General features: G+C 32.9%; 2 protein-coding genes across 2 annotated transcripts; one reads left to right on the top strand and one right to left on the bottom strand.

The window, feature by feature from the left end:
* Positions 1-1,178: 1,178 nt before the first annotated feature.
* rad50 (DNA repair protein rad50) lies at positions 1,179-9,526 on the bottom strand. The gene has a single exon (XM_076506606.1). It carries the CDS (start codon positions 9,290-9,292, stop codon positions 5,345-5,347), a length of 3,948 nt encoding a protein of 1,315 aa, XP_076362721.1. The 5' UTR covers positions 9,293-9,526; the 3' UTR covers positions 1,179-5,344.
* Positions 9,527-17,623: 8,097 nt separating this feature from the next.
* Positions 17,624-84,602, top strand: Mys45A (SDA1 domain containing protein Mys45A). Its single transcript, XM_076506607.1, has 21 exons — positions 17,624-18,045; positions 23,089-23,193; positions 40,308-40,406; positions 41,490-41,672; positions 47,355-47,420; positions 49,978-50,070; positions 53,000-53,077; positions 55,352-55,453; positions 56,097-56,166; positions 59,829-59,932; positions 60,736-60,793; positions 61,993-62,051; positions 63,310-63,386; positions 64,091-64,188; positions 64,943-65,019; positions 66,012-66,123; positions 72,874-72,971; positions 73,568-73,794; positions 74,262-74,346; positions 83,799-83,951; positions 84,493-84,602. The coding sequence occupies exons 1-21, from the start codon at positions 17,956-17,958 to the stop codon at positions 84,535-84,537; spliced, it is 2,079 nt and encodes a 692-aa protein (XP_076362722.1). The 5' UTR covers positions 17,624-17,955; the 3' UTR covers positions 84,538-84,602.
* The last annotated feature ends 59,577 nt before the right edge of the window (positions 84,603-144,179 follow it).

Raw genomic sequence — 144,179 nt, forward strand, 5'->3', positions numbered from 1 at the left:
AAATCGAGAAAGTAGAAATTGTACTTGGTGTAAAGTTGATTTTTTTTTTCATTACATGAATGTTAAATGTTTGTATGAGATACTTTGCATAATAACTGTTAACTTTTAGTATGTGAATCTAGGACTAAGCTAAATCTCCTTGGCTCTACAAACATTATTATGCTTATGAATTAAAATACTCTTAACAGTGAGAGTGTTCAAGTGCAGAATTAGTTAAATTTAATCCTAGGTTGAATTTGAGTTTCGATCTACCTCCTTATCATTCAAGGAAAAAACACTTTGGCCCAGTATAGCAAAGTGCTTAGGGCACTCAAGTCGTAATCTGAGGATCGTGGATTAGAATCCATGTCATACCAAACTACTTACCCTTTCAGCTGTGGAGACATTATAATGTGACAGTTAGTCCCACTATTTGTTGGTAAAAGAGTAGCCCAAAACTTGGCAGTGGGTGATGACTAGCTGCCTTCCCTCTAGTCTCATACTGCAAAATTAGAAACGACTAGCGCAGTAGTCATGTAGTTTTGTGCAAAATTCAAACAACAAACAAACAGAAATTTGATGATGGGTGATGCCAGTAAAATGCCTTTCCTCTAATAATCAAATCAAGTAGAAGTTTTTGTCCCTAAGTATGAGAGTTCACACACAAAAAAAGTTGGCAGTGTGTGCTGCCAACCAATTGTCTTTCCTCTGGTTAGAAGTTCAAACTCAGCAACAGTGGCAAATAGCCTTAACAGCTTTGCCATAACAAAAATGGGAGCAAGTAAACTTACTGGCAATGAAAATCAAACCAAAAACTTTCAAATAACAAGCCCCTCCATCACGAATCACCTCAGCTGAACAAACATTAAGCCCAAAACAGGAACTTACAAAGCTGTAACTCAGCACAACAGAAATAGCCTATATTGATATATCTAAAATCCTAATTTTAGATTAGTTAATTATTTTCTTGATAATTAACTTACAATTTCAATTACTGGACTGTTGAAATAATTGAAAACAGTAACAACTGGAATCACTAATTTCAATTTTTTTCATGACAACTGATGAAATGGAATTGCTATTAATCTGTTGTTGGAACAATTAAAATCTGCAATAAATTGAAACATAAATTTGGATTAATCACTTTAATTTTATATTTGATTAATCGATAACTATGCATTACACTAATTGACATAATCACTCCTCAAAAATAATCAATTTTACGGAATAAATTGACCAGCTACACCCAAGATAAAAATAACACCCACACCCTTGTCTAAATAAGACCTGAAACAACTTTCAAAATGTCTCCCTCCAATGTGAATACATTAAAATGTTTAAATATATTTTCCGTTCAAATAATTAAAACAAAAACTAATTCTGAACTCATTATTACCCCTACCCTTGTTCAGTTAGTGACTTCAATGTTCATTAACAGTTAAAAATAAATTACATAAAATCCAAGTTACAATTTCACACTTTTCTAAACAAACCATTTTACAGATAGTGGATCATTTGCTAGGACCAACCTTGCCATGCAAATGTACCAAGTTATAAAGCATACAACTAGTTGCAAGGTGAAAATGTAATTTTTGTTTTGTTTATTACCTACCCTATCAGGATGCTTCTGCCACACTACATTATTGGATGAAAATTTTATTTTCCCCTTCTCGGTTCCATCAGGAAAAGTTGGATGGAAAGAAAATAGTTACAATTTTTCTCTCTTAAAACTAAAATTAGCATCATCAGCAATTTTGTCACCTTACAAATTTCATTGCAATCAACTTAAACTCTTATTAACAACCATTCAAGTAAATTTTTGTAACATACATTAAAAGCCTCAATAAAATTCAGTACAAAATTTTAAAATATTTTCTTGTAATTTCAATAAAAAGAAATTATTAGTATCACAAATGTTATAACATCTTGAAAATCATGTAACATATCATACTGCCCATAGATACTATGGTAAATTCCTCTTGCTTAACATTCAAATTCTAAGGTGAAAGCTTTTTACATTGTTTAACAATTAAATCCAACCCTATAAAGATGCTTCCATTAAGCTATGTTATGTAATACTTTATATGCCATTTTACTTTACTCATAATGGTTTCACAAGTGATAAATTGTATGGGAAAAATCTAGTCACCATTTCTACCCTAAATTGAAAGCTTCCTTAAAAAACACTAACATAAATTTAAAACAGTTTATGACTACTCTTTACTCGAGTAGATTTTAGGTGCATAATCAATATGTGAATCTTACTTTTCATGTAATTCATATTTCTTGTCATATATTCAATCAGAAAGAATTTCTGCCTGCAAAAGTTTTATTTCACGGAACTCTAATTAATACAGAAAAAACTGTCTACAACATTTTATAATAATTTCATAAAATATTTACTTGTATAAACAACCAAAGCTTACCAAAAAAAATGATTATGATACAAGAATTATGTCTTTATTAATCAGAAAAATTTTACTTTCATGTACTTACTACGAAAGTTTAAAGAGCAAATCTGAGGCCCCAGATCACTCAAGATAGCATCTCAAAAATCCTCCTTCTCCCATAAAATTGTGTGTGTGGAGGGGGAGAGGAGGTCACAGTCCAAAAATGCAATCAGAATGAGCAGCACTAACTCCCAAAGAATAGCCCCAGAAGATTAATTCATCTTCCAGTATACCGATCTGAAGTTTTAACATCAGTACCAAGTTTAACAGTGCAACCCAGTTACCCGTACATCACAAGAGAATTACATCTCAGTATCTCAAGTAGTTGTTAAGGACAATAGTTGATCAATGTGAAAACTCAAAGGTTTACCCTGGTAGTTTTATTACAAACTCATGTCAGGTGCCTTTCATTGAAAACTGACTTAAAGTGTCAATGTGACTTTATCTTTCACTAATAAAGTCGATATTGTGTCTATCAGTGAATGTGATTTCTCTATCTATAGAATTTTTATTAGTTTCACCTACAATAGATAAGACCTGAAAAGAAATACCACAAATCTTAAGTAATATCAAGCTAAGTAAGCCTCTTAATATTATGCTGTGTCCTCTCAAGTTCACCTCAAAAAATGTAACATGCATTAAGGCACAAAGTGAAGTTTAACATCCTTCTCCAGAGTTTCTGTCCAGGGAGAAAAGCGGTTTTTAGAATCTGTAAAATATAGTATATTCCTGTATAAAAGTCGTTTACCATTCCAAAGATGAAAATAAACATCATAAAGCATACTAAATGCTCCAGTTTGTATTTCAGGCAATAATGTATATAGAAGATCATACATCAGCCACCTCACATGCAAGGACTCATTGGAAAAGCTTAGTAAAAGTCACCTAGAACAGTGCATAAAACAAACATTTCTAGGTTCATATATTTCACAAAAAAATTGCTAAGTAGTTTGTGCATGAATTATATTTTAGGTTTAGTTAATGCCTTTCTCACAAAAATTAGTGTTGTAACTAGTGGTACAGCAAATTGAATTTTGGGTTGTATTTAGAGAAATGCTGAATAGAAGTCTACAGAGGTTACCATTTCATTCTATATGTTACTACTTAGTCTTCATTTTAAGTACTGTGTTAATTTTGAGCTCCTTACTATAAGAACAAAACTGAATTGTTCAAAAAGGGTTCAAAATAGGGCAACTAGAATGAGACATGGGAAAGAGAAATTATTATAGGATGACAGGTTAAAATTTCTATGGGAATCGATATTGGTACTTTATTTTTTTTTATATTTAAAGATGAAAATAATGGGGCAAAAGGGCATAAATATTAAGTCTGGTAATGTAAGAGTCATCTTCAGCATACACAATTTTACTTTCATAGTTAGGAACAGATTTTCTTCAGATGTAATGGATGCAGCAAATTTAGGGGAGGCTCAATAAATATTTAAATGATCAGGGTGGATTGTTTTTTTTTTGTAAGAAGTGGAAGGGATATCCTTGACGGACCACAAGCCTCCTTAAATGTCAAGTTCTTTGATTGCACTTTTAATATAAACCAGTGTTGTAAAAGATTTCTACCCTTACTGCAACTATTACCATCCTATGTTTAACATTCATTTGGTAGAATATTTTACACAAGTTTATGCAGAATGTTTAAATGGTAGACTCTCATGAAGAATTTTATGAATAGGTTTTGATGATTTGGGCCCACTTTACACTTTAAACTATAAATACATGCTCCAAGAATTAGTCAATTTCAAATACTAATCTTTTCCTATTTACCTTTCTTACAAAGCCAAAAATCTTGCATTTCATTGTAACTCATAATGATTATAATTATTTTGCAATTTCATTCACATCTTTGCTATAACAGCATGTGGTATGGAGCTCACAAGTTATAAATAACCAGATAGTGCTATTAAGTTCTACTCCTTAAGAACTTTATCAATTTATAAACACAGAATGCAATATAAACATAGAAAATAAGTGAAATTCTTATACAATCTACACACAACACACTTATACTTACATCTTACAAACTTAAAATCCCCACATTAATATACTATATGCAGCAGGTAATAGTATCAAAATATTAGTTGCATCTTTCTTTCAAATCTTTCACTGTGTATTCAAGTTCTTTTGAGTAATTTAATGGCATATATTCTTCCAAACACTTTGTAATGACTTTATACATAAATTAAATATAAATTAAGACTCTGAAAACCAGAGTTTGTACATTTAGTTTCAAAGTATGATTTGCAAAACAGCAAGCAATACTGCAGAAATTGAATTTTCTTTTAAATGTTAAAAAAATTGAAAATACACTAAACTACTGATACCAACACAAAATGAATGAAAAAAACTAATACATTTACAAGTCTAAGCTATTTGTTTACTGCCAACACCAGTGCATTTCACAGAATATCAACTTTATTCTAACAGCAATGTACATAATTTTGACTAAAACTTGTGCTGCAAATTTCAACATTGACATACACAATACTGGTCAACAACTCTAGAGAAGTACAAGAAGGCATGGATCAACTTCAGTTACTTCACAGAATGTGAGCCAGCCTTTATTTAAGTACACGTGATGAAATACCACATTAAAAAAAAGCATGAATTTTGTTTCCTTATGCTGCAAAATATATTTTAACAACTATTCACTAAATAAATCATATCAATATGTTCAAACAAAATGTCTATGCTTTAATAGCATTAATGGTATTTAGTTGTTAATAAAATTAATAACTTACTCTTAAAGGATACAATAGTTTTGCATAAAACAAACAAAGACGTAATTTAATAAGCTATAGAATGTTGGGCACAACTGCTAAATGAAGAAAATAAGATTGTGCTAAATGTGTCAAAAATAAAACCATCTGTTTTATATTAGGAAAGCTATTGTGACAGCTTGCTTCATCGAGTGACTTCTCCAAATACACATTTACTCAGCTGTGACTTGCCTTCGCGATTCTTGCTGACCTTATAGAAATACTCAACTGCATCTGATCGTCCAAGTAATTCAATAAAGTCTTCATCATGAGTAATAATAATCAGCTGGAAATTTTTTTGTTGAGAACGAAAGTTAACAATTTCAACTAAAGCATGAGCCAAACTTTCAATATTATCTCGATCAAGGTTGGTAGTAGGTTCATCTAAAGCTAAAATACCACAGTTCAAGCAGAATGTCTCAGCTAAAGCCAAACGAATAATCAGTGAAGCTAACACCTTCTGTCCCGCACTGCATCGTCCTCTCATGTCCAATGATGCATCTCCTTTCACCATCACAACTCTGTAATTATAAGTTCTTTTTTGCTTATCTAGACTAGCCCCACCTTCTTCTTCCTCTGACCGTACCTCTATGTAGTCGATGTCATTTCCTCGGTAAGTCTTAATCCAAAGTTCTCGAATAATCTTATTTATCTCATCCATTTTCATGTTATGGTAGTGCATAACTGCTTTATCCAGGGCTATGTAATACTTGTTTAAATCATCGCTTGCTAATTCTGTAGTTCTTAGCTGTATTAATGTGGTTTGGTATAGCTTCTCAGCATTTCCATACATTTCTTCTTCCAGCTCTTTCTGCTTCTTGCGTACGTAGTCTTCCAACTCTTGTTTTCGACCTTCAGCTTGCCGACGTTCTCCTGTCAAGTTTCTTTCTTCTTCAACAAGTCTTTGCTTTTCTCTGTACAAACTAGTGGCATCAATAGTACCCAACTTTTCTTCAATTTCTTCTATTTTTCTTTTTTTACTAGACATATTATCTTCAATTTCTCTAAGTTTGACGTTGTCTTGAAGTTCCCGTTTCTTCATATTTTGAGAGGAAAGTTCTTCATTTAAATTTTGAATATCATTGTTTAGGGTTTTGAACTTATATAACTCTATATTCAGCTTCTCTTCCAACTCTTGTAATTTTGTTTGTTTATCTTTAAGTTCCGTTAACTTTCCAGAATTGACAAATCTGGTAATCTCACCATTTAATTCATCCAGTGACGATTTTTCTTTAGTTATAGTTCTAAATCTTTCTTCTTGAATTTGAAATTCATTTTCTTTAGATTCAGTTAATTGTTTGGATTCAGCTTTTAAGTTTTCAATTTGTTTGTCTAATTCTCTGACCTCTTCCTTATATTTATAAATATTCTGATCCAGCTTGGAGTTTTCTGTCATCAACTTATTTGCTTGTTCCTCTAAGGTAGAATGCTTTTGAAGGTCACCAGATATCTGAAATTTTTTAGTACGTACCTGGTGGATCTGTTCCCTTAAATTCTGTATTCTCTCTTGGTGTTCATGAATCTCTTTTTGCTGCATGTCAAGAAAGCATCTCACAGATTCACTCTCTTTCTGTAAATGGTTTCTTTCATCACTAACTTGTTGAACACTACGACTGGTATCCTCTACACAAAGTTTACATTTCAAGGCTTTGACTTTTCTTTCAGTTCTCTGAAGTTCTACATTGCTTTGGTCAAGAATAATAATGTCAGGCTGAACTGATGCAGCAGTTTCACGATCCATCTGCTTAGCATCTAAACTTTCTTCCATTTCTGTAATATCTTTTGACAATGACTCAATTTCTTTGTTCAACTGACTGATCTTTACTTTAATGTTGGGAATTTTTTTTTCAGATAGTTCAATCATAGCTTCTCTAACAGGACGTAGCTCCAACATTTTATCAAGTCTTTCTTGTTGTTCAGTTAAGATCCTCTGTTTAATATCCAACTGTGAGGGAATTATCTGCAACTTTCTTTGCACATCTCGGAGAAGATCCTTTGATTCTTGTTCCTCCTCAAAATGACGCTGACAAAGAGGACAACATGGATTTTCACGTTGTAATTTCTCTGCATATTTGTTATATATATACTGACTCCCAACAAGAGAACCCTTTTCATCATGTAATGACTTTATACTGCTCTGAAGAAATTCTAATGTCTCATCAAAACTTTCTTTGCCAGAGACTTGATTAATACGTTCTTGGTGATACTTTAATTCTTCTTCTTTGTGATGCAGTTGTTCCACACAAAATATTTTGGAAGTTTCTAACGCTGACAGGTTTGACTTTTTAATATTTAACTCTTTATTGATGTCTTGAACTTCTCTGGATATACTATTTAAGTAGTCTTCTAAAGTATTTCGTAAATTTTCAAGTTCAACTTTACCAAGTAAATGAGTTATTGTATCTTCATGTCGACTTTTCAATCTCCTCAAATTTTCCTCCTTCACCCTTTTTTCTTTTTGAAGAATGTCAATCTCAGCTCGAACTTTACTCTCTAATTGCATTTGGTCCATTTCTACATTTAAGTTAGAAATCTGAGTTTCCCAAACACTTAGTTGTTTCTGTTTTACTGCAATTTTTGATCTCATGCTATTTATATCTACAGATGCCTCCACTTCTTTCAAATTTTCTTCCATTTGTGCCTGATCTTGTTCTAAGACCATTAATTTGTTTGCTGAAGTAGCAATACGATTAACTTCTCTTTTAATTTCTGCAAGTTCCTCATGATTTTTACTTAATTGGTCACAATCAAAAGAATTTTTTTGGTCTAACTTAATTTTTCTCTCTCTCACAATTTCCATTCTTTTCTGAATGTCTTTCTCATCCCTAGCAAACTTAATTTTGGATCTTCTTAAATCTTGTCCTACAATTTCCAGCCTTTGCTGCAAACACTGAACCACCTTCTGAACATATTCTTCTTGTAGTGAGCTTCCACTTTCAGAAATACCCTCACCAAACTGTCTACTCAAAGACATCACAAGAAAATCTCTTTCAGCAATTTTTTCATGATGTTGCTGCTGTTCTTGTGTTAACCTGCCAATGTCCACTAGAAGTGAAGACTTATTTTTAGTAATTAATCCACATTCTTGCTCACATTCCTGCAATTTTCTTTTTTGTTTCATAAAAGAAGCCTGTTTTTTTTCTAAAATAGTTTGATAGTCTTTAAGTTCTTGTTGAAGTTCATCAACTGTTCCATGAAAAATAGTTTTAATACTTTCATGGAGATCATTATAGTTGTTTTCTAAGTGTTTCAGTATCTCCTTACTGCTATTCATTTCAGTTTGTAGCTTATTTATATCTTTTTCTCGTTTTGCTATTCGGTCAAGCTTATCATAGATTGGTTGCAACTTGTCTTCAACTTCATTCACTCTATCCTTGCATGAAGACAAACGGGTTTGTGCCTTTCCTAAATCGTCCTTTATTTCAACAGCTTTATCTTTATTCTGCTTTAGAAACTTCAGCTCTGTTTGATAATTTTTTACATTGTTCAGTTTTTCTACACGTATCTTTTTAATATTATCCAGTGCTTTAATGTATCGAGTTGCAGCAAATATTTCATCAAACTTTTGTTTCAGTGCTTTTCCTTCACTTAAAGGCCAATTGGATTCTTCTTGGTGACAGAATATTACATTATTTAGAACAGCTTTGGACACTCCTAAATTAGAAATCATTTCTTTATCAATCTGTGCACACTTGGAACTTATACTTATTTTCTCTCCATTAGGAGCTTGACGGCTTATCACACCTTCTAATGTTCGTGTTTCAATTCTCTTTTGCTTTTGAGTAGCTACAATGGATCTCGTTAACACTGCTTGTTTTCCAAGCACATCTTGAAACTGTAACTTGATCTGACCTTTTACTTCCTGTTCATGAGCCACTTTTGGATCATGAACAAATGATCCACCCCTCCCACAGTTTGGAGGCATATCTCCTGTTGTAACGTATTTTAAACATTCAATAACTGTGGTTTTTCCTGATCCATTTGGTCCTAATATTAAAGTTAGTGGAATGAAAAAATTGATTACTTGTTTATCTTTGTCACATGGTCCAAAACTACGAATACCCATAATAGACATTTTTTCGATGTACGACATTTTAACAACTTATCAACCCTAATACTGATAACACTACACTATATTCGCTAAAAAATTGACGTGACAGTTGAATAATTTAGCGTTCTCTTCAAAAGATACTTTTTTAATACAATCTTTACTTCTACCACCGCATGAAAATAAAAGTTTACGGCAAAAATTAATATACCACACAATATGATATTGAAAACAACATTGCGCCAAATAATTCATCTAACAGCGCCACCTTCCAAAATACAATGTTTTCTTGTAAACATACGTGTTAAATTTAAATGCAAATATGTTTTGTAGCATTTTCGTTTGTTTGTTTTGGAATTTCGCACAAAGCTACTCGAGGGCTATCTGTGCTAGCCGTCACTAATTTAGCAGTGTAAGACTAGAGGGAAGGCAGCTAGTCATCACCACCCACCGCCAACTCTTGGGCTACTCTTTTACTAACGAATAGTGGGATTGACCGTCACATTATAACGCCCCCACGGCTGGGAGGGCGAGCATGTTTGGCGCGACTCAGGCGCGACTCGGGCGCGAACCCGCGACCCTCAGATTACGAAGCGAATGCCTTAACGCGCTAGGCCATGCCAGGCCCAGCATTTTCGTGTGTGTGTTTTTTTTATTATTATTTGAAATGGAACTCAAGAAATGTATATGAAGTAAACACCGCAAAACTTTTATTATCGTTTATGCATTTTCATAAGTCGGTAAGTAGAAGTTTATTTCCGTTTTAAATAAAAATAACCAAAACATTTATGCTATTGATATGATTAATATGCTGTATTTATAAATTTTGCAAAAATAGACTCAAAATGTTTGTGATGGATTTACTATCAGGTATTTATTTTAAAACCTAGGTTTGCCTAAGTTAAATTCATATTTAAAAATGTACATAACTTATACTATTAAATCTGGTTTTCAAAATTCCCACCTATTCACTATAATTATAAAAGATTTCCGAGTGTATAAGTTAACGGTATATGCGAATATGTAAACACCAGTGTGTCGCTTATATCGTTTTGCAGGCTGATATTTCTAGAAACTCTCTTCACAGCTATAAAGGTAAACAATGCGATGTTCCAAGAGCCATTATATACTATTAGTTTGCTACAGTTCTTGCACTATAAATCCCTAAAAATATAACTGTAATTAACTCTTATCAATCGGTAAATTTCAAATATTTGATCAAAAATGTTTATAAATTTCGAACATTACAAACCATTTAAGTTAGCAGATTCTCATCAAACATTAATATTTTTACAAAAACTTTATATAAGTTCGTGGTGGAAAACTCGGCGTGTGATCAGCAAAGAAAGAAGAATACAAGGGTAGGTAGCTTCCTGTTAAGAGAAATATATGTACATTAACTCGAATTTAGTTTGCTCATCGTGATTTCACAATAAAATATCAAGTAAGTTTCAGAGCAGATAGTAGACTGAATTTTGTTTGTAAGTTTGTAAAACTTTTGTACATAAATCACTGTATGCAATAACTATCATTGTAAATTGTATAATTGTTTATTTATTAAAATATATTTGTATTAAAAAACTGTGTATCGATCTTGTTGGCAAGTGTCATAAACTGAATATGAATCAACTTTTATTCAACTTCTAAATTTAAATTATCATTTAACTCAGGTTGAGACTATTCGAAATTATTACATTACATAATGAGTTGGAAACTCATCCACGATAAATTGTAATACATAACATATTTTAATGTCCGTAAAAATTAATGATTAAGAGATTTTATAAAATATTCGGGAACAAAGTTACATTATAAAGAAAGGAATCAGTGAAGGATTGAGTCACTTCCGTGTTGTTCAGTGACTGAAGAATTAGTCAAATATTCAGATCATTGTTTATTACATATATTCAGTTGCGAGATCGATTAGTTATGAAGTTATGCTAAAAGTAAGACAATTTGCATATTAGTTGTGATACTCGTAAAGAATAAGTTTCAGTTGAATCTTTTTTATTTGTTGTAAAGCACAAAGCAACACAATGGGCTATCTGTGCACTGACAAACGTGGTTATCAAGACCTGATATTTAGAGTTATAAGCCCTATGGCTTACCATTGAGCCATCATAGTGAAGGATATTGTTGAAAGCTAAAATGCTATTTGTGAACTTGGGACTAAAATTGTCTAAAAGTAATAGTAACATGTAGGAAACGTTAATGAAGAAACAAACCATGGTTGTTAATCGTACTTCTAAGCGTGCTTCTAAGCTCTTCGATCTAAACGATAGTTCGTAAGTATTAGTCAGTAGGCCTTAGTATCCATGCAAGGCTTGCAAGCACTATCACAGAATCAACTTACGTCTTGTACATAGTGTAAGATTAAGTAAAATTTTCTTCACAACAGATTGAACAGAGCATGAATTTCGAAAATATTACTCCCAAGCGTAAACTCCTGTGATCTAAATCTGACAGGCCATTTGTAGCTTGTAGCTGCATCAATCTTGTGTGTATATTGTGCGGTTTTCCTGCGCCATTTGTTCTTATTCATGTCTAGCCGGTTTTATTGTCAAACGCTTTACTCTCCTTAGCTGCCGAAACCGCTGACCATTGTGTACATTTAGTGTACAGTTAACGACAGATTCGGACCGCTCGGGTCTTGACGCGCCCTAAATTACCTCCATCCGCTCCCTTTAGTCTGAGCCTCGATTTTACAGAAGGGCTCACTAGACGTGTGTTTGTGGCCCTCATTAATCCATGAAATTTCAGACTATCACCGCCCTCTAATAAAGTGCTGGTGCTTTATGGTAAAAGAACAATATGTTCTCTTATCATAGATAGTAAAAATATTGTATTTTCTTGTATAATTAGAACACAAAAGGAGCCATTTCAACGGCCTGAAGCCTCTACTCGAATTGTATTGCTAGTTTTTGATTAGGTGTTTTTATTTGTAGACGTGCTGAAAGACATTATATCACAACGTGTTTGCCTTTTGATGAGCTTTAACAGGAATATAATATATTTCTTATTGTTTAAGTATTTCTTGAGAAACTTGCAATTATTTGTGTTGTAACTAACACACATTATTGTCCCAGCGATGCCCAGGCGGTGAGTCGGCTCGGTAGTAACGGTGAGGTTCGCGCGTTCGACTTAGATACATTGTACAGTTCAGTCCTACTTCCATTCCGTTCTATCTCCGTTCGTTGTACGTTAGAATTTTTCAATAAAGACTGTATTTTAGCCTTTTGAGTCATCTGGGAAACAGATTCCAATTATGACAAGCAAGCGTCTGAAACTTTCCGATATTAGACAGTTCTGCAAGCCAGTTACTGGTACTACAAGTGACAATGCAGATGCAGATAATCCAACAACCTTAAAGAAAGAAACAGAAACTTGCCAAACAGAGGAAATACCATGTTCATCAGAGGACGAGTCTGAAAATGCTTGTGCAACTATTGCACATCATGAACCACCAGATAGTTGTGAAACAAGTTTGTGCAGTAATGAAAAATCTGACACTCCACAGATACAGTGTGGAGAGCCATATCATCCAGATGCACAACTGACACCACGACAGAAAGCAGAATCTCAAAATATCAACTTCCAGGGCAAATAGTTTGATGAGTTCCCATGAATGCACTTCGACAATCAGACTCAAAAAGTCATATGCTTTCATTGTGCCAAGGCGGGAATTTGGGCCCTTTTTACAGAGAAATTGGAGATGCCAGTGGAATTCATCTTCATATCCAACAGTTTTTGTAACTGGAAAAAGGCAAAACAGAAATTCAACGAACACCAATCCTTCTCTCAGCACAGATTCGCCATATCTCCAGAAGGTTCACTTGATGTATCTCCAGTGACTGTCCAGCCACATGATGGAAAGAAGAGGCAGCAAGAAGAATGCAAAAGAAGTTTAGCCAAAATATTCAGAAGTTAACGTTTCTTACTGCGTCAAGGCTTAGCATTACGTGGACATAGTGATACGGAGGGAAACTTCCTGCAGTTAACGAAGATCTTGGAAAAGGAAGATCCTGAGTTGACGGCCTACTTGTCAAAGAAAACCACATTCACATCACCCCAGGCTCACAATGAAATAATGGAGATGTTCAGCCATCAAATACTGAGGAACATAGTACACGAAGTGCAGCAAAGTAAAATATTTGCATTAATGGTTGATGGCACTCAAGATGTTACAAGTGCCGAACAGGAAGCAATATGTATACGATACGTAGATGAGAACCTTGACGTCCGTGAGACATTTCTTAGTTTGTACAGTGTTTCCAATACAGCTGGTGAAACAATATCCTCGACTGTACTCGATGTACTGACTAGACTCAATTTACCACTGTCAGGATTAAGAGCACAAACTTGTGGTGGAGCCGCTAACATGAGTGGTGCGTACAGTGGATGCCAGGCAAAAATAAGAAAGAAGCAACCGTCAGCTTTGTTTTTTTACTGCTGAGCACATAAGGCTAATTTAATAATGCAACATGCAGTTGAAGCTTGTGAATGTGCTCAAGATTCTATCCAGTGGGTACATGAATTGGTGTCTTGATTCATAGGTCAGGCAAATACAAGACAATCTTTGAAAATATTGTATCGTCAGACAGCAACAATGGTCCAGTTAAATACATACGCCCACTGTGTCTAACACGCTGTTTGTGCCACCTAACTGCAATTACACGTGCTAATGATCACTACAGTGACATTGTTGATTCTTTGTCTGAATTAGCAAATGAAATATCAGATGTAGCAGTGAAAACACGAGGTCAGTTGGACAGATTTGACAAAGGAAAGACAGTTTTAAAACTTTTAATGGCTCAGCATCCATTAGCTGCATTAGAGAAACTAAACCGTGCATTCCAAGCAAAATCAGCGACAGTGTCTGACATGATTGAAGTATCTGCAATGACAGTTGAGCAATTGCGGGTATTGCGAACAGAGGAATATTACAACAAGATATTTGATGAAGCTGAGAAAAAGGTAACTTCCTTAGATCTGGTGCCTATTGAACTACCACGCATTCGCCGACCCCCAGAAGGATCACAGGTGATGGCTCAGCGCACCATTCTGCAACAGCTAGAGATTACTACAGAAGCCAATATTTTGAATTTGTGGACACAGTCATAGAATATCTGACCACTAGATTCAATTCAGACAACAATGGCTTGAGGCAATATTTGGCACTTGAGAACATGATCACATCTGGCAAGATTGACAACTCGGTTATAAACTTCTATCCAGAAATCTCTGCACAACGGCTCGAGTTTCAGTTGCCCATGTTCAAAAGAACAACAAAAGCAGTATCTCTGAAAGGTGCGAAGAATGCTTACTGTAAAATGCATAAAACAAGCCGGTAGATGTTTTGTGAAATGTTTCTTCTCATGAAAATTTTGCTTGTTTGTCCAGTATCCAGCTGCGAATGTGAACGCAGCTTTTCTGCATTAAGAAAGTTGAAGACGTGGTTAAGGTCAAATATGTCTCAGTGCCTCCTCAACCATGTGGCAGTTTGTCACACTCACGAAGATGAGGTCGACAAGATAAATATAGAAGAGTTTATGAAAGAATTCATAAACAGATCATCACAAAGGAGGTCTACGTTTGGGATCATGTAGACTAGAGGACTAAATTAATCTTACTTCAATGAAAGGTATGAATAGTTATGTGCTACATTGTATTGATGTGTAATTCTCAAGAGTTCACAAAGACATTTTAATTATTTTTATCAAACAACGTGAACAGTTTTTCAGTAGATATAAACTTATCAAGGGTAATTACTAATTTTATTAATATTTGAAAACGTAATTCATGCAATGAAAGTTATTAGTAATCTTGTCAAGTATAATGGCCATCTTTTATACTGTGTAGTGTGCAGGAATAAATTCACGTGGCAGTTAATTTGTGACACATTTGTCTTTATTCTATTAACATTTCGAAAACTGTTCACAACACCTATCTTATATAAACTACATGGAAACCTTGAAGTATCGTGGCAAAAGATTACTCTGTGACTGCATGTTTACAGCTTTCAGGTTCATGTAATCAGAGATTACCAATTTGCAAATTGAACAGTCCATATGAGTGGTTGCAAAAACCATCCTCCCCCATTGGGTGTAAAAATCTACGCCCCTACTCGTGGGTAATGTAATTTGATAACATAACGTGAGCTACAGGTTTCCCAAATGATTCACAACTTATAAGCACGCGAACAGTAAGTTAGTCACTGTTCAAAGGGCAATGAAATTTAATTGTAAACAGTTGTATACTGTTACAAACTTTGACGTAATTAGGATAAAGGAATGTTGTTTTATATTACAATATGAAGTCATTATAGAAAGATAAAAAGGGTTTTTTAGATTTATTTCGATATTTTTGGTGGTTACGTGGTCGGTCAGATTTACAATTGCCATTTTGAATTAGAGAAAATAACATATACACTACCGTGTTTCACTGAAAGAAACAAAACAAGAACGTTTGAAATGTATTTAGGAGGTTATAGGGATTACACAAAGAAAGTTAAGGATTTTTGAGATAAGGAAAAGTATCTTAAAATTTAGCATGAAAATTACTTTTCACATGGACTATACGAAACTAATTTCATTAGAAATACTTGACTAAAAATATATGATTTTTTTGTGTTACAAAATTATAATATTATGTGAAATACTGCCAAATTTTGTAAAGATTACACACTACATTGAAAGTTAGAGGTATTAAATCTACAAAGACTTTAAACGAGTGCAAAGAGGTAACGTGGTCAGACATATTGACCAACCCCAGTTTTTATTTCATCTGTGGTAAGCAGTCACAGAATATATTTTCCACTATCTTTATTAAAATTGTTTGTTTTTCATTTCATCTCTCTACATAATTTTGTGATAAACACGTGGTTCAGAAAACAATTGAACTATTTTTTTTTCTAGTTACGTGCTTACACTTTAGTGCCTGTGCTTCTCTTCAGCAGGAGTTATTTGCTTTACCTGAAGTATATTCTTTCAACTTTACCATTTATGTCGAAATAAACTGTTAACAGCAATATCTGGCTAACAAAATGGATGATATAAAGTAAAAAAAAAAGAAACTTGTTGATTTTTTTAAACTTGTTATTTAATTTAGGTATCCTTTGTTTTAGTCCGTGTGTTTTAAAATGTCTGTGTGTCTGTGTTAGTGTTTTTTAAAGCAAAGCCACATTGGCCATCTGCTGGGTCTACCGAGGGAAACCGAACCCCTGATTTTAGCGTTGTAAATCCGTATACTTACCGCTGTACCAGCGGGGAAAAATTAATTAAGATCTGTTTTGTATAACAATATGTTGCATGTTATAATTTACATGAATATAGAAATGCACCATAATTTTCCTGATCGATATTATTTTAGAGAGAATAAATCTGCGATATAATTCTTTGGGGAGCTAAAAACCCGTCAACAGTTTGAAAAATACGGACTCAAATTGTCACATGCTTACAAAATTGCTAAATTTCGCATCAACTGTGATATATCAGTGTATTTTCATCATTGTAACATGAAAACCAGAGGATTTCCCTCGGCGTGATATTTCTGATTATATACTTGTATTTGATGTCAAGCATAACAAAAACATTTTTAATGGTGCTATTTTTATGGGGATAACTAAATTCTAGGTGAATTGGTTGTTAATTTGTAAACAGATGTTCCCTGCAATCCCTCAGTAAACCACTGTGTACAGCCATAAACGAAGTTATTCAATATACTTCAGTCTTATTGAAAAAATAATTTCGTATGAGGTCCTTTTGCATTATTATTGTCTTAATCAGTCCCATACGCAGAATTTGTGAGATAAAAAGACAACACATACTCTGTGATGCACAATCAACATACAAAGCGTGCTAATACTACTGTGGTCTGGGATGCATGACTATTACAAACCAAAAATGTTAATACTTTATCAGAATAATGTAACCTGTGAGGAAAACATTAACAACCATAAGTTTGTTTGAAGTTATGCACAAAGCAACACAATGCACTAGCTCTGCTCACCACGGCTTTTGAAACCCGGATCCGAGAGTTGTGAGTCCACAGACATATCGTTATGTCACTGGGGAGCAAGTATCATAAGAAGCTGATGTATAACTATATAGATATAACTGTTTTGCATAACAAAAATAGGGATTCAGCCAAAGCTTCCTACCCTGCGTACATGCGTGAAAATGTATATTTTGCAAGAAATATTTATTTCTTATTAACATATCAAGTTTAATAGTGTTTTATATTTTGACGATATACAGGATTGTGTCCAAGAAAAAATGTTTTTAGATAGAATCTTATTCAGATATTTTTGTAATTTGGATGTTTCCTTGATATTTATCTTCTAATATTTATTAATTCATTTTGAAATTTTCTGAATACATCTTCAACAATGAAGAATGCATTGGGTTCGAGACTGGATTTGGTGTTTTCAATACTGTTGCACGTGTTATTTTCAAATGAGGAATTATAAAAGACTGTGATACTTGATTAAAATTTCGGTTTGTTGTGTTTTTTAAATTAAAGTTTAACATTCAGTAGATATGAATGTAGTTTCCGTAACTTACTTTTAGTTTAAATTTGTACTACGTACTTTTGGGTCATATTATAAGTTAAGCCTTAAGACATTGTAAATAACCCTTGGTGTATGTATTATAAAAGTTAGTAGTACTACGAGCGCGACTACAACTGGTGTCATTACTGTTAGTACCAACATGAAGAAGAGACTCAATAATCAGTTGCCAAACAACCTTCCACAGCTGCAAAACTTGATAAAACGAGATCCAGCGTCTTACAAGGATGAAGTAAGTAAGAAAATATTACCAATCAAGGATAAACGATTAGTACTAGTGTTATTCTGAGTGTCCTCCATCCTATTCACGTGGCGAGGAGTGTTGGAGGGCGACGTAGCAAATATCCTACTGTATGCGGGCTCATTTAACTTCATAAACTGCGTGTGTCGTAAATGTCATTAGAGGTGGCATATAAATGGATTTACACTTCTCGCAGAAAATGCTTCACATTGAAAATTATCCACTGCTCTGTGACGGAAAAAACAAGCTTCTTGAAATTCAATCTGAAGAACTCTAATTTATTTTATACTGGTGGCCTGTAGTTACAGAATTATTAAAAAATATTCAGAATTTAATCCTTCAAGATCTTTAATATTTTTAAAGACCACAATTAAACCACTCTTTTGAGTGAGTTTTTAGTGTAGTGTGGTGCAATTTTTGTAACCTTCTTTCGTAAGAAAGAGTATGTAACCTGTTAGTGTTACCATCTTGGATAATCTCTGAACGTTTTTAAGGAGATCTACATTCTTTTGAAGAAGTGGATGCCATATTTAGATAAAGTCTATTAAGTGATTTGCATAACTTGAGTGTTATATTACATTTCTTATTTTAAATAGTTCCCATGATCCTATCTAAAACCTGATTTACGGTGTTCAAAGCGCAGACGGCTCTCGGCTCTCGTGTAACTTTGACAAAATCCAAAACAAACAAACAAATACTGTGTTCACACCAATGTTTGTTGACATTAAGGGATATGTGAATAATCACTGTTAGGTCTTTTTTCTTCATTAACAGATTAATATAGACTATTACCTGGAAAACAATAATGTTCATAATTTAACTACAAATGTAAACAAACATGCTTTTCAGGACTAAAAATCACATGTCACTTAATTGACCAGTTTTGCATGTTTCAAAGATTTTGTGGACAAGCTGAATTATCTATAGTGATAGTCTTGTATACTTTGGTATCATCTATAAATTTTTAAGTGTACTAAGAATGTTTTCATCAATGCCATCAATGTAAATAATAAAGTGGAGCTTGTCCCCACTTTTAACAGAAATCCACTTAGATGCTTTACCATTTGTACAGACATGTTGGTGCTTGTTTCTGAATTTTGTGCAAAGCTACACCAGGGCTATGTGTGCTAACCATCCTTTATTTAGCAGAGTAAGATTAGAGGGAATAGCTATTGGTGATTATATAATAATTCTTGTATCCAGTTTAACACTTCTGAAGATATTCTATGTACATAAGGCCTCTTAAGTACATTGGCATAGGGAACCTTATCAAAAGCATTACTGCTCTGGCATTAGAACTGTGGCATGTACTGTCTGGTTTTTCCCTCTTTTCTAATTTGTTCACCACACCTCTGAGAAATGTAAATTATTTAACTTTTTCACGAAGGGTCATGGGAAAAAGCCATGTCTTCATGTTTACTGACTTGCATTCAAACTTTTAGTAAACTACTATTCTATGAATTTATGTTAATAAGTTTGGAATCAAATTGTAGATTATAATTTATACTTTAATATTGTATATAAGTTAATTTTTTAATTTAAAAGTAAGTACTAAAAGAATGCACCTAAATATAGATTTTAGTGATTCACATTGTATGTTGAATGCAGCACTGTTTAAAATGTTTGCTATGTCAAAATACTAAGTCTATAGTTTTGTACAAATTAGGATATCAAATTACCAATACTGACAAGCAAGAATATAAAATATGAACCTCGTATATTTTTATTTTGCTGAGATATGGCTTATGTCCTGAAACAAGCATAGTGGCCTCATTGACCTCTTTCTATTTCTGGGAACAATCCCTTATATACATTTACTTCAATATATGACAAGTAAATAACCAATGGATAGTTTAGAATGCCCCTAGTGGTTTTCTCAGGCATTTTAATCTGTATTACCAGTATGTTATTTATGTTCTATTTATTGTTAGAAAAGTAACTACAGTGTACAAGTTCGTAATTTAGTAGGCTAAAGGTAGATTAAGTAAGATAAAGAAAAGAAAAATATTCATGAGATGTTTATCACATAATTTGATATGGTGACAGGATTTGTATGTTTGTTCATTGATTTACAGCATGTATGGCACGATTATTAGTTAGACATGGTTCAAAATGCAATAAAAAAGTAGAATTAAGTATAACTGTATGTACATTGTTACAAGCTTTAAACTGTTAGAATAAATAATTGTGGTGTTGTGTTACCATTTGCAGTCATTCCGGGAAGAAAAAGGGTGATTTAGAATTATTTCCCAATTTTTTATTGTGGTTACAAGGTCAGTGAAATCAACTGACTCAAAATAGAGGTAGAGTCTCAAAAGTAAAATTTTTTTCTAGAAAAGAAAAAGTTTGATATTTATTTAGGAGGTTTTGTGGATTATGCAAGTGAACTTTAAGTTTTTAAAAGAAGAAAAGTAACTTTAATCTTAGTATGAAAATCATTTTGCACTTGAAGCAGTCAAAATTCTGACTCCATATAATTACAGACAATTTTGATAAAAAGAATTTAAAATTCTGATTTTCTATCTACAGAAGACTAATAATGTTTACTAAAAGCTTTCCAAGTTTTATGAAGATACATAAAGTATTTTTAGAGTTAGTGTGTATACTACCATAGTTACAAGGCCATATCAAATATGAGCCTGTTACAATTGAATTAACACAACTAAATATTTAAGTCTGTCCCTTCTCACTTGGTTCCTCTGCTGTTGAGATTTTTTGGGTAGGTATGCTCTTGTAATTAATGTTTGCATGTCTCACTTTTATTTTCATGACCCATATCTGGCTCCTTTTATTCACCTTGAAGTCTTTGAGGGGTGTTCCAGCTTTCCTGGAGACTTAGGCTAAGGCACCCTGGCATCAGTCTTCATTGTCTTGTTTTTCAACTGCACCTTTATTTTCCAATCTATAGGTCTGCTCAATCCATGCCACCCTTTCCTGTTCCAGCTTCCCAATATTTTTTTTTTCCACTTTCTGATGTCAGGGTTGTTGCTCATTCAATCAATGACTGTCCTTTTGGGTTTGGCCTTGGGGGTGCTTGTTTGTTTCTCTTCACAATTTTTAGTCTTGTTTATTATGGAATTTATCAATGTTCATGAAGATGCATATTAACAATATAGGCAATGGGTGAAATTTAATTAAAATTTATTGGTCAACCTTTACACAAACACTGAAACGACATCGTATATGATCTTACAACAAAGCCAACAATCCTGTAATTGCTAATCCATATATATGCAATATGTGTCTCATACTAATTAAAAAATAAATTCATTTAAAATTAATCTCTCAAATTTTTGTAATTAAAAATAGTATAATTATTTATAATTATATTTCATATTTAGAAAAAATTATAGTTTCATTTATAAACAGGATGCCAGTTTTTTAAATTTTAAAATTAAATTTCTTAGTCATATCATTCACATTTTTACTCGTTTGGATGTTAACAGTAAAAAGATTTTTTCCATGACAAATCTTACTTCTAAGCAATGAAAATTCAATTTCAGTTTTGTTAAAGTCTGTAAGAGCTACAGATGCTTTAAACAGTAAATGATTCCAATGAATGAAAACAAACCTCCAAAGTCAAGATATGTTATTAGAGTGTGAGGGGAGAGGAACAAGATAGGAAGTTGAACCATGGCAGTTCATATTGGTGTTCATATTATTGTATTAACTAAGAAGTAATCAGTTACTGGCTCAGGTAACTGAATTACTGTTGATTTCAGAAAAAACAAAAAAAAACTTTTAGATAATTAATAGCTTAATCATATAAAATCACTGTCATGTAATTATTGATGACAAGAAACCCACTTGAAATAAAAAAATGTATCTTGGAACATCTGGTATGGGTATTAAAACTTTTATTGATAAGCAGAGAACAAGGTGTTTTTGTTAACCTGAAAATGACCTTGAAAGGTTGAAATATTGTTCTGTGTTTATCAATAAAAGTTTTAATACCCATTCTGAGATACTGTCATGTAATGCTTCTGTTTTGAAGTGCAAGGACCCTCTGATACTTCTGTATAAATTTCAGAAAAAAAAAGTGTTGGGAGCCCAAACCTGTTCCTACTTAAAATTTTAAAGAATAAATTTGTATAATTATATATTATAAGTAAACACAATTTTAAAGAAATAATAAACTTATACACACACAACACTAAAGTAGTGCAAGAGTTGTTGGTCAGTTTTACCAACTAATTGCCTTATTTCATGTCAGCAGTTCTAAATTAATATCAAGGGCAGTCAGGCTTAGTAGATTTCACACAACAAAATGTGAGCACATTTGCTGGCAGTGGGAATTGAATCTTAAACTCCCTGTCACACCAAACATGCTCGCCCTTTCAGCTGTGTGGGTGTTATAAAGTGACGGTCTGTCCAACTATTCATTGGTAAAAAAGTAGCTCAAGAGTTGGCAGTGGGTTGTGATGACTAGCTGTCTTCCCTGTAGTTTTACACTGCTAAATTAGGGACAGCTAGCACAGATAGCCCTTGTGTAGCTTTGCACAAAATTCAAAACAAACCAAATCGAAACTACTTGAATTCCCATGTCATACTGTCCTACAGTTGGATAAACTTAAAAGTAAAAAACTTACAATGTTAAAGTTGAATTTTAATACATGCAGTGGGCAGAATACAGAACTTATTTTGTAATTTTGTTTCACAAGGAACGAATATAATGGTAATATTTCAGTTATTAAGATAGTTGAATAATTGAAAATATTAATAATTAGATTATTTTGATAAGTAGATTGTTTTGTGTCAATTGTAATTTTGATTAGTTGATTATTGGAATAATCTGAGGCAAGTATAATCAGAAACTTGTAATTTGCTGATTTGTTTTTGGGATATTAATCATAATGTCAACACAGGTATTAGTTTTTGTGGCACTGAGTGGTATAATCAATGCTTGGGGGTGATTGATTAAACAATTAAATCATGCAGTAAATAAAAATGTATCGTTATTGATGCTGCATGAATAACTGAACATAAAAAGTGAGAGAACAAGAATGACAGAAGTGTTTTTCATATTTATTTTAGTTTCTTCAACAATATCATCATTACCACTCCTTGATTCAAGTTTTTCGGTTGAAACCCTCAGATCATAACCAAAGTTTGGATGATGTGGTGATGTTCTTAGCTCAAGCAAGTATATTTTTTACTCTATATTTTAAATAAGTTTTGTTAATCCTATACAGTTTTTGTTAATTTGAGATCCTGATTTTGGTATGTAACTATCTCTCTAATGTATAATACAATTATTATTTATGTAAACAATTTTAATGCAGTGTAAAATATTTATTTTAAATACACAGTGTACTGATTTTTATTTTATTTTTTAAAATCTAAAGTACATGTTTATAAAATATATTCTGATTACTATTATAAACAAATAGTAGGATACATCATCTAGTGATTGTACACACTTTCTTCTCATGCAATTTTGTGACACAAATATACCTTTTGAGATACTTTTTCACTTATTCTTACTTATTCATCAGTGTGGTTATTCTTTTCATTTTTAGTCTTGGTATCAAGTTGTGATATATTGGATGTATATAAACATACCATGAGTTTTTCATGTGTTTTTTTTTAATAAATTTTTTTTTGGAATTAATCAGTTATTCTGTGTGTGTGTGTGTATGTGTAGTTTTTCTATATGTATTTAAGTAGTTAACTTTTTTAATGTTATTACATATCATGGACAGCTACGTGCACCAATGATTGTTTAGGTGATATATCAAGGATACAACCTCCTTTTTGTATAAATGAAAATGACATGAATCATATTAGTTTCTCAGTGTGAATATGATATTAACTTTCAAGGAACATTAGATTTGTATACTCTGTATTTGCTATTGAAGGAAGTGATCTGAAAGAAGTTATTATGACTTCTAGTTTGGAAAGAAAGCAATCCTCATTCAGTAATAGTAATATTCCAGTATATTCATAAATACAAGTATAAAATAAAAAAAGAACATAGATTTCTTGTTCTGTAAGACTTTATGCATGCATTTATCTCAACATTTGTTTTATGAAAAATCCTACCCTTTATACTGTATTTCTGGCTCTTGAATCTAGTCAGGTTCTGCTTGGATACATATATTTGTAATGGAGATTATCATTTTCCTTCCCTGAAGTTCATAGCTTTATATATTTGTTTCTTTTCCTGTTTGTTGGCTCTCACCTTAATTACAATGTGCTTCTTCTGGCTTTCAGTATTTCAGTGGTAAGTTTACTTTGTTTCAGTTTTAGTTTGTTTTTTTAAGAAATAAAATGCATTTGAAACGGATGCTTATTTTTTAAATAACTCCCTATCACATACACATAACCAAATTTTTATTTGAATTAGAGATTTTAATAAATCTATATTAATAACAGAAATGCTATTCAAAGAGTGGCTGTTTGGTCTCTGTTTTATTTCAAACCATAGCCAGTATTTCTATCCAATGAACGAACCTATCCTCTATACTTGGAGATAAATCTTTTAACAAGCCTTTTATGTTGTATCTTATCAAATGCTTTCTGAAAATCCACTCCAATACCTTCATCTACATAAGCAATAACCTCTTTAAAGAATGCTAAAAGATTAGCAAGGCAAGATTTTCTTGAAGTGAGACAATGGTAACCATCAAACAATATTTTAAATTTTGTTAAATAACTTTTCAAAGTATTTTTTATTAGACTTTCAAAACTTTTTTCACCACTACAAACTATTTTTCATTCCGTCCCTTGTGATACAACCTCCTTTTTAGCCACATTATTCCGATATTTACAGATAGATACAAGTCATTAGTGTAGTTAGTGGGGTTATTCTTTTCATTTTTAGTCTTGGTATCAAGTTGTGATATATTGGATGTATTTGATATATATAAATATGCCATGAGTTATTCTTGTGTCTTTTTCAAAATAAATTATCACTTCCCTTTTTATTTTTTACCTGTTCACTATTCAAGAAATTAGAGAAAATAGTAGAAAGTGATCACACATTCAGTCCTTAATGTTTTTCAAAATCCTTGGGTAGATATTACCTGGCCAAGGATCTACATGTTTCTTTAATCATCCTAATGTTTTTCTTCATAAGCTCAGAATTAATGTCATTATCTTTAACTTTTCTGTCCTTCTTGCAACTGTTTCGGACAAGGAATATTGCTTTAATATTCATTAATAGACATTGAAGAAAAAGTATAATTTTAATAACCCAATCATCCCATAATCCCCTGATATTAGCTATCCAGTGTCAACTCTCAAAGGCCCTATTTCCATTCAAATTTGCTTATCTTTAATGTATTTAAAGAAATCCTTACTATTAAGTTTTACATTTTCAGCCTACCATTTTTCATATATTTATGATTTTTCTTATACTTTGTTTGATCAATTATTTTGATTTTCTCTTATCCTCCAATTCTTCTAGAACTGCAACCTGTACACAATTTTTATATTCATAATGCTTTATTTAATTTTATCCTTTATACCCTTTGTGAGCCAATCTGGATTTTTACTTGTAGCCACCCTTTTTTCTGTCTGTAAGGTAAGAATTTAATTAAAAAAGTTTGAGTCTTGATCAGTATCCCCAACTAATTCTATTGCTCTGAGGTCATCCATTTCAATTCTAGTATTGCATTAATAGCCTGCCATTAAAATTACCATTGTAGTTTGTTACCACACTGACTTTCTTTACATCTTTTCTATTATTATTATTATTATTCTGACTCTCTACTGTCCAATCCTAGTTGAAACTTACAGTTAAGGTAATAACCCTTGCAAAGAAACCAGTTCCTATACAGTTCAAGTGTAAAAACCTTTCATTCTAAAAAAGCTCCATATTCACACTAAACTATTCTCACCAATTAAATCAGCCAATCTCTTCTTCCATGCTCAGCATGGCCAGGTGGTTAAGGTGCTCGACTTGTAGTCTGAAGGTCGTGGGTTCAGATCCCTCTCGCACCAAACACGCTCGCCCCTTTCAGCCATGGGGACATTATAATGTGACAGACAATCCCACTTATTTGTTGGTAGAAGAGTAGCCCAAGAGTTGACAGTGGGTGGTGATGACTAGCTGCCTTCTCTCTAGTCTTACACAGCTGAATTAGGGACAGCTAGTGCAGATAGCCCTCGAGTAGCTTTGCGCGTGAAATTCAAAAACAAACAAACATCTTCTTCCTTACACATTAACCTTAGACTAGCAATCACATCATTTGACCTGCTTATAATTTTATTTACACCATGGTTTTTGAAACTATGCTCTGCAGAGCCCTTGGGCTCTGCCATAGTTATCTGGGGTTCTGTGAAGAAATTTTAAAATGTTAATATTTTTTCCTAAAACTATAAAATTGAATCGGAATATGCTGTACAAAAAAAGTAGAAAGTAAAATATATTTTTAATATAACACATTTATCATGTATTGGCCCTTTTAATATATTATTCTACTTAACGTCAGATGATTTTAGTTAGCTTAGGGGAAGTTCTCATGGTGAAATTGTTAATACAATCTCAATTAACTTTGACAGTGGCACTGCTGTAACCATCTTAAGATCACGTGCTATTAGAGATGCAAGATAGCCTAGTTATTTTTGTATGTAACATTGGTCAACCCAGAACAGTGATGCCAACTGTCTTTTAAATGCCAGATCTGGATTAGCAGCTAAGTCTTGAATGAAATGAAACAAAATGAAACAGACATCATAGCTGAAACTTGTCCAAATGTGAAACATTGTGTTGCAATTGGATGCAGTATTAGTTGTTTCAATTTCAAATCATATTTATATGATATATATTATATTTATGACAATTATAATCAGTAATTGTTAAGCTAGTTTAGATTCATTGTAATTTAATTAGACAAACTTGGTACCAATGAGCTCTATGATGTCATATGCTCCATTATGTCATTTTTCATTTTCTCTCACTTCCTTTGATATTTAGACATAAGTTGGATCTGGTTTAATATTTTGTTATTTGGTTTAAATTTTCTGTTAAAAAAAAAAAGTAAAAATATTAAGTTACTCTTTTTCCTTTAGAAAAATACATTATTCTAGTGGCCTAGCCTTTTTCCACAAATCTTTATTTCTGACTTTGTTATGGTAACACTGGTCTTGTGTTAGCATATCACTGTGTGATGATGAAATCCAAATACTTGAACGAGCTTTCATTAAGAAGCTACTGTGTGCGTGAAAATACCTTTGAAGTGCCAAAGATATAAGAATACATTTTTAGACACATTAATAATTAGTTGTCACCCTTATAATGGATAAGTGGCTGATATCAGTAAAAATCTTCCTAGGCCTCATACAAATTCATTGGCATTATTGTTGTATGCAAGCACTTCAATGCAGGATGACAAGAAGTAATGAAAGAAGAACGAAAAGAAAGTATGATGAAAGTTTTATTGAATATTGTTTTACATGGCAACGTAATGAAGATGGACCTACAGTTACGAAAGAAAGTGTTTATGCCCTTGCGTCTCAAGTAGTTTTTTGCTCATAACTTAAAAATTATCACGATTAGGCTAATTGATGTATTATATATTATAAATATTATACTAACACACATCTACATACACTTGTATGTAAATTAAAGGATAAATAAACTGTTTAGAAACAAATAACCAAAAATAGGAGGAGCAAAAAGTGTTCGTACATTTCAGAACGTGTGAAAAAACTGATATTCCCGTAAAAATTTTGTTTAGTTTGGCGAATAAACTACATTATACCATTCCAGAACTAGACACTAGGTTTATAATTATTGGAATTTATCCAGCAAAAAATGTACTTCCGGCAATTTAGCGCCATCTCCGTCATTATCTGCTTGGTCATCATGGAGAACAGGAAACAACTGTCCAGTGACTTAAAAAACTGAATTATTGTAAAATACAAGTCTCGTGTGTCTTTTTCCAGTATTGCTACACAACTTAATGTGCAGAAATCTACTGTTCAAAGCATAATTGTCAAGTTTAAGCTTACAGGATCAACTGCTAACCTCCCTCGTTCCAGACGCCCCATCAAAATTCCAGAGAGAACGAAGAGGAAGGTTCTCAGAGAAGTTAGTAAGAACCCTTGTTTAACAGGTAATGACATACAGAAAGTGGTAAGGGAAACTGGGGTTGAATAAGCACCTCTACAGTTACGAACATGTTACGCTCTTCTGGGTTCAAAGCATGTCATCCACGTAGAACTCCATATTTATAAGCTGTTTATTTAAAAGCACTGTTGAGGTATGCAAGAAAGCATGTAGATAAACCCTTTACCTATTGGAAGAGTATTCTTTGGTCAGATGAGACTAAAATTGAGCTTTTTGGCCACAATGATGTTAGAAATATTTTCTGTAAGAAGGGGGAACGAAATCTTCCAAAGAATACCGTCCCTACAGTTAAGCACGGAGGTGGATCGATCATGCTATGGGGTTCCTTCAGCTCTTCTGGTGTAAGCAGCCTTCATTGTATCAACGGAATCATGAAAAAAGAAGAGTACGTTAATATATTAGGCAGTTGTATCAAGAATGGTGCTTGGAACATGCAGCTTGAGCGTCTTTGGATCTTCCAGCACGACAACGACCCTAAGCATACATTGAAATATGTGCAATCCTGGTTGCAGAGGAACCATATAAGCATTCTGGAGTGGCCATCACAGTCATCCGAAAAACTTGCAAGAGTTGGAGGCCTTCTGTAAAGAAGAATGGAAGAAAATACCAGTCGAGTACTGACAAACAATCATGGAGGGCTATGAGGAGAGATTGCACCAAATAATTTACCTGAAAGGCTAAACAACTGACCATTAAAGTAGACGCACAAACACTTTCTGCCCCTCCTGTGTTTGGTTATTTGTTTATAAACAGTTTATCTGTTGTTCAATTTACATAAAAATTTATGTAGATGTATGTTAGTATAATATTTATAATATATTATACTTTCATTATCCTGATCGTGATACTTGTTAAGTTATGAGGAAAAAATTACAACGCAGGGGTACGATCACTTTCTGTCGTAACTGTAGTGGGTTGTGTGTTGAATGTGGAATGGTGTTAAGTAACAGTAGTTTGCATCCAGCAAAGTTAAAATGGCATCTAGAAATCAAACATTTCAATTAAAAAATCCAACTTCTGAGTTTTTCAAAAGAAAGTGTTTGCAATTAAACACAAGGAAAGCTACATTTCATTCGTTGTTCATCAGGACAACAAAGGTGCTCTTATTGTTTCATATCATGTTAGTTACCATATTGCAAAAGCAGATGAAGCTCCTACAATTGTAGAAGATTTGATAAAACCATGCACAAAAGATTTGGTAGATTGTATGATTGATGAGAAACTTCTTAAAAACATTAACACTGTGCCCCTTTCTGACAACTTGGTTTCTCGCAAAATCAAGGATATGTCAGCAAATTGCTTAACAGAGTTAATAAGGCAAGTAAAAGCGAGTCCAACTTTTTTGCTTCAGATGGGTGAATCAACAGATGTTGCAGGTTATGCGAAGTTGCAAGTGTTTGTTTGCTATATTCACGAAGGTAGTTTTGAGAAGACATGCTAATTTGCAAACCTTTGCCTACTCAAACAACGGGCGAAGAAATATTGAAACTGATCAATTTATTTATTGAAAAACATGAGATCCAATGGCAGCTTTGCTCTAGTATTTGCACTGATGGGGCTGCAGCTATGATTGGAAAATTTCAGGCACAGTAGCACATATAAAAAAGAAAAACCCAGACATCCAGAGTATCCACTGCTGTCTTCATCGTCATGCATTTGCAATGAAACAAATGCAAGAAGACTTAAAAGAGGTATTGGGTGATATCATTAAAGTAGTTAATTTTATAAAATCAAGAGCAGTCAATGCAAGAATCTTTAGTTTAATCTGTGAGAATATGGGAAGTTTGCATAAAAATTTGCTGCTTCATACTGAAGTCCAGTGGCTTTCTTGAGGAAAAGCACTTGTTTGGTTTTACTAACTGCATGAAGAGACAGGTTTTTTTTTTATCTGAATGCCATTTAGATATTGCATATAAAGTAAGGGACAAATGCTGGATACAGAAAGTGGCTTGCCTTTTGGACATATCTAAATGAAGTGAATGTTACAATGCAGGGTACCAGGATAACGTACTTCAAAGCTCAGAGTAAAATGGAAGTGCTTCAACATAAGCTAAAACTTTGGGGTAAATGTATACTGATGGAAGAACTTGATTGTTTTGAAAATCTCAGTGGTTTTTCACTTAGGAATGAAATTTCTTTAAGTGAAGATGCAAAAGTTTCAGTCTTGCAGCACATATCTGATTTGTGTACAGCTGCTGAGGACTACTTGCCTCCTCATTTAGAAAAATTACTGTAAAAATCCCTTTGTTGACTTTGCAAATACCAACAATTTGTTTTTGAAAGAGAAAGAACAATTTATAGAAATTTCAACTGATTACACCCTAAAATCAAAATTTCAGCAAGAAGAAATTACACAATTTTAGATTCAAATGGCTATGGAATACCCTGAAGTAAGTAATGTATTTCAACAATTTGCTAAAAAGACTAAATTTAGAAGCAGGCTAAATATTGAAGATTATTTGCACTTACAAGTAATAACCATAACTCCAAATACTGAACTACTTCATGAACAAACACAAGCCCATCTGAGCATAAATAAGTACACTGTAGTTTTACCAATATAAATTTTGCAAGTAGGAATTTTTGAACAAGTAGAAATAATAAATTTGCTTTAAATATTGATATTTTTAATAAATTTATATTCTAAAATTTTGAAGTAAACTTTATCTGGTGCTAGTGACTGATTGTTTCTATTTTTAGTGTATTTGTTTTTTTATTAAGGCTCCAGAATGTTTTTTTTTTTCTGATGCATAACTCTGCAGTTCTAAAAAGTTTGGGAACCCCTGATCTACACAGTTAATTCTTGGCAGCATTCCTCACAGAATTAAGTTACTATGACCCTTTGCATTGAATGCCTTTATTAATGCCTTGTACGTAACAAACTTTTCTGACCTACTCTCTGTATATCATTGATTAGCCCTTATGTATTTCAACAAGGACTGCTTACACCCTTTTCTATGTCACTTGATTTAACAGTTATACATCCACCCTGGCTTCTGTATAGTGTTATCTGATTCTTTTCTCTTATTTACTCCAACTATCTTATCCATGTGTTGTATTAAAAATTTCCTATTAGCAGTAACTTCCTTATTATTTTTATTTTTGTCACTCTGTCCCTTTTGTTATCCTTCCTTTCTTCAAGTTCATTATCCAAACAGATTAAAGGTTGAAATGTGTTACTTTACTAATAAAACCTTCTCATTACAATTAAATCCAATACTACTACTAATATTAGTACAGTTTTCAATTTCCTGAAAGCCATTATTAGCCATTGTATCCTTTGCATGGAAAAGCTTATTTATCTCTGAATCCTGCTGCCATTTTTCACAGTTTACCATTCACTTTATCCATAGTGTCTATCTTGTTTAGAACAGCTATTGCTTTCTTCTCCAACCTACAAGGTCTACATACTGCTGTAAAACTTCACTACAAGTTTCTTTAAATATGCATGTCAGGTCTAGATTCTCAGATAAAACTGACTCCTTGACCTATCACATCTAGTAAACTGTAAATGCTTAACACTTAATCTGTTCTTAACCATTGTAGCCTGGGAATAAATAATCAACATTGAATACAGATAATCTGTTGATAACACTGTTAAACTTAATGTTGGAGATAAATGTATTGTACAGTTTTTAGCCTGTTTCATTACCTTAATAATAAGCTTAAATTATAGCTAAAAATTACATTGCACTTGTTAAGTCAAACTATAGATAAAATGGTATTAAACTGTAGATAAATGTCATCAAATCTTCTGTTAATCAGTTTTTATACCATTGACTACCAATATCAGCATCACATCTATAATGTACAACATTGTTTAGTGACATAGAAATAAATGCTGATTCTGATATAGTACATTCTTCTCACAAAATTATCAATTTTCATTCATTGCTGCCCTCTATGTGTGAACTTTTTTTTTATGTATCTCACAAGCCTTCACTCTCCCCTATTAAAATCAAGTGATACCAATATGTCTTATGTAAATAATTATGTGCCACTCCATCAAAAGGAGCATAGTCTATTTATGTGACACATGACTCCTGTGTACTTCTGCCAGGCTCTTGCTTTTCATTTGACAGCACATATGTTTAGATGCGTTTCTTTTGGACTTGATTTCAGTTTGAGAGAGAATTTCTTCACAAAGTGGTTATAGTTTATAAACTACTCAGCTTTCTTTGAAATTATTTTAATTCTACCTTTTTGTACACCCTTGTGCAAATTAATTGAAATAAATGGTTATTTTACAATATTTTCAGCATTGTGGCAGTGTAGGCTCGCTGGACTCGCTGATTTCCTTTAATAGTCATTTTTTCACACACACGGTATCATTAGCTGTGTTTTCCAGCATGGTCAATCTATTTTTGGGATACATGACGAAATTTTGAGGAATATTACATGATTCAAAATTGTGTTAGAAGGGCAAGGAGACCAGTCAAAAAACAACTTCTTAGCAACTCAATGAAGAAAAAACAGTATCAATGGGGTCTGAAATACAAGAACTGGATGCAAGAACAATGGAGGAAGGTGTTATTTAGTGACGAGACTCGTTTCTTCGTGTAGGGTCAAAGAAGTTTGCATGTTTGCAGATCTTCAGGTGAGAAACTTCAAGAATCTCACATCAATCAGTTTGTAAAACATCTCTTGAAGAAGATGTTTTGGGGCTTTTTCAGCTACTTTGGTATTGGACGCTTACATATTATAGAAGGTATGATGCGAGGACCACACTACATCGAAGTTTTGCAAAGAAGAGTCATTCCAGAATTGAAAAAAAGATTTCCACACATTGTAGAAGGTATGATGCGAGGACCACAGTACATCAAAGTTTTGCAGAGAAGAGTCATTCCAAAATTAAAAAAAAGATTTCCAGATGGATCTGGCACCGCGCCACACATCGAAACTTGTGAAGAATTTTATGACTACAATGCGAATAAAGGTGCTGGACTGGCCTGGAAACTCTCCGGACTTAAATCCTATTGAAAATCTTTGGGTGATTTGTAAAGAAAGACTTTGGGGAAAAGACTGTACTACAAAAGATAAGCTAATTAAGGCCATAATTAAGTTGTGATACCTTGATCCAAAAATTAGTAAAGATTACAGTCAACTCATGGACTCAATGCCAAGGTGGATTAATGATCTTCTGAAAAATAAAGATGGTCATATCATGTATTAATTTGTGAGTAATTTTTGGATTCTCAGAAATAAAATGCAAAAAATTGAAAAAATCATAATTTTCCATTTTGTTTTAATTAATTTGCACAAGGGTGTAGTTGCCTTTTTATATATGTATATACATTTGCCTTTTTCATAATTCTGGTGTCCCAGTTTTGAAAGGCACCTTATCTCAGGCTTCAGATGCAGGTGATCCAGCAGGATATTTATCAATGTTTATTTCCAGTGATATTGAACATTATATGTTCTACCACGTTATAGTCACCTTTTCTTTTTGTTGACTCAAAACATGGGTTAACCTTCATTGTCTGACTATGCTCCACTTCCTCATGAATATGTTGAATTTGTTCAGGCTGATGGGGACTTCAACTGCCTTGCCTTTTCATATCCTTCCTGAGGATTCAATTCAGCCTTCCACTTGTTTCAAAATTAATTTCTCAATTTCTATTTCTTATCACTTATGCCATTCCTACTTGAACATCCTTCCCAATGGTATTTGCTTTCCCTCCTCCCATGACATTTAGGTCCATGCTAAACAATTTATTTCTCAGTTACATGATGACATTAGAATGTTTCATTCCTCAGGGGCTTCAGATCAGTCTGCTCTCACTTATCTTTGTGCAGACTATCCTTTCTCAACCAAAAACTGTAGGGTTTTGTTTAACTCGTTTTGAAGTGCAGGACTCGCATTTTCTATCAATTTGATTGATGCCCAACTTACCTATTTTTATTTTACCTTTATGATTCTCTTTTTCAACTGTTCATCTCCTATCTGAGGCTCTTGATGTAAATCATGAGGGGTTTTCTAGGGGCACCCAGTCCTTCCTTACCTCCATGTTGGCTTGTATGTGAAGCACTTGAAATATACAAATACTTCACAACTACACTTTCACATGGACTAAAGAGAGACTTATGGTCATTTTGGGAAGTGTTAAATGTTTTGATGAAGCTTTCCCACGAGCTAAATTGCGACTTTAAACATGAGCTTTAACTAATTGTTCTTATGAGCTAAGCAATAGATTTGTGGATCTTCAATCTTCATCAAGTGCAACTAGCAGCAAGTTATCATTAAACTCAACAGGAATACCTAAACTTGGTGCATCACTTAAGCTTTAGTGACCTGATCTGAGCTGAAATCCCCCTTGGTGTGGATTCCTGTACGTGGTGAGGGGACCTCCCAGGGAAGGTTCTGTCCTGTCTGGTTACCTTCTCTGGGATCTAAACATCCACCCACGTGTTTGCCGTGCGTGGCAACCTGTGAAGGGGAGGAGAGGATCCTGGTGGTTGAGGGGTCCTACCCTAACACACCACTTTGGCCTTGAATTCCTGTAGACGGGCAGCTTTTGGGTGGCCTCCCTTGGGTCAATCGGCTGGTCCACTTGGGCTAGAGTCAACCAAATACCAGTGTTGGAAGTTCTCAACGGGTGTTGTGGACATTGAGCCTGATGCTGGTGTTTGGGTATAGTGCTCATGAAACCCTGGCGTTGCTGCATTGTCCTTGCATGACATTGTAGTGCGTCCCCTCGTAGGGCTCCATGGTGGGTGGGGTTAGTGGGTACCAAAATTTTTCTTTTTTCCTATGGATCCTCCTTCAAAAAATTTAAATAAAATAGTGAAAAAACAGTTAATAGGTGAACGACCATGTCTTGAAGACTCTGAGCAGCAATCTTCAACATCTGTAACACACCTACCTCATTTTCTTATATTACATTCTCTTTTAGAAAAACCTTTAGGGCAATTGTCCCCCTTTTTTATTCAGAAGGGACTAGAGGGACTTGCTGGCTCTCCAAAGTCAGTAAAGAAGCTTCGATCTGGAGACATATTAGTTGAAACATCCACAACCCAACTCCTCTTGAATTCAACAGCAATTGGGGATATACCTATTGAGGTTACTCCTCATGCTACCTTGAATTCATCTCGAGGAGTTATTGTTGAGAGGGATTTGAAGAATGTCTTCGAGTCAGATTCTCGCTGGTCTCTCCACTCAAGGAGTTACTGCAGTGAGGCGCATCTCCACTTGCAAAGATGGAGTTACACTGCCAACAAATACCCTCGTTTTGTCATTTACATCATCATGTACACCTGCCACCATCATGGCAGGTTATATAATTTGCAGGGTACGGCCATACATTCCAAACCCTCTCCGATGTTTCCAATGTCAGAGGTTCAGCCCCTCAAAGACATCATCTTGTGGTTTCCTGACATGTGCTCGTTGTGGTGGCAAGGACCACGATGACTATGAATGTGACATGGACCCACATTGTGTCAACTGCAATGGTTCTCACCCCTCCTACTTTCGTTCTTGCCCAAAATGGTTGGAGGAAAAAGAGGTGCAGCTTTTGAAAACGACTCATAACATTAGTTATCCTGAGGCTTGGAAATTGCTGCCAGCCACTCCATCACGGACATATGCTGCTGCACGTCTTTCCACAAGTGGGAGTGCAGACAGATTTCTCTGTGCCTCCAAGATAATTGTTTTCAAAACAAATGAATAGCCTTTTGACCTCCATGGTTAAAAAGGTTGAATTGACTTCCATACCCATCTCTGTTCCTCCCATACATTCCAACAAACCTCAAGATCCACATCCTTCAGTTTCAAATACAGGCATTTCTTCTGATACATCTTTTTCTCTTACCCCAAGAGGCAAAACAATCATTCGTGCACGTCCTCAGTCACTGGAATCCCCTTTCAGTAACAACGACCTGCCCAATCGACCCAGGGCAGGATCTATGGAGGTTGATAGACCTCCTCCGACTAAGGACAGTAAGGAAAAAAGACGTTGTTGTAAACAGAAGGGTTCTCCAGCCACTTCACCTACCCGTCATTAAAAATGGCCACCTTAATACAATAGAACTGTCGAGGTTTACGTTCTAATCTGGATGATATCAAAACGCTGATTGCTTCCTAACATCCTGTATGTCTTTCCTTACAAGAAACATTTCTAAAACCTGCTGATACAGTCACTATTCGGCAGTTTTCTCTGTACAGAAATGACAGGTTGTGTGATGGTCGAGTACATGGAGGGGTGGCACTATTGGTTTATCAGCATGTGCCCACCCTGTCTTTGTCACTCAACACACCCTTGAAGGCCGTAGCTATCCGTGTTTCTTTGGGCCACAGCATCACTGTTTGTTCTCTCTACCTGTCCCCTGGAGACAAATGCCAACATCTTGTATCAGTATTCTTTGACATTGAGAAGGCTTATGACACAACATGGAGGTATGGCATTTTGCGAGACCTCCATATATATGGGTTATGTGGCCATTTACCCATATTTATTAAAAACTTTTTAAGGGACAGGAGATTCCAAGTTCGTGTGGGTTTGACACTTTCCCGTTCTCTTGTACAGGAACTTGAAGTCCCTCAGAGCTGTGTTTTGAGTGTCACACTTTTCAGGATAAAGATAAATGCCATAACTGAACAACTCCCTCTCACTGTAGCGAATGGGCTGTATATCAACGACTTTCACATCTCGTGTCAGTCGTCAAACATGAGATATATTGGGCGGCAACTACAAACTGCCCTCAATTGTGTACTGAAGTGGACTATGGCGAACGGCTTTAATTTTTCTTTCTCTAAAACCGTTTGCATGCACTTTTGCTGCCAATGGGGTATTCACCCTGATTCTGAACTTCCTATCGGTGACGTTTCGCTGCCAGTGGTCCCCGAGACCAAGTTCTTGGGGCTTATCTTTGACCATAAGCTGACCTTTATACTACACTTAAAGCAGCTATGGGTCAAATGCACAAGAGCACTGAACATCCTTCGTGTCCTCTCTACTGCCAGTTGGTGAGCAGATTGATGTTCTATGTTAAAGGTATATCGTGCTCTTATTCGATCAAAACTCGACTAAGGATCAATGGTCTATGGCTCTGCCAGACCCTTGGCCTTAAAGATGCTGGACCCCATTCATCACTAAGAACTTTGACTCTGCACTGGGGCTTTCCGCACCTCTCCAGTTCAAAGCTTATACATTGAATCTCATGAACCTTCTCTGCACCTTCGTCGTTTGCAACTATCTTTATTATATTCTTTGAAACTTCATTCCTTACCAAAGCATCCCACCTGGGGATGTGTTTTCCTTCCTCAGTGGGCCGTACTTTTTCAGAACAGACGATCTGCCATTGCTCCTTTTGGCCTTCGCATCCAGGTGCAACTGAATGAATTGGGTCTGTCCTTGGATAACATTGCAGAATACACAGGTCAGCCCATCCCACCATGGCTTATTACAGCCCCCAAATGTGACCTTTCTTTCAGTCATCTGAAAAAGGCAGATACTCCAGATTGGAAGTACCGTCTTTTTTGTAAGGATCATCTTACAAACAATCATTCCATTCCAATTTAATACAGATGGTTCGAAATCAAGTGACTCTGTGGGTTCTGCCATGGTTTGCTGCGGTTCGGTGGTTGCGCGCAGAATCCCCTCTACAGCTTCTGTGTTCACTGCTGAAGTGTATGCCATATATCTTGCCCTGGAACATATTGAAGCTGAGCAGTACTCAAACTGCACTATTTATACTGACTTGCTTAGTTTTCTACTGGCCCTGGAATCACTACACGTTGGCTCACACCCTGTTCTCGCTGATATTCAAAACTGACTGGCCCATTTCTCATTAACTGCTGCTTCTATCCAGTTTTTCTGGATACCAGGTCATGTTGGTATTCGTGGGAACGATCTTGCAGACACGGCAGCTAAATCTGTCTGCTCAGGCACTATCACCACTGTGCTTATTCCATACATGTACTATGGTCCTGTATTCAAGTCTTGGCTTCGTGCCAGCTGGCAGTCCACTTGGAGTGAGCAATGCGACAACAAGCTTTTTTAAATAAAACCCTATATTGGGTTTTGACCATCTAATTTCCATAAGGTTTGGAGGGAGGAAGTTGTTCTAACAAGACTACGCATTGGTCACAGTTTTTTAACTCATCATTTTCTTTTATCTGGAACTGTTGCACCAGTGTGTAGTTTGTGTAACATTCAAATAACTGAAAGCCACATTTTACTTTCTTGCCATCCTTACGACTCTCAACGACGGCACTATTTTAAACATGTTTTTTTCCAGGGTTTATTTTTAACATTGGACAGTGTTATTGGTGATGGTGGCACTGTCCACCTTGATAAAGTTTTTAGTTTTTTAATGGCCATTAAAGTACTTTAACACTTTAAGTGTTGGATATTTATTCATTACACCTTTAAACATTAAATACCTCGACACCAGGATTGGAAAGGCCAATTTCAGGTGACTAACGCTGCTGTTTGATCTATCTGTTTGAACTACCCGTTAGTCGTTCTGGCAAGTTGTTATTCCAATTTTGCTGCATGTATTTTAAACTTTTATTACTTTACCCTTTGGTACTGGCCATAATGACACGTATCCTGGAACCAGGACTGGAAAGACCAACTTCAGGTGACTGACGGTGGTTCTTGAACTTATCTGTTAGTCTTCCTGGCAGGTTATGATCATTACCATTTTGCTACAGTAAGTACTTTACAACTTCTTTTACTCTGCTTTCTCTCTTACCATTGTAAACTAGGTGTCAACATTGGTTTTATGCTTTTTCTGTTTTTCATTGATGTTTTGTTTTACCTTCATTTCTTTTTATGTATTTTACTACATATAATTTGTTTTTATGTTTTTACCACACGTTTGGCGCAGATAGCCTAGCTGCTTTGTGCCATAAAACACTCAATCAATCAATTAACCTTATCAGTAGAATTGTTAATATCCGTACCAGCCATTCTGAGATAGAGAAGAAAGTACTGTATCTGAAGTTATAATTTTTATATGCTAAAAATGTATTTCTGATAGGTACTTTCCTTTTCTCACACTTCCCATCTTTCCTCCCTGTACTCTACCAGTGCTTGCATCTTCTACCAAACTTCAAAATAATTGTTTGGTAAATGTTCATGGACGGAGTCACATGTGATGGTGAGGTATGGTGATTTACATGAGAGACATATTGGAATCAAGACTTGTTGTACATATAAAAAAAAAAAAAAAAAAAATTGCCTATAGGGAACAGAAATGAATGAGAATAGCTGATCTTGTGAGAGGAGATATGTACCTATCAAAAATAGATTTTCAGTATTGGAAAATTATAACTTAAAAGGATTTACTACTTTGTTACATTATAATTTCTGTTTTTATGCAAACAAATAACACCATTTTTCTTCGCATAAGAATTTTTGATTATAGAAGTAACTGGAAATCTGCCAAAATAATACATAAAATTAGAAATTATGTAAAAAAAAAAAAGAATTGTAGAGAGTTTGTTAGTTTAAAAATTTTCAAACTTCAACATTTCAGGAGATCATTATAAACTGAACTCTTTACTGACACCAGATCCCCTCAATAGATATGACATGACCATTATAAAATAAATAGTATGTGTTGCTTTCACACAGAAAAGTTGGACTGAAGAGGATGTGAAAGTATCAAAACTTGTTTCCATATTATCTTCTTGTCCTGACAATGGGGGATGTGAACTTTATCTAGTATTAACATTTCAGGCTTATTTATATTTAAAACCTAAAAGTGTCCAGTCCCAACTAATATGCAGTAAAATAACAACTCTAGGGTTTAAAAATATTCAAATATAATTTCTCTAGAAAAATGCTATGACCTATAACTAAAATTATTTCTTTGTCTTGGAGTTCAAATCTTCCATTTATTAATTTTTGATATCACTGGAGCAAACACCCGACTAGAATGGGCAGTCTTTTTTTCTCTCATATATAGTTATTTTTAGATTTAACCTAAATGATTTTGAAGTTGATTCTGCCCACTCTTTACTTATTTTTAATCATTGCTCTTATGAACAGGTCAACTAGTAACTATTACAATTGTGCATTAAGATCAGAAGCACTGTTAATATCATAGTACCTTAACAAATGTGTTTGTTTTATTTTACTGCGTTATTACTACAGTCAGTTAGCTCTGTCTTTTAAAGTTTATATATAGTGACAGTAACTGAAATATATGTATATATTTTGTGTTTGTTTAGGTTAGTCATTGCTACTCAGAAGATCTTGCAGAGTTTCCTCAAGAACTTGTTGAACTTTTGCAGAAAAATCATACTGTTTTAGAACCACGGATGAGAATGGTATGTGTTATAATAACTTTTTATAGGTCCTTAGTTTATGTTCATACATGTCTTCAAATTTGTATATTTATAGCAATTTAGTTTTCTAGAATGTGCATGTTCACATGATAATCTGTTCTTCCAGTTTTGACTGGAACTGTACATGGCCCAGTCAAATTGAAATGACTACATGATGACTTTGTGTACATTTGTTGTTAAGTTTTTATACTACTAACTTTTAATATAATATGTGCATCTTTGCAAAATCTGGCAGACTTTCAGTAAACTTTCCATATAAGAAATCAGATTTTTCTTTTATTGAAGAATTTTTAATAAATTTAAAAAATAGATTTGTCCATAAATAAATAGTTTTTTTTCCCTAATAGTCCGAGTGCAAAGTTAGTTTTATATTAAGATGAAAAATACTTTTATTCATCCCAAAAAATCTCAAATTTCATTTGTGTAATATCTGAAATGTATCATATTCTTATTAGAGGGTTTCCTCATGGGAGTGTTTTTCAAATGCATTCATATGTGTGCATGACACTTCATTTTATAACAAGACAGTTTGTATGTCCGAATCAGTTAAATCATTTCAAACAAGAAATTTAAACATATCAAGAATATATTATTAAAGATATTCCAGGTTTTTTAAAAATATAAATAACATACTAGCAAATTAAATTTTGATAACGTATTTTTAACTTACTTATTGAAACTTGTGAATACAAGATATTCTTTTCCCCCCCTTCATGTTGTATATTTTTGGTGCCAGATGCTTTAATACATGTGTTTGTGAACAACTTATACCAGTCTTAAATGGTGTTGTAATTGCTTTTCAGAAGTAATTTCAATGAGAAGGGCAATGGATACTTAGTTAAACTAGTAAAAAATTGAAAAATGGGCTACCGGGATAGGGTTAACTATTATGCTTAAAAAGGGAAAATGGTTGTCTGACTTTATGAAACAAAACTTCAAACATCAAAGTGTACCCAGTTGCAGAAAACAAATTTATATTAAAAAGAATTGTTTCTAAAATGTATGAGAAATGCTTTTAATATGTGAATTAAACATTTTATGATTGTTTTTGTTCTTTTTTCTCAGACTTTCTGTCGTGCTCTTATACTGTTAAGGAGAAAATCATTACTGGGACCATCAGATCTGTTAAGTCTTTTCTTCCACCTGCTTCGATGTCAAGATAAGCAGCTTAGGAACTTTTTGCAGTCATACATCGTTTCAGACATAAAAAACCTAAATGCTAAACATAAAAATGCCAAATTGAACACGGTACGTTTATTTTGTTTTTGGCAAAAAGAAATTTTATTCAGTATTGTGCAACTACATTATTAGATGTTTTCTTGAATGTTTATATCTTTTATATGTATTTTGTGTAACATGGATTGCCAGGAATCATTTTATCATTTGTTGAGGAAAAAATTTATTGAAGGGTTTGATATTAATTATGTACTAGAGGAAAGGCAGCTAGTCATTACCACCCACTGCCAACTCTTGGGCTACTCTTTTACTAACCAACAGTGAAAATGACCATCACATCATAATGCCCCACAGTTGTAAAGGTGAACATGTTTGGTGTGATGGGAATTTGAACCATTAACTCTCAGATTACAAGTCCAGCAGAGCCCCTAATATAAGATAGGATCTATAATTGTTATTGTGCATTATTTGAATTTATTTATAATGAAACTCCTAATTCATAAAGAATTCAACTCAGTTCCAATGAAGATGGTCAAAATGTTTTCTTTTATCTACAAATTAATACAAAGGCTACTTCAATAAAATAAATATACCAACATATTCTGATAATATCTGTTAGCGTTTAGCTTTCATGATTGAGTGCAGCTATCTGCATGGGAATATTTTTGATTGCCACAAGCCTAATCTTACATTTTTCCTTATTGTATTGCTGCAAGTAAATGCTCAAGAGGCAACCCTCTGTAAGTAGGAGTGTGACATCTTCCTAGTCTGGCTGTCTCCCTCTTTGCTGATTATTCAATCATCACTTCTTGTTTGGCAATCATGTGTTAATATTTGTTCACTTATTATAATTCAACTGTTGTGAAAATAGTTTGTTTTTGTTTTCAAATTATTAGATCTACCTTGACATTTCATATTCTTCCATGACTTCTCATCTTTCTTTGGGATTTTATTTACAACTGTCTTTGTTTCTCAATACATTGAGATAAGTGTACAGTCATCATTTTTCCAATCTCCATCAGTCTATTGACATTCCTTAGTTTACAGCGATGAGTTTTCTCACCCTACAATGTTCTTTTTCTTGGGAGCTTTTAATGATTAAGTTCAATGTCTGATGTTTATCTTCACATTCAGATTTCCCCATCATCCAGACTTTATCTTTGATTTGTACATACAACTGAGTTTATCACTTTTGAGCACTTTCTTTTGGGATGGCATTGGTATTTTTTGATTAGTGCATGCTTTTGATTGTCACATTCATGGGTAGGGAAAGAAATTCTCCCATTATGTGGATGACTGGCTTCTTTTAGTTCCATCCCAACAGGATGTTTCTTACCATGCTCTTATTCTTTGGGAGGCTGCTTATCTAGATTGGCTAGAGATGTCTCATTTGGGTGTGTTCTTAACTTCCTGTCATAGCAAGGCACTGCCTTATTTATTGCATTTGCAGCCCATTTATGGTTTTGTTTCTACAGCTCTGTCCTCTTTTTCTGTTCCTGTGCAAAAAGTTTTCTATTTGTTGGAGATTTGGGCTTTCTTGGAACATCTTAACTCCTTTTATCATGCTCACATGTGTCTTTTATTGGGGGCTGTACAATATCAATGAAACTTCTGTCAGGATCACTTTCCAGAGTGTTCCCTTAGTCCTTGTGTTTTTTTTCTACTTTGTTCTCATCCAAGTACTCTTCACATCAATGTATTTGCCACTTACAACAATGTCAAGCTTTTCATATTTTAGTCTTGTGTTCTGCATAGATTAGCATGGGTGGTTGATGCACTCAGTTAGGAATGATCCAATCTCTTCCTTTGTATTTACCTTCTGTTCATCTTTTCTCTTGACCTCTCTCTCTCATTTGAAACATTCCTTATCAGGTACTTCTGGTGATGCCATATTGGTCAGCTCAGTCATAGTTTGCTCCTCTGAGCCTTGTGATTTCTTCCCATCCTCCACTTCTGTTCAAATTCTTCTTTAACTTCATAGTTTTTTCTTTTATCCAGCCATGTCAGTAATCTGTTTCTACATTTGTAATTTGTTTGGGCATTATTATGATGGTCAAAACTCGTGTGAAGTCTTTTTCCTGTCCCATTCTTTTTGCCCACCTGTCTTAAAAGTTAAAAGTTTACCAGCAGAGGTAGCATATTTATTGCCACTGGTCTTGGCACCATTCCTTTCCATATTTTTTTTTCTATCAGCCTGTATTCTTAACATGGCTTTTCGAGCAGGGTTTGTCTGTTTTGGCTCTTGCTGGTTATTGGGCTGTTCTCTCAGTTACTTTCTGATTTCCTATTATGCTGAGCTCATTCCTTTCTAGTTCTTTCTGTTATTCCATCCTTTCTGATTGGATCTTTTAATGTTGTTCTCCTTTCTCCTACCCTACCTCTCTTTGAATCTGCAGGTTCCTGTTCTGTATACCATCTGGCTCTTAAAACTTATTTCCTCATCCTCTTCACCCTTGGTTATTAGGATTCTGATGTGTATGCCATCATTTCTTCTTGCATTCAGGGTCCTATACCCTATTCTCTCTGGATCATGCTTTTCCCCCTAAAATGTCCAAGGCACATTGGTTGACAGTGCATTTACTTCTTTATATTTTCTTTTCATGCTCATCTTTATTCCTGTTTTGATTCCATTCCCTATTTTGTTTGTATAGCCTATTTGATTTTGTGCTGCACTTATTCCTTTTATGGCTCTTGATCTCCTCTCTTCTTTCTGTGGAATTCCTCATCTTGGGATTTTTCTCTTATTACTTTCATTTGATAGGTCTAGTAGCTTATTTATTTAGCATATTCATCATTGGATTGAAAAGCATTTGGTGTTTCCAGGTGTTGTCCCACGAGATTTGTTATCCAATTCACTCATTGGCTTTTTTACTTCCATCATCTGTTGAACAGGATTGTTTATGCTGGCTTGTGGAATACCTTTATACACTGTTCATCATGCAGTTGTTTCTTCCTCTTCAAACTATAGACTGCCTCCAGTTGATGTTCTTCACATGTTATACTATTTCTCACTGGCTAAGTCTTTCTTTCTTCCTTACTATCTTATTAAAGATATTTTTAGTCCCTCAAAGGATCTTGCACAGGGGCAAAGGTTACCTGCCAGGGTAAATGCAACAAAATTGGCATAGTTTTGGGCCATCCTGGCTCTATATAATGCTTGCATATGAGATGGGGTGTTCCATAAAGTTTCCTTATTGTGCTCATTCTTCTAATCAAAGCCCAGTCTTGACTGTATCCATTCGTGGACTAGCATGAGTAAAACAAGTATGAGATTTCTTCCCATTCTCCATACTTAGTTTAAATACTATGTTGGCTGCTTTTAAACATAGAGCATTCATGGTCATCTGTTTTTTTTTTTTTTTTTAGTATGCAGTCCTCCAAACTCCATCACTCTTTCATTTTCCCTTTTTTTCTTTTAGTGGAGCATCATTGCCATCCACCAGTTTCTAACCACTGGGGAGGTGGACCATAGAGTACCTCATGAATGTGACCAATTACATTCTGTAGAGAGTAGAACGATGGTGTTCTGTCCATGTCCTGGTGGTCAGGTTATCTGGGGTTTCTAGAGTTAGATTGGTGCAGGACTTGCCATTATGTCCTCACTCAATTGCAGGGAAGAAGTTACTTTCTTTTTTTGCTTCATTGTGCTCAAGGTGGAGGTGGTTGGGACAGGGATCTTCCTCTTATCATGGCCTGGAAGCCAGATTACTTGTGCTATCTGGTTTGGACTGGATTGACCCACTGTATACAATCTGATGTAATCTAAACCTACTACACATGGGTTTGAAAGGTTAATGTAGGTTATGGACTATGTTTGTGACACTTTCATTTTGGATGAAGAGTACTCTGTTAAAGATAAGGCACAGTCTCCCATGAGACTGTATTGTTTCAAGTTACAGGGTGTTGTACCTCATGAATTATTTTCAAATGCTTCCTGAAGGGTGCTCATTTAGGTAACATTTTGCATTGGCCTTTTCACTACTTCCACATGGATTTTAGCTAGGTATCATTGGAGATTATGTATCATATTGGGAGTTAAAAATTTTCCAACACAGAAAATGTATTTCTGATAGACAACTTTATTTCACCTATCCTCCCCAATTCTGGTGCATTTTACTTTCTTGCCTAGTATTAAAATGTTGATTGAATAATGAGTATATAGAGAGCAAGTTGCTATTGGTGGAGGGTTGATGCATGTCATTTATTTGCATGTAATATAATGTGCAGCAGTATAATGTGGAAATAAAAGATCAAGTGAGAGCCTTAAGGCAAGTAGCAAGCAACAAGTTTTCATAAAGAAGGCAGCAATGAATCAGGAAAGCTAAATGTGAGGAATATAAAGCATCTATTGGAAATACATTTTCAGAGTTGGAAAATGCTAACTTTTAATATTATGCAACTAATCTGAGGAATGTCACTTTGTTCATGTAGTCATGTAGCTTTCATTGTAAATGTTAGTAGATAAACGTTTTCATAATTATGCAACCTATTTATTGAATATCAGTTGGGTAATGCCATCAGATATTTGAAAAACAGTTTGAGACATAAACTGATCATGCTAAGCTGAGTCTCAACTATGTTGCCAAACATTAATACATCATGAAAACTGTATTATATCAGTAATTAGAGGATTTTCAGAATGTTATTACTGTTACTAATAATGCAAATATTGTTATTAAATTTCCAGTGTAATTTCATGTACTGTTCATCACAGTTCATGATTCCAGCTACCTGAGATGTTTGTGCATTTTAAAATTGACTGATAGTTGTTTTAGAATACTAAACTTGTCATTAAGTACAGGTTTCTTGCTATTTTAATAACTTGAGTTAATTATATTGATTGTTTTCTAAGTTTCTTTTGAGAAGTGATCTGTGAAAGCATTTATAAATAAAATTGTTCATCTACATTTTATCACCTTTCTCAATGTTTACAGTAAGACTTCACCTGTCTTTGTGAGCTATACTTGTCTGCATTAGTATACATTTATCTCATGTTGATATTTATATTATGTTCTTGTATTTTGTTGCCTGTGATACCATTATATAAAGTACTCAACTCGTAATGTGAGGGTCGCGGGTTTGAATCCACTTCACACCAAACATGCTTGCCCTTTCAGCTGTGGGGATGTTATAATGCAACAGTCAATTTTATTATTCATTGGTAAAAGAATAGTCCAAGAATTGGTGATGGGTGGTGATGACTATCTGCCTTTCCTCTAGTCTTATACTGCTAAATTAGGGACAGCTAGCATAGATAGATCTTGTGTAGCTTTGTGTGAAATTCAAAACAAGCCAAAACCAAACCATATGATTGACATGGCTTTCTTTGAGGAAAACTTAGTTATTTCTCGAATAGGAAAAACTATATGTAACATATTTCATGTTTAACCTGGTATGAATACTGCTGATAAAGAAATATACAGTTTGTGTTTTAATACTTTTTAACTTAAAATTTTTCTGCTGCATTGGTGTTTATTGATTTGTTTTATGGGAATTAATGCTTTGTGTGTATGGACCACTTCATAACAGAGTGAAGTATTTATGTCAGTTGATATTCTGAAAGTTCATTTAAATGGAAGTACATGACAGAAGAGCTAAGTGCTTGAATGAATGATGTAAATTTTTAAGTGTAACTGATAAATCTAAGTAATTAGTTTTTGACAATAAAGGAATTGTGATTCTTTGATTTTGTTTTTCTCATTTAACTGTTTTTCGTTTTAACTCTGTTTTGATGCTAGTATAGTTTTTTTTCAGACTCTGCAGAACTTCATGTTCAGTATGCTAAAAGACCAGAATGCTGTTGCTGTTAAGATGTCTCTTGTAAGTATTGTATGACATTAACATTTTGGAACACAATGGGACCTATTGGTCCATCTTGGCTGTTTCACCCTTTAATCTAAATTAAAATAATTTAAAAAAAAATCTTAAAGCTAGCCCTTATCATTCATATACTTATCAAGATTTGTCTTAAACTCTCTTAAATTCACTGCCTGTACAATGTTTAAAGGCAACCCATTCCAAAGGCCAAATACCCTGTGAGAAAAATAAAACTGTCTTAGCTAAAGATGACCCATAACTAGACAAAATTTTATATTTGCATCTCCTAGTCCTAATATTCTCACTCTTAAATATGAAAAAAATTGATGCATTAACACTATCAGTTCACTTCATAATCTTAAATACTTCATCAGACCCCTATTTCCTTACCACTAACAACTGCATACTACTTGGATGACTTAAGAGACTAATAAACCATTACACCATGATCCCTTTCGTTCTTGACAATGTTATGGTTATTCCCATCCAAATTATATTTATAATTCAAATTATGGTAATTCACATACATTATCCTTCACTCATCATAATTAAAACCCATCTGCCACATATTTGCCTAACATGCCAGATGAACTAAAGTGTTTTTTTGCAAATCAGCAGCATCTTTATCACAGCCAGTAACACCAAAGACCTTTATCATCTGCAGATATAAGTGATTTAGTGACTTAGTGACTATTCCTTCATTTGTGTCATTGATGTAAACTAAAAAGAGCAAAGGTCCTGAGACTGAGCCTTAAGTTACTCCACTTGTGACATTAATCCAGTTTGACTGAGCTCTATTTGTAATGACATTCTGCTTTCTTCCAACAAGCCATTCTTTTTTAAAGAATGTTAAATAATTTTGTAAGGTATGATTTTTTCTATCAGTGAAACAATGTTTATCCAATAAAATTCTAAACTTGATTAAATGACTTTTGTAAAGCATCTTTTAACAGACTTTCAAAAACGTTTTCTACAACTGAAGATCTTACTTCAGTTTGAAAGTTTGATCATCATCATCAGTAATTGTAGATCCATTCATCTTAGAATGGATCTACAATTACTGATGATGATGATGATCAAACTTTCATGATTGCCTATAATCTTCTAAATCTCTTACCATACCAGTCAGCTTAAATTTCTGAAGTTTATATTTGTTCTTGAAATTTATTTCGTACTGTTTGTGAGCCACCCTGGTTACTTGCTGCAAGGAATATGTTTACCTTGCATATTTAAAAATTTTCCACGTCTGATCAGAGTCACTAAAAGATTAAGCTGCCTAATTTGCAACAGAATCTGTCACATTTTCAAATTATTTTTTTTTTAAATATGTTACATTCATTACCTCTGTATACAGCAAAAGATCATACTTAATACAACAATTATCACTTGAACTCAGATGTTGTCCAGTTTCCACTATCTTGATGATTTATATACTTGAAGTTAATAATAAATCTAAAATGGGACTGCTTCTAGTAGGTTCCATGACTAACTGATGAAGAAAGCCATCTTGAACAGTTTCCAAGAACCTTTATACCTCACAATTTGACTATAGCATTTTCTAATCTGTAGGCCTGAAATTAAAACTGCCAATAATTATTACTTTATTAAAAACTTAAATCTTAATCACATTGTGCTATCAAGGTGATATGGTATCACAACATAACTGGCAAGGTTTTAAGTGCTTCATCAATTTTTAGATCTTTGACAAGTTGTTGTCTTTACACATAAGTAATTAAGAATTTGAATCTTGTAACTTTATCATCCCAGTAATTTCTGGTATGAAGTGAAAGACCATATACAAAGTTTCAACTCAGGTTTAGTGTTCTGTGCCAGCTAACGTGATAATTAATAATACTGAATGGAAAGCTACACCAGGAGTAGCCTACAACAAGCAAAGTATAGTTAGAATACTGTTGTATACTATTTATACTGATTGCTCATATTGGGTTAATAAAGAGTGAAAAGCTTAAAAATTCCTCTTGTATTATGACAATTTTCTGTATGTGTAACCAAGTATATTAATGTCAACTGAATTTGTTTAACTTACATTTTGGAGACAGCAAAAATCCGTATGATACTTTATGGATATTAATTCCCCAGATTGATGGGGAAGATTAATTATGGTTTAGATAGTTAGTTTCAAGTGTATAGAACAAACAAATATCAGAAATGAATCTATAAAGAAGGTTTTGTGAGCATGAATATTTTACCATTGTGTTTTTTGTGTGAACTGCTCTGTTTTATTAACAAATAAGCTCTTTTATTCTTTATATTATCTGAAAGTGTAATGATTACCAAATGTTTCACTGTTTTTAATCTTTTTCTGCATCTTGTAAGATAAGTGAACATGTATAGTTCCTATGGTAACACTCATTTTTCCAATTATAATTTTTATATATTCTCTTTTTGAGACAGAGTACCTTATTTTGTTTCATTCTGTGGTAGAACATTAAAATATGTTTTTGCAGTTATATGAAGTAAAAATAGAAATGTCATTCACTTTTTATTCATGTTAATAAAATAAATTTCCCAATATATATTCTTTATGTATCTTCATTAGGATATTATGATTGACTTGTACAAGAAAAACATATGGAATGATTCTAAAACAGTGAATGTTATAGCTATGGCTTGTTTTTCAAAGATTGTAAAAGTAAGTATAATTTAAAAGCAATTGAGTTTATATGGAAAACATGTTTTATATTGGAATTGTTTAGATGCTGTTGCATTTATTTTAACTTAGTTGCACTTGTTTAATTAGTGAAAATTTTCTAAAACATTTTTGATCAAAAAAAGGTGTTTCTTTAGTTTTAAAACTTTCTTGAGGAATTCTGTTGTATGCAATTTATGAGAGTTTTTGTTATGTATTTTCTAAAAACATTTGTAAGTCTTAGTATCAAAAGAAAGAAAAATTAAGTTTATGTAGTATTATTAATATGATTGGGTTATTTGTGGAATTTAATTAGAGTTCTTGGACTCATTAACTCTGACTACTGGGCTTGGTCTCAGGGATTGACTAGGTAAACATTTTGTGCTTATTATAGTTTTCATACTGTAACTTTTAATACCATATGTGTTTTCATATAATATGAAAGTTTGTTTTTTTGGTTTTAAGGATTTTATAGTATTGATATGCTTGCACATTTTTATTTTTCTGGCATTGACTATTTAATGTATCGAGTGATTTTAAAATTAAAGATTTCTGATGCATTAAAAGTATTTTTACTCTCCAGATGATGATGTTTTTTTTTACTGTATTTTATCTGTTATTTTGACTACTGTGTTTCTGTATGTGTTTTGTTTGGTTTGACTAACCTCATAAACACCATAAAGAATTTAGGAATATATATATATATATATATAAGTACTGAAGTACTTGAGTGCTATAATAACAAGGACCAAGTGGAACAAATTAGTTATTAAAATAAAATACCAAATATATATATATGGAAATATTACTATCACTAAAAAATCCCCCTACCCTCAAACAAGCAGAGGCTCACAGGTAAGTCTCATGACTCTTGCTGTTAAAAACTGGTGTATTTGTAACTGTGTTAGTCACAACACAGATAGCGCATTGATAGGAACAAACTGAAAGGACAAATTTAATAAGGAAGCAATATAAGTAAGTTAGGTCTTAATAACTCTCACATGAGCAACAATATTGCCTATTAATGAAAAAAAAAATCCTCCAGTACCTGTAATAACAGTAAATGGGAAATTTTCTTAAACAAGGCTTATTTAATATAAATACATTCAGAATTTGCAAGTAGTTGGAAAACTGTCAGATGGTAGATATGTAGTACCATTTCTTAAATACATGGTTTTAAGATAAATTTTTCAAAATTGGTTCATTTAGAAGTTTAGTGAGGAATTATACTTTGTACATTTTATCCAAATACATTTTATGCTGATTTTTGAATGTTTATAACTGGCATCAGTGTTTTTCATGCTTGATTGCATTCTCTTACTACTTCTGGCAGGCAGCTCTTTAATTTATTTATATTATTGAACAGCGATATTGTAATTTTGTATAAATTAAATCAACTAGCGCTTGTTATTGATAGTTTAATTATATTAGGAAGCTCAAAATAAAAATGTAACAATAGTATGCCTTGAAACTGTGAATTGTGTACATTAGTACTATAGATAAGGTTTTGGCTACTTGGGTATGCATCCACTCCTATAAAACAAGAAAATTGGCAAATTATGAAGTTGAGTTGATTTTACTGAGAATTCAGTTTTATACTATTTTAATGTTATTGTTTTGTTTAATTTTTAATGTACTTAGAGTTCAGTTTAATAAAATTTTTAGTATATATAACAGCTTCCAAGTTCTCCAATGATCCAATTGTTAGTTTGTGGACTTAGTGTTAATATCTGGGGTTTGATTCCCCATAGTGCATAAAATGCTGATAGCACATTATGTAGCTTTGTCATAAGCAAAACCAAACAAAAACTGGACCTTATCTTAAAAATTTGGTATATAATCCTAAGCTAAGTTCCATTTCCTCTTTTTTCTATTTTGGCTAACCATAGTGAAATGGCATGAATAAAGATGTATTCTGCAATTAAACTTCCCATAGCTATTTAAGTTTTCTCCAACCATTGTTTTTGATTCCCATCCACAATTTTCAATCATTATGTAATTATAAAAGTCTATCAGATGATTGATAAACTAGTGTTGTGCCCTCATTTTCAACTAAATTAAAATAGAAATTTTATAATAGATATTGAAATATTTTATTAAATTTTTAAAATCAGGTTTGATGTATGTTACATATCTCTTCTTGCAGCCTCATCCTGTTTTTTTGTTTACATTAAAAATAAAAACTCTTCTCTTTAGTGGTAACTTACTTTTTTTCGAAGTTTGATATTCTCTTTTTTAAAATAATTATTCAACCTTCTCACCATTGTTTGATTTCATGCACTGCTAGTTCTTTCAGTAAATGATTGGTCATACCTAAACCTGATATCATGTTTTTTGTAACCTGAGACTAATTAGACTTAGCAAAGTGTGAAACATCATATAAATCTTTAGCAAGAATAAATTAAGAACCATTTATATGCAAAAACGGCTCGTTTGGGTTGAGAAAATATTTTACATAGAAGAGCGAACAATGTTTCGACCTTCTGTTCGCTCTTCTATGTAAAATATTTTCTAAACCCAAACGAGCCGTTTTTGCATATAAATTTCTCAACAAGTGGGTTTTTCGACATCACTGATCACAAATTAAGAACCAGATATCTGGCAGGCAGGGTAGTTACTCTGCATGAATATTTTGAAGTCACAACAGGTTAGTGACATACACAGGAATATATCAATGTTTTGGTACTTTCAAAATGACTATTTGGGCATTTAGATATTTTGAATGTGTAATATAAAGACTGCTTATCTTTAGTTATGGTTAATAGCAAGGTTTGTATTTCATTCAAAGCATTACACTAAGGCATCCATTACATGCTGATTGAAGAAAGTTCTAGACAGATGGTTTTATCTATATGAATATTATTTTTTAATATATGTATAATTAGATATATTCTAAAATATTTATACCATATTCTTTTGTTTATATTTTTAGGTTATGGTAGCTGCTCTTCAATTTTTTTTAGGAAAAGATGAGGATATACAAGGAAATGATGATGAAAGTGATACAGAGGTAAGAATATTAATCTTATTTTATGTATTATTTTCACATTATGCAAGATCATTCCATTTGAAACAAAACATGCATTAAAAGAATTAAAAAGGGAATTATGCCTTCCTTTAAATACTTTTAAGAAATTTCTCTAACTTTTATAATCCAGTTCTTTTTCTTGTTTTGCTTCATAATTTGATTTTCTAACAGTGTATTAGTCCTTTTCAAATGTTGAAATGCTGGGTATTTTTATTTCAGTACACTTTGTTATGCATATATTTGTACATAATGGTATAAATATATGTTTAACCTTTATTTAATACCTTCAATCCTATACTCTTGAATAGTTTGCAACAAAACTTTAAATTCAAAATTGTATCCAAATAAGTTGTGTTCTTGAAATCAGTTGTTCAGGATCTTCTGAATAAACATGTTCCTTGATGGGACAGTTGTAAGTTATGGACTTACAATGCTAAAATTTGGGATTTGATTTTCCATGGTGGACACAGCTTGTGAACCAATGTGATTTTGCTCTAAAGCAAACAAACTGAATGATTACATTTATGCATGATGTGATTTACAGTTTGTCATATTTACAAAACCATGCAATTCTCCAATTGTTGATTACCTCTGCACTTATTTATAATTTTTATTAATCTAGAAAATGATTTATTTTTATATAGCAACTTACATATTTAATAGTTTTTTTTTTAATTTCACGTTAATGCTTTTAAGTATTATAACACATCAATTTTTGTTCTTTCAGTGAAGTATTTCTTTCTTACCATCAGTTCTTAATGTTTAACACAGTACATAGCTTTACATTTATTGATATATATGTTTGAAAAATGTGTTTAGTATTTATAAAAGTAGGGTTAGTTATTTTCCATATTTTGTGGGATAGTATTGAATATCTATAATACTCTCAATGTTTACAAAGATATAACAAACCATTATAATGAAGTTTTAGGCTAGCAAATTTTATGTTTGGGATGGGTATTGTAAATTCCAAGGCTAATGCATCTCTGCCTCAAAAGAAAATGTATGTGTGTGTGTGTTTAAAATCAAGGTCTTTGTTTCATTATGCAATTTATAAAAATGTTAAGCATTAATTTTTTTTTTTTACATTATTCGATATTTATTGTTGCTGAAATACTTGTAAGATCAGTAACCTGTTTATTGACAATAGGTAAATCCTTTATAAGTTTGCTATACAAATACATGTGCATGATTCATTTACTGACTTGTACATTAAAACTTCCAGTTACTTATTTGCATATTTATAGCATTTTTAAATCAATTTCTTTATTTTTTGCTGTTCTTAAAATAATTATTATTCCCTGCAAAGGTTTGCTGATATGAGATGAATCAACTGTATTTTATTGTAAGGACTAAGATCATTCTTTCAAAACCATGTCCGTTTTCCCAGGTATGCTGGAAAATGGCAAGGTATTCCTTAATGTCAAACTGCTATGTAATTGTTTTGATTTTTCCATACATGTTAAATGGTTAATATTTTATGTCTGTGTCAAATCTATTGTAGTAAATCATATTAATTTTTGTTTTGTAATCCTTTGAAATAAGACATTGTTATCAACACATATGTGTATATATTTACAATCTGAAATAATTCGGGCATTATACTGAAAAACAAGTAGTTAAGCTACCAGAATTTCAGTTTGGAGTAGTATGTTTTTCATGCATGAGTATGCCAAGAAAATATTTTGCTCCTTAAATTTTACCATTTCAATTTCCACACAGGCTACAAAAGTTTGTTTTCAGTATTAACGAAATCCCTATATTCATAAAATTTAATTCTTTGGTATGATTATAGAAATGTGTTTTTCTTGTCTATTGATACTTAATATTTTAATTTTTAGTTTATCTACAGTCTTCAAAGATCTTAACTTTATAAGACTTTGTGATTTTGAAATAATGTTTTTCTGTATTTCTGCCTGATATCTGTGATCTAACATAAGCTTTGTATAAGAAATGTGTATGCTACTGTAGCTGAATTAGTTTTGTAAGCCATATAAATTTTAATTTACTACTACTTTTAAAGAACCTTTTTTTTAATAATCATCTGCATCTTTCTTTTATTGTGAATTTCACCTTATCCTGTGTTATACTAACTTGTTGAGATATTGATAAATTATTAAAACAATATTTTTCTTGTTAAACCTTTTTTTATCAAATTTTGCCAAAGTTAGTTGAATAAAAATCTAATACACAGATGTAACAGAACAGTTTAAATGTTTCTATGAGGAGTTGTAATAAAATAAAATTGTTTTGAAGGATGAGACACCAACCTTCAGGGAAGTAGCAATGTCAAATAAATTCAACAAAAAGTCAAGAAAAAGAAAAAAGCTGTTAGAAAAAACAAAACAAGTAGTAAAGGTAAGACTAAATTTGAATAGAAATTTTGTTTAGTGGTGGGCTTAGTAATGAATTTAATTTACTTTTCCTTAGCAGAAAGTATTATGGTATTTTTGTAAATTATTGTAATTTCATTGAAGTGCTACATTTTCTTTATTAATTTTATTTGTTTACATTTTTTAAAGTTAAAAATAATGTGAAAAATGTCTTTCATACTAGGTAAAATATGCAAAAGTGTGTGATACATATGTTAGTCATAATTTTTGCCCTCGTTGAAACAGTGACTCTGAAATATTTGAATTTTTAAATTTCATAAGAAATGATACATACAACAGTAAATATCATTGACTGTGTTTTAGAAAATATGTAATATATAGTGTTCATGGAGTAATAAATGATGGAAGTAACAATTAAAAGTTTAGAATCTCATGAAAGACTGTTGGTTCTCTAGCTTTAATAGTGTATAGTTTAGATAATACAGTGAAAGGTTATAAATATGCTGGTGTTTACACACACACACACACACACACACACAGATATGTATTAAAAATGAATACTCAGAAAGTCCAAATTACTTCTGTATGTTAGAGTTTGTTGAAATTTTGTTTTAATGTATATAAATTCATATGGTAATATTTTATGCCATTAATTTGTCATTTCCCAGAAATCAAAGAACAAGAAAAAAGCTCTGACATTTAACTTTTCAGCTATTCATCTGATTTATGACCCACAAGGTGAGCTACAATTTTCATATATATAATGTTTTTTTATATTTGTTGAATATAGAGCTGAGTGTGGTCTAGTGTGTAATGTGCAGATGCTCTGTTTGTGTCCTATTATAAGGGTGATTGTCATTATTTAATCAGACTAGAGTAACCCAAGAGTTATGATGGATGTTTTTGACTGGCTATCTTCCTTTTAATCTGAGTTCAAAACTAGGAATGGTCAGTGCAAATAATCCTTGTGTATCTTTACATGTATTTATGGAAACTAACAAATAATAATGAAATATTTTAATAGTTTAGAGATAGCTTAGCTAGGTAATTAAAACTTTATTGTTGAAATGTCGTGCATTTATAAGATTTGCTACCTGTTTCGTTGTTTATTTACTGGTCATTCAACGTGAATTTTTAAAGGTAAATAAAATTTTGTTATGCACTTACAATAGCAATAATATAATCAACTGTCCTTTTCAGGTATTTTTAAGATTATTGACTTCAGCTTGAGGTAATCATTTCTGTGTGAGATATCTCTATTACTAACACATACCAACAATATCTAATAAACAAAGGAATAGAAGCTAAGAAATTACTTAATACAATTACCTTGTAACTTATAAATATTTTTATTTGAGATATCAAAAATGCATTAAGAAAACTAGTATTTAATTTAAATTTTTAAGCATGTTGTTGAAGATGTTCTAACATTCATTTATTCATCAAAATTTTTGAATAATTACTATGTATAGTATCACAATGTACTGAGCAGTTAATATATGAAACTGTTTAAGAAATAAAATAGATGATGAATAGAAGAAGGCACATAGAAACCACAGCTTAAAGAAGCTGTAGTTATCTTGAAGACTTGCTTTTTATATATATATCACCGAAGTATTGCACTAATTAAATAGCTTAGCTACTACAAGTGTAAGGTTATATGAGGTGTTTGAAGATCTCATCTAATTAAGGTCATTGTTGTATTAATAAAATGATGAATAGTGTCAAGTAAATTGGACATTATGTAAATAATATACTTGTATTTGTTTGTCAGGATCTTTTTTTGTAGATTTGTAGATTAAATGCTACAATTCTCATATTGTTAGAAAGGTCTTTGTTTATGCAGGCCAGATTGCATATTGGCTGTTCAGTTTAGAGTCACTTTACCTGTATTTCGTTTTGTCAAACATTTCAGTACAATGAGCATGATACATGATGGCACAAAGTTATTGTTGTCACGTGATGACTGGATTCAATTTCAACTTTAGTTATTATTTGCAAAGTATTTTGCATAAACAACACTTAACCCATAACCCACATGCAATTTCTTAAGAATAAATGAACATTGCACTTTATACAGTATTTATTGATTTTAGTTCTAAAAATACATATGCATAGTTTCTTCAGAATAGTATGCTTATCTCTTTGTGAATGCTAATTCAGATGTTTCAGGTAAGTTTGCCTTCATTACATGTTTATATTTACTTTACAATAAATTAGCTTTGGTTTGTTTTGTAGATTGCTTCAAACACCTTTTGGTGACTTTTATACTTTAGTAGGGGATTTTTTGTGTGTGTTTGTGTGTTTCTTTGTTTCAACTTATAAAATTGCAGTATTTACTGAATGTTCATAACTGTTTCATTCTCTGTACACTATTATTAATTCCATTAATTTATTGTTTATTTTAGCATAGTTTTGTATATTTCTACCTGTTGTCTAAAAATTATCTAAAATTCATGAGATTTTTTTTTAATGTACAAAAAAAATTTAAAACGTGAATCTTACATCTTCAGGTAACAGCAGAAACTGTGACAAATACCTTCAATATTCTAAATATGTAGTGAAGATACCAGATTTTAAAAAAAAAAGATCCATAATGATATTTCCATAAAATCAAACTTCTGTGAACTAAAACAAATGAAATAATTACATGTTGTGACAGATGATGATTTAAAGAGGGTGAGCTTTATATTTAAATTCTCGATATTTTGCATGAAGGTATTTGTTGAATAGTATCATTTATTTCATTTCTGAGAACATTTTTCAAGAGCACAAGAATTAGAGAGCAATGTAACTGAATTCTGTTTTTATGAGTTTGTAGATAACTGTACTTTTTTAAGCTCTTGCTATACTGTATTTATTTAAGTAATACTATATTAAAACAAAACTAGGAAATCATGTAATGTTTTTGTTTATGTAATAGAGAAAAATGCTTTTTTAACATATGTACACTGTGTAAAATGTATATCTGTATTGTAGAATTACTGGTTTCTTTATGATTTGTTTAATGGCATTTAGTCTTGTCATTAACCCTCTTGCTTACATGTAAGTCATAGTGAGCATGTCATAACCTATTACTGAATTTTAATCAAAATTTACTTAAACTACTTTATCATTGTATGCAAATAAACTTGCATCAGGTTTAAGTTCTTATTGTTTATAAGGAAATATTTTTAAAAATCTTCAATCTGTCTTTGTGAATTAAAACAAAGGAATTAATTACATGTGATAGGTAATGAAGTGATGATGAATTAAAAAAAGACAGTTTCTCCTAACTATCACAATCTTGTGGTATTCTAATTATGTGACAAGAACTGTTACAAAATCATCCGAGCTAGGGATTATTTTTCCTGCGGAAAAGAAGCTCGAACTAGAAGTGAAATTGACAATTCTCTGTTCATAAAACAACATTATGTAATACATCATTTGATAAGTTAAAACCTAGGCTTTCCATTGGGTTATAGATAATGTAAAGTTAAGTGTAAGATTGTTTGAACAAATTTTGAAAGAGAGAATGTGATGGGGTGTGTGGCAAGAGGGTTCTGATTTTCTATTTGATAACTCTGTAACCAAACAGAATCGAAGACTATAACAAATTGTTTTATATGAGTAATAATGATTTTCTAGTGAGTAATTTATATTGAATTTCATATTTAATAGAGGGGGTGGTGAATAAAATAAGAGGAAATGGCTAGAGAAAATGTCCACTGTCACACAAGGGGAAATTTAGAATTTTTTTAAAATGTTGCCCTATAAAAATAAGAACTTAACACTTGTATACTATTGAAATATGGATTATTTAAACTGTTATGGTGTAGTACTTTCATAGGACTGTTCTATTTAAATTGTTGAGGCATAATTCTTTCATAGAACTGTTCTGTGTACTAATTGGTGTAACACAAACAAAAGGTAGATTTAATAAAAGTTTTAATGTAAGTTGGTAAAACCTTGTGACGTACAAAGTAAAACATGCCTTTCAGTATAGGGTTAATTTAAACTGTTACTGAAACAAAAAGTTTGATATACGTTTTGGAGGTCTTATAGATCTTAGTAAAATGTGACAATTTTCAGATGGAGAAAAGTTTTTAATCTTAGCATGAAAGTCACTTTGAGATCAGAGCAGTGAACATTGACTCCATTTACTCGTGGACACTTCTTCATAAAAATAATTTTAAAAAACCTGATTCTTTGTGTACAAAACACTTGTAATGTTTATAGAAAGTTTACAAAATTTCATGAAGATACATGAAACATTAAAAATTATAGAATGGTGGTAACTTTTGGGTTACAAACTAGATTGAATCAATGAGACTGTAGTAAAAGTGTTAACACAACATCATTTAATGTAATTTAACATGACACTAGATTTGCTTAATGTTTTTGTAATTTTTGTATTATAGGTATGGCAGAAAAATTACTTAAGTCCTTAGAAACAATGAATGAAAGATATGAGGTAAAACTAATGGTGATGAACCTGGTTTCCCGTCTTGTTGGAATTCATGAGGTGAGAACCAAGTAGATGGTTTTGCCTTGTTTCTGTATATGTAAACAGTTTTTTTTGTATCAATAAAGCATAAAATAACTGAAGAGTAGGAATATAAAATATTATTATGAAAGAAATATACAAAAAATAAAGAAAATCAACAAAATAGAGTAAAAAAGGAACTGTTAAGTTAGTTTTTGATACAAAATCTATAAAACTAGTATATGAAAAATATAGAGCAGTTTTGTTTTATCATAAATTTCAATTACAGTAATATTGTTTCAGACATTTTGGGATTGCCTTTTCATTTTTATTCTTTTGTAATCTGTATTCAGGTTTTCTAAAAACAGGGTGTAGATAATTGTACTAAATATTTTTAACAAAAACAACATGGAACCTCATAATTCCAATTATTATTTTAGTGTGTGTCTTGAGCATATTCTTAGTAATATATTTCAAAGAAAAAGCCCATAATTCTGAAAACTTATTTTTTGTTGAGAGTGAAAATCATTTTTTGTGTTTCAGACTTTTTGTAATACCAAACAAAGTGATCTTAATCTAGATGTTTGTAATAATGGTAAACATTGTAGGTATATTATCATGCGTACAAATATGTTTATTTATAAATTGTTTTCAGCTGTTTTTATAAAAGCAGATTATAAAAAAACCATGATTAGTGCAACTTTTCTGCTATACTGTTCTGTAATATATGAAGCATTCTTGTTTGTAACTTTTGTTTTTAATTACTACTAGCCTTTTTGTATTTTTAATTTTTTTAACATTGACTGATATACTTATTCAAAATTGTTTAATCATTTTTGTAGCTCATATTGTTGAACTTCTATCCTCTACTACAACGGTTTATTCAACCTCATCAACGAGGTCAGTGTCTTCAATCTATGATTTTTTCTATTTGTAATTTTTTAAAGCAGTTTTTAGTAACTTCTAAGTGTTTTAGTAATATTTTGTATGACTTGTATTGTCTTGTTTGTTTTTTTCAGACATCAGTTGATGTAGTAATGCTTTTTGTAAATCTGATGCATAATAAAATATATATATTCCAGGGTATTTATGTGTAAGTGTAGTGTGTAAAGGGTGAACTGTTGAACCCATGATAGAAAATTGGCAGTAGCTAGCTGACATAAGCCAACATTCTAGTGATCATCAAGGATAATGGTTACAGTAGTCTTTAAAAACTTTTATCTTTGAAACACCAAATTTTTTAAAATGTGCTTTCAAACATACCACCTATTTGTTTTACATATGGTATGAAAATAGTAATTTTTCAATGTAACATTATTTCACATTAGCTAAGTTAACATCCAAACAGCAATGCATCAACTGTCTAACACCTGAAAACAAAGCACGTGTAATGATATATGTTACTAGATATTTCTGGAGCTATACATTGAGCTTTTGCATTATTAAACTTGGCCAAACTTTCTGTAAAGTTTCAATAAAATTTACTTTCTGTAATGTTTCTAGTGAGCATTGTAGCATGAGTAAATTTGATATATTGTACCAGGCAGAATTTGAATTTTATGAAAAAGGCAATCTAACTTTAAAAGATGACATTTTCATTTTATTGCAGTGTGGGAAGGTTAATTATAATGAACAGCCTTGAGAAAGACATTTATGTGTGTACATAATTGAAAACTTAAACATTAACTGCAGTCAGAATGTTTATGAAGTTAACTTATTCTGGATAGGCTGCAATAAAGCACTACAATATCAAGCTTCCTAAATGATGTATCATTGTTATTATTTTTTAATATATTTTATGGGACTGAACCACGTTTTTGCTATGGTTGAAGAACCAAATTTTTGTGCACATATGTTTATTGCATTTATTTCTTAGGTGATGTATTTGACATGACAAAATTTTTTTATGATTTCTTATTATTTAAGTTTGAAATTTTCGAGCTTTGTGCTGAGTCTTATAAAGATCTTCTGAAGAATTTAGTATGAAATGAAAAACATGGTCCTGCAAATAAATAAGATATCAGTAGATATTAATAAGAAGTGACAAACAAAATATCTTTTATGCATGTACATGAAGTTTAATTACAAACTTCTTTCAGATGTCACACGGATTTTACAGTATAGTGCCCAAGCTGCACATGAACAAGTACCCCCAGATGTAAGTAAATTTATATTTTATTTTCTGCTTAAGTCATGCTAAATTTATATATATAAAACATTCTTGGAATATTAGTGTATAATATTTTCAAAAGTATATAGGGTTTATTGCATTTTATTTGAATTATTTGTGCATATTAATGTAGTCATGGCAATTTCTAACAAATCAGTGATGCAATCTTGCTATGTGAAGATTTATAGCTGAAGTAGTATAAAAACTGCTTAAGAGAGATACAACAAAACTGTTCAAATTTTGGTGAACCAAAGGAGGAAATTTCATTTTGAAAAAAGAAACTTTGTGAATTCTTCATGGAAGAGATAAAATTAATGCAGCAGGTTATTTATGACAGTAACTGGCTCTGATGCAGTATTTAAAATCAATTCAAAGAAATACCCTCATTAGCAAAGAGAAAAATGGGGGGGACCTCTGACAAAACGTTTTTACAATTATGCAGGATACATATCCTAGCATAGTTAATGAGATTGAACAACTATTTTAATTTGATAAGTAAACATTAGTCACAATTTATCAATTTATCAGGCACACTATTTTCAGAAACAAATTGTTAGTAAAAATTTGTTCTTTACATAACCTGATTTTTTTAATATACAAAATACTTGGTATGACAACCTCAAAATAACTGATATTTTGTCTAATATATGAAGATATTAAATAAAAATTAGTGGAAGGAGATATTGGACTATATTATTTTTTATTAATATCCTACATAATTTATTGATTGTTAATAAACAAGGTTTATTGTTTTGGAGTACTTTATTTTTGCCCTTAAAAAGCTATTCATTTCTCAATTCAAATTTTATTTATTGCTTGCTTGGCTAGAACAACTGTCACCTATGGAAGAGTGTATTGTATAGGCAAAATTAAAGCTATTTCTCCAATTGGTTTATAGGAGGAGAAATGGTACCACATCCACCGATATGATGTCCAATAAATAATAGACCAGTTGAACTGGCTTTTTTTGATAGCAATTGATAACAATCTGAATCTGTTAAACATATTTAATCACTTGTTAGAAGGAAAAACAGTAGATAACCATGGAAAATAGATTGTTGAGAAAAATATGAGACAAACAAAATATGCCTTTGTTTTTGTAGGTTTGTAAATCTGGGTAAATGAATACAACATCTATATTTACTTTTAACTATATGTTAATTCAGTGAAGTAATTTATCTGACATTGTACAGCCTGTATAGTCATGTAGTTTGTTCTTTCATTTAATTTTTTTTCTTTCTTTTAGACTTTGGAACCATTGCTTAAAACCATAGCTAATAATTTTATTACAGAAAGAAATTCATCAGAAGTAATGGCTGTAGGGTAAGTGTACATTACAGTTGATGATTAAAATACAAAAGTAGTTGTTTTTTTTTGTAAATTTTTTAGATGCCCCATTTTTTGTGTATTGGAATTAAAACACAGTTGTTTAAGAAATTATTAGGTTTTAAAAACAAATTGCTGAAACTATGGCATATTTATTTAAAAATTCCTTTTAATGTGCACATGCATATAGGATAGAAGTAGCTGAAGTAACATGGCATGTCTGACAGGACTCTTTAGAGACAATTAATAGACATCATTGTAGAAGTTATTTACATTTTTAAAAAAGAAGAGGGAATGTAAATGACTTAGTGCTCTTCTTATGATAAAATTAGAATGTTCTTGTTTGTATAAGATGATTGGATGACAAAATATTCTTTTGATTGAAATCCTTGTGTTTGATATTTATGTTAACAGAATATTTGTTGTAAGTTTATCACAGCAGTTGTTAACATAAAAAATGTGTATTAATAATGACCTTATTTATAATCACAAAAAAAAAGTTAAAACTGAAACCTATGAAGTTAAATTGAGTAATGTTTATTGCTAATTTACTTTCAGCTTTTGGGATCATAAGGTATCAGTGCATGATTAACATATGTTGCATTCTCTAAAGTAGTTATTGTTTTCTTTATGACTTAAATGTACTAAACTTTTATTTTTACCTAATCAATAAACATAATTCTTGCACATTTTATATGCAGCCTGAATGCTATCAGGGAGATTTGTGCAAGATGTCCACTGTCTATGGGAGAAGATTTACTCCAGGATCTAGTGCAGTACAAGTCTTACAGAGATAAATGTAAGATAACAATTTTTATTATGTTAATTTCTTAATTTCTTTTTTTTAACATTGCACTACACAATATATAAATATTAATCCTTTTTGACCTATAAAACTTAAACTTTACATCTTTAAAATACTATAATATTTGTCAAGTTTTAAGTCTTGCATAAAATATTGATTAGATTACTCACTAAATGGTTTATTTACAATATAATAATTGGTACATATTATAGTAAATGTCAGATAAGCTGCTTGAGCATTAAGTAGATAATGGAGTATATAAATAAATCATATTTTGGTCACTTTATAACTTTTTGCTATTGTTACTTTGTACATTAGTTGTTTCAAGGAAATGGTTAGTTTCAACCTGTAGTACGAGTAATGGAGCATAGTTTGCCACTGATATTTTATGACAATTTGGAAATAACATTGAGGAGTTATCAGTTAAGAAATCTGTATTAGCTATGAAAGTAGCATATGGAAGACATCCAAAAGTACATAATGTATTAGAGGTATTACTCTGCAAATGTTATGGAAATATTAACTGAGTAGAATGACAAAAATATATTATCACTATTACAGCTTTCTTTTTGAAATACTTGTTTTTGGCTTCTGTTTTAATCCTAAATTTATCTTATGTATTTGTATTCACGATGTTCGTATTTTATAGTTTATTTAAAATATCAAGATAAAATTTTGAAACTTAATGTAGCTATGAAAAGTATATTTTTACTTCCATTTTATGTTTCTTTTTTGCATTTCTGTAAAGCTGTGATGATGGCCGCTAGGTCTCTTCTTCAGCTCTATAGAAGTGTTAACCCAGGACTACTGCTGAAGAAAGATAGGGTAAACCACTTATTTTTATTTCTTATCATACCATTTAATTCTACAAAGTTTAAAACAAGTTCACATCCTACAAGCATGAACTTTCTTAATGAAAAGAAAATGACTTGATGTTCCAATATATTACATTATTCAATTGTATTACACTTTTTATTTTGGTGTCCTTTGTTTCGTGCAACCATGGCTCATAAATAATTTTTTTTTTTTAAACTGGAGAAGATGATAGATTGTCTTGCAAATCTTGGAGTGTTATAATAAACTAAAGTCATATAAAACTCCACGAAACAGCAGCATGCTTCATTGTGCTAATGAAGGATGATAGAGATAGTCTTTCTACATTTGTTGGAAGACTGTTATAAGTGATTTTATAATTGGAGAAGTTAGAATTTAAATGACTTATTGTCTTAATATTTCTGTTATCTAATATCTTGTCCAGGAAAAACATCAGTCTATTTTTATTATGTGTATATGTTTCATAATCAAAATAGATTAGTGTTTCCCTAGACAAGATATTAGATAAGAGAAACATTAAGACAATTCATAACATATTAATCATGTCATAAATTAAAATCAAAAACTGTTAAAAGTTTAATTTTGTTGTCATAGATATTACAGAACCAACAAGTGCATGTTTTTGGTTCTTCAAATATAAGTTTTAGTTTTTTGGAGCAGGAAATGTAAAAATTTTTTTTATATTCCGTAACAAAAAATATATTTTTTAAAAACTATTTCAGTACTGCCAACCCACTTGTGAAACTTTTGAAAAGTCTAAACAAATTCTATTAAGTATTTAAGTATTACTCTACATTTAAATGCTTTAAATCCAAATTTGGACATTAATGAAAGAATATCTAAACAAAATAAAACATTGTTTATATTTTATACCAAAAATGGATCTACTGATAATTAGTTACTTTATATATGAAAAGAATCATTTAAAAATTAGAAAGAAAGAAACTGAAAAAAAATCTAAAACTAATGAATTGGTTTTCTAGGGTCGCCCTACTGAAGCAATTCAAGAGCTGAAAGTAAGACAATATGGGGAACTTTCAGCCCTTGATTATTTACCAGGTGCTGAAATTTTACCAGAAAAAGGAGAGGACAAAGGTAAATCAATTTTCTTTCGTAAGAAATTTGGTTTTACTCTTTATAAGGCTGAACCTCATTCTGTGTAACTAAACATGTATCACTAAGTAGAGAACTACAATCACTCTCTCTTTATTAGAAGACTGACAAAATATGTTTACAATATACAGAGGATTTTTTTTGTGTGTGGTGTTCTAAATATAGCACAGATCACAATGAATTGAAAATTTTACCATGTTGTTATTCTGGTAATATAAAGTTTAAAATAAGATGAATGCAGCCGTAGCAAAAAATATTGCCAAATTGTGTTAATTCAATTTTTTTTGGTGGTTTTTGTGCTGAACTGCGTATTTGAATGTCAAAAGTTCAAAACATGTTTAATATGTCCAGTTAATATTTCACTTGCATTTGTAGACTTGTTATAAATGTTACAGTAAATATTTTACTGCCCAGTTAAGATTTTCATACAGATGGCTGGTGCTTATTGGATACTCTCTTTGGTTAACATTCCTAAGTTAAAATGGCATTGCTTAAACATGGGGGGTATAGCACCTGGTTATTTAGTTTGTCTGGTATATAAGATTGGAAACGCCAAATATCACACTCACTTGATGAGTGCAGGTACAAGTAAAAGTATTATTTAAGAATTATTAATATAACTTACAGTTTATTATTTAAAATTTCGAAGTTGAATTGTTTTGATATTTGAAACAATTGAAGAAAGAAAGCTTGCAGCTCATTGCTTGTTTCAGAATGGAATGTTTCTGTGATTTTATATTCTTTGAGAAATTATCACATAATTTAAGAATAACTAATAGGAACACTTGTAAGTAATAACTTCATTACTGCATATTATTTGTGTTGTTAACTAACTCTTCCCTCTTAAAAGATATTAAAATTGTAATGGAGTTGATAAATCACATATATTGTTATCATTGTTAATATTTAAGATGTGAAGTTAATCATACATTGTTGATATGTTTATTCATTGAGTACACATGTACAAAAAAAAATACAAAGTGTGACATCACAATACTTCCTGTTCCTGTCATGAATGATGTTCTCCTTGAGTTATTCCTTACTGTAGGTGGCAGCACTTATCTCAATATTCTTAACACTCCCACTTAATTTTAAGTTTTACACAAACTTACAATTACTGTCAATAATCTTACAGTTATTCTAAATGTTTTACAATTACTTTCAATCTGTTGTTATAATTGTCACTTTATCTGGTTCATTTATCCATTGGTGCCAGTCCAACATTATCTCTGAACCTTTCAAATGCATTTCTAGCAAGTGGCTTTGTAAGAATGTCAGCAGTCATACTGTTTGTGGGACAATATTCTAGTTTCTAGTTTTACTGATCCGTTCTGCACACATTGGCGAATGAAGTGGTAACAAATATCAATGTGTTTTGTTCTTGCATGACCCATTGGATTCTGTGCCATGCCGATTGTTCCTTGGTTATCTTCCATAATACAAACAGGGTTGTCAACTTCGGAACCTATTTCTTGCAGTAGTATTCTCAACCATACTGTTTCCTGTGCTGCAAGACTCAAGGCTATATACTCTGTCTCTGAGGTGGACAGGGCCACCGTGGATTGCTTTTTGCTAATCCAACTTACAGCTGCTCCTGCTTGAATGAAGATATTTCCTGATGTGGACTTCCTATCATCCAGGTCTCCAGAAAAATCTGTATCTGATTAACCATTAATGACGTCTCCTGGTACCTTTTTAAACTTAAGACTAAGATCAGCTGTTCCTTTCAAGTAATGCAGGATTCTCTTTGCTGCTGTCAAATGTGCTGTGTTGGGCTGAGCACAATATTTCGATATTGCTCCCACTGTATATGCAATATCTGGTCTTGTTCCCATTGCAACATACAGAAGGCTGCCTACCAACGACTGGTACAAACTGCGATCAACCTGAGTGCTAACACCATCATCCTTTTGCAGTTTCACGTTTACATCTGATGGAGTTGCAACTGCCTTACATTTAGTAATTCCAAATTTCACCAGCATAGTTTGGATGTACTGTCTTTGATTTAACCATACACAGCCATTCTTTTCATCCTGAACAATACTGAGTCTAAGGATGTAATAGAGCTTTCCAAGGTCTTTCATGCAGAATTTTTTCTTCAGTGCTTTCTTTATAGTGATTATTTCATCATCACTATCAGCAACCAAAATAATATTATCCACATATACTGCAACTATTGCTAGATTTGTTATAACAGTGTGGTGACTGTTTTAATCCATACAGTGGTTTTTTCAGTTTACACACAAGGTTTTCCTTCCCTGGAACAGCAAAGCCTTCTGGTTGTTCCATGTATATCTCTTCACCCAGATTTCCATTCAGAAATGCAGTTATGACATCCATCTGGTGAATTTTCAAGTTGTTCTGCACAGCAAATGCAATCAAGGATCAAATTGATGCACAGTGCACTATTGGGGAGAAGGTTTCCTCGTAATCCAGACCATAATTCTGCGAGTAACCTTTGGCCACCAGCCTACTCTTGAACCTCTCTACATTTCCAGTATTTCCATACTTAACTTTGAATACCCACTTACAACCTATAGGTTTTCTTCCAACTGGTAATTCCATCAGATCCCAGGTGTCATTTTCTTGTAAAGACTGAAATTCCAGATCTGTGGCTGACTTCCACTCCGTTGCATTGTCATTTGACATTGCTTCACTTAATGTGCTTGGCATTAACATACTGCATAAGTTTGCAGTGTGACAAACTGATTCATTTGCTGCTGTCATATCAGCATACTCATCATATCCATAGCGGATGGGGGTTTTCCTGTTTCTTGCTGGTCGTTCTGCTTTATCATTAGCTTTAACTTTGTTTCTTGGTCCGCTATCTGTTCACTTGATGAGATATACTCATTTGTCACAGGCTCTTGACCAAATTCTGTTTCATTAAAGATAACATTTTGCTGTATGAAAATCTTCCTGGATTGTTCATCATACAGTCGATATCCCTTGGTGCAGTTATCATATCCAATGAAATGTACCTTCATGGACTTCATGTCTAATTTCTGTCTTGACGCATCTGGCGCATGTGCATATGCAAGACATCCGAACACTTTCATGTGTTCTACATCTGGTTTCTTCCCATACCATCTCTCATATGGCATACTACCATCTTTTATTGCCAATGTGGATACTCTGTTACCCACATATGCTGCAGTAGCAACAGCTTCCACCCAGTACATTCTTGGTAACTTAGCATATGACAGCATGCTTTTCGCTGATTCCACAGGAGTTCTGTTCCTTTTCTCAGCAACACCATTTTGTTCTGGACAGTATGCTACTGACATCTCATGATGAATGCTTCTTGACTATAAATATTGCTGGAACTCATTTGACGTATATCCTCCACCATTATCTGTGGTTTTTATGGGCTCTCCAGATTCATTTGAGTACAACTTCTCAAATTCCTTGAATTTCTCAAAGACTTCTGACTTCTATTTCAAGAAATACACTCTGCAGCATCTTGAGTAATCATCAATAAATGTAACAAAGTACTTGCTACCTTTAATAGATGGAGATTGCATAGGACCACAGACATCACTGTGTACCAGTTGCAGTCTTCCCTTTGATTTGATTTCTCCCACTGACTTAAATGGCTTCCTGTGCATTTTACCTTCAGTGCATCCCTCACAGAAACTGGCTTCATCAGACTTCTGGAATTTCATTCCACTTAAATTTCCACTCCTGACAAGCTTCTGTAACTGTGAAACACTGACATGCCCTAGTCGTTGATGCCATATTATATCCAAGCCATTCATGCTGCTGTTTGAGGCTACTGAGGCATTCTCAGTAACACTGGTCTTACAGTCCAGTTGGTATAGACCATCATCCTTTCTTGTACTCATACCATGGAGTTGTCCTGATTTACCTCGGATGTAACAGCGATTAACTTCAAACTGCCCAATATTTCCTTTTTCAGTAGCAGCTCCTACTGAAAATAGATTGCTAGCTAATTTTGGTATATGAAGAACACTGCATTGTGACATGCTTTGAATTACTGACTTTAAATGTCATTTCTAGTTTAAAGTTTCCAACTCCAAGAGCTTCAACAGTTCTTCCATCACCAATCCTAACTTGCTGAGGTGTGCTAAACTTGTGATAATTTGATAATATGTTCCTCTGGTGTGTCATATGCCTAGATGCACAAGAATTCACCAGCCATTCCCCATTTCCTATTCCTTTATCCTGGTTTGTTACAAAGGCAATACCATTGTTTCCATCAGTATAATCTTTTGCCACATTAATATCCACATTCTTAGCTTTGTGGACCATTTCCTTCAGTGTTGGACAATTGCATTTTATATGTCCCTCTCTGCCACACTTGTAACACTTGAAGCTGTTACCCCTTTTCTTTGTTTCTTGTTCCATGTAGTTTGAAGTTGCTGCAAGTGGCTAATGCAGTTGATGATGTTTCATTTGATGCAGTCCTTTTCTTCTTTTGTTCTTCATTAATCAGTGCCTGTTGCTCACATTCTAATGAGATATCGTCAATTTTGGTTTCCAGGGCTGTTTACAATTGTATCATAACTAGCTGGCAGACTACCAAGTAAGGTAACAATCTGATCTTCTTCTGCTATTTCTGCCCCAACTGCAGCAAGCTGATCTGTTAATTCCTTCATTTGTTTCAAATGTTCCTGGACTGTCATGCTTTCTTTCATCTCACATTGAAAATACTTTTTTTTTCAGGAATAGCTTGTTAGCTAGTGTGTTCCTATCAAAGTGAGCACGCAGTACATTCCATGCTTCCTTAGGAGTTGTGCATGAGGTGACAAGATAGAGTTGTGCACCTTGAATATTCAGAACAATTGTTGAAATGTTCTTTCCCTTTCCCTGTTGAAATCTGCCCTTGTTTGATCATTGACTGTCTCTGCCAATACCTCTGTTTCAGTCACATGGTCCCATAGGCCTTTTCCTCTCAGTAAATGTTCCATTTGAAATTTCCATGTGGCCCAATTATTTTCTCCCAACTTATCAATTGATATTTTATCTTCCATTGTCAAACTATTTTAACCACAACTGTAATATTCCTTTCTTTAATTTAGATCTATTTCTCCCTTTATATGACTTGAGAAAATAGTGTCAATCAATATATTGCTTACAGTTTATCTTGGTATTTCACAATGGCTTCCAGACAAAGGAAACAAATCACCCAGCACTTGTGATAAAGTATCCATGTAAATCCTGTGCCATCCAACAAAAATTGTCATCCAAAACTGTTCTATAGTAATCCTCAGTATCTCCTGGATTACTTGTACTAACAATTTTAATCCTGTGCCATCCAACAAAAATTGTCATCCAAAACTGTTCTACAGTAATCCTCAGTATCTCCTGGATTACTTGTACTAACAATTTTAAAACAGTTTCATCTGTTTAAGCACTATTAGAGCATTCCTGGGCCCATAACCTGTTGATATGTGCTTATTCATTGAGTATACATGTACAAAAAAAACAATAACCACAAAGTGTGACATCACAATTATTCCTGTTCCTGTCATGAGTAATGTTTTCTTTGAGTTATTCCTAGCTACAGATGGCAGCACTTATCTCAATATTCTTAACATACACTTCATCAAAAAACTAAATGTAATATAACCTATAAGTTTCATTTAATTTTTTTCTATAGGCTGTTAAAAGATATTAAATTTTTCATGTACAAAAAAGTTGTTAAATAACGTATAATGCTGTTATGAAATGCTTTCAGTGATGATATTTAAGACTTGAGGTTAATAAAATTATGCAACATACACCTCATTAAAAAGCTGAGTGTAATATACTCCATGAATATCATTTATTTGTTTTTATAGGCTTAAAATACTGTTAAATAAAATCCTCTTTAGTTTAGTCTGTATTGTATCCAACTTAACTATCAATTTATTAAGATATTACTTTTGAAGTGTTTGCTTCTCAGAGAAAAGGTAGATATTTTTATGAAAATTTTAGCAGCATGTTTGTTTGTACTTTTTCTATACAATGGGCTACATTGTATAGATTTTGTTTTAGACTTTGAAAGTGTGATACTAACCACATGTAAGTTTGGAATTTTGTACTGCTGTAAAGAAATAGGAGTTCCTTTTACAATTCCCAATGGTTACGTATTCAATTTTTAGACAAATACCTTTCCTAACTTCTGTTATATATTTAAAAATAAACCTTACAATGGTAGAGTTGTATATCTATAATTAGAGTATTAAAATGGAGGAAATGACCAGTTTCTGAAGCAATTGTTGTTTATACATCTATTTGTTTCCAAAGAAATACAATTTTGACTTAAGTGAAATAAAGATATAAGGTTAACATTAGACACTTCTTTCAAAACTAAGCTGGGAAAAAAGTATTTACAAATTGTACTTTCAGTGTTTTGAATAGGAAATAGATCTGATGGAATTTGAAAAACCTTAAGTTACTGTGTAATAGCAAAAATTAATATTACTATATCATTAAATCACATACACAATGAAATGTTTTGAACAAGTTTTTCATTCCAAAAATTTTTTTTGGGGAAAATATGCTTTTATAGATTTAACATTGTTTGAGTTAATAAAGCTTTTTTATTATTTTGGTTCATATTTCAAGATGTTTACCTAGTTTAAAATTCATTAAGAAGCATTGTGTTCATGTAATTTTAGTGCAAGGGAAAGAACAAATTATTTTAAGACTGACAATTTTAGTTTATTAATATTCACTACATTTTATATAAATAAAAATACTGATATGTTTGTATGCACTTTGAAGGCTTGGAAAAAAATAGAAAAAGCAAAGAAGAGGAAAAGGATGACAGTGATGGTAGTTGGATTGATGTGTGTCATTCTTCAGATGAAGAAGGTCTTGATGTAAGATGTTTATAAATATTTTTGATTTAAGCTTCACAGCCTCTACTATAGAATTTGAAGTTCAATGTTTAAATGATGAAGAATCGTAAATTAAGTTTGGATTTTGAGTTTAATGAGGTCGAACCATATTTATTATAAAAGTAATTATTTATTATAGAGAGATCATAATACTCTTTGAATGTATTTCACTTGAATAAGACTTATGTTCCATTTGTTACTTTTAGTTTTTACCAAGTTTTTACAAAGCCCATCAATCTATAATGTTGAGTTTTCATAAAACAAGTGACATTGAAACTCAAAGAAAAGTCTTTCCAAATGAGGATTTGTTGAATATTACCTTCAAAAGTGTATATAAATTTAGTATTTTGCTTGAATATGAAAAATTTGTACTGTTTTGTTTTGTTTGTTTGCTGTACTTCTGATAACAAGATTTCTAATAATTGTTTTCATATTTATAATGTTTCTGATAGAGATAGAAAGTATTTTTGTACTGAAAAATTAATTTAGATAAATATTGATTAGTAAAAGAAGGCTTTGAGTGCTGTGGAAATAAGTGTATTTAACTGTAGATTATTTGAATAACAATGATTTATTAGGAAAAAGGAGATAAAAGTAAGGAACAGTGTGCATTTGGAAAGAGTGGTATCTCTTTGGAAGCTAAAGTTTCTAAAGCAACAGACATTTCCCAGTCTCGAATTCTCAGTCAAGAAGATTTCCAAAAACTCCATGTAGCTCAGCTAGCAAAACATATAACATCAACAAAGGGTAAAAAATCTCCAATGAAAAGAAAATCTGAAGACAAAGATGGAAATATTAGTTCTCGGTAAGTCAACTTACACAAGAGCGGAATTTTTTTTTATTGCTATTGAAATGTTTTATTTACATGTAGTTTGTTGCTAAAGATTACTGAGATCTTTGTTTCAAAACATGTTCAGTTTGTTTTATAGTTTCAGTAGTTTGAATATTATATATTTTTCATCCATTACTATTAAGTGATATATAAAATCTCAGTAGGTATATTTCTGGCTGTACATAAGTCAGATTTTGTTATTTTGTTTATCTAATGTATTTTACTGAAAAAAAAACCCTCAGGAAGTTTAGAAAATAAAGTCTTTATGTATGAAGTGTTTTCTTCAACTATCTATACTTTTATATACATGCTTCTCATCTGTGGTTATTTTAGTTCTAACTTATTTTATAACTTTCAGGTTTCTGTATGAAGCATTATTGTGTTAATTTTGATCTGAATGCTTTATGTTTATTTCTGTAAAAAACTATTATTTTTGTCAGAAAAGAACTTGTGCCACTTTGTGATATTGAGCGTATTAATAAAAGACCAAGACATGATAGAGAATCAAGACTTGCAACTGTCATGGTAAGTACACATAACAACTTATCTTGTAAACTGTATATTTATTTCATAGCATTTTTGATTTGTAAATTTATGTTTTCCATAGTAGCAAACTTCTTGCTGAAATACAAAAAAAAAAAATTTTTTTCTTATGGCTGTTATTCACAGTGGATATCAGTTGATATTGCTTTCTTTTTTTATTGTTACACATTTGATGCACAGCTGGATGTTTACAATTTATGATAACGTTATAAGAATGAATGCTGAGGGATTAGAGCCCCTTCCACCACTGATTCTAGGTGATAATTGTAATTATGAACTATTTTCTGCAATGCATCTTCCATTGCAAGAGGCTTTTGCAAAATGCTCTGAGGTTAATGTTTTCTTTATCATCTTTACATGTTTTCCAAAGTACATCATTCATTTACAGAGACTGTCTGTCTGAGCAGCTTTAAGGTGCAAGAGTCCATGATATCTGCAAATAATAAACATACATTTCCATTTCTACTGCCATCTTGTAGAGGAAAGATATGTAGATTATTAGACAAGTGCTTTATCTTGATAGTTATACTTTATTTGCATCCAGTTTGTATAAAAATGGTATTTTTTTTGCACAACATGGTACCAGTATGCTAATCTGAAAACAAACTTCATCTTTCCATTTGTCTCACTTCTCTAGATGTTTAACTCTCTACATTTCCTTGAAAACTTTACAGTTTGACATAGTAATTTCAAGAAATTGAGAATAGTTTAAAACCCAATTTTTAAGTGGAAATTGCTTGAAAGACTGAATCTATCAGGTCATTCCTTTAATATCCAATTTTAGGTTCAGAAAAAAAGAAAGGATTTCAAATTCTTTTAACTTTATTTAATCAATAATGTATGTTCCATTATTTGGCATCTTCTGTGTTTCAAGCTCTTTTCCATCAAGATAATTCTGCAAACTTCAGAACAAGTGCTAATTAGATGGAGCAAGGTCTGGAGAATAGAGAGGATTTGGAAGTTTTTCCCAGTCTAGCTCTTCAATCTTTGCAGATGTGATCCTTGCTGTATGGGGCCGTGCATTATCCTGGTGCAACACAACACCTTTACAATTGATCAAAGCAGGCCTCTTTTCTATTAGTGCAACATTCACATGTTGACAGTAGAAGTCTGATGTAATTGTTACATTGAGTGGCAGAAACTTAAAGTGGATCACACCAACAATATCCCACCAAATGCTTAACAAGACTTTCCTAGGGTGGAGATCTGTTTCGGGCTTTGCTTTAGCCTGTTTACCTGCACTGAGCCATTGTTTGTGGAGCTTAACATTCTTATAAGATATTCATTTTTCATCTCTAGTCACTGACCTATTCAAAAAAAGTGAATTACATTTACGAGAGTGCAGAGAAGTGCAAATGTCCACTCTTGCTCTAAGGTTGACTTCTGTCATCTCATGGGGGACCAAATTTCCAGGTTTTGACACCTTTCCAAGCTGTTGCAGATGGTGGTGAACTGTTGAATGTGTTGAATTAAGCTTCTGTGCTAGTTCTTCAACTGTTACAGCACAATCTTCATCAAGTGCAACTAGCAGCAAGTTATCATTAAACTCAACAGGAATACCTAAACTTGGTGCATCACTTAAGCTTTAGTGACCTGATCTGAGCTGAAATCCCCCTTGGTGTGGATTCCTGTACGTGGTGAGGGGACCTCCCAGGGAAGGTTCTGTCCTGTCTGGTTACCTTCTCTGGGATCTAAACATCCACCCACGTGTCCAACCCTAACACACCACTTTGGCCTCGATTTCCTGTAGACGGGCGGCCTTTGGGTGGCCCTCCTTGGGTCAGTCGGCTGGTCCACTTGGGCTAGAGTCAACCAAGTACCAGTGTTGGAAGTTCTCAACGGGTGTTGTGCACATTGTACCTGATGCTGGTGTTTGGGTATAGTGCTCACGAAACCCTGACGTTGCTGCATTGTCCTTGCATGACTTTATAGTGCGTCCCCTTGTAGGGCTCCATGGTGGGTGGGGTCAGTGGGTACCGAAATTTTTCCTTTTTCCTATGGATCCTCCAAAAAATTTAAATAAAATTGTGAAAAAACAGTCAATGGGTAAGCGACCACGTCTTGAAGACTCTGAACAGCGATCTTCAACATCAGTAACACACGTACCTCATTTTTTTATATTACATTCTCTTTCGGAAAAACCTTTAGGGCAAATGTTCCCTTTTTTATTCAGAAGGGACTAGAGGGACTTGCTGGCTCTCCAAAGTCAGAAAAGAAACTTCGATCTGGTGACATATTGGTTGAAACATCCACATCCCAACACAGTGAACTCCTCTTGAATTCAAAGGCAATTGGGGATATACCTATTGAGGTTACACCTCATGCTACTTTGAATTCTTCACGAGGAGTTATTGTTGAAAGGGATTTGAAGAACGTTTCCGAGTCGGAGATTCTTGCTGGTCTCTCTACTCAAGAAGTTTCTGCAGTGAGACGCATCTCCACTCGCAAAGATGGAGTTACACTGCCAACAAATACCCTCGTTTTAACATTTACTTCACCACGTGCACCTGCCACCATCAAGGCAGGTTATCTCATTTGCAGAGTTCGGCTATACATTCCAAACCCTCTTCGATGTTTCCAATGTTAGAGATTCGGCCACTCAAAGACATCTTGTCGTGGTTCCCTGACATGTGCTTGTTATGGAGGCAAGGACCACGATGCCTATGACTGTGACATGAACCCACATTGCATCAACTGCAATGGTTCTCACCCCTCTTACTTTCATTCTTGCCCAAAATGGTTGGAGGAAAATGAGGTGCAGCATTTGAAAACGACACATAACATTAGTTATCCTGAGGCTTGGAAATTGCTATCCACTACTCCATCTCGGACATATGCTGCTGCACTTCATTCCACAATTACAGTGGGAGTGCAGACAGATCTCTCTGTGCCTCCAAGAGAATCGTTTTCAAAACAAATGAAAAGCCTTTTGACCTCCGTGGTTAAAAAGGTTGATGAATCGACTTCCACACCCATCTCTGTTCCTCCCATACCTTCCAACAAACCTCATGATCCACGTCCTTCAGTTTCAAATACAGGCATTTCTTCTGATACATCTTTTTCTCACACCACAAGAGACAAAACAATTATTTGTTTGCGTCCTCAGTCACTGGATTCCCCTTCCAATAACAAAAACCTGCCTACTCGACCCAGGGCAGGATCCATGGAGGTTGATAGACCTCCTCCGACTAAAGACAGTAAAGAAAAAAGACGTGGTCGTAAACCGAAGGGTTCCCCAGCCACTTCACCTACCGTTCTTAAAATGGCCACCTTGATACAATGGAACTGTCGAGGTTTACGTTCTAATCTGGATGATATCAAAACGCTGATTGCTTCCTACCATCCTGTTTGTCTTTCTTTACAAGAAACATTTCTCAAATCTGCTGATACAGTCTCCATTTGGCAGTTTTCTCTGTACAGAAATGACAGGTTGTGTGATGGTCGAGTACATGGAGGGGTGGCACTGTTGGTTGATCAGCATGTGCCCACCCTGTCTTTGTCACTCATCACACCCTTGGAGACCGTAGCCATCCGTGTTTCCTTGGGTCATACCATCACTGTTTGTTCTCTGTACCTGTCCCCTGGAGAGACATATGATCAATCAGACCTTGATGCTCTCGTTGAACAGTTGCCGTCTCCATTTCTAATCCTGGGGGATTTTAATGGACATCATCCCCTCTGGGGAAGTGCTGTTATTGATGGGAGGGGTCGATCTGTAGAGCGGATGCTCTCTGATCACAATCTTTCTCTTTTCAATACTGGTTCCTCCACTTACTTTCATGCACCTAGTCAGTCCTTTACCGCTATTGATCTCTCGGTTTGCTCCCCTTCATTATCCTCCCATTTTTCATGGAGGGTTGACAGTAATCCACCAGGCAGTGATCATTTTCCGATCCTTTTGAAAGAGACTGGCCGTGGTCGATGCCACCCTACCCGCATGCCCCGGTGGAAGCTAAATCAGGCAGACTGGTCCACTTTCACTGCTCTCGCAGAACTTGATCCTGCCATCGTAAATCAGCCATCAATAGACAACTGTGTTGCAGCGGTAACTGACTGTATTATACAAGCAGCTGCTCAGTGTATTCCTAAAACCTTGACACGTTTTCCACGATATCTTCGTCCGTGGTGGAATCCTGCTTGCCACATAGCACGGGAGGCTCAAAAAATGGGCCTGGGATACTTTTCGTAGATATCCCACACTTTCAAACCGTGTTGCTTTCCAATGGGCCCGTGCACATGCTAGGTGGGTAAGACGTCAAAGCCAGGAGGAATCTTGGATTAAGTTCACAACTAGCATATCTTCTACCACTAGTTCCAAGATCATATGGGACAGGATTCGAAAGGTTAATGGGCACTACAATTCTGTTTCCCTCTTGATCTTACTCTCTGATGGTCAGGAGGTGACTGATGTCCGGAGCATCGCTGACACTCTAGGTGAAAGCTTTTGCCGGGTATCTAGCACTTCTGCTTGTTCCTCCACCTGCCTGGCCAACAAGACTCGGGCAGAGCAATCACCTCTTTCCTTTCGAACTGATTGTTTCTTTGACTATAATTGTCCCTTTACCCTGGTGAAACTGAAAATGGCCCTTCATTGGTCTGCCAGTACATCTGTTGGACCTGATGATATTCATTATGACATGCTGCACCATCTATCTCCTGCTTCTCTTGATGCCCTTCTGATTGTCTTCAACCGGATCTGGCAGGAGAATGTTTTTTCTGATGCCTGGTGCCAGGCTATTATTTTACCTTTCTCTAAGCCAGGGAAAGATCCCAAGATTCCTTCAAACTACCGTCCAATTGCTTTGACGACCTATCTCTGTAAGACCTTATAAAGGATGGTTAATGCTCGTCTTGTTTGGTTCCTTGAATTAAACAACCTCCTCTCGCCCACCCAGTGTGGGTTCCATTGACAGCACTCCACCACAGACCACCTAATTCGTCTTGAAACATTTATCAGAGAAGCCTTTCTCAACCACCAACATCTTGTATCAATATTCTTTGACATTGAGAAGGCTTACGACACAACATGGAGGTATGGCGTTTTGCGAGACCTCCATACATATGGTTTACATGGCCATCTACCCATGCTTATTAAAAATTTTTTAATGGACAGGAGATTCCAAGTTCGTGTGGGTTTGACACTTTCCCGTTCTTTTGTACAGGAACTTGGAGTCCCTCAAGGCTGTGTATTGAGTGTCACACTTTTCAGTATAAAGATAAATGCCATCACTGAACAACTCCCTCTCACTGTTGCGAATGGGCTGCATGTCGACGACTTTTACATCTCATGTCAGTCGTCAAGCATGAGATATATTGAGCGGCAACTACAAACTGCCCTCAATCGTGTACGGAAGTGGACTCTGGCGAACGGCTTTAATTTCTCTCTCTCTAAAATTGTATGCATGCACTTTTGCCATCGACGGGGTGTTCACCCTGATCCTGAACTTCATATCGGTGAAGTTTTGCTGCCAGTGGTCTCGGAGACCAAGTTCTTGGGGCTTATCTTTGATCGTAAACTGACCTTATACCACACTTAAAGCAGCTTCGCGGGTCAAATGCACAAGAGCACTGAACATCCTCCGTGTCCTCTCTTCTACCAGTTGGGGGGGCAGATCGCTGTTCAATGTTAAAGGTATATCGTGCTCTTATTTGATTGAAACTCGACTATGGATCAATGGTCTATGGCTCTGCCAGACCCTTGGCCTTAAAGATGCTGGACCCTATTCATCACCAAGGACTTCGACTCTGCACTGGGGCTTTCCGTACCTCTCCAGTTCAAAGTATATACATTGAATCTCATGAACCTTCTGTACACCTTCGCCGTTTGCAACTATCTTTATAATATACTTCGAAACTTCGTTCCTTACCAAAACATCCCACCTGGGAATGTGTTTTCCCTCCTCGGTGGGCAGTACTTTTTTAGAACAGACGATCTGTCATTGCTCCGTTTGGCCTTCGCATCTGGGCGCAATTGGATGAATTGGGTCTGTCCTTGGATAATATTGCAGATTCCACAGGTGGGCCCATCCCACCTTGGCTTATTACAGCCCTCAAATGTGACTTTTCTTTCAGTCACCTAAAAAAGGCAGATACTCCAGATTGGAAGTACCGTCTTTTATTCAATGAATATCTTTCAAACAATCATTCAGTTCCCATTTATACAGATGGTTCCAAATCAGGTAATTCAGTGGGCTCTGCTATGGTTTGCTGTGGTTCAGTAGTTGCTCGCAGAATCCCCTCTACAGCTTCCGTGTTCACTGCTGAACTGTATGCCATATCTCTTGCCCTGGATCATATTGCAGCTGAGCAGTACTTCAACTGCACTATTTATACTGATTCACTTAGTTCTATACTTGTCTTGGAATCGCTACATGTTGGCTCACATCCTGTTCTCGCTGATATTCAAAACCGACTGGCCCATTTCTCATTAACAGCTACTTCACTCCAATTTTTCTGGATACCAGGCCATGTTGGTATTCGAGGGAACGAGCTTGCAGACATGGCAGCTAAATCTGTCTGCTCCAGCACCATCACCCCTATGCCTATTTCGTACATGGACTATGGTCTTGTCTTCAAGTCTCGGCTCCGTGCCAGCTGGCAGTCCACTTGGAGTGAGCAACGTGACAACAAACTTTTTCAAATCAAACCCTATATTGGACTTTGGCCATCTAGCTTCCGTAAAGTTTGGAAGGAGGAAGTTGTTCTCACTAGGCTATGGATTGGTTACAGTTTTTTAACTCATCATTTTCTTTTATCTAGAACTGATGCACCAATGTGTAGTTTGTGTAACACTCAAATCACTATCAGCCACGTTTTACTTTTTTGCCATCGTTACAATTCTCAACGACGGCAATATTTTAAACATATTTTTTCCCAGGGTCAATCTGTAACATTGGACAGTGTCATTGGTAATGGTGACTCTGTCCACCTTAATAACGTTTTTAATTTTTTAATGGCCATTAATCTTTTTAATCTCTTTTAAGTGTTGCATATTTATTCATTGCACCTTTTCAATTGTGGTTCCTTTTTTATAGTTTTAATCTCTCTCATTCAATTTGACATTGGACAATAGCCATAACATTAAATAACTCGACACCAGGACTGGAAAGGCCAACTTCAGGTGACTGACGGTGGTTTTTATACTTACCTGTTAGTCTTCCTGGCGGGTTATGATCATTACCATTTTGCTATATTAAATACTTTACAACTTTGAAGACTGGATGTCACCATTGGTTTTAACGCCATTTTCTGTTTTAATTGCTGTTTTGTTTTTACCTTCATTTACTTTTACAAATTTTACTCCATTTACTTGACTTTTATCTTTTTACTGGACATTTGGGAACTCATTATTGCGATTTTGCTATGTGTCTTTTAAAACTTCTATTCTTTTACATTTTGATACTGGTTGCTATGACACATAACCCGGAACCAGGACTGGAAAGGCCAACTTCAGGTGACTGACGGTGGTTCTTGAACTTATCTGTTAGTCTTCCTGGCAGGTTATGATCATTACCTTTTTGCTAGAGTAAATACTTTACAACTTCTCCTACTCTGCTTTCTCTCTTAACATTGTAGACTAGGTGTCAACATTGGTTTTATCCTTTTTTGTTTTACCTTCATTTCCATTTATGTCTTTTACTACATTTACTTTATTTTTACATTTTTAACGGATGTTTGGCACAGATAGCCTCGCTGCTTTGTGCCATAAAACACTAAATCAATCAATCAAACTGAGCTGAAATCACCTTTGACATTTTTTTCATTGAGAGACTCTGCATCATAAACACCTGAGTGTTCCATGTAGTTTCTGCTGTACTATTGTCTTTTTTTAAACTCATAAAGCATTATATGCCTAATGTGCTCTTCAGATAAATCCATCGTCATAAGGGTTTATTTGGTTAATGATCTGAATAGGTGGAGTTAGGTTAATTTGTTTTATTTCTCTGAACATTTTTATACACGTCTTGCTACATATTTTAGTCATTAAAGCCTTCTTGAAAGACAGAAATGAGGATGCACTTTTTGTATTAAATTTTTGGACATTACTTAGGCATAACCTGATATTTGTGTTCTGGACACCATAAGTCTTTTACAATATCTAATTTATTTGATTTAAAGATCTGTTATTTGAACATGATTTATGCCATTTTCATTAAACAGTATAAAAAATCTAAGTTTTATCTACGTAAATATGTATTTTTGGATCTCTTTTTTTTGTTTTTTGTCAGTATACAACTGATAAATTTTCATCAAGGTTTATGAAAGTTCTTGAATATTGTGTCTACATTTTTACCAACCCTGTTTATGACTGTAACCTGACCCTACCATAATAATGATAAATCTCATATGAAACCTTTTTGTAGCATTCTCTTTATGTTTTTGGATATATAATTGGTAAGATGATAAATTGCCTTAGGTTTGCATATACTAAAGTAGACTTGTGCTTAATTTAATAATACAATCCAGTTTGGTACATGTGCCAGATACTGCTTGTACAATGTCCAGAAGTTAATCTTAGAGAGATGTCTGTGAACATGGAGCTTGTTTTGTATTTGTAGACTCAAACACATGTAAATTATTTTGTGTTCTGTTGTAAGAAATATTTCTACTCTATAGTTTCAATGAACTGTTTATTCTTGATTTTTTTTTTTTTTAATTAGCTTATTACCTAACTTTCTTCACTTTCTCCAGTGCACAACCATTAGCTGGTTTTTTTGGGTTTTTTTCCAGCTTGAATCATTCCTTCTGTTGGTTTATCAATACAGTTCACCTCTAAAGGTTTTATTGTTTTTGAAAAGCCAAAAGGTCTTGATTTCTATTCTTTTATAATCACAGAATAGAAGAAGTTAGCATATAAGAGTTGTATAATGTAACTTTTCCAGAAGAGATAAATTTAAATGCCATCTACATTTGCAGACTACTATATTTTAATTGAATTGCAATAAGATTATCATGTTTTTTAATATATGCAATTGCAACTTATGAAGAAAACCAAGAACAAGTCAGCTATATACTCATATTGTTATAATTAGTCATGAACAAAACTTTTTTGTAAAATGTTTCTATTTTATAAAATAAAAATATGCAGAAATTAAAAATGTTTAGATAATTTCTAAAAATTCTCGTACATAGGTTGAAACAGTTACAGTACTGTTCATTTGATATTTTATATTAATTTATTTGTATATTGTTATGTTTTAATGAATTTTATCTTCAGTATAAATGAATGTCTTAGCTTGTTAGTTGTAAATCAAAAGTATACATCTTAATATATAAGAGTGTGTATATAAAGAAGTAAAATTAGTTTTCACTTTTTTTAACTTCATATATGTTGTTTCTTTCACTTGCAAGTACTCCAGAAAATTGCATTACACAGTATTAAGTTAAATATTTAACAAATAAATTAATGATATAAACCTTTTTTTGCTTACCAGAGTGGCAGAGAAGGGCGAGAAAAGTTTGGTAGAAAGAACACTAAAAATCCTCTTGCTGGAAGGACTCAGAAAGAACACAACAAAAATAAAGCCTTTATGATGATTAAATATAAAGTAAAAGGCAAAACCAAACGTTCCTTCAGAGAAAAACAGGTACTTTATTAATCACATTTGTTTTAGAAGTTCTCTTTTTACTTTGTTGATAAACTATTTCACCTTTCAATATAATTTTCCCCTTAGGTTTATATGTGTGAGGTTTAGTTTTCTGTTGTATTTGCAAATGAAGCGTAGTTTGATCGTAGAAAAATTAATAGCCTTGTTTAATTTATGAATAATTTGCAGTTTCTAAATAAATATAGAGCATTTTTGAATTAAATCCTCTAAATAATTATCAGGTAATTAGACCAAATTTGGAATTTATTATTTATTGCTAATTTACTATGTTTCATATTACTAAAAATGTGTTGTTTTAGAGTTTGGTATTTGATCTAAATGTCAAATTACTCAGGGGTAGGATGAACCATAAAATCTATAATGAAATGAGTTGAATGTTGTATAAGATAACTCAATGCAGATAGCCCTTGTTTAGCTTTGCGTGAAATTCATAAGAAAAACAAAAAAAACTTAAGAGCTGAAAATGTGTTATTGCTAAACTAGTTTGAAGTGTTTTAATTTTTTTATTTCTTTTTTATAGATAGCTCTACGAAACTCTCTGTTGAAGCAACAGAAAATGAAATGAAAAGATGCATATATATAAGTACTGTAGGAAAGATAATAAAAATTGAATGATTTCACTTTCCGGTATTACTGGGCAGTCTCAACTAATTGAAATAGAATATAATTATGTACTTTGAGTATGGTGTTGTATAGTAACTATTGTAAAATATAGTAAAAAGTTAATTTTTCTATATAGTAGCTATAATATTGCTTTTATTAATACCAGAAAACATTTTTGCAAAAAACAAAACAAAATTAGTTTGTTATAAATTTTACACACAAGAAAAGAAGTATGTCTGTTCTGTGAATTGTAGTAATAATAAATATTTCAAGGTTTCAAACATTTCTTGAGGTGGACATTCACAACTTATCTATTTTAGAAACTATCAGAAATTCTGCCATAGGGGTGGTTGTTTGTGTTAGCAGTTAATAATTGTAGTGTTTGTAACTCCTTCAGAAAATTGTTAAAAAAAAACATAAACATTTTTGAGAAGTATTGCAAAGGAAATGTATTTGGATTCTGCTCTTTAATCATAATCCTGGGAAGTATTGTACAGGAAAAGTGTTTGGATTCTGCTCTTTAGTCATGTGCAACTCACTGCATCAAAATTATTCAGAGCTCAAAATTTTCATAAATTTTACTGATATAAACTGTAATGTTTTAAAATATTAAATGTAGTACTGCTTATTAAAAAGATAAATAAAAAAAACTACATTATCAGTACTACATTTGAAAATTGCATCAGTAAAACATATAACCAAATCCTTATGTATAGTCTAGTGAAAGTCATTTTATTGTTGAGAGGAGAGTACTTTTATCTAAAATTGTGTTCTTGTTATAAAGAAATGCTTGTTGCCTATGCCACAGGTATTTTTCTAATTATCTAAAGCTTGAATACTCAAAAGTGTGAATTTTTGTATGGAATATTTTTTCTGGTACCATTTAATATATAGCAGAGGAGTTTTGGTTTCATACATAGATAATGACATACACACTACATATATGTAAAAATGGCTGATTTAGGTTGAGAAAATTTTTATGTAGAGGAGTGAACAACGTTTTGACCTTCTTTGGTCATCGTCAGGTTCACAAAGAAAGAAAGAGGTAACTGACTGATAGCTGACCACATGTTTGAAGGGGGTTGTGTAACTGAGTGTAGAAATGTAGAGGGTGTGCTTAGATGTTTGATTATATTTATTAATATAGGTATAAAGGTGTTCCTAAGTGTTGGTTTATTTTTGGCTTGAGTTATTGTATAAGTAAGGCTTCTTTAATTTTGCATTTGTTTATGTTTGTTTCTTGATTTGGTATTTGGGTGTTTTCTGTGGTTATGTTGTGTTTATTTGACTTGCAGTGTTCGAAAATGTGTGAAGGTGACTTTTTGTGTTCTTTGAATCTGGTTTCCATTTTTCTACTTGTTTCTCCAATATAAAATTGAAATTGTTGAAAAGAAACATGTCTATCTAAGGATCAAATGTCTTTACAGAATCATATAAAGATGTGAATATCCATAACCAGAGTAGTGACAATGGTTATTTTCTGGGAGATAGTAAACCACTGTGGCCATTATATCTGTAGGAAAAAGTCGTATGAAAAGAAGTTTTAGATCCAAGTTTACAGACCCCTCCATTGATTCCAACTTTTCAATTTTGTGAGTCTTGCAAATAATCTTACAGTTACATTGAGTAATTAATAAACATTTCTGATCAAAATAAATTTAACTATATAGATTAAAATAAAAATAATTGAAATGTATATTTATGAAGACATTGTATATGAGTATATAAATGAAATAATTATAAATACCTTTAGTCAATGCACCAGAATAGTAAAATTGTATTAGATTAGATTGTATTAAATCTTCTGCTGTAAATGTTCTCTGTTAATGGTACTTATGACCATAATCCCATTGATATCTAATAAGATCTGGTCAGCTTAGAAGATTTAATTGATCTTGTTCAGAACATCTACATAAAATTCAAATTGTTGAAAAGAAACATGTCTATCTAAGGATCAAGTGCCTTTACAGAATCATAAAAAAGATGTGAATAGCCATAACCAGAATAGTGACAATGGAAAACTGATGATTAGTACTTATAAAAGATTAATTAATCTTGTTCAGAACATCAACATTTTTATTATCTGTTAATATTTTTTTATGATTGTAATGGGTATAAAAATACGAAGCTATTCAATGCCAGAGGTAATTATAATAATTATTAGGATCATTTTCAGGATTCTAAAACAAAACTTTTAATGTTTTAGAGAGTGTAAGTATTCATTATTAGTATTATGTCAGATGTTGGGGACTATTTCTTGGTGAAGATATTTGATCATTAATAATAGTTTTATGTGATTTTTTTAAATAGCTTTAACAGTAACAGCATGCATTTAAGGTATGTCATAAAGTTAAATATCAAATTGATTTTTCTTGATAGAAAACAGTCAAAAACTTAGCATGAAGCAACATGTAAGGTCTAATTTATATACACTAAATTAAATAAATGGCACATAAATAACCACATCGAAATCTCCAGGTGACAAGTCTAGGTTTTCTACAGCATTTTCTTATAGGAAACATTTTTGTGATGCACTAAAACCTAATGGTAAACTAATACTTTAAGAACCTCATTGGGCCTGGCATGACCAGGTGGGTTAAGGCGTTGGACTCGTAATCTGAGGGTCGCGTGTTCGAATTCCCGTCGCACCAAACATGCTTGCCCTTTCAGCCGTGGGGGGAGTTATAATGTGATGGTCAATCCCACCATTAATTGGTAAAAGAGTAGTCTAAGAGTTGGTGGTGGGTGGTGACTAGTTGTCTTCCCTCTAGTCTTACACTGCTAAATTAGGGACGGCTAGTGCAGATAGCCCTCGTTTAACCTTGCGCGAAATTAAAAAAACAAACAAACAGAATTTCATTATTTTTTAAAGTGAAAACGCTTCCAATTGTGTGGATCATGAATAAACATACGTATATACAAAACAGTTGTAACCATGTGTATCCGAGGTTAATGACATTGAAAAGTACTTTCAGAAATGTTTGATCATTATTAAATCCATTCAGAAAAACAAACTGCTTGAAACGTTTTGTGTTAATTTTGAAAGACAGATTAATTTTATATGTTAAAAAATTTAATTTTCTCACCATGACCTAAAAATGCATGCATGAGCTAGAAAAGGAATGAAATTGATAATAATATTAATATCGTATTTTAGCATAGAGGAAAGAAATTTCTTAGTTCTGCATAAATTGTTATTTAATCTTACAGGAAACAACCAAAAGGCTTGTTTTAATGTCTGTGACCTCAGTGGGTTACAGTTAAGTCTTAAAGAATTGTAATGCTAAAAACTGGGTTTTGATACTTGTGGTGGGCACAGTACATCATGTTTCATTGTGCTTAACAACAAGTTAACACGTATTTATTCCTATAACGTGACATTTTCTATGGCTTTTAACACGTAGTACGTAAACAACCATAGATAATTAATTGTAGGTATCAATTGGTGATTTCCAAAACAGGAGTAAATTGTCATTAATGAAGTATATGTGGAGTGTTATTAGATGCTTTTTGGTTTTAATTTTATGAAAAGTTTCTACTTTTTGTGCCTTTTCTTGTTTGTGTATGCGTTTAGTGATAGCTGTTTTTAAACTGCCAGTTTATACACATCGAAGCGGGAAAGTGATATGCAACGGTCATTTCAATTCTTATTGTATGTTTGGATGACGGATCGGTCCAAAGAGCCCGTATTCCGAGCCAACTTAATTTTTTTTTGCCAAGTTGGAGTTCTTGAACTGCTTTTATAATTTTCGTGTAAATTTGAAACAGCTGTAATAACTGCAAGTTTTCTTGATATTTTTTTTTTTTTGTCAGAACCACATCTTGTTAGTCCAAAACAATTTTTACCGAAAGTATATGTTTGTTATATGCAGCAGCGTTTCAAAACTACGACTAATCTTGTGTTTCTCTGGAGTATATGTAGCTGAAAACCTACTGTGTTGTACTTGGGTTGTTGATTGTTATTCATGGCTTTATTCAATAAAATTGCTCGTTCGGATGACATCATTCAGATAACATTAACAGAGTTAATTCAACGTTGACCTGCCATGTTGTGTTTAGCAGAGGGAGTTGTTGATTGTTAGGGATAGCTTTATTGAATAAAGTACTCATTCGCGATGATATCATGAACGGAAATAATACTGCGTGAGCTACTTCTCATGGATATATCTGCTGTCTTCTTTGATATCCATGTTACACTCAGATTCCTGGCTTCACTGTCGTGTGTATTGTTTTATAACGGTTTCAATAATGTTTCTCAAACCAGATCAATATAAATGAAAACGCTCATTAATTAAATATACTTGTATGTTAAGCACATTTGATGTATTTCGTAATCTATTACAAATTAATATTAAAAAATAAGTTAGAGAGATATCGGAAAAAAGATAAGCAACGTTATTAAAACACAAAAACAGTGAAATAAAACCTATAATATAAAATTCCTTTAGACGAACATTATTATAGCTAAAATATTAGACGCACAGCTGTAAATGTATGGACTTGTTAATACCAGCGTTCCTGATTTGATTCTCCACGTTGAACAGAATACGATGAAACAAAACAATGTATTCTATAAATAGGGGAATGTCATGATAGGACAATTTTTATCTTAAAGCTTTATCAATCGACAATGGAAATTTTCTTGTGTATCTATAAACATAATAGATAACATAAATAGGGTAGTTCATGGGATGCGATTAATGCCGAATCATCCAAATTCTACTCAAACAGTACTTTCTGAACATTGAGTAAATGTTTTGCCAACAAATTATACTGATCTTAGAATACTGTTCTTACTAGTAATTGTTTTGGAATCGTGGTTATTAAGTCTTAATATTTCAGTGTATTTAAACTGTTGTCCAGCTTGTACATTTTTCTGTACATTTTAATACGAACTACTGACGTATTTATAATCTGTAATACTAAAATAGTTATAAACTTGTACTTCCATACGATATCACGTTGAGCAGAAGTTTATGTAGATAAGGTTTGACACTTTTACATACGGCAATAGCTATTTCATAGAGGCTTGTAATTAGTATGATGACCCCCGTGAGTCAGCAGTAAGTTTATGGACTTACAACGCTAAATTACCGGGGTTGGTTTCTCTGTGGTGGATAGGTTATGTAAGCGGGATGAATTTCTGTAGTTAGAAAAAAACCATTATATTTTGAGTTATTTTTATTTGCATGGTAGAAAGAGATTTAATGATACCCCAATTTGAATATCATTTCTTTAGGTACTTTTGTTGTTGTTGTTTTTTGTTTTTTTTCAATTTTACATTGCATATTGTAATTATACTTCAGCGTAATTGTAGTTGTTAGCTTTGACCCTCAAGTACCTTTAAGGCTTCGTGAAAATTTTGCTGTCAATTTTGGTTAATACTTAGTTCACGATTTGAATACATTAAATGAGAAAACGCACAAATCAGGTACAAAGCGTATGTTACTTCTATTAATCAGGGGTCTGTGTTCTCTATACAACTTTTACCAAGCCGTTGGATGGCACTCTTTACAATCTTATTACAGGTTTCAAAGGTTTATTGGTAGTGTGTGAATATCAACTTTTCTGTTATCTTAAGCCTCTCAGTGGCACAGCGGTTCGTCTGAGGACATCGATAGAAACCTGGTATCGATACTCGCGATGGATAGAGCACAGATAGGCCATTTTGTGGCTTTGTGTTTAACAAAATCCAACGAACTCTTGTAATAAATCATATTGTGTAGATATCCGATGGGAAAGAACATAGAAATTATTTTTATATTTGTAATAGAAGACTGTTTAAAATTATTTGATGAATTGAAAATAAAGTTAATGTAGTGTTCAGTTGGTATTGTACAGGGTGGCCCGTAAGCCCCTTCCTATCCATATATCTTGTGTATCCAGTGTATCTGTGTGTTGTCCGTCATTCTCGCTGCATAATATTATGCGTACTTGTCACAATACGCTCTTTAAGTTTAAATGGGCTTACATCGGCCATATTTCTCAAAAATTATAATACATGCGTAATTGAATATAACATAATAACATATGGACGGGTAAGGACTTACGGGCCACCCTGTACAGTAAGCCTTGTTCGTAGAAGTGGACATAGAAGTCTGGAGACATAAAGGAAAAAATAAGTCTTCGCACATTTTTTCTTTTTTAATTAAATTTCTAAAATTATTCTAAGATGCACAGTGTCCTTGTAGTAAATATAATTTACAATTACAGAAAAAAATTCAGTTTAGTACGAAATATTTTTCAAAGAAAAACGGTTATTTGTTTCGGATTGTAAATGGATTCGCGTTTGAGAATTTTTTGAATAAGCACTTCTCACTAATCGTACTTCCGACTGAACGTATATTATTGTGCGAGTTAGAAATAAAGTAATAAATATTAAAAATTAAATACAGGAAAATGAAATCTACTTACAGAAACTAATATTAGAAGATGTAATGCTAGGCTGATGGCTCGTGAAAGTAATAACAAGCTTTTCTTTTTTAATGTATCCCAATTTTCTGAAGCTATAAAAGATGTATAAACTTCATTTAGTCGGCAAAAGTATGAAACCTAAATATAAAAAACTGTAATACTAGAAGATGTAACACAAAGCTGTTGGCTCGTAAAATTAATAACGAACTTTCTTGTTCATTTTTTTTGTTTCTGTGTATCTGTAGTTTCTGAAGCTATGTACGATGTATAATTTCATTTAGTCCACAGAAATCTCTAATTTAATTTTCAACCTAAATATTAGAATTTTCTTACAAAATTACTTATATTTTTAAGTGTCATTGATGTACCCGTGTAAATATGCGTTGTTAATGTATTAATGAGGAAGTGGAGAGAAGACTTAAGATCTTGTTGTCACATCACATATACTTTTAAACACAAAATGTTTCTTATATACAAATATAAATTTAGGAAGAATATTTGTTAATATTTCTAAAACTTTTGGGTTCTGTTAATACTACTTAGAAGTTTTAACTAAGTATGCACGTATAAATAAAGGATATTTACGTTTTCCAAGTGCTTATCTCTTTGATTGAATATAACATAATTACATGAATTCTGTGTGTCCCCAGTGACTCAGCGGTAAACTTAAAGGCTTATAACGTTAAAAATTGGGTTTTGATACCCGCTGTGGGTTTGTGCTTAACAAAGTATATTTTGTAATTTTATTCTAACGACGTTTTATTCATTCTTTATGCACTAAATGATGAATATCTTGCCACAGTGTTTTAATTAACGCCTTAGATAAATAAATTTGAATTGAAATTTTAATCATTATTGGAATACGCTAACTACGGTTTAGCATACATGATTTTACAAACTTAGAAAACGACAAGATAGTAAATAACACGTATGGACTTATAATGTGTTGTGAATTAATGGCATACATATGCAGCTGTTTTGTTTTACCATAATAAGAACAATCATATATAATAAGTACGCGTTCACCAAATACACCATTAACAAACGTAATGAAAGAAAATTCTATATGTATGTGTCCTATTGGATAAACAGGTTGAAGTATCTTATTCTTGTTCAAAGATAGTATTGTAGTATGAAAAAGATCAACCAGTAAAGAATCCATAAAGAAGTGATGTCGATAATTTCAGTCAACAAAAGAATCGTGTTAGGCAGATTCCCTGGCATTCATTTGGGGTTTGTGCAAAGGATATTGCCATTTGGACAAAAGTGATTTATATGGAACAATAATTGAATGGGTGACAGATACAATAGTTACTGTAAGGTCAAATATTCTGGCAAACATCTGAATGGAACAGGGGCGTAGAATTTTTACACCCGATGGGGGGGGGGATGATTTTTGCAACCACTTGTGTGGACTGTTCAATTTGCAAATTGGTAATCTCTGATTACGTAAACCTGAAAGCTGTAAACATGCAGTCACAGAGTAATCTTGTTGCCACGATACTTAAATGTATACTTAGGCCAACTGACTGGTACTTACGAACTATCGCTTGGATCGAAAAGCTTAGAAGCACGCTTATATTAAAGATGTACATTTCGGCTACTGAAAAAGCCTATCTAGACCTAATTATGTAATTCGATTGGTAAGAACACTCGAATCACAAGAACAAACACAATTTGTAGGCCTGTGATGCAATAAAACAATTCAACAGACCAAACTGTAAGGGGGATGATTGTATGCACCATACCCCCTACCTAAAATGAAGGGGGATGTATAACCCCCCAGGATCTACACCCCTGGTATGGAAGTCAAATATCTTTTGGAGATTTTAAGAACCACAAACAGAGTACACTGAGAGTTGAACTGATGGCGAATGATGTGTGGCAAAAAAAAGCAACATAAACTGCATACATGTGATGTTCATCTATTAATACCACAAATTGTAAGTTCGCAACTGTGACTAAGTTGTCGTGGTTGAAGTTTGTAATACGACACATATATTTCGGACACTTTATAGTAAAAGTCTTTGCTAATTTTGATAAAATTTAAGATGAAACGATATTTATACTTCAGATAAATATATAAGAATATAATTTTATTTAAAACAACATTTCGCCTTTGCGGTTTTTTCAGGGTTAATACACATAAATGTTTGATATTATTTTATATTTATCTGGAGTGTAAAGATCATTTTCCTTAACTTTTTATCAAAATGTGTAAATCCCCCCAGTATATATCACAAATGTTGAAAGCCTTTGCTAAAGTAATAACAACCGTTTCTCTCCCCCAAGAATATTTGTATGCTTGTCATGTTATATTAATATTTTTGAAGATGAATGTATCGAATTATTCAAGTAACTTTAACAATACTTTTCTAGGAGTAATAAGTGTTTCTAAGTATTTTTTATTTAGTAAATAACATCTTGCGTTTATTAGAGCCAGTACGAAGTCAATGTGTATAAATAAATTAAAGATAATACTTATTTATAAACAAATATTCCTTTATCCAATAGACATAAAATCAAACTGAGAAAGATTATCTGCTTATCTCTTCTGAGTATATAAACAAAAAAACATTTTAATTCTTTTTTTATTAAAAATATTATTTGCAATTTCTTAGTGGTTTCTTTATTGAAAATAAATAAATCGTAGGTTTTCTAGGTTTGAAATATGTCGTGAAAGTGGCAATTGTTGCTTTACACAACAATATTTTGAGGTAATTTAACGGGGTTTTAAGTATCTCAATTGTAAAGCTGTACGATATTTTTTTATCCTTTTTTGTGTGTCTTCTATCGTGAAATTGCGGTACAAATAATTCAATTATTAATGTATAGTTTGTTTTTAGAAAATAGTTTTTCTATGTGGCAGTCTACTTTCAAAATCGCCACCGTCAATAACTTCTTTGGATTATCAATGCTTCCTAGATTTAAACAGATTATGTGTAATGACGAAGCAGCTTAGTTGAACTGTTAGCTGATGTCATTTGTGGTGGTGCTGGAGTGTAAATATGAAAACTGAAAAAAAGTCAGTAACTACGTATAAATTTGTGACTCTGAAATTTAAAAGATAGAACAAATAAAATTAGAGGGAACCCAGCCAGTTAACACCTTTTAGATACTCTACCAATGAACAATAAGACTAATGGTCATTTATGACTCTCCCACAGTTAAATGGCCTAGCATGTTCAACTATATGTTTCGATCCCGCGACTCGCAGATTGCGAGTTGAGAGCCCTAACCATCAGAAGGTGAGCGTGATGTAGTAGTTAGTGTGTCGAACGGGGGGTCGAAAAGTCCTGGTTAGAATCGTGATATAGTGTTAAATACGCTATGTCATTTCACTCGCGAGCATTATAACTGTGACAGCAAATTCTTTGTTTAAGACAAGTTGCGTAGGCGACGGGTTTCTGCTAACTGGTTGCCTTTCCTCAGGTTACTAGCTTTAAATTGGGGATGGCTACGCCAGACTCTTGGGGTCCTTTACCTGACTTTTTAATCCATGTGTTATGAAAGATGTACAGATTTAATATACTGTATTCATTTGTGATTCGTGTTAAAAGCCTGGAGTATATAGTCAGAATTAAATGGTGGAAGTTGGAAATATCCGCTGTATATCATTACTGTGCAACAAAGCTCTATGTGCCTTCAGCATCATAGTAACGTTCTGCAAGATTGGTTTCAAGCAGGGGCGTAGATCCTGGGGTCGGGGATGGGTGGGATACATCCTTCCTTCATTTTAGGTGGGGGTATGGTGCCAACAATCATCCCCCTCTACATTTTGGTCTGTTGAATTGTTTTACTGCATCACAAGCCTACAAATTGTGTGTTTGTTCTTGTGATTCTCGTGTTCTTACCAATCGAATTACATAATTAGGCCTAGATGTAGACTTTTTCAGTAGCCGAAATGTACATCTTTAATATAGGTGTGCTTCTAAGCTTTTCGATCTAAGCGATAGTTCGTAAGTATCAGTCAGTAGGTCTTAGTATCCATGCAAGGCTTGCAACCACCATCACAGAATCTACTTACGTCTTGTACGTAGTGTAAGATTAAGTAAAATTTTCTTCACAACAGATTGAACAGAGCATGAAATTCGAAAATATTACTCCCAAGCGTAAACTCCTGTGATCTAGATCTGACAGGCCATTTGTAGCTTGTAGCTGCATCAATCTTATGTGTATATTGTGCGGTTTTCCTATGCCATTTGTTCTTATGCATGTCTAGCCGGTTTTATTGTCAAACGCTTTACTCTCCTTAGCTGCCGAATTCACTGACCATTGTGTACATTTAGTGTACAGTTAACGACAGGTTCGGGCTGCTCGGATCCAGATGCGCCATACATCACCCCCCTCCGCTCCCTTTAGTCTGAGCCTCGATTTTATAACAGGGCTCATTAGACCTGTGTTTGTGGCTCTCATTAAGCCATGAAATTCCACATTATCACCGCTCTCTAATAAAGTGCTGGTGCTTTATGGTAAAAGAACAATATATTCTCTTATCATAGATAGTAAAAATATTGTATTTTCTTGTATAATTAGAACACAAAAGGAGCGATTTTAACGGCCTGAAGCCCCTACTCGAATTATATTGCTAGTTTTTGTTTAGGTGTTTTTATTTAATAGACGTGATGAAAGACATTATATCACAACGTGTTTGCCTTTTGATGAGCTTTAACAGGAATATAATATATTTGTGATTGTTTAAGTATTTTCCGAGAAACTTTTAATTACTTGTGTTGTAACTAGCACACATTATTGTCCCAGCGATGTCCCAGGCGGTGAGTCGGTTCGGTAGTCATTGTGAGGTTCGCGCGTTCGACTTAAATACATTGTACAGTTCAGTCCTACTTCCATTCCGTTTTATCTTCGTTCATTGTACGTTAGAGTCTTTATTGAAAAACTGTATTTTAGCCTTTTGAGTCATCTGGGAAACAGATTCCAATTATGACAAGCAAGCGTCTGAAACTTCCGATATTAAACAGTTCTGTAAGCCAGTTACTAGTACTACAAGTGACACTGCAGATGCAGATAATCCAACAACCTCAAATAAAGGAATAGAAACTTGCCAAACAGAGGAAATACCATGTTCATCAGAGAACGAGTCTGAAAATGCTTGTGAAACTATTGCACATAATGAGCCACCAGATAGTTTTGAAACAAGTTTGTGCAGTAATGAAAAATCTGAAACTCCATAGATACAGTGTGGAAAGCCATATCATCCAGATGTACAACTAATATCACGACAGAAAGCAGAATCTCAAAATATCAGCTTCCAGGGCAAGTGGTTTGATGAGTTTCCATGGCTGCACTTCGACAATCGGACCCAAAAAGTCATATGCTTTCATTGTGCCAAGGCGGAAAATAGAGGCCTTTTTACAGGGAAGTTGGAGAGGTCAGTGGAATATACCTTGATATCTACTGGTTTTTGCAACTGGAAAAAGGTCAAACAGAAATTCAACGAACACCAATCCTTCTCTCAGCACAGATTCGCTATATTTCCAGAAGGTTCACTTGATGTAACTCCAGTGACTGTCCAGCTACATGATGAAAAAAGAAGCAGCAGGAAGAATGCAAAAGAAGTCTAGCCAAAATATTCAGAAGTTAACGTTTCTTACTGCGTCAAGGTTTAGCATTACATGGACATACTGATACGGAGGGAAACTTCCTGCAGTTAATGAAGCTCTTGGAAAAGGAAGATCCTGAGTTGACGGCCTACTTGTCAAAGAAAACCACATTCACCTCACCTCAGGCTCACAATGAAATAATGGAGATGTTCAGCCATCAAATACTGAGGAACATAGCATACGAAGTGCAGCAAAGTAAAATATTTGCATTAATGGTTGATGGCACTCAAGATGTTACAAGTGCCGAACAGGAAACAATATGTGTACGATACGTAGATGAGAACCTTGACGTCCATGAGACATTTCTTAGTTTGTACAGTGTTTCCAATACAACTGGTGAAACAATATCCTCTACTATACTTGATGTACTGATTAGACTCAATTTACCACTGTCAAGATTAAGGGCACAAACTTATGACGGAGCCGCTAACATGAGTGGTGCGTACAGTGGATGCCAGGCAAAAATAAGAAAGAAGCAACTGTCAACTTTGTTTATTCACTGCGGAGCACACAAGGCTAATTTAATGATGCAACATGCAGTTGAAGCTTGTGAATGCGTTCGAGATTCGATCCAGTGGGTAGATGAACTTGGTGTCTTGCTTCAGAAGTCAGGCAAATAAAAGACAATTTTTGAAAATATTGTATCGTCAGACAACCACAATGGTCCAGTTAAATACATCCACCTACTGTGTTCAACACGCTGGTTGTGCCGCTTATCTGCAATTACACGTGCTAATGATCACTACAGTGACATTGTTGATTCTTTGTCTGAATTAGCAAATGAAAAATAAGATGTAACAGTGAAAGTACGAGGTCTGCTGGACAGATTTGACAAAGAAAAGACAGTTTTAGGACTGTTGACGGCTCAGCATCCATTAGCTGCATTAGAGGAACTAAACCGTGCATTTCAAGCAAAATCAGCGACAGTATCTGGCATGATTAAAGCATCTGCAATGACAGTTGAGCAATTGCGGGTATTGCGAACATAGGAAAATTACAACAAGATATTTGATGAAGCTGAAAAAAGTTAACTTCCTTAGATCTGGTGCCTATTGAACTACTACGCATTCGTAAACCCTCCAGAAGGATTACAGGTGATGGCTCAGCACACCATTTTGCAACAGCTAGAGATTATTACAGAAGCCAATATTTTGAATTTGTGGACACAGTCATAGAACATCTGACCACTAGATTCAATTCAGACAACAATGGCTTGAGGCAATATCTGGCACTTGAGAACATGATCACATCTGGCAAGATTGACATCTCGGTTATAAACTTCTATCCAGAAATCTCTGCACAACGGCTCGAGTTTAAGTTGCCCATGTTCAAAGGAATAAAAAAGCAGTATCTCTGAAAGGTGCGAAGGATGCTTACTGTAAAATGCATGAAACAAGCTAGCAGATGTTTAGTGAAATGTTTCTTATGAAAATTTTGCTTGTATGTCCAGTATCCAGCTGCGAATGTGAACGCAGCTTTTCTGCATTAAGACGGTTGAAGACATGGTTAAGGTCAACTATGTCTCAGTGCCGCCTCAACCATGTGGCAGTTTGTCACACTCACAAAGATAAGGTCGACAAGATAAATATAGAAGAGTTTATGAAAGAATTCATAAGCAGATCATCACAAAGGAGGTCTACGTTTGGGAACATGTAGACTAGAGGACTAAATGAATTTTACTTCAATGAAAGGTATGAATAGTTATGTGCTACATTGTGTTGATGTGTAATTTTCAAGAGTTTACAAAGACATTTTAATTATTTTTATCAAACAACGTGAATAGTTTTTCAGTAGATATAAACTTATCAAAGGTAATTACTAATTTTATTAATATTTGAAAACGTAATTCATGCAATGAAAGTTATTAGTAACCTTGTGAAGTATAATGGTCATCTTTTATACTGTGCAGTGTGCAGGAATAAATTCACGTGGCAGTTAATTTGTGGCACATTTGTCTTTATTCTATTAACATTTCGAAAACTGTTCACAACACCTCACTTATACAAATATACATGGAAACTTTGAAGTATCGTGGCAACAAGGTTACTCTGTGACTGCATGTTTACAGCTTTCAGGCTTACGTAATCAGAGATTACCAATTTGCAAATTGAACAGTTCATATAAGTGGTTGCAAAAATCATCTCCCCCATCGGGTGTAAAACATCTATGCCCCTGGTTTGAAGTATACACGAAGAAGCGATAATGTAAAACTAATATCACAATGGCGCGTAAATATTAAGTAAAACATTCTTTTTTTTATATAAATGCTTTTGAAATTATTTTTTTATCACGTAGTTAATTAAGAAAGGTTATAAACCAAAGTTACTAAATAAAAGCAATTTTAGCGTCCTAACGGTTCTCACATGTACATGTATGGAAAATTTAATATATAAATATTCGTATCATATTCGGAGTGACAACTGACAACATTGCTTTAAAGGCTTTGTCTCTCTGTATCAATGCGGATCAAATGCTCAACCATCCGAGAAAATTTCTTCGACATCAATACACTAGCTACGAATCCGTCATGACTGATCCCAATAAATTTCAAGATGCCATTTTTACACCGAATGTTGTAACTACACAAAGTAAATGCAGATTTTAAAGAGAAACAAAACGGCATATGTAGTGTGCGTGTGTGTGTTTTTTTGAGTGAAAATAATGTGCCTGTGTTATATACTTGTTAAAATGAAACATGTTTTAATTTTTTTTATTGTTAAGCGCAAATCTTCAAAATGTGCTATTTCCGTTGTATCTACTGTTTATGTTTTAGATATTTTCACATAAATACCCTTACCGCTATTCCGAAATCTGTATAAAATATATTATCTTTAAGACTTGTAGATTTGTTTCTGGAGCTTGAACAATTTAGTCTTCACGATTCACACCTATAATATTCGAGTTATACCTGAATATTCATGAAATATTATTATAATATTAATAGAATGTGGTATATAATGATGTATAATTATATTGATACTGCATTTTGTTACGTTTGAAATACTAACAATGATAGCTGTAGCTTAATTATCTTGTTAAAACTAATTTAAACATCAGCAGTTTTTTAAATGTATATGATTTTTGTTATCTAACGAGTTATCTATTCAGATCAGCTACACGACTGTTAGAACGCATTGTAAAATTCAACTTTAACAGTTATATGTATATCTTTCTTTCGGCGGTCAGTAAATTTATAAGCAATTTAGATTAGTTTTTCTTCAAACAAGATATGTATTTTCACTTCAGATTTTATGATAATTTGAATAATTAATAGTTTATGTATAATGTTTAGATCGTGTAGTAGAGAATTAGTTTTGAAGTGACGTTATGTATGTGCATATTGTAAATACACTGATTTAATAAAACTGATATTCTTCCATCTGTTAAAACTAAGATGTTTTAGACCATTTTTCGTGCGTTGCTAGTTCAGTTTTTGTGCTTTGTTATAAAAAAGAGAAAAAATTAAAATTTTATAATTCTGGACTAAGAAAGATATTTAAGTAACCCATTGGTGCTTGTTTTTACTGCACAGGAAATTTGTACTTTTGGATGTTGTAGCATAATTATATCTTAAAATTGTATAATATTTCACTCAAATTATATTTATACGTATCTTATAAAGAACTTAAGATCTACAACACTGTCATTGCCAAAGCACACTTCTCTTCTCTTCATGTTTCCATAATCCATCCCAGTGCCTTTTCCAACAATTCGATTGTACATAAATCTAAAGACAACATGACCATATGGAATAGTATGAATATTTGTTTTCTTCTCCAACTGTTTATAGCTTAACGGGAATGTTGTGGAACCAGCTTGTGTAAGCATGAAATAACTGTCTTGCTTTTACAGACGGAAATCCTTCTTCATTATGTTACACTGTTGTCTAAGATAAGATGTGTTTGTACTTTAAAAGACAACGCATTTTTTACTTACAACGGATGTGGTACAGCTTGTTGCAAGTCATTTCTCTTTTTTTTTTAATGGTGTAGGTTCCCTAAGGTGGTTAATGTCCTTTGTTTTTCAGTACCATTGAAAATTCTAAATCAGCGAACTGAAGAGATCCTTATGACATGAGTGTATGATATTTTGCGTCAAAGAGGCTGTTACACACACTTTCCTAAAACACCAGTTTATGTTGGCATTACACATCCCACAAAACGATAATGTCAAAATGAAGTTCTGATACATTTGTACCACTGCGACTTTGTATCCGCTATGGTTATCACGTGGTTTACAGATATGTATATTCCGGATTGTTTTAATATAAAATTCTCAAACTTCTGTACAATTCCTTCGCTAATGCCATGCAATCTAGGAGCAGTTTTAGAGCAGAACAGTTAATGTGGTAGCTCACCATTCTATGGTATGCTGCCTCCTGAGCTGTTATATTTTAATTATAAGTTTAATTGAATATGTTATTGTAGCATAATGGCATGATGTGAGGAATTCGTTTCGCGTAACTATCAGATAGCAGCAACATGTATTTTGATACAAGTATTAAATTGATGTCTTAAAGTTGTAATTGAATGTTAAAGATGAGTTTGGTAGGGGTAATAATAACATGAATTTATTGATTATTATGTATCGTTATATTCATAAGGTCATTATGTAGAGAGATAATACGAAATGATACTATTTGTATTGGGCATAAGACTTATAGAACTGATTTTAATATAATTGTTTTTGGGGGCTTTGCATAGCCATGTGGTTATGGTGCTCGACTCGTAATCTGAAAGTCGCTCTTTTAGCTGTGGGGGTGCTATAATGTGACGGTCAATCCCACTATTCGTTGGTAAGAGAGTAGCCCAAGAGTTGGCCCTATATTCTTACACTGCTAAATTAGGGACGGCTAGCGCAGATAGCCCTCGTGTAGCTTTGTGCGAAATTTCTAAACAAACAAAGTGTTTTTGGGTTGTTCAAATGCTGCAATTAGTAATTCGCTTTTTTCAGTAAATAAAATAAGATGCTTAGTTAATTGTTGATTCATTATCGACTGTTTAATATTTAGTGCAATCCATTTAATTTAACAGATGGCCACGGAGATCAAAAGGTTCATTACATAGACAATCTGTTGACCATCTTTTATTAATACTGATGAATCTTAAGCATGTACACTTATAATCTTTGTGTATTTATTTTTTATTTTTAAACGTGTACGCTTGTAAGCTTTATGTATGTATTTTATATTTTTAAACGTGTACATTGTATTATTATTTTTCACATGCATATTAATTTAAAAATTATCTCTCTCTTTTTTTTTTTGTGAATTTTTGCAATCTATTTGTGATTGCTTGGCTTTAAGAAGCCTGTGGGCCGTGAATGCTTTCAGAGATAATATATTTTGATTTGAAAAAGTCCTGCGGTAAAGAGCTAAGTTTCATAAAGTTTATTATTATTATTATATATGTTGACTTTGCTTTGACTCCCCGTCGCACCAAACATGCTCGTCCTTTCAGCCATTGGGGCGTTGTAATGTTCGGTCAATCCCGTTATTCGTTGGTAAAAGAGTAGCCCAAGAATTGGCGGCGGGTGATGATAACTAGCTGCCTTCCCTCTAGTCTTACACTGCTAAATTAGAGACAGCTAGCGCAGATGGCCTGTGAGTAGCTTTGCGCAAAATTAAAAAAAAACCAAAAAAAATAAGCGTTGACACATCTTAATTTTAGTTTATATTTCGAATTACTTTTAGTTTTGTACCCTCATTTCGTTATTCCAACCCTAAGACATAAACGATAAATGTTCAACATTAAACAGTACTTAGCTATTGTTCATTAAACTGTTTTGTTTATTCCACAGTTGTTGTCAACATACTGTCCAACACAAACCTTCGAACCTTTCGATAAGCGAGATAGTTTGTTAAAATACAATGTTACATAAAAGACTATCTATGCGCTACCTACTGAGGCATCGAAATCCGAGATTCAACGTTGTAAGCTTTCAGACTCATCGCTGAAGGTAGTTTACCTCAGCGCCGTTAGTTTTCTCAGTCAGAAATACAAGAAGAAAATACACGAGCAAAGTAAGGTCGTAGTGTTTTTATTTTTTATTTTAAACAAGGGTCTATATTCATGACCCCACTCCCTCAGTGGCTCTGTGGTAAATTTGAGGGCTTGTAACGCTAAAATTAAGATTCTGATATTCGCTCGCGGTGGACAGAGCACAGGTAGCCCTAGAGTAGCTTTGTGTTTAAAAACAAGCAGTTAGCTGTTCATGAAATGTTTCATAATTTTATCAGAATATGACTTAACACTAGTAGGTATGTTGAGCACTATTATGTTAACCCCCTCTCAGAAAATAAAATGGAAACATTTAACACTGTTTAAAAAAAGAGAGGCTTTTCATACACGTTCATTAACCGTGAAACGAGTTCCTATGATGGAATTTTTTTTACTTTTAACTTTGTGGTTTCAATCATGTTGATCTAAAAAACGATAGAAAACATTTAGTCCATGAGAGCAAATATTATGGAAACTTCAGTCTTATTTTGAGGCATTAACTTTGTTTCAATTATAGGGAATATAAACGGTATTTCTTGTACACGTATATGTTGATCATTGGAAATTCTACAAAATAAGTAACTCAGTGGCTGTTTTTAACCGCTTCTAATGGGAAAATATACTTGTATAATTGTCTAATGAAATAATATCATCTAATATGCATGTCGAACAGTCGGTTGTAATTGTTATTTCATCATTATAGACCGTAATTTGACTGTCGTACAGTCAGAAGAGCACGCAGGGTCAACAATCAAACAACTCTGGTCTTTTAATAATTTCATGTTTTATTACTTAAGATCACACGGTTTTTACGGAATGAAAATATAGCGTACTTGAAGAAAAAAATGTTTGTTTCTGCTCTCAGATGTATTAGTTATAAGTGAACGACAAAATTACAAAGAAACATATTTGGTTAAACGGAAACGTAAGGCATAAACTTGTTCTTCATAAAATAATTTGTTTAAAGGCTTTGACTGGGAGGTAGTTTAATGCATATGTTTAAGTTTCGTTGTTAATATATGTAGCTAGGCAAACAAACATTTTGAATTCCTGAAGCATAAGAGATAATATGTAGCCCTAGAAAAACTAAATCCATTATGAAAATTAATTAAAATGCTAAAATTGAATTGTAGGTCACGTTTTTCATTACATTTTGAGACCAATATTTATTATCTGTGAATTAGGTTCACTTGAACAAAATTGTTAAGTAAATAGAGTAATTCTAGAGAAAGTTAAACTTTGGGATCGAGTTTATAATTCGCCTTCCAGTCAAGTGTCAGTTTCATATCAAACAATTTACAAAGTGGAAATAATTAACGCGAAATTGAAGTATTACAGATGATTTGAGCGTCTCGTTAAAATTAACTTCGAACAAGTCTGGATGTACACCAGATATGGAGCAAATCTGTCGAAATATTGAAAACAATCGTGGTTAATGAATTAACTATTAACAAAGAATGTTACAACTGGACTTCGAATGTAAGAACCCTCTAATATATTTCTTTTTAATACTTTTATCCTGACTTACTTATTGATATTTAAAATGATTTTAAAATTCTCGCATACCTACTTTCTACCACTTACAATAATAACACTATGTAACATAAGTTTTGTTCTTGGATAGCAAGTTTTATTTTGTAATTGTTTATGTTGTAAAAGTACAGAAAATGGCCATTATTTCCTTCAAACTTTGCTTTTGTGACCTAAATAATGAAATTTAGAAATTAACCTATTTTCTGTGTAAAAACGGGCAAATTTGCACATTTTCATTTACATAAGGTTTGAATAAAATAACATATGAATCAAGATTTACATGTATATATACTAAAGTTATACAAAAAATGTTTAGATGCTTTATTTAAGACGCGATGATCGTCCTTTACACAAGCTCAACTACCATGATAAAAAGGAAGGGATGCCTTTTTCGAAGCAAATACAGTTTAATATGTATTCGGTTTAACAGTATTGTTTTCTTGTTAGAACTATGTAAAATTTAATAAAATCAACAATTTTTAGGAAACTACCATACGAGTTCACAATTTTCAGTGCAAAACACTGGTATAAAGATAAAATTCACTAAAAACTTGAATTATAAATTAATTTTTGAAGTAAAAATCTACATTTAATTCCTGTGCTGAAAATATTACATTATAAGAGTATTATAACAGTTCTTAATAATTACAAAGATAACTTTCTTCAGTAGTATTCCTGCAGTTTAAGAAATGACTTTATGTATAGTTCAATCTCACTTTAACTTTCGTGTCTAGATATTACATCACGATAAACATAAAGTTGTAGAAATACACAAACTTTTTTTTTTCTTTTGTGTAAATCGTTTGTTTTACCTTTTAATATCACAATTAAAACTAATCCGATTATCAAAAATAAATCATTTTAAAGCATCTTTCACAATGGCAGACATAAAATGTTTAATTTTGTTCCCCCACATTAAATTATATGAAATTGTTAATTTTTTTACTTAAATGAAAACTATTTGTTTAAAAAAGTACACGCATTCCTATATGTATGTTGGATTTATTTGTAATCCTACTAAGTTGAAATACTTTCGTAGTGTTTTTAAAGCATTCGTAAAGCATAAATGTTTAAAGATATTTCATTATATATTACACCAAGTGCAATACACGTGTATGCATTTCTTTGAAGCTCTGATCTCCGAATTCATGTATAGCATCACTGATGACTTCTTGTAAGCTAACCAACCAAGTTGAAATAATTCATGTTCAAATTCCAGTTGACATAAGTAATCTTACATGCCAAGTAAGATATAATTCATTGCAAAATAAAAAGGAGCAAACACACGCACTAGCTCTTTCTGTGCTACACTCGCTTTGGTTATACCACTATTTATTTTCTAGTGGAATTAGATTTTTTTTTCATTCCAAGTTTAAACGGTCTCAGAAACAAAACCTGAGATGGTGTACAAATTGTATTCTTGAAACAGAGTACGTTAAATATTTGTACTTTAATTAAAAAACTGTTACCAACATTTTGTGAATGAAGAATGAAATAATACATACACAAATATGAAATACCATGTGTTTTTTATTATACAAGTCATCCTAAACATTTTATTGATTTCTTATATTGTTACACAAATATGCCAGCTATAAATTAAATGCAATATGTATATGTAAAATATAAACTCTATATTAAATGTTCGCATGTTTGATTTGACCATAACAAAACTACTGACAAACAAGCATTGAAATAGCCAGCACTGGAAAAATTGTGTAACTTAAAAAACAAATCCAACTAAGCATTCACAAAAAACTTCAAATAGCAGTAGTTTACTTAATACTTAAAACTAGCTATATAAAGTTACACAGGTGAATATGAATTTCCTAAAAATATCCAGTTGAATAACAACTATTAAATGTATTCATTCTTTTCTGTATATTAGAAATACATACATGGTATGCTGTACTTTCTTACAAGTAATAGTTTCTTGCTCCATATGTAATCTTCTGGAAGTTTAATTATGAAAAAATGACACAGACACTTATAATTAGTAAATACACGATTTTCAGTGAACAGAGTTCTGTGTAAGATTTTATATTTCTAATTAGATTCGATAAAACTAAACAACGAACGAATCTCAATATTTTTAACGAAGTGTTACAGACACCTTAAATTCCTTATTGTCAAAATTTCTTCTTACTTTCATAGTATCACAGTAGTCGTTAATTGATATAATAATTGTGGTCTGCTCCAGAAGAAAGGCATATCTTTCTTTAGCTTCTCTCACCCTTATTATTCCCTTATGATAAGAAGTGATGAATATTCGTTTTATGGAGCCCATAAATTTCCACATTCGGAAATAGGTGGCAATTATTATAGATCTGTGAAGAGCACAGAAAAAAATTAAATACCATAAATATTTTTTTCTCAACATCGAAAAGAGATATTTAACTTTTTAAAAAATTTAAATATATATATATATTTACAAGGATAATCAACACATTTCTCTTACATTACATATCACGTGGAGTAGCAGCCTAAACCATCAATCAGTATTATGATGCTCTGAGTTTTAAGTAATTCTTAATTTTGTAAAAATCTATTCGTTTTTTATATGTTAAGAGATAAGCAATATAAGTTATAGTTTTATAAATCCCGTCGCTCCTCGATTTCCGTGACAAATATCAATGGGGTCCGGATATCTGCTGAAATGTGAGGCTAGAAACTGACCTGTTGTGCATTACTATCAAAAAAGAAAGATTGTTTGTTTGTTTTGAATTTCGCGCAAAGCTACTCGAGGGTTATCTGCGCTAGCCGTTCCTAATTTTGCAGTGTAAGACTAGAGGGAAGGCAGCTAGGCATCACCACCCACCGCCAACTCTTGGGCTTCTCTTTTACCAACGAATAGTGGGATTGACCATCACATTATAACGCCCCCACGGCTAAAAGGGGCGAGCATGTTTGGCGCTACCGGGTGTCGAACGTCTTAACACGCTTGGCCATGCCGGGCCAAAAAGAAAAAAAAAGTATATATATATACATATCATAATAATAATCATGCTTCATACTTCGAGGCAGTGGAAGCGTTACAAGAGTACTTACTACTCAAACCCCATTATTTAGTATGAGAATAGTGGCTCAAGAGTTGACGATAGGCGGTGTTGATTAGCTTAAGTACTTTCCCTCTACTTTTATCATTTCAAAGTTAGAGTTTGTATAGTGCAAATGGTCCTCTTGTAGTTTTGCACGAAGTCAAACAAACAAGTTGAAAATCCAAGTGATTATTGCAATAACTGATTTTGTTTTGACGTAAAATTTACTATAATTTCAATTTTCCATTATTTATCATGTAGTGGGCAGTGAAGCTTCAGGTATTATATCAATTACCCAAACTAGACCTGGCATGGCCAAATGGCTAGGGTGTTCAGCTCGCAATGTGTTGGTCGCGGGTAAAAATCTCAGTCACGCCAAATATGCTTCTCCTTTCAACCGTAAGGCGTTATTAATGTCGGTCAGTCCTACTATTCGTTGGTAAAATAGCAGCCCAAAAGTTGGCAGTAGGTGGTGATGACTAGCTGCATTCCATCTAGTCTTACACTATTAAATCAGAAACGGCTGACTCAAGTATCCCCTCATCTCGTGTGGCTTTGCGCGAAATTAGAAAAAAACGAACTCATTCTAACTGATGTCAGTTCCGTCGGCAAGATTGTAACCACGACAGAATTTGATGAGAGGCCATAACGATTCTCACACTTGTCTAGTGCACCAATAAATGTCTTTAATATATTCGAAAGTTAAGTGTTTCTTTTGCTTAAATATAACATAGGGCTGGTTGCTTTTTAAACGTAACTTTACATAGTAGACTGTTCGCGTTCTGTCCACCGCAAGGAATTAAATAATCGGATTTCGGTATATCCAAAAAGTAATAGCTGATATACAGGAAAATAACAGAAGGTCATTTTAGTTCATTCAGTGTGTATGGTATTTAAAGGTATAAACAAGATCCAATCAGTATATAATATTTTTATCTAAACACCTATTCTTGTAAAAATAATTTTACAACTGTTATTTATTATGTATGGAAAATAAATCATAATTTCAAAATCACGTCTTTGCGGTACGTAAGTTTAATTTAGGGAGTCTAACTGCAAAATATCAGATAACAGTTAAAACACAAAATAAATAATGCTCAAATAAAGATATAAAGAAAGTATATACAAATATGAAAAATAGTTTATGTTCAAACATTAAAGAATTAATTCTTAATGTAATAAATAATAATGTAATAAATATTTTCTTATAATGTTTCCTTTAAAACAAACTTTAAAGCTGTAATTGTAGTTTTAATTTTACTTACTCGTATCTCAAGTACTTCATCACATTAAGTAAAATATAATTAAGTTATCAGTTTTAAAACCATAAACCGAAAGTGGAGTACTTAAGAGCATGTAGAAGTACTGATACTTCTTATACGGAAAATTTTTTGTTGTTGTTTTATGTATATAGAATTAATTTGGAATAATGTCATAAAAAATGGATATTTATGATAAGAAAATTAAAAATTAAACGAACTTACAAACAGTTATTTATACGTATTAGTTAGTGAAGTAAAGTTAAATATTCGTTCGTAAGACAAAGTAAAACATCAAAATGCGAGTTCGCTTTGGTTTAATTACTTCTGATGAGATACATAGAATTTAACTACTGGGAAAAAGAGACCTCTAAATCATGAATTGTACCGTCATTTGGACAATACAATAATTATCGTACAATTCAATATTCTCGGAGAACGTGAAAATTATAATGTGATGTGTACAGTTAGGTAATCACTTCTTAGCTCTAAAGTTTAAAATACAAGTTTCCCACATTCCGTTACAGTTTTAAAAACTATATAGCAATGTTGATGTTAAATTACATTAGTGTCATATACACGTAACAGAAGTAACCGGAATGAACACTTATAGAAGTGTGTATATATATTAGGTTGAGGAATAATTCGTGAGCGTTTTTAAATAATTTCATTCAAGCATTACATGCAAGACTATACAATACTTCAATGCATGAACACATTACACCCAAAACATTTATTATGATACTTTATTTTATGTAATACCTAGGTATATAGTATGCATTGTGTTAAACGAAATTGCAAGAAATTAAATGCGAAAAGCAGATGGTGTCGAAAATGCTCGATTTTGTCCACTTGACATTCCATTTAATGAGCTGAAAATGAAAGCAAAAATTAAAGACATATGAAAATCAAACACACCATCTATTAGAGCAAAAAATTATCTACCAAATGACATGAAATATTTTGCGAAAGCGTTTCATTTATGAATATATTTTTTTAACTTGAAAAAACGCTCACGAATTATTCCTCAACCCAATATATATATTTAGTTGGAAGCATCCAATATTGTGAAATATGAATTTAAAATAAAAGTTTTCTTATTATTTTTATGTGTTTTCTGGTGGAACAGCTGTAAGTATACGGATTTGTAATACTAAAATCAGGGGTTCGAATTCTCTTGGTGGATACAGGAAATTGTGTTGTTATGAGAAAGCACACTCGCTTATTATTTTATCCAAATATGTGCAACGTTATTTCGAGACAACTAGTATTATAAAAACCTTTTAGACACACCCGAAACATTTTTGAGTTAAAGACTGCTATAAAGTGACGGATTCAACCTCAGTTTGTTTACGAGAACTTCTGCTGAAATTATCGTCATCAATTTTATCCATTGTCAGAAAAACTGGAATACGATGGTTAGTATGGTAACTTGTCATTGTATAGGAATGCGATGGTCATTATGGTAATTTGTCATTATATAGGAATACGGTGGGTAGTATGGTAACTTTTTTATTGTATAGGAAAACGATAGCGAATATGGTAATTTGTCATTGTATAGGAATACAATGGCTAGTATGGTAACTTGTCATTGTATAGGAATATGATGGTTATTACCCCACACAAAACAAACATTTGTAACGATTCTACTAGCGATAAGTTTGAAATATATTGAAGACAAAGTAACTGTTATCATTAATCAAGATTTCATGAAATGGACACAAACAAGCACAAAAATAAACTTATACACATTAAATTTATTTGTATGTTATCCTAAGGAAGAGCCCCCACTGACACAGCGGTATGCCTGCTGACTTATGCTCTATAAAACGGGTTTTGATATACGTAATGGACAGAGTACAGATGGCCCTTTGTGTAGTTTTTGTGCTTAATACACAAAACAACAACCTTTGGAAAAAAAAGTTAAATATATTTTTAGAAATCCAGCGAAAACTTTAGCAGTAGTGAAACAAAATCGATTAACTGTGATTTTATATTTAACCAAAGTTTACGCTTTAAAAGTAAATGTGCAGAAGAACAGGTAATGATTCAACCATTACTATACTAGTATATTAACACTTGAAACACTTCGTTATTCATTCAATAATTTCAATATTATTATGCGCTACTTTGTTTTGTATTAGTACTTATAATTTTACGGTTTTTATGTACTTCTATTCTTTCACCAATTTACAGTCTTGAAATTGATTGCAGAGATACCTTGGTTAAACATCAAAACATTTCTGCAGGAAGGTTCTTAATGAAAATAACTAGCTGTTGATGAGGAGTAATCGTTAGAAAGGGCTGAACTTAAGAAAGTAATTCTTCCATGGTGTGGAGAATTAGAAAGGGTTAAACTCAAGGAGGTATTCTTCACTTTTTATTCGTGGGAAGAAAATCAATAGAAAGAGTTGGACCCAAAAAGATACCCTCCGCCCTCCGTTCGTGTGGAGAAAATAATCAAAGTAGGAACAAAACACAGACACACCCACATAGGCGAATATAGCACAGAATCGAATCTTTTTAAACAGCAGATTTGTAAAGGAAAGCATTATGATGCTCATTAACACCTAGTAACATTATGGTTTAATGAAATCTATGATCCTATTTTGGCTTCAGTGTCCAGGTACACCTCTTGAAAGGTAGACGTAAAGTAAATAGCCTAGTTAGATGGGCAATAATTAGATTAGTTAGATTAGAACAGAGAACAATGAGGAACTTCTAATACAATAGAATTAAATTATACACTTCGTGACCAGCTATGAATAAGTGAATGTAATGTTACAAAATTGCTTTTGAAAGCAGTTAACTTATAAACTTTATCGAAACAATAAATGTACTTGCTGAGGTACCTTATAGTCATGATGAATGAAAATTATAGGATCTCTGAACTTACTGTCCTAGGTGGGTTTTGAAATTCAGATCCAGTTTGATTATGACTTATGATACAAGTAAAATATTAGTTGAAATGGTGATAATATACAGCTCCATTCAAGAAATAATAATAAGGTGGTCAAGTTACTTTTCTATAAAACAAGTAAACGTCTTTTAATTTTCAGATTCTTGCTTAATAACAACGTTTCTTTTACAAGTTACTATATTTGATAGGATCATAAAGTTAAAAAAACAAGACAAAACAACTCAACATTGAACTGAACTACATTTAAACATTGAGTATTTAATTTATAAAGACTATATGAAGAACTTCAAGGCTTTGGCTAATGTTTGCTTTAAATTTGTTATTGACTTTATTTTAATTAAAAATGAAACTACATGTCAATGCAAAAAAGTTTAAAAAATAAGCATCAGGGTAATTACTAATTCGTTTCATACTATTTTAATGAACTTTATTACTGTAAACAACACTTACACTTTAAATAAGTATAATATTTATAAATAAATATAAAAGCAAGCGTATTTCATACATCATACTATAATGAAACTTTTGCTTATATGATACTGGAAAAACTGTTTTATACGCGATGTGCGCGATTGTACTAAATCCCATGTACATTTTTCAAAATACGGTCAAGCAGTTGACCAAAACCCTTTAAATTATGCTTTTGTGAGCTCTAACACCCTTAAAAAGAATCATAATAGAAAAATCCAACTTTTTTTCTCTTACAGTGTGCCAATTTTTATCTTGACTACTTACTGTATGCAGGTATTCAAAATATATGGATTTTTGAGTTGGTTGACCTTTAACCTCATAAAATCCTTAAAAAGGATTAAACCAATAAAAGAAAAAAGGAGTCTGGGGTTATTAAACTATGGTATGACCTTTCAAAGTTTCAAATTAATGTACTGACAAATGAAAGATGGCGGTCGATTGAAAATTGTTTGAAAGAAGAAGAAAGAAAAATAGGTCGTCTCTCTGCAAGAACATAAAAATTTATTTGAACCAGTAAGCAACAGTTTAATATGGTCCAAAAATGGAGTGCAAGAGTTCATGTTACAGTTGAGTATTGAAAATGGTTGAACACTGCTTTAATACAGAAATATAATGCTGGTAGTTTAAATAAACTCATTAGTCCAGTGTTTGAAAAGATTCACTGTTGTTATTCCTGTTTAAACATGATAGTGCAAGAATGACTTGATAAACCTGTCAACGATGCCCGTACAATGTGTCCCTTGATATTTCATGTCAGAATAAGCTACTAATATGTCTGGAAATAATGACAATTTTTGCGATGTTTTATAAGTTGATCGGGTTTTGTATATGTTATACTTTAAGCGAGAAACGACATTTACATTGTATATATTGTACAAAACCATCTGTCGCCTTTTATTTACCTTTAATGTTTTCCATATGCAATGCTATTAACATTTCAAAGATGTTTTCATACTACAAACTACAAACGAGCTTTACAAGTCAGAATATTACCAAAAGTTTTGTTTTGCCAACTTAATGTACAGATTCTGGAATACTGGTATCTTTTTAGTCGCTTAACGTCTAATAAGACAACAACTTATAACAAATATTACAACCTACTTTTAATTCTTTTCAGATATTATTTTAGTTAAAAGTCAAAGATGTCTACACGTTAATCCAAAAGTTTAAAAACAAACATTAAGGTAATTTTTAACTCATTTTATATCATAACTTGGTATTGTAAACAACACTTATATATAAAAAATATAAGAAATTAAATTTCAATGGTGAGTAAATATAGTGAACTTAATAACATTTTAATATAATACTAAGTAAAATGATTATAAAATCAGGTTGAAAACAATATATTTGAGGGTATGTGTGTGTTTTCTTATAACAAAGCCACATCGGGCTATCTGCTGAGTCCAGGGAGGGGAATCAAACACCTGATTTTAACGTTGTATATCCCTAGACTTGCAGCTGTACCAGCGGGTGATGTATCTGAGGGTAATTGCAAGTTACTTAACTTTCTGTGCATACAGTATTCATGTATATCTTTAGTAGTATCTTAGGTTCAAGAATTAACAGTATTAAAAGTGATAGTTTACCGCATAACAAAAATTGTAGCTAACAATACAATATGCTAGTTTGTAGAAATAAATAGTCTTGTACTTTGGGAAAGGTGTACCTTGAAATATGTCATACTAGTATAAAACAAAAATTCCTTCAGTAAATACATTTTATATCAATATTTTCACCTAAACCGATGTGATAACTTTTATGGCATATTCCAGATAGTGTTAGTATATTTATTTTATTGAAGTAGCTTTTGTATTAATTCGTAGATAAAAGAAAACACATTTTGTACATTCCTCGTTAGAACTGAGTTGAGTTCTTTATGAATTAGGAGTTTCATTATAAATAACTTCAAATAATGCATAATAACATAATTGTAGATCCTCTCTTATGTTAGGGGCTCGGCTCTAATTGTAATCTGAGAGTCACTGGTACGTATCCCCGTCACACCAAATATATTCACCTTTTCATCCATGGGAGCGTTACATAAGTGATGGTCAATCCCACTATTAGTTGATAAAAGAGTAGCCCAAGAGTTGGCGGTGGGTGGTGATGACTAACTGCCTCCTCTTTAGTCTTACACTACTAAATTAGGCACGGATAGTGCAAATAGCTCTCGTGTAGCTTTGCACGAAATTGAACAAACAAACAAAATACTTCATACATGTCACTGTTATTAGATTTATTGATGGATTTCTTATTTTCAGAGTATTCAATCTGTGAAAAATATTTTAAGAATTTAACCCTTTGACCATTGTTTACATGAAAAAAATGATATTTTATTTGAGTTTAAAATCAAAGACGTCTCTATGTTAATACGAAATATCCTGCATTATGCGTACGTATAAATAAATAAATTTTTCATGCAGTTGGTGAGAGGCAGTTGTTATTGTGAATAGTTAAATAATGATGAAGTTTGCTATAACCAGAAACGGGTTAACTACATATATGTTTGATATATATAATATATATAAAATAGCGTGTGTGTGTGTTTTTTTCTTGTAGAAAAGCCACACCGAGCTATCTGCTAAGCCCACCGAGCGGAATCGAACCCCTGATTTAGCGTTGTAATATAAAGTAGCCAAATCTTAGTCAATAGTATCTTTTACTTTTCACCTAGCCCGTCATGGCCAGGTGGGTTAAGGCGTTCGACACTTCATTCGAGGGTCGGGGGTTTGAATCCCTGTCGCACCAAACATGCTTGCCCTTTTAGCTGTGAGGGTGTTATAATGTGATGGTCAATCCCACTATTCGTTGGTTAAAGAGTAGCCCAAGAGTTGGCGGTGGGTGGTGATGACTAGCTGCCTTCCCTCTAGTCTTACACTGCAAAATTAGGGACGCTAGCGCAGATAACTCTCGTGTAGCTTTGCGTGAAATAAAAAAAAATACTTTTCACCACCGACTGAAGTTGTTCTTGTTTCTTTATATTTTCATACTTTATGGTTTAAGTATTTCAATATAAAACGTCAGTTAAGAAGCTTTCAAAAGTTTGTTGTTTTTTTTCATGCTGGTATGTTGGGGTAATATCAGAGAATTATTGGGTTAGTTTTTATATATTTATTACCAGTCTGAATGACATTTCTGCTGCAGATTTAAGCTTTGATAATAAGAATAAAATGACTCAGCAGAGAGAATCTGAGTGGCGTTTTATCATTGTGATGATAATACAGTAGACATGGAATAATATCTGAACAAATCAAAGCTAATAACTTTCTTATTTGAGATGCCAGTTTATATCCGTGATCCCAAGCTTTAATGTAAGAACTGTCACGGGCAGTTTCTTTATTTCTGTTTCCGTAGTCGCCAATGTACAAGTCAAATGGCGAAAGGGTATAGATAAATTTTGACAAAGCATTCGAGACCACATTCACTCCATCAAATATTAAAGCTCATCTGTATACTTAGAGCCTTTATCGCAACAAAGAAAAGAGCTTTTTGAAAATATTTGAGTTTAAAAAGTAGGAGCTTATAAGACTTCTTAGTTGACAAAATAAATCTTGGAACATCAGAGAAAGTAAACTTTAGCTCACAATTAACATTATTATTTGTAGGCAATATACTCTATTTAATTTTTACTAGAAACGGTTACTTAAGGTATGAAAAATAACCACAGAGACAATTCTTAGTCCATTTTATACTATTTTATTGAACTTAAATACTTTAAAAAGCACTTGTGCTTTAAATAAGCATATTTATATATAGGTACATAAGTAAATAAAATTCAAACATAGCAAGAGACACAGTGCTAACTCATTAGGTGTCATTTAAGCAAAAGGGAATAAACAATAGCCGCGACACTCGAAATTCTTTTAGTAATGATTGGAGGAAATTAATTTAAAAGAAAGTTTTTTTCCTTTTATTAGCTATACTTTTATGTGCCAGTAATACTAAACTTGGGTCACGCGTATACTCGATTCGATTTTAGTATTCATCAGAATCTCTGCCAACCTACCCTTAAATTTAAATTCGTTTAGATAAGGTTAGAGTAAATAAATCTATGGGTGTGGTCAAATACATCATCTAAAGTGTTTGAGTACAAAAACTGTAATTAAATCTGAAACCGGTCAAGAGATGCCTGAGGTATGAGCTGAAAGTTTGTACTCGAAATAAAAACAAAACAAAAATCCAGAGCTTTTCTATGAACCTCTGTGCCACGGCTAGAAATACACTGGCTTGCATGATAAATTACTTTTAAATGATATAGTGTGAAAACTTAATTTTTCAAAATATGAAATCGCATTGTTTCGGGCAGTCTTGACAGTTCTCAACTTTTGACCTAATGAAGTTGTGCATGTTCATTGTGATTATTTCACTTTTTCAGAAACCTTGAAAATTATTGAGTGTTTGAAGAAAATGTTTTGTATAAATGTATAAAAGTACACGAAATATAACATTTGAAATACTGGAGAGAGTACACTTACACCTTACAAAATAACTGCTTTACAAACATGTACTAATATTATCCATTTTAGTAAATGTTGCCCTGTATTCTTGGTGAGTCATCGGTGTCTCTATAAAATGTAAAATTTTTATTAAACCAGCGTAATATATGAGTTGTGAAACGTTTAAGTTTGGTAAAATGTATGTTCCTTTGAACTGTCACTAGATGTTTACCTAATGAAGATACTGAGCAGTAGCATAAAGTCTAAGTTATACAATTCATTACAGATATCTTTAAGAATGACACAAAATGATCAATTTAAAAATATCTGTGGACCGCTAGATCTACAATATTATGTTCTCGATGACCATCTTTATAAACTGTTTAGGACCCGACATGGCGAGGTGGTCAGGGCACTCGACTCGCAATCTGAAGGTTGCAGGTTCGAATCTCTGTCACACCAGACATGCTCGCTCTTTCAGCTATGGGGGCGTTATGAAGTGACGGTCAATCCCACTATTCGTTGGTAAAGGTGTAGTCCAAGAGTGTGCGGTGGGTGGTGATTACTAGCTGCTTTCCCTCTAGTCTCACACTGCTAAGTTAGGGACGGCTAGCGCAGAGAGCTCTCGGATAGCTTTAGGCGAAATTCAAACAAAGAAACTGATTATGTCAATAACTTCGTTAGCTGATCACTAAATCTTAACATTCTGTATGAAAACTGAATGATTTAAACATTAAATATAAAGCAACCCACATACTTACTGGTACAGGCTACGGAATATAGAATACGATGAATAACAAAAATTATGGCGATGTAAATGACTTTTCAGGACTTTAATTATGATTATTTTTTTATATTTTTCATGTTAGTTCTGGGTCAGAACTCCGGATTAAGGGTGGCTGTCTTATAGAAAAAGGCAATGTCAAACAGCTTATTTCATAATAATTGTGACTAAAAACTCTCATTCTTTAACCTCCTCATTCGTTTTGATTAAGCAGCCAGTTTATAAAATAAAATATCGTTTCATTGTTTTGTTTAGTCACAACTAGTATTCCCTGAAAGGCTATGGGCTAAAACTATCAGTTTCACAACGTATAGTACTCCTCTTAAAAGAGATTACTAACTATTAATCCACGAGGAATAAAAGATAATTCTGAGTCTATGGTTATCGTATCTTAGAAATGTAATGACAGATTTTTTTTTTTAAAACTTTCATTATATATATAAGAAAAAATTCATACTGATAAAGTTAAGTAAAGGAAATCAAAAGGATTGTTTGTTTGTTTTGGAATTTCGCACAAAGCTACACGAGGGCTATCTGTGCTAGCCGTCCCTAATTTAGCAGTGTAAAACTAGAGGGAAGGCAGCTAGTCATCACCACCCACCGCCAACTCTTGGGCTACTATTTTACCAACGAATAGTGGGATTGACCGTCACATTATAACGCCCCCACGGCTGGGAGGGCGAGCATGTTTAGCGCGACTCGGATGCGAACCCGCGACCCGCAGATTACGAGCGAAACAAAAATAAATTAAATAATACTAAACAAAAAACGCTGTACTCTGGAATCTTTTTAATTAGTGCAACGTTTTTGGTTTATCATTTTTGTTCGGCTTGTTTTTAGATTATAGCAAACTAATATACATATATATATACGTAAGTGTATTTAAAATATGATCGCTTAAGATCAAACATACACATGATTATTAAAAACTAAAACTAGTTAGGAAATAAAACGAAGACCCGTATGTGAACTACTTGATTGCACTATAATTATGTAAAGGAATACAAGAAGTTTAACATCAATATCTGTTTGGATGTGGGTTTACATAATATTTACTGTAGTTTTTCCTGACAAAATTATTTGTGGGTTTCAGTGATTTTCTTTTTGTTCCTACTAAACCTTATGTTTCAAGTCAGATATTAAACACTGATGTTGATCAAACAAAGATTATGAAAACTTTCATAAATTCCAAGTAAATATTAGTTTAAAAATGAAGACTTCCACCTGCTGCGAAATCTTTGTACAGTAAGTACGGGATAAAATATTAACCAACTTTACATTTATTACCAAGTTCTTATACTATACCTGAAAAAAATATTTACTGCTTCCTTGAACTTTTTTGACAATAATCAAACTATTCGTATAGTAGACAAATATAGGTTAAGTTATGGAAGTGTTGCTGCTTGATGCGTAACATTAATCTTGTTTTATGTGTTTTCAAACTGATACTTCATGTTTCGTTTAGGTCATTTTCACATGAAAATAAATGTTCACAGCTTAAAACTAACACACCTATTGCAAAAATTAGCATCGCCACATGATCATGAAGAAACGAAGATAAAACAACAACAACACATAAGTACTGGAAATCTACGTCTATTTGTGATGAAAGAAGTCATAATGTTAATTTTTTTTTATTTCCCTGTTAACTGTTGCAACCATACGCGTGAAAAATACTGTTATTTCAGTCTCTGACTTTAAAATATAAGCAGCAAGTAGTGAAACACACATACACACATGTAGTATTGTAGATTGTACAATGCCTCTCAGAAAAAAAAATGTTCATAAATGGTGTTATAAGAGCCGACAACAAGTGATTCACCGAACTAGTTTGGAAAAAAATAACAGTTTTGTCTCCCCATATAAGTATCTCACAGGTGATTTATGACAATGTTGGTTGAAGTTTCAGCATAATAGTCGAGTAGCATGTAGTTAATACTGTTTCAGCTGTTTGTCCCTACATAATTCAGGAAATCATTAGCATCTGAAACGTTCGTGAATCTCTTCAGATGCTTTTCCACATCTTACTTCTCTCCTTACTGCCCCCGGGTTTTAAATGAATGGTGTTTCGAAGTCGAAGTATCACTGATGGCGATAACGAATAGTCTGTTGATTCAAAATAACTCTAATGACAAATAGCGTATCTTATATTTTACCATTGTGATTACAACGGCAATGGACTTTTGAAATTAGGGAAAATTGGTTTGTATTACACTTCTATTCTTGAATTACGGTTATATCGCAGCTTTGAGTTTAAAACCTTTATGGATTGCTTCTGTCTGAAGTATAGGAGTGAAAATACAGACATTGATGCTCCACAAGCACATCATCATACAGAGGACATTGCAAACTGGAAATCCCAGACCGCCTTTCGTATTTTTATAAACAACAGATAAAATCCAAACACCAAAACAGAATCCAGAAAAGGAAAAGGCTTAAACAAACTTCACACCAATTATATATATAAGTAAATACCAAAGTTTTCTCCATAGATAAGATTATTCATTGAAATGGCACATCACCAATACTAATTCTTTATTATTGATGAGGTGGATATTAACTGGATAAGTTAAGAACGTTTTCATGTCTCTACAGATCGATAAGTTGGAGGAAGGATAAAAAGCCAAAACTCTTTTTATACAAACTTGTACTGTTATCTTTAATGAAGGGAGGTAAGGATTCTAATTAAGAATTTTGTCCTCAGTGCTTTTTCCGACCGTTTTGACTATTTTGTTCCATTTTCAACAAACCTGCTCCTTGTTTATAATTCTTTATATACTTGAGTTTGTTTCCATTGATTATAATTTTGTTTGATACTTCTTTATTTATTTTTGTCATTTTTTAAATTTTTATTCTTCGTCTTTCGTCTGTATTATGTTTTCCTTTGTAGTCTATGTTCAACGTTTTTATCATACCTTTACTAGTCCTTTACAGAACTTTTTCTTATTGCCCCACAAATTGAGCTTCCACTTTCAGTACTACTTCCTTACTTTTGTTCGGTAAGCTTTTTGTCTTGCATTGAGTTCTTGCCAGTCTGTGGTATACTGATATACAATATATTTTCTACCCCATTAGTTAATATTTGCCTCTAAAAAAAATCTGCAAATACCGATCATATATTCTTATTATAGAAAGTCAGTCATGGTAGCCAATACGTTCCTCTCGCTCTAGTTAGCAGGGTGTCACATGAACATTCTCATGAAAAAGGTTGCTGTAACGTCGAACATACTGTGTGGAAGAGTTGATAGTGATCATTCTCTCTGTAAAGTTAGTTTATACCCCAGAGATAAATATTCCTTGCGTGAAAGAGAGAGTGGTCGTTAATCACATGCATAGCATCATTGAACACAAGAAAACGGAATTTTTAATTGGTATATACTGTCATAATATTCCAGTCTGGGATAAGATGGTTTTAAAAATTGATATATATATATATATCATTATTTTAAAACATGTTATAGAGGCGTACACATACTTCTCTACAGTATAGACTTCTCTTTTAACTTTGACTGTTTCACTTTGTCTAACCTGTTTTCTTTTAAAGTCAAATGCAGTCAAGGTTACGAAGTTCAGTTTTTTTGCTCTCGTGAGCCTCCCGTTCTTCTCCTATCTCTTCCCAATCACTCGATTGTAACTCGGTGGAGCTGAGAACGTCACAGGCCCTAGCAATTTCTGTTTAGTCAAACAATACAAAGCAGGTGTTCAAATAAGGTCTACCAAGACACGTTGTTTAAGACAATGGGCATAATTTGTTTGTTCAGCCTCTTACCACAATATTGAAATGTGGATAACTTTACCATGTCTGCCAACCTTTTTTTAGTCCAGAAGGTCATCACGTGATATTTTTACGAGATACTGATCCTTTATGTATATTAATATAATATTCTATGTTCATTGTTTGCATCTTACGTTCTTCCACAGGATGTACACAAAATTCTCTTTAAATTTTCTTAAATATCTAATCAGTTTGTTAAGTTCATCTTCTCATGCTGACAATGTTAAGTTCATTTTCTTCTCATATACTCCTTGACAGTCGCATTATCTCATGTTATAAAGAACTGTTTTACTCATACTATCTTAAAATCACATGTTATTCTTGCCTTGTGAAAAAGTCTAGTTCGTGCCTTATAAGACATAACATTCTGAACCTACTATGTGTATTAGACCAAATTTTCGTGAAGCTCTTTTTTGGGTTTGTTTTTTACCTCTAACGGATATTTTCGTTATGGCCCAAATCATAATTGACTAGCTCCAGAATCTACACTGTCGGTATTTTAACAAGTTATGTATTAGCACACCGCCGATGCTTTCATTTTTGTCTCGTGATGAAGGAGTTCTAACTTTTGATTTTTCTCGAACATCATTGTGTTTTTGATTCCTTTTATGTTTTCACCAGTTCCACTACCTAATTCCCGATTAACAAACAAAATGATTTTTCTTTTAATCTTTCCCATGGAAAGTTCGTTTCCATAAGTTTATACTCTGTACTTTTCTGAATAATGTCTTATCATATTTCCAACACGCTTGTTTCTGTTCTTTTTCTCCTGCAGCTCGTAGTTTGCCCTCTTTCCTTGTTTCCCTGCGTCTCTGACTGCTTCGTAGTTCATTTTTCAGTAATATTGTACATTACACACGTTTAACATTCTTTAGTCCAATACTTTATCTACTAGTCATTTTCTCTCTAGTTTCAGGCCCGGCATGGCCAAGCGTGTTAAGGCGTGCGACTCGTAATCTGAGGGTCGCGGGTTCGCACCTCTATCGCGCCAAACATACTCGCCCTTTCAGCTGTGGGGGCGTTATAACGTGAGGGTCAATCCCACTATTCGTTGGTAAAAGAGTAGCCCAAGAGTTGGCGGTGGGTGGTGATGACTAGCTGCCTTCCCTCTAGTCTTACACTGCTAAATTAGGGACGGCTAGAACAGATAGCCCTCGACAGCTTTGTGCGAAATTCAAAAATAAACTCTCTATTTTTACGTTTCATTTTTCACGTCATGAAAAAGAGTCTAGCATACACTTAAGGTAGCCTGGATCTTTTTCTACATAACAGCTTATTTCTATGTTCTGTCGCACCCCCAAGTGGCGCAGTGGTGTGTCTGCGGACTTGCACTGCTAAAATACGGATTTCGATACCCGTGGTGGGCAGAGCGCAGATAGCCCTTTGTGTAGTTTTGTGCTTAATTCTCAAAACAAATCCACGTTTTGTCCCGAGAAATCATTCCTAAACACTAAAAAGATGCAATCCGTATAAATGCAGTACACTCTGGTATGCTCAAGCTCCTTTAAAATAATTGTCTTAGTCACTAAAAAATATACATGCAAACGCATACCCGACTTGTTTTGTTAATGTACAAAAAATCACTGTATATTAAATTAAGAATGCCACGTGGTAGTAGTTTGTTTGTCTGTAATTAATTGGCTATTCTTGGTCTCCCTACCCCGAGTATCGAAACCCGGTTTTTAGTGTTGTAAGCTTTCCGTTTGTGTTTTTTGTGTGAATTTCGCGCATAGTTATGAGAGCTGTATGTACTAGCCGTCCCTAATTTAGCGAACTTTTGGGATACTCTTATTGCCAACGAATAGTGGGGATAACCGTCAGTATACAAAACCCCCACAGCTAAAAGGGCAAGAATATGGGGATGCGAACTCGCAACCTGCATTCTAACCACCTGGCCATGCCAGGACTAGCGTTGCAAGTTCGTGTGAGCAGATTTTAGCATCTGTGAGCACTGAAATTACCTTAAAACTGTAACATAATTTTTTCTTGAATGTTCTTTTGTAGCTACATTTCTGTAAGAGACTAGATTTGCTCCCTGGGATATTTTATTTCAAACTGGCCCATTCAGGTTCTTTTCATAGAAAATATACACTTTCTACAAATTATTTTTTATATATTTATAAATGCTAAAAGCATTCCACAAAACAGTGATACGAAATACATTTTTATCATATTTTGTGGGTTTAATAACTTTGTTGTACCCATTTTGTTGTCAACTTTCCTTTCTGTTTATTTACCTGACATTCATGGTCCAATTGGAGGACGTGAATTACAGATGCGTTTTTGCACTATTTTTCTATGAAACCGTATTTATCTATGTTATACGCTTATCACTCAACGAAAAACTATCTAATAGCATTCGTATTAGTGTTATAAATGGGGAAAAGAAAAAGAGAAACAGTTTTTAAGAAGTATGTTGTATGAAACTTTATGACAAAACATCTTGTTGGTTTGTTGTATTTGATTTTTAAATAATTGGTATTTTCGTATTTTAGACTTGAACGGCGCCTTATGCGACACATAAGCTAAAGAGTCAGGTCAGATATCCTAAAGCTAAAACATAGCCATCACTAACTTAGTCCTGCAAAGCAGTCTGATATGTCTTTGAACTTGCACCGGTATAAATCGGATTTCGATGCCCATGGTGGACAGAGCACAGATAGCCTATTGCGTAGCTTTGTGCTTAATTACAAACAAGGAAAGCAGTCAGAAGGATTATTTTTAGAAAATATGGTGTGGTTATTCACGTGTGATGACCTAGAAAAGAAATTAGACAAAGTTTTCACAATTAAATTTTTCATTTAGTTATAGATAACTTCTTGAGTTGAAAACTTGAGCTTAACACAAGAAGCAAATGATACAAAAATAATGAGTATGAATTTTAATTTATAATTTTTTCGTACAATATATAACGTGTAAGTGAAATTACTAACTGATGTTTTCAAGGAACTTGTGATATTTTAAAACCCTTTTTCTAAGTTTTGGTGTATAGTCTATCACACACCAATAATAATCTAAAAATGCTCCAGTCGTTTGAACAACGTCTGACTATATCGTTACAATTAATTATTCAATGGATTAGCTGGTATCTTTTTGTGAATTTTTATTTGCTTCATGAAGTTAAAGAATGAATTGGGTTTTTATACCATTCACGGATTCTCTATTTAAATTACACGTTTTGTAGAGGAAAAGAACAGTTCACGAATATTTTAGAGCTCCATTGATCCACCTTTTAAGGAAAAGGAGCTTTCGTTATATCCTGAGAAGACAACACGAAAACAAATTCCAAAACTCGATAAGCTACCATAGAAACAACATTAATAATTTTATAAATGAAAATCAATTAAACGAACTTAATAGATTCAAAAATCACACTACATTATTAAATGTTTCGATTGTGCTTCGAAAGTTTTTTAACAATGACGTATGCATAACATTTAAGTTTTCATTTCATGTATTTCCAAAGATAATATGATACATTTTTGTGAAGTTAATATATTAAGATTCCAATTGTATTGTAAAAGAAGCAAATAACGAGAAATCGCTATGCAATATCTAACTTTGGAGAATCGTAAAGTAAAAGTCATGTATGGCTCGGCATAACCAGATGGTAAGAGTGCTCGACTCACAATCTGAGGGTCGCGGTTTTGAATCACCGTTCCATCAAAATTACTTGCATTTTCAGCTGAGGGGGAATTATAAAGTAAATTATAAATTATAATTATAAATCCCAGTATTCATTGGTAAAAGAGTAGCCCAAGAGTTGGTGGTGGGTGATGATGACTAGCTGTTTTCCCTCTAGTCTTACACCACTAAATTAGGGTCGGCTAGCTCAGCTTTGTAACTTTGCGTGAAATTAAAAAAATAAACGAAAACAAAAATCATGAACAATAAAAGGTTGGCTTGGCTACCGATTGTTTTCATGTCATGTTTTATTTATAGCTTTTACCGTTCCCGTGTATTCAAGTTGACTTACATTTCTTGAAGATTAAGTGTCACGTGTTTACCAATAACTGACGTTTAAAGTTTAGCGTTTTTCGTTAAAAATAGTAGAATATATATTTCTATATGCTTGTTTATTATCTCTTTAAATTTTTATTTAATTTTAACTATGTTTAGCTGGTTTTAGAATGACTTTATCAACTGACTTAAGTTTTATATAAATATCGCCCAAAAATAAACCCCTGAAATGTTTTTCTTTTGTTATTGAATATTGACAACTTTAATACGTTCCTCATACATAAAGAAAATTCTAATATGCGTATAAAACCATGCGCGCGAGCACACACACACACTTCATCCTTTACAAATCATGTGTGGCTCGGCACGACTAGGTGGTTAGAGCACTCGACTCATAGCCTGAGGGTCGCGGGTTCGAAGAGCAATGTGAAGTGTAACATAATATGACACCAACAAGAAATTATCCGTTTTAGTAAGGGTGTATAACAACCTTTCCGGAAACAAAATATTCATATAATTTAATCATAAATATGTGTTGATGTCGGGGACTCAGGATTGCTAAGATTAAAACTCATTTTAGGTGGTAGGTGGGATAAGACGGATAACTTAACTTTGAATACAGTTATCGCTAATTATGGTAAACGTCATGGAAACGCAAAAGGTTTTAAGATAAGCTGTATTTCATTATAAAGGACGTATTTAATTAAAACACAGACAAGGCATATATCTTTTTTAGACATTATACTTATTATGGTTGGAGAAGGGGTCGTTTTGCCTGTAAGGTTTGATAAAACGGATTCTATCTAATTCATAACGACTGAAATTTATAATAAAAGCTGCATTTAGCAACTGAATTTGTATTACTGAAATTCATCTTGATCTAGTAGACATCAACTTCGTGAAAGCTGGAACTTATCTAGGATAATCGTGCAAAATAACTGATGTACAGGTGTAGCCATTTTGCGGAAGGATCCTTCTTATTTCACTTTTCCAAACTTAATGGCTTGGAAAGCAAATGAATATGAATCATTTTGGTGTTTCAGGACGAAACACACAAAGACCTGCAACAGGTTGTTTTCCAAATGTCATAAGCAAGTGTGGTGTCATATAATAGGCGAGTTCCCATGAACACAAATGTTAGTAACAAAAAGTGTTTACGTGCCTTAGGAAATATTACGCAACAAAATGAAGACAAGGATAACAAAGCATGGGTTTACAAAAATAGGGCTTGCTTTTAGTAATATTTCCTGTTCAGTATTGCATACATTAAACAGCTGGAGAATGAAACGGGTATTCAATTCCTGCTAATTAACACTAAAACGTGCCGGATTCTTGCGCAATCGGGTATATGAAGTAGATTCCAGAAAACCTTGTCCGCCTACACTGAATGGACTATAAAAAAATAAGAATGTAAAGTGTATACTTTGGACATTATAGTCTCATTGTAAAGCATTTCTCAATTGCAATTACGTTGCAGAACTGTTGTCAAGATGTATAATCATTAGGTAGACACGACTGGACGTAACGAAATAAACTATAATGACGTGGTAAGGCTTGAAATTTCTTTCAATGCAATGTGCTCAATGTCTCTAGTTTTTCACTCCAAAAAAGTTTTGCACAAAACACACCAAGTAAATAACTTAAATTTTTCACTTGTACGTCTAAATTACAAAACATCTGAAAATATTATATGCTCAAGTTTAAAGAAATTATTTAAATATGTTTTTAAATATTTGATCCTGAGTGAAATAAAGGCCTACTTGTAAAAGTACATTATTTGTTGCTAATTTAGCAGAGTCTGTTGTGTTACTCCCGTTTAGCGTGCTTGCTTATTACAGTAATTCAACAATCAGAATAAACTAATAAATTAGCGGATGGAATAAATTCGAATTAAAGGAGCTGATTACGCTCTTAAAGGTAACGATCTAAAAACTAGACTTGTATTCCCTGACATTAGGTTATCATATATTGAAATAAAACATACAAAAAGGAATAAAAAATTCTCAGTTGGTATAATATAATCCTCGGAAGCTATAATTGTGATTAGTTAGTTTAGTTAGTTATCACCATTAGATTCCATCAAGGAACATAGGGCCGCAATCGCTTGCGGATTCTTCAACAGGTATTTAAGTGAGTATGTTGTTAGCCCACTGCACCGAGCCGTCCCTAATTTAGCAGTGTAAGACTAGAGGGAAGGCAGCTAGTCATCACCACCCACCGCCAACTCTTGGGCTACTCTTTTACCAACGAATAGTGGGATTGACCGTACATTATAACGCCCCCACGGCTGAAAGGGCGAACATGTTTGGCGCGACGCGGGCGCGAACCCGCGACGCTCGGATTACGAGTCGCACGCCTTACGCGCTTGGCCATGCCAAACCTATAATTGTGATTAACGCTTATTAATCGGAAAACTACAGAATTTGACCAGGAACTTATAAATTTCGAACATTACGAACTATTCAACTTCAGAGAGTTAACTCCGGTTGTTAGTATTTCTACGAAGACATTAGATATCATTTTCGGTAAAAAGTGAGTTTGTAAACTGCGTTAGGCCAAACCAGAATAGAGCTAGTTATTATTCTCCTTTAGTAAAGGGTAACTGTGTATCAACATAAAAGTAATTTGTACTTTGTGAATCTGGACCGTTGATGAATTATTCAGTTTCAGACGAGGTAGAAGACTGTATATTGTTAGTGAGTTTGTAAACGTTTTTATATAAATAATTATTTGTATAAACTATTTGTAATAACCGTTATTAGAAATTGTATTTTTTTGTACATTAAACATGTTTGTGTTAAGAAAGAAAATTGTGTGTATCAGTCTTTTTGGCAAATATCATAAAGTTGACAGTATCGAAATTTAAGTAACTTCTAAATTAGAGTGAAAATTTCCACCTATTTGAAAATCGTAATACGTAACATGAGTAGTATAATAAATAGGAGTCTCAAGATGGCTGGTATGGATATTAAAATTTTTATTAGAATAAAGTAGAGAACAACGTTTCGACCTTCTTAGGTCATCTTCATGTTAACAAAAAGTTGAAAACAAGAGTTCAACAAAGGTTAACTCTCTCTTTGTTAACTTGAAGATAATCTAAGAAGGCCAAAAAGTTTTTCTTTATTTTAATAAGTGTTAACACTCATACAAGCCGTCTTGAGATACATGTTTACTTCAAGCGGGTTTCTCGTCATCACGAAATCGGAGACTCGTGCGAGATAAATTATAATTCATAACATAATACGCAAAATAGAATAAAATGTTTTCTCTTTGTTGTAACACAACATTTCAAATCTTTTTAGAGGAAATCTTATAAGAAAAGAGATAAAATTTCAATTATTTTGTTCTTAAACCTTGTCCAAAAGAAAGGTTATACAAGGAAGGCAATCCAATAAGAATTTTGAATATTTATGTTCATAACAGTTTAAAATAGTATATAAATGTATAAACATAAACAGTGAAGGAAGTAATAAAATTGTAAAAAAATTACCGAATTAAAATACCATCGACAAATTATAAGGCGAAAATACTGTAAAATAGTTATAGAGTCCTTATTCGACAGCAAGTAAATGGCCGTAAATATCTGGAAAGGTAAAAGATCATTGCTCCTGTTTAAGGTACTGTTGTTTATTGGCTATTCCAAGGTTCAGAGCTTCTAAATATCTCTTAATTTTATACATTTTCGAAATTTCGATTAAACTAGTCAATTAATTAATCATGAAGCGTATTTTGTTTCATCTCTAAAGTTTTATGATCAGTATTTGTATGGTTGATTCCTCACTCAGATAATTCAACCACAAGTAAAAGTAATGTTTAGTGCCTATGTAGTGTTGAAAATTTCTTACAAGGTAACCCATAAATCAACCTTGCTTCATTAGTTACTTCCAGAATGTCATACCAAGAAACTTTTTTCTAATTTATATGTCACTCTTATGTTCACTTTATTTGAGAATGGGGAAGGGACGTTACTGAAATATACGATTTTAGAGAGATAGTTTTGCCATCAAAGACTTAACATTTTTTCTTCTCTAATGCACTTCTTGATTAAACTTCAACGTGTTTATGTTGGCTAAAACATTTTTAAAAGATATCTATGTGTTTGTTATACGTTTTTTTCAAATGGGTGATTAGACGTAGTTCACATATTACTTCTAAAGTATTAGGACTTACGTAAAAGTTAGAATTTCTAACTGATTCATCTTTCCCCGTTATTCATCAATAATCACCAGCGAAATAGGTGACGTTATAGTTATTTTATAAAAACCACTGCAATGTGATCCATGTTGAAAGAAGTTAGTAGATGAAACTGAAATAAGGTACGCAGTTGCTCATCTGAAGAGAGTAAGAATATCTAGTTGGTAATAATATACACCTTTGGTTTTTACTTTGTTTTATGTTTCTTACATGTACGTCTACAAACTTCATTTATTGTGCTTTATATTTAAAATATGCTGAATTATTTGCTCACACTTAATACAAAATGTTTCTGCACTTATACAAATACTATTTCTATGAAGATCAAAAGAACATGCTTTAACTGACTTAATCATCTTTGTTTTCATTGTATGTTTCATTATATTATGTTAAGTAATTTGCACCAAGAACAACAATAACGAATGAAACACGACACTGTGACAACACTTAGCATGGCTTGGAGATTGTGATTTGTAAGGTACAATCTCGTATCTAAAATTAAATACAATGAAAATGTATTTAGGAGTATTGCCTGTTCAGTTTTCTTACCAAGAAGATGATAGAGGTCATACAACCAGCCATATAATTATAAAGGAACTCAAAATAACTATGCATGTAATTGAGCTATATGTAAATTTTCCTACTCACCTGTGTGTGTGTTTTCTTATAGCAAAGCCACATTGTGCTATCTGCTGAGCCCACCGAGGGGAATCGAGCCCCTGATTTTAGCGTTGTAAGTCCGTAGACTTACCGCTGTACTCACGGGTGGGCTAGTGACTATATAATATTGTTTTTTTTAAGTCCTTTCTGTATGACACTTTCAACACGGTTATTTAACCTGTATGTCATTGGCTTGGTAGCCATCGAAGTAACATTTATTTGTGATACAGGTACGTGATTGGTGATGATCGCTCTTACTTAATCGTCCGATCTTCGTGTGTCCCTTAATGGTTCAGTGGTAAACTTGATGGACCATAACACTAAAAATAAGGGTTCGATTCCTTATTAAACCCAAAAGAACAGTCATGTTATTTTTTTTAGGTAAAACCTTCGTGATTAGGCTACAATTTTTACTGAGCACTGAGTTAAGATCAAGTTAAGTATTTAAATTTGATCATCATTAGATACATTTACCTTGAGATGCTATAGTTGCAATCAGTAATTTTTTGCCTTTCATATTTTTATCAAACATACTCACCATCAGAGAATGCGTAAAACTTGAAGCCACATAGTACCATGTTTGAAAACGTGGCTCTTAATGAGACATAATTAGTTATGCAGTAAGCACATATGTTTCCGGTTATGTTACAATACAGAGATTACAAAGGAAACAATCTCCTCTCTTCATCGGTTTCTTGGAGCTATATGATACAACTAAATATATTTGTAACATTAACAGTGATAACTAAACGAATGCTACAACTAAGATTCAGCTTGCTAATAGACGTTTCATGCTTTTCACTAGGATATTCAGAATTGGTTCTTGTATAAAACAGGTATAGACGCATTAATTGTTAATTATTCTTAACAATCTCTTGGCCACTATTATCTCTATAAAGTTCATGTGTTAGAATAGTTTCATTACTTCTCAGGTTCTAACGATATCGTATTTTTGTAATATTTTTGTAAAAAACTTACTTTGGAAGCGCAGCAAGTGTATCGCTTGGTCACTGGCGTATAACTAACGGTGTTTGGCACGTGTAACGGTTTTGTTTGGGATTCCATATACGAGGTCTGTTCAAAAAATACGCGGACTGGCGTCATAAAACAAAATGTACTTTATTTAGAAGTTACAGGTCTGGGACCCCTTCAAAGTACTCTCCTCCCCAACGCACACACTTATCCCAACGGTGTTTCCAATTGTTGAAACAGTCCTGGTACGCTTCTTTTGTAATGTCCTCCAGCTCCTTCGTCGCATTTGCCTTAATCTCGGGAATCGTCTCAAATATTCTTCCTTTCAAGGGTCTTTTGAGTTTGGGGAACAAGAACAAATCGCAAGGAGCAAGGTCAGGTGAGTAGAGGGGGGTGGGGAAGAACAGTGTTCGAGTGTTTGGCCAAAAACTCACGAGTTCTGAGGGCTGAATTTCGCAGAAACGCGGTGCATCTTCAATTTTTCGGTCAAAATCTCGTAACAAGGTCCAACTGATATCCCACATTCTTCAGCAAGCTCCCTGACAGTCAGACGTCGATTTGCCCGCACCAGGGTGTTGATTTTGTCGACGTGTGGGTCGTCAGTTGACGTGGAAGGACGTCCAGGACGCTCATCATCTTCAATGGACTGTCGACCATCCTTAAAACGTTCATGCCACTTGAAACATGCCGTACGCTTTATAGCAACATCACCGTAAACCGTGTTAAGCATAGCAAAAGTTTCAGTCGCAGATTTTCCAAGTTTAACACAAAATTTCACAGCAAGTCGTTGCTCCTTCAGGTCATTCATTCTGAAATCCGCCAAACGAAAAAATCGCACTTCACTTAAAACCGCGTAGCTAATACAGAAATGAAGATATTTGCAATCGGGAAATGGCGTCGTAACCAGCTGATCTGTGCGAACCTAGCGACACCAAGCGGATTCCCCTTGAACCAACCTGAGCCGCGCAATTCAAACAGTCCGCGTATTTTTTGAACAGCCCTCGTAAAAGGTTTCAAAATTCCGTTAAGAGAGAGAGAAGTGTTTTTTTTTTTCAGAAGTTTGGGATAGGTTAGTTTGAGCGGTTATTTCAGACAGAAATTTTCTGTATCGAGCTTGAAAGAATTTTCGAATCTAGATATTAATCGTTAGTTTCTGTTGCAAGCTGTTATTAGTATTTTTTTGTTTGCGACTCTAAAGAGTTAGTAAGTTTAAAATTTAGTCTTAGAACTGTTGAAAACCGTCTTTTAAAAATATCAACGTATTATACAGTACGGCAGTATGTGGTCGTAACAACATTCAATGGATAATATGGTTTATAAATATCAAAATAAAGTAAAAAAAATAAGTCGTAAAGTATATATATATATTTTGTTTTTGAATTTCGCGCAAAGCTTTACTACGACTATCTGCGCTAGTCGTCCCTAATTTAGATTAGAGTGTAAGATTAGATGGAAGGAAGCTAGTCATTACCATTCACCACAAACTTTTGGGCTACTTTTTTACCAACGAATAGTGAGATTGACCTTCACATTATAAATGCTTCCACAGATGAAAGGAAGAGCATGTTTGGTGTGAGGGGGATTCAAACTCGCGACCCTCAGATTACGAGTAGAGTGCCTTAACCACCTGGGCATGTAGGGTCCATTTTATATTTTTTAGGTGTATTATAATTGATGCTCCTGGATGCTTTTCGGATTCTAAAACTGTATAGTAATACTTTTCCTACTTTGTGTTATTTTATGACAAAAGAACAAATGCAATGACCTGGCAATAAGTAAGTGTAGTTCCTGAATTCAATGAATGATTATCATCCAAGATCGTCTAGCATTGTTAAAATCACGGCATTGAACCACCAGAGATCTTGGCGAAATAAAAATAACGTGAGACCAAAACTGAATTCATTCTCTGATATTTAAGGTGAAATGTTTTTAAAAAAATAGTGTTAACTTTGGCGGTACGTGTGCGGATTTTCAACTCTAGAATTATGGTTTCGATACCGGTGGTGGGCAGAGCATAGATAGCCTATTGTGTTGCTTTGTACTTAACTTTAAACAAACAAAAATATTTTACACAGATACTACATAATACATGAAACATATGTAGATATTTAATACGTGAAGTATGTATATCTGCAAACATGTACTAAAGCTTTTTCAAAAACATTGGAGGAGACGATAACATTCTTTGCATATAAATAAGTTATTTCTATTTATATAAACTTCCGGTAAAACACTGTATTCTCATTCTATCATTCACAGTTACATTCTTGCCATTCTTAACCTAATTTAGCTTTAAGCCAATAAATAATTACTATTTCATCACCAATGTACTAGTTCTTTCGCACTCTCCCAACAAGAAATATGTTTGTGTACCATAAGCAGTCTTCGTCTCTTTGTTAATTACCAGTGAATTTTGTTTGTTAGAACCTCGACTTCACTATTCTCTCAGTTATTGCAAGTATAGCCACATTTATAGCTGTATGCAAAGTAACGTTATAGCTGCATTAGTTTCTTGTTATTTTTAGCGCAATAGTTTTAATTACATTTTTCGAGGAAAATTTAGAGAAGCCATTCTTCTAGCCTCGTTTCTAGCTTGTTAAGTGAATAACAAAAAATTGTTGTATGCCTTTGAATTTTATAATGAGTGCAAAACTTTCTGTAACTCTGCCATGAGTTTTTTAGTTATTCCAGAATTGCTAACAGATATTCAAAACTTTACAAGGATAAACAAAGTTAATTTCCTACGGCGACGTAATCAGTCGTTTTTCCAATTTAAACTAGGTTAACTCAGTAAATAATCAATTGGAAGGAGTTAAAACTTTAATTTGTATGAACTAGAAAACAGCTAAGCACCATAAAATTAAAAGTGACAAACCTGTGTATATATAAAATTACGAATTACTAGAATATATATATATTCGAGGAAGATCAGAAGGTTTACTGCAAAATGTAAGACTTTGGAGTCCCTCGCTGCTACAGTGGTAAGTTTAGGGATTTACAACGCCAAAAACAGGTGTTCGATTCCCCTCGGTGGACTCAGAAGATAGTCCAATGTGGCTTTGCTATAAAAAAACACACACACACTATTTAAGACTTCGGATACACAGAATATAACAACAATAGTTACAATATTTCACCAGGTAATCTGCCATTATCAACAACACCAGCTATAGTGAGTGAGCTCGTAATATAGGTAAGATAAAAACTAGTGGATGGATACAGTGGTATTTGATTGGTGGAGGTTAGAAAAAAACTAAAACCGTAAGTGGGATGTCGAAGATATCCAAACACTTCAAGCTTTTTTTCTACATATGAGGAATATTGATAATAAAATCAACTGTATATCGTCCAAAGTAATATATAAAACTAATAATTATGTGTTATGGAAAATTGTGAAAGATTCGTCAATCCAAAGATTGTCGAGCTTCAAACATCAGTGGAGGGCACTTTTAATCTAACTTTTCTCTGACGTCGTACGTCGCTAATGAATTTGAAATTTTAATTGTAAAGCAGAGTATGCGATTCTCTTTCAACCCGAAATCGTTGGATCGAAAGGTAAATGTGGAAGCGTTGATAAGTATTTTGTATATTATACACACAAATAAAAATTCAAGACGCTGTCGCCCTACTATTTCTCATTTTTTAAAAAGTGTATTCGTTAGTATTTATATATATATAGGTTAAATTCATCCCACGCTGGACGACACGTAAAGCCAGATGATCTATCATGGTTCAGTAGCAGGAGGGTATGAAAATGGTGGTATATGTTCAACTTCTTTGGACCGGATAACAGTTTATACCAACTTAGCCCTCAGAAATCATTTAGTGTCCATTTTACAGATGGGTAAACAAGGACATCTGGTGTATTTGTCACTATATATCTAATGATATAGAGGTATACTATATTTTAGTAAACTTTTTTATTCTTAGATGTGTTATCTAATACACATTGAGGAAATTATTGTACTATCGTAGTACATTTTGGTTAATATATGTTACAACAAATAAAAGAAAAATTCTTAATATTGCACCTTGCTTGAAATATTTGGTGATAAAGCAATGTTAAATAAATTTATCATATAAAGACTTAAAACTGTTATCCCACCATCCACGGTAGGGTTTAGAACTAAAAACTTCTGTCTCGTCTTTTATTTAGTGCTCTTCTTGAGTAATGAAGTAAACTGATGAGAAAAATATTACTGAGATATATAGAAATAGCTGTTTATGTTTAGCACATCAATAATCTGAAAGTTAAAATTTGATATAAGCCTGTTTAAAGTTAAAAAAGAAATGGGACGTGTTAATTTGCTTAAAAGTTTCACAACAGTCAATAAATTGAAAAACTTAAAGTAAATAGTTCATTTATGTAGTATTAACCAGACCTTTTACACTTTTTTAATGCATGTAATTTTGTAAGAAAGTGTACGTACAATAATAAATTGCTCTGTGATCGATCTAAATTCTATGGTTAAAAAACAACAAAATTATATTAGGTCTCATATAAAAAGGATATCACCCATACACGTTATAGTGAAAATAAAAACTTTCAAGAAGAAAAATCTACATATTATTACCGACTGAAGCAGTTCAAGAAATTCATCAAAACCTTAAAATTAACAAATTTGAAATATTAAAATAAATCAAAATTTTTTTAAGACACATTTTAAATAATCAAAACTCACAACAGGACGTGATTTACATTGCTCCTTTATTGCCAACCACTAGATGTCACTAGAGTAGTAATAATTCTATTTTTATTTTTGTAATGAAACTATAAACTTGGTTTTCATGATTTTTTTTTTGTAATTAAAAACCAAAAGAGAACGATATAATTTTGTGCTAATTTCGAATATTATTATTTACATTTTATGTTATGTATATTTGAACATTGTCTCAAGTACCTGGAAGGTAGGCGGTACGTTTGAAGATTTAGTAAGAACGCTAAAATCATTCGATTTTCCGTAGCGGACAGAAAGCAAATAGCTAATAGTGTTGCTTTGTACAATGAATATAACAACAGCAAAACTATCCTAAAAGAATTGAGATAAAAATAAATTTCAAGGAAAAACAATTGTCAGTACATTATACAAAGATCCCATTAAGTGATGTAAATTTATTTATTATGTATTACACGCATCTTAGAATTATGTGTGTAAAAAGAAAGAGTAAATTTATCTTGTACAAATTCTTTTCATATGATGTTCTTCAGAATCTAATGAACATAGGTAGGTTATTGTGCAGCTTTGTGTTTAATTAATCTGAGTGTCGCGGGTTCGAATCCCTGTCGCACCAAATATGCTCGCCCTGTCAGCCGTGGGGGTGTTATAATGTGACAGACATTCCCCCTACTCGTTGGTAAAAGAGTAGCCTAAGAGTTGGTGGTGGGTGGTGATGACTAGCTGCCTTCCCTCCAGTCTTACAATGCTAAATTAAAGACGGCTAGCGCAGATAGCCCTCGTGTAACTTTGCGCAAAATTAAAAAAAACAAACAAACACTTGTGTTTAACAGCAAATAAAGATTTATGGCGAAACTTTCAAGATGTTTCTAAACTCTGCCAATGTTTGTTTACTCTTAAATATAAAGCTGCACAATACGTTATATGGGCTGTGCTCACGAGAGGGATTGAAGCCCTAATTTTTGTGTTATAAACCTTATCACTCAGCTAGTGCACGGCGGAAAGTGCTATCCAAGCGTATGGAAAATAGGAATACGTACGTTTAGATTAGGCAGAAATAAATTACATTTCAAAACAGCATTAACATAAGTAAGTAAGAAAGTTTTAACGCTGAAATACGTTATTGTATTTTTGAAAATATCTATATAAGTAACTCCACTTGTGTTTAAAAAATTCAAAACGTGAAACTCCTGGTGTCACGGTATTAGCTCTTGAACATTTAAATATCAGTATTATATTTTTATCTAACTCATACTTATATTTATTAATAAAAATATTTGACTTTTGAAGTTTCTCATTAATTTGGTAGCACCAGTTATTACACATAATTTTGTTATGTAGTTACTTATTTCAATTTGCCCCAAGAGTTTATCAATCAATTATTTCTCTGTATTCGTTCATATTTACGTAGGTTCGTTTATTTTGTTGTTAAACTCAAAGTTATACAATAAGCTAATTTCACTCTATCCACCGCGGGTATCAAAACTCAGTTTGTAAGGTTATAAAGCCGCAGGTTCAGTAGGAATAAATGTTTTAAATATAGTTGTTTTTTGTATTACTTTATAGTGTTATTTTTCTGTTTCTTGTTTTTCTCCTTTTCTACAAGATTTCTCCGACACTTTCTTTCTAATGTTTTCTTTTTCCTTCCACTTCAAATTCATGTCATGTAATAATAATGACAGCACGTGCAAAGATGAGTCACTTCAAACGTATGCGGCGAATGATGTCTGTTAAAATTCAATTTACTTCGTACCGAAATGTTATTTCCTTCTATTCCGGTGCAGAGGCTGTAAGACAATCTTTACATTATCCGCTTCGTGCGCTGAATAATAAACCGCCAGGTCTTGCAACTTTTAATCTTGTTTTCAGTATTCCAGAAGTTGAAGAGGTGATTTGGAGTTCGGCGGAGCCTTGTTCTGGCTTTCTTCTGTTAAGCTTCTAATATTATTCTGTACGCTAGTATAAAGAAGGAAAACACTGCTGTACAGTTTACTTGTTTATTGCAGGACTAATAATTTTTAAAGCAAAAAAAAAAAAATGTTAGAAGAGTTAAGAAACATTTTGTCAAAAGGAAGTTCCCAAAATACGGAAATTATTGTATAGCTCGTTAATTGTCCCCCGGTACAGCTGTAAGTCTACGGATTTAGAACGCTAAAATCAGGCGTTCAATTCTCTTCGGTGGACTCAGGAGATAGCTCGATGTGGCTTTGCTATAAGAAAACACACGCACACACACCTCGTTAATTAAATTCTTGATTTAAACTAAAACAAACAATTGCCTTAAAGAAATTAGGAAAAAACAAAAAAAAAAAAAAGCTTTAATATCGGGAAGTATTTCTACCATTATATTATCTCAACTGTAAGACATGTCTAAATATATGTGTATATTATCCACTTGGCCGTAACAAATTAGATCATTATGGAAAACAATACAGTATTTGTTATTCATAACTATGGCTCTTTTTCAGTGATAACTTTTTATAATAGATTCCCTACTGTGTCTATTTTATAACTGGTTGATGAAAACAAAATTCTACTGATATTATAATTTTGGATTTAAATTCGCTAGTTGTAGTAGTAACAAATATCTAAAAGTGCAAGTAATCGTGCAATACCAAAATGCTGCGAAGAAAGACCAAAAAAAAAAAAAAAAAAGGAGCACGAGAAACTTAAATTCTCCTTTCAAATTATCCTCGGTTGCCTTATTTTATCTCATTTTTACATCAACAATGAAAGGTAAGAAAGCGTAGAATGGCTTTTAGTGATCCCAAGGTAACACTACCAAACAATTTACTATTTACTCGCTCCTAGTATTTGCATAAAAGTTTTGATCCTGGTTGGAATGTTGGGAATAAAATCTCTGACACTTTACAAGCAAAGAGTCGACGAGTTGAAATTAAAATTCAATGCAGCGTTACGAATGTAAACGTAAGATAAAGTGTTTGTATTTTTAGTTTATTAATATTACAATAAAGGCTTTTGAAAAGTTCAGTTTTTCGCTAAAAGCACTTATATGTCCAATGGAAAAAAGAACCAAAACAACCCGCGTGTTTAAAAAAAGGGTCTAAGGTTAATAAAAGGAACCCTTGTGTGTAAAGAAAAAGAATTTGTGTGTAAAAAAAGAAGAGTAAGTATCTGAACAAAAATAACTTGGGATAAAAACATTTGATAACTTAAAATAATATGCATCTCTGATGACTGAAAAATAATGTGTACATCTGAAGAAAGATAAAAGAAAACCACGTATCTCAGGAAAAATAACAAATATATTCGACAATACAAAAACAATACGTGAATATCTGGAGATAAAACGGTTCAATTCACTAGATTAAACTTGAGTAAAAAGAGAAGTCACATGATCAAAAGCATTTTTAAAGGAAGCGCGATTACTCTATATTGTTATGAAAATGATATCAGCTTATTTCTTGTACACAGTTAAAATACTTCATCAACATTTTAATTTCTGTTTTTAATGGCTGATGAGAGAAATCTATTAACGTTTACACTTGCAGTTTTTGTTTATTGTATGTTAGTAAAAGTGTAGACAGATAATATTTTAATTTCCATACTCAATACCATGATTGTATGAAGAAAAGATAAACTAATAGTCGTAGATATTTAGTTCGTGTCGAAAAGTCTGTGGGTCATTGATTTTTATGTGAAAATAATTACAGAATTTCAGAAAATCTTCTGAAAAGAAATAACTTTAACACGTTTAAACAAAAAACATGAGATGTATAAAACCTACAAAATATTTTCGTTTCTGTCTTATGACTACAAAGGAAACAAGATGAAAGCCTTAATAGTTGTGGCACATGAAATTCTTCTAGGCGGAAATAGAGTAAATTAATCTATGAAACATTTTTTTCTTCGTTTATATTGGTTATATTTTTGTGCACCAGCAATAAACCTAACCTCAAATTGAAATTCGTTTAGACAAGATTAGAGCAAATTAATCTATGAGATCTTGGTCTCGGTCAAATACATCAATCGAAAGCATTTGACATCACAAGTCCAAAACTCTAATTAGATCTGAAACTGATCAAGAGATGACGGAGCTATGAGCTAAAAGTTTGTACTTGAAAAAAACAAAAAACAACTCAGAGCCATTCTATGAGCCGCTATGCCGCGACTGAAAATTAACATTAGAATATTTTAGGTAATGCAAATAAGATAAGAATACAATATAAAAATTAAAGGTAATTAAACGTTTGCAAATTGTTAATGAAGCACATTAACTCAGCTGACAAAAGTTTAGGTGTCGAACTCTTTAACAAGATATTTTGAAGTTGTTAATATACCATTTCAGTCACTTATATGCCGCTCAAAATTAAAAAAAACAACAACAAATTTATGTTTATCTACTTTAACAACGTTTATAGATTTGGTTTTCTTGATTATTATCCAAAAGGAAATCGTTGTCGTGATTGCAATATAAAATGCTAATTTATATATTATTTTGATAAAAATATAAAAAAATATAGCTGTGAATCAGTTTTACCTTTAAATTTCATTAATTTATCTGTACCCCAGTAACACAACGATACATATATGGACTTAGAATACTAGAAATTGAGTTTCGATACATTTAGTGGGCAGAGCACAGATAACCCATATTGTAGCTTTCTACTTAATTTCAAACAAATAATTCAGCTATAAACGCTTTTTATATATTGTAATTGGACATTGTCTGCGTATAAACGTAAAATCTGAGGCAAACTTTATATCCATTTTTTTACCAATCCTAGTTAAAGCGCTTCTAGTCCATTTTAATGCAAACATATTTGTTTCTTATAGCACAGGCTTTTACTAGTAACACTATAAAAAAAAACCTACTGTCGGAAACAAATGAGTAAAACCGTCCTAAGATCGAATTTTCATCCATTACAGACTTCATACCCTAATCTCTCCTCTTAGCGTCAAAATCAGCCGAATTTGAAATATTTAAAACAGAATCTAGAATTCTTCTCAAATGACTGATAAAATTAGATAGTTCTATTATCTGAAAGTACCACCTTTTCGGTGTGTTTCTGAAAGCCCGCCAACGGCCGATTTCAAGAAACCCTGTAATGTGAAACAATACCTTTCTACTGAACGTTAAAGCACTATAGAATTCCTGCTATTACGTGAATAAATAATATTCATCCACACATCTCTTCACAGATAAAAAGGAAACATGATACCATTATGCTTTAATTTAAATATTTTCTTCGAAATTCCCAAAAGATCAATATCATTACCTCTATGTAATCCTGAAATTTATAATGATTTTGTGACTTGTGTGTTAGATTTCACGAAAAGCTACAAGAGGGTTAGTTTAGAAGTGATAAACTAAAAGATGGACAGGTAGTCAAAATCGCCTACATCCTAGTCTGTGGATACTTTATTCAAACAGATATTAGATTTTGAAAGTTGGTATTATAGTAAATCCACGATCAAAGGGTGTTTTGTTTTGTTTTAACAGAACGCGAACCTTAAACCTTCAAATTCACAGTCCGTGCATGTTAACTATTACGCAACCTCTGGTACTATATTTCCAAATACAGATTATTCGAGTTAGACAAAGGAAGTAGATCTAACTCTATCACATTAAATAAATTATGAAGTGTTTGAAATAAATTATCAGTCGCTACTCCAAATACAACACGTGTATTTAACTTTCATTCATAAGTGTTTAGAAAGAAAATTGTACAATTTTAGCAATCATTGTGAAATTAATTAAGTCAATGATGCACTGGAAAATATGAAAACAACAACAAAAACAAGTATCTCTGACTTGTAAAATCAATACCATAAAATAAGAAGATTAGGGACAAAATTTAATTTGCCTAGCATCACTATTAATTTCAAATGAACAGTGTTTCCGTAGTATTAACTGTAGTGTCTGCGCCTCCAGTGAGCATAACATTGTTTTCATAGTTTGTTTATTTTAATTTTGCGCAAAAGTACATGAGAGCTATCTGCGTTAGCCGTCCCTAATTTAGCAGTGTACGACTAGAGAGAAGGCAGCTAGTCATCACCACCCACCGCCAATTCTTGGGCTACTTTTTTACCAACGTATAGTGGGATTGTCTAAGGGCGAGCAACTGGCGACCCTCAGATTGTGAGTTGAGCACTCTTACCATCTGGTTATGCCGAGCCATACATGACTTTTACTTTACGATTCTCCAAAGTTAGATATTGCATAGCGATTTCTCGTTATTTGCTTCTTTTACAATACAATTGGAATCTTAATATATTAACTTCACAAAAATGTATCATATTATCTTCGGAAATACATGAAATGAAAACTTAAATGTTATGCATACGTCATTGTTAAAAATTTTTCGAAGCACAATCGAAACATTTAATAATGTAGTGTGATTTTTGAATCTATTAAGTTCGTTTAATTGATTTTCATTTATAAAATTATTAATGTTGTTTCTATGGTAGCTTATCGAGTTTTGGAATTTGTTTTCGTGTTGTCTTCTCAGGATATAACGAAAGCTCCTTTTCCTTAAAAGGTGGATCAATGGAGCTCTAAAATATTCGTGAACTGTTCTTTTCCTCTACAAAACGTGTAATTTAAATAGAGAATCCGTGAATGGTATAAAAACCCAATTCATTCTTTAACTTCATGAAGCAAATAAAAATTCACAAAAAGATACCAGCTAATTCATTGAATAATTAATTGTAACGATATAGTCAGACGTTGTTCAAACGACTGGAGCATTTTTAGATTATTATTGGTGTGTGATAGACTATACACCAAAACTTAGAAAAAGGGTTTTAAAATATCACAAGTTCCTTGAAAACATCAGTTAGTAATTTCACTTACACGTTATATATTGTACGAAAAAATTATAAATTAAAATTCATACTCATTATTTTTGTATCATTTGCTTCTTGTGTTAAGCTCAAGTTTTCAACTCAAGAAGTTATCTATAACTAAATGAAAAATTTAATTGTGAAAACTTTGTCTAATTTCTTTTCTAGGTCATCACACGTGAATAACCACACCATGTTTTCTAAAAACTCTTGAGCTTCTCCAATGAATAGTGGGATTGACGTAATACGTAACGTAATAAATTAGAGACTTGTCTGAGGTAAATTATAATATATAATATACTCAAAAATAAACAAACTAACTAATTTGAAAATTATTACTGATCAAGTGCAAAAATAACGTATTTGAGAAACAAAATAAAAAATAGTAAACATGACAGGGAGGGAGGTTTAACCTAGTTTACCAGTAATGAATATAGAAAGTTAAATGTATACAAAGTTGAGAGCAATAACATTAATATTGTATCTTAAGAAACGCTTTTAACCTCAAATTTTGAAAACTCACACGAGCATACGACAAATTCATGTTAATATCCTGTAAAATTAAGATTTTTTCATTCACTACGTGTTTAAGAAAAAGAACTAAATTAATAATTATTGTTGATGTTTTAAGTTTTCCTGGAACACACTTCTAACGGTTAAAGTATCAAATAAAATTATCTCATCTTTAGTCATTAGTTTTTTGTTCATTTAAACATAAAACAATCTAAGAGCTAAGACATTGTCCAACATCCACATGAACAGTGATGAAATATTTATTTAAAAGTAAAACTTTGCTAAAGGACAAAACACTTGTATATTTAACTTTGGATAATTTTGAAAAATTAAAAGTTGGACAAGATAGGTTTGGTAGTTTTAAATGAAAAAATTTTTACTCGTGCTTTTAGAAATACATTAATAGACCAAATGACACTTTGTTTTAAGAATAATTGAATAAACATGCTATCGTTGCCACCTTCAAGCACTATACATGTGCGCTATTGTTAGAAATTAGTTGAAGCAAAATATGTATTTAAAAGTAATTCAAATGCTAGATGACCAGTATAACTATTATACGCATTGGCACTATACAAGCACGTTTGCCTGCGAAAACGCTTGATCACATTGTCAGTTGATATTTTTCCTTGACCAGTCTGCAACTATCTGGACGACATTATGGCTTCTCTTTTGATGCAAGATGGAGTAAGCAGCGATCAAAATATCACTGCTCTCAAACAAGGGAAATGTAGTTTATAGAAAAATTCAGTCAAATAATCTGCTTAAAAATTTCTAAAATAACTTATTAATACGCGTCGTTGTTAGTTGTTTTCACATTTTAGGCTTCAAAACTCTTTACTGAACATATTTTATATTTCAGCCCCTGGGTAATTATAACGTGATGATGAATCTAATTTTTCTTTAGTTAGAGATGGCCCAAAAACTGGCAGTGAGCTGTGTTGACCAGCTAACTGTCTTCCCTTTAGTCCATCGTTTCTAAATTAGAGACGCCTAGCATAGATAGCCCTTGAGTAGCTTTGCGCGAAACTCAACAACAGTAACAAACAAATAAACACTTTAGATTAATCACAACATGTCTTCAACAATTTTCATATTTAAGAGGCCCCATATATGAGGAAAGACAGAGTGTCATATTGAAATAACTGTAACGTATTCTGCTGAATGTTCAGGAAGACTACCAGTGTATTGTGGAAGACGTAGTTAAAAACTGGTTTAAATATTTTTGTTAAATAATTATGGCTTGACTTATCTTAAATAAAAATAATTCAAAAGCTACTGAATAGCTTCTGTCTTGTGATAGCATTGTGATTAATTTCTGAAAACTATAAAACCATAGCTATATTTAATGAATTTAATCTTCTGCTAATATATGACAATATATTATCGAAACTAGTTATAGAAACTATGCGAATGTGCATGGAAATACTTTGGGTGAAAATTACTGAGATTTTATAAAAGTTAGTAGCTGCTAAATTCAGTCATTTGGAGTTAAGGTTGCTAAGTAAAACTCAAACATTACGTCCAGTCTAGTTGTACTCAGTTTTACTGTGGATAATGCAGTAAAGT

The sequence above is a fragment of the Tachypleus tridentatus genome, chromosome 6 (assembly GCF_004210375.1).
Source record: "Tachypleus tridentatus isolate NWPU-2018 chromosome 6, ASM421037v1, whole genome shotgun sequence".
NCBI classification, from domain to species: domain Eukaryota; kingdom Metazoa; phylum Arthropoda; class Merostomata; order Xiphosura; family Limulidae; genus Tachypleus; species Tachypleus tridentatus.

What these genes read in the sequence shown, in the direction of transcription:
- rad50 (XM_076506606.1), bottom strand. Translation starts at nt 9,292, where the DNA reads ATGTCGTACATCGAAAAAATGTCTATTATGGGTATTCGTAGTTTTGGA.
- Mys45A (XM_076506607.1), top strand. Translation starts at nt 17,956, where the DNA reads ATGAAGAAGAGACTCAATAATCAGTTGCCAAACAACCTTCCACAGCTG. An exon ending in GTCTTGTTGGAATTCATGAG is followed by an intron (nt 59,933 to 60,735) that starts GTGAGAACCAAG and finishes TCATTTTTGTAG; the next exon opens with CTCATATTGTTGAACTTCTA. An exon ending in TCAGAAGTAATGGCTGTAGG is followed by an intron (nt 63,387 to 64,090) that starts GTAAGTGTACAT and finishes TTTTATATGCAG; the next exon opens with CCTGAATGCTATCAGGGAGA.